Source organism: Vigna angularis, chromosome 3 (assembly GCF_016808095.1).
Source record: "Vigna angularis cultivar LongXiaoDou No.4 chromosome 3, ASM1680809v1, whole genome shotgun sequence".
In the NCBI taxonomy this organism is placed as follows: Eukaryota; Viridiplantae; Streptophyta; class Magnoliopsida; order Fabales; family Fabaceae; genus Vigna; species Vigna angularis.
This window is the reverse complement of record NC_068972.1, coordinates 37,787,240-37,892,281: the sequence shown is the minus strand read 5'-3', so window position 1 is coordinate 37,892,281 and position 105,042 is coordinate 37,787,240. Positions and strand designations below refer to the sequence as shown.

General features: G+C 31.7%; 8 protein-coding genes across 20 annotated transcripts; 4 read left to right on the top strand and 4 right to left on the bottom strand.

Annotated features, from left to right (window-relative positions):
- Positions 1-12,439: 12,439 nt before the first annotated feature.
- On the bottom strand, positions 12,440-16,852 carry LOC108325203 (uncharacterized). The gene is made up of 5 exons (XM_017558227.2): positions 16,695-16,852; positions 13,802-13,844; positions 13,613-13,704; positions 13,432-13,524; positions 12,440-12,645 (listed from the first exon to the last, which is right to left on the bottom strand). Exons 1-5 carry the CDS (start codon positions 16,767-16,769, stop codon positions 12,607-12,609), a joined length of 342 nt encoding a protein of 113 aa, XP_017413716.1. The 5' UTR covers positions 16,770-16,852; the 3' UTR covers positions 12,440-12,606.
- An 11,845-nt stretch (positions 16,853-28,697) lies between these two features.
- On the top strand, positions 28,698-53,447 carry LOC108325417 (uncharacterized). Of its 4 annotated transcripts, XM_052875254.1 has the most exons (5): positions 28,698-28,857; positions 29,447-29,639; positions 29,733-29,853; positions 44,269-44,332; positions 53,375-53,447. In XM_052875254.1, exons 2-4 carry the CDS (start codon positions 29,463-29,465, stop codon positions 44,280-44,282), a joined length of 312 nt encoding a protein of 103 aa, XP_052731214.1. In that variant the 5' UTR covers positions 28,698-28,857; positions 29,447-29,462; the 3' UTR covers positions 44,283-44,332; positions 53,375-53,447. The 4 variants fall into 4 exon arrangements, with proteins under 4 accessions (XP_052731214.1, XP_052731213.1, XP_017413973.2 ...); XM_052875253.1 differs by lacking the exons at positions 44,269-44,332; positions 53,375-53,447 and adding an exon at positions 47,773-47,825; XM_017558484.2 differs by lacking the exons at positions 44,269-44,332; positions 53,375-53,447 and adding an exon at positions 34,504-34,726.
- On the top strand, positions 29,777-59,424 carry LOC108326534 (S-formylglutathione hydrolase). The gene is made up of 9 exons (XM_017560094.2): positions 29,777-29,853; positions 44,269-44,332; positions 53,375-53,537; positions 53,627-53,744; positions 54,533-54,580; positions 56,783-56,979; positions 58,542-58,640; positions 58,717-58,782; positions 59,071-59,424. The coding sequence occupies exons 2-9, from the start codon at positions 44,310-44,312 to the stop codon at positions 59,251-59,253; spliced, it is 897 nt and encodes a 298-aa protein (XP_017415583.2). The 5' UTR covers positions 29,777-29,853; positions 44,269-44,309; the 3' UTR covers positions 59,254-59,424.
- LOC108324152 (probable glycerol-3-phosphate dehydrogenase [NAD(+)] 1, cytosolic) lies at positions 43,996-50,603 on the bottom strand. Its single transcript, XM_017557001.2, has 5 exons — positions 49,035-50,603; positions 47,823-48,044; positions 45,142-45,389; positions 44,629-44,768; positions 43,996-44,302 (listed from the first exon to the last, which is right to left on the bottom strand). The coding sequence occupies exons 1-5, from the start codon at positions 49,690-49,692 to the stop codon at positions 44,176-44,178; spliced, it is 1,395 nt and encodes a 464-aa protein (XP_017412490.1). The 5' UTR covers positions 49,693-50,603; the 3' UTR covers positions 43,996-44,175.
- A 136-nt stretch (positions 59,425-59,560) lies between the features above and the next one.
- On the top strand, positions 59,561-60,408 carry LOC108325736 (uncharacterized). Its single transcript, XM_017558829.2, has 2 exons — positions 59,561-59,932; positions 60,003-60,408. The coding sequence occupies exons 1-2, from the start codon at positions 59,831-59,833 to the stop codon at positions 60,201-60,203; spliced, it is 303 nt and encodes a 100-aa protein (XP_017414318.1). The 5' UTR covers positions 59,561-59,830; the 3' UTR covers positions 60,204-60,408.
- A 14,694-nt stretch (positions 60,409-75,102) lies between these two features.
- On the bottom strand, positions 75,103-78,917 carry LOC128195918 (uncharacterized). Of its 10 annotated transcripts, none has more exons than XR_008247813.1 (9): positions 78,542-78,917; positions 78,112-78,446; positions 77,903-77,994; positions 77,019-77,062; positions 76,837-76,889; positions 76,651-76,722; positions 76,441-76,549; positions 76,286-76,360; positions 75,103-75,567 (listed from the first exon to the last, which is right to left on the bottom strand). XR_008247813.1 is itself a non-coding variant. In XM_052874879.1 (2 exons), exons 1-2 carry the CDS (start codon positions 78,385-78,387, stop codon positions 77,947-77,949), a joined length of 324 nt encoding a protein of 107 aa, XP_052730839.1. In that variant the 5' UTR covers positions 78,388-78,917; the 3' UTR covers positions 77,902-77,946. The 10 variants fall into 10 exon arrangements, 2 of the variants coding, with proteins under 2 accessions (XP_052730839.1, XP_052730840.1); XR_008247815.1 differs by having other exon boundaries at positions 78,112-78,440; XR_008247809.1 differs by having other exon boundaries at positions 76,837-76,924; positions 78,112-78,917.
- Positions 78,918-79,792: 875 nt separating this feature from the next.
- LOC108324423 (inactive protein RESTRICTED TEV MOVEMENT 2) lies at positions 79,793-80,646 on the bottom strand. Its single transcript, XM_017557371.2, has 2 exons — positions 80,547-80,646; positions 79,793-80,461 (listed from the first exon to the last, which is right to left on the bottom strand). Exons 1-2 carry the CDS (start codon positions 80,626-80,628, stop codon positions 79,902-79,904), a joined length of 642 nt encoding a protein of 213 aa, XP_017412860.1. The 5' UTR covers positions 80,629-80,646; the 3' UTR covers positions 79,793-79,901.
- A 15,789-nt stretch (positions 80,647-96,435) lies between these two features.
- LOC108326458 (uncharacterized) lies at positions 96,436-101,142 on the top strand. The gene is made up of 10 exons (XM_017559975.2): positions 96,436-96,589; positions 96,875-97,127; positions 97,257-97,461; positions 97,693-97,783; positions 97,871-98,016; positions 98,970-99,213; positions 99,330-99,434; positions 99,548-99,730; positions 99,837-100,041; positions 100,480-101,142. Exons 2-10 carry the CDS (start codon positions 96,908-96,910, stop codon positions 100,962-100,964), a joined length of 1,884 nt encoding a protein of 627 aa, XP_017415464.2. The 5' UTR covers positions 96,436-96,589; positions 96,875-96,907; the 3' UTR covers positions 100,965-101,142.
- Positions 101,143-105,042: the final 3,900 nt, after the last annotated feature.

Here is a 105,042-nt window from a genome sequence, read left to right as displayed (position 1 = left end):
ATTGGCTATGTCACATGCACTTTGGACATTATCATTTTTTTGATTAATTTTTTTATCAAGAAAAGAATATGAATCTAGATTGCCTGTTATGAAAATTTCGAAAATTGTTTGTGAGACATCATGTGAAATTGGAAATAAGAACAAAGAATATTTTCCAACCAAAAAGTTGTGGAAAGCAAGATAGCCATTGGAGATTGTTCATTTAGATTTGGGCATGATTGAGAGAATCGACCCATGACAGTAGCAGATATTTGAATACTTTCATTGAAGACTTTACAGAAAAGCTTGGGTATATTTTTTGAAATAAAAATCAGAAGCATGTGATGCCTTTAAGTCATTTAAGGCATTTTGTGGAGAAACAAAGTGATTGTAAGATTAAAGCACTAAGGACAGATATAGGCAAGAATATCTTACTTGTGTAGATTTCTTTGACCACCATGGGATTCAACATCAATTAACAAACAAATACACTCCTCAATCAAATGGAGTTGAAGAAGGAAAGAATAGAATAATCATGGACATGGTGAGATGCATGCTTAAAGTTAAACAATTTCATAGAGAATTTTGGACAAAAGTAGTTTCTATTGTTGTGTATATTCTGAACATGTGTCCAACTTTGTGATAAAACACCAAAAGAAACTTGGAATGGAAGGAAGCCCTCAATTCGACATCTCAAATTTTTTGGATGTATATCATATGTCCATGTACTAGATCAAATCAGAGAGAAGCTTGATGATAAAGGAGAGAAATGCATCTTCATTGGTTACAATACTAACTTAAAGGTGTACAAGTTTTATCCAATGGCAAAGAAAGTAGTCATCAGTACGAACGTGACATTTAACAAAGAAGAAATGTGGAATTGTTCTTCCAAAGCTCAAAATAAACCTGCAGTAAATCCATACAGTTATAAAAAGGAGGACGATTAGATCCAACACTTGCTGAACCAGAAATATTAAGCAGACCACAAAGGTAACAAAAACTACTAGTTAGATTGGAGGATTATGTTATACAAAATGACAATGATCCATCTGATGAAAAAGTTATCAATTTTTCTTTATTTATAAATTGTGAGCCTGTAACATTTGAAGAAGTTTCAAATAATCAACATTGGAGGAAAGAAATAATTGAAGAAATCCATGCCATTGAGAAGAATCAAACATAGGAATTGACATACTTACCAATAAACAAAAGGCCAATTAAGTAAAGTGGGATTACAAAACTAAGTACAAACCCATTGGAGAAATGGATCGCTACAAAAAAAAGGTTGGTAGCAAAAGGGTACAAACAAAAACAAGGTATTAATTATTTTGAGATATTTGCTCCTATGGCTAGATTATATACAATTCGTATGATTATATCTCTATCAACTCAATATAATTTGAAAATTAATCAAATGGATGTTCAGTCTACTTTTTTTTAAATGACACTTTAGAAGAAGTATATGCTAAGCAACTTGCAAGATATGAGATTAAAGGCAAAGAAGATGAAGTCTACAAGTTGAAGAAGGTGTTACATGGCTTAAAACAAGCACCAAAGGCTTGCTATAAAAGCATTTATTCTTACTTTGCGCAAAATGGTTTTCAAAGATGCTTGTTTATCATACTCTGTATACCAAATATGTTGACGCTAATAATATTCTTATTGTCTACCTTTATGTTGATGATCTGATTTTTATTAGCAATATTATAAAGATGATTACAGAATTCAGGGAGGCCATGATTAAATATTTTGAGATGACACATATAGGCCTAATGTCATATTTTCTTAGCATTGAAGTCATTTAGCAGAATGATGGAATTTTGCATCTCTCAGAAGAAATATGTTACAAACATTTTGAAGAAATTCAAAATGGAGAATTCAAAGTCAATATCAACACCTGTTGAAGAAAAATGAAGTTGAAAAAAAACAACGATGAAAGAAGAACTAATTCAACATACTACAAGAGTTTGATTGAATGTCTTAGATATTTGATTGCTACTAGACTAGACATTGTCTTTGGAGTAGGATTGTTGAGGAGATTCATGAAAAAGCCACATGCATGTCATTTACAAGGAGTAAAGAAAATTCTCAATATATCAAAGGTACTCTAATCAAGTAAATTTTTTATGTTAATATTAATGATATGAAGCTTCTTGAATATACAAATAATGATTAGAAAGGAGATGTTGAAATAGGAAAAAACACATCAGGGGATGCACTTCATTTATGAATAGGTGCAATCCTCAAAGAAACAATCTATTGTTGTTCTTTCAATCGCTGAAGCAGAATATATGGCAAGAACTAGCTGTTCAACTTAGATAGTATGATTAAGAAGAATTCCTGAAGTGATGCATAAAAAACAAGATACTTCCATAATGATATTTTATGACAATAAGTCAGCAATAACATTATGCGAAAATCCAGTATTTCAAAATAATCAAAACACATAGATGTTCGATTTTACAAAATTCGATAATTGATAACTGAAAAATAAATAGTGATTGAGTATTGTGCCATTGAAAAACAAGTTGTTGATATATTTGCAAAGTTACTAAAATCTGAGTTATTTATAAAAAAAAAAAGAATATCTTGAATGGTAGAAACTTGGTTTAAGGGAGACAATGTTAATCATAAATCAAGTTTTCAATTGAATAAACTTTAAATGAGCCCCACATGTGTTGTAGTTTTTAAAATAGGAATATGATTAAAAGACTCTTTCCCAATCGCCTCCAAATAAGGTGTTAACAAAGATGGTGGGTTTTTTTTTATCATGAAGATATGTTTACTCCTCCAAAGACAATCATGATAATTGTAAAAGGTGGTGGTATTGAATGTAATGGTGTTTGAAATTATTATAAGAGAGAATTGCATAATGCAATACATTATGTGAAACACACAATGAAGAAAACAAATAAATAGAGAGTTCATAATGAAGAAAACAAATAAATAGAGTTCATGATAATGTGTGTATTGAAAAGAGAAGAAAAGTACTGAACTCATATTTAAATGTGTGTACCATGATTGTGAAGTAAAAAAGAAAATAAATGTATGTGTGTGTGAGAACAATGAATAAAATTAAAAATGTTTGAGTTTTAAAGCAAAACATAAGTTCCATGTCTCACTATTATCATATATACTTCATTGTCACCTTTTCCTATAACATTAGAGCACTGAGGGAGGTGGGGTTGAATTATAATGCAACTATGCCTAATGCAAAAACATTTCCCATAACTTCAGTTCAATGTCCACAAAAGCTCTCACTACAGAAAATGTGTTATTTACCGACGGCCTTCTGGCTTTCGATAAAGGGATGATGACATAATTTACCGAGGGCTCCTGGTTGTCCTCGATGGCTTTAAGTCAAAAATTTGGGGTTCGTCCCCAAATTACCCAAGTTTCAGAAATCCCTCTCTCCCCAACACTTTTGTCACGCTTGCCCTAAGCCAAAGAGAAGAAGGTGCTTCGGTTCTTGGAGTGCGATTTTGGTTGCCCTAAGGCGTTCTCGTGTTATTGACGTGGAGCTCTATTTGTTGGTGGTGGTGTTTTACAGTTTGTGTGGGTAGGGTTCGTGGTGTTTGCGGTAGAGTGGTGGGTCGTGGTAGTTGGCGTTTGCGGCAGTGGTGGTGGGTCGTCAAGGTTGGCTTGACGGAAGCGTTGGGGTAAAGTGGGCTTGTTAAGTTCGTAGGGTCGTGGTGTGCAGAGGTTGGCATCGCCGATCATTTTGCTTTCGAGGTAAGTTTTGCGTTTTAGAGTTAGGATTTCAAAATTGATTCCCTTTCTAAGCACGGGGTCAGTCATTAACGTGAAAGAATTATGTTTGTATGAATTGTACTCTTACTTATTGGCCAATTGCAAGGATGCGTATTAATAGTCCCAAATTTGTGTGTCTGGTGTTCAATTCTCTTGAAGCTATATTTTATACTAAAGTTTCTAGATCACTTGAGTTTCACATATGAACCTTGTCTCTCTAAGTTATAATCAACCGTATTCATCTTTCACTTCATTTCTATTAGAGGAGCATCTTATATGTTATGTTGATTTTGGAAGTGGGGAAGGGATGATCTATAAGTTTACACTTAGTTTTAGTTGAATTGGATATGTATAGGTGATTTCCACTTTCAATGATTTAATGTATATATATTTTATAATGTAGATTAATCTTTTTGTTTTAAACAACAATCCTCTACAAATATATGGCTTGCAGTTTGTGTAGCTGTAAAAGCAGCTTGCTCAAAAGATAAAGTTGCACCAACAGAAGTACAAGGTTTGGGATTTGCAGCTACTTGTTTTCTTGGTATGATATAGTTTTGAAATTGTTGCTTCCTCTCCCTTTTACAGCATGAATTATTTTGTAATATGACACTAAATGACTCTTAAAACACTAAAATTCTTAGCATTATCGTTGTTATGATACATGAATTATGTTTTAATGCTCAATTTCAGTTTTAGTGGTACTTGATTTTTGTTGTACCTTTCTGTGGTCTGTGGTGCATATTAAAGATTATTAAATGTTGCAAATTTAGGTTTTTGGAGGAAGATCGAGTGTTCAATTATTAGAACCTGATTCCAAATTTTGAGGTCTTACAAATTAGGAGAAGTTGTGCATCTAACAATATGTAGTCAGTGATATTTAGTTGTATTTTCAAAGTCCTGTTATTGCTGCCTGAATGTGTAATTATTGTAAAACTTGTTGGGTATGTGCTGATTTTAGCAATGTAGATAAACTTATTGGAATATTGTGAACTGTCAACTCGTATTGGATATAAACTTGATCTGTATGGTCAAAAACTATATAACAGACCTAGAATCTGAGCCTTCGGTTAATCTTTTTGCATGAACTTTGTTTATTTCTTTGTATAAAAATGCTTCTTTTTTTCTGTCTCTGGGTTCCTCTCTTCTGTTGCTTGGTTCCAATCCCTTTGTTGAGCAGTGATTATTTGTGATAGCCCTCCTTTTTCAAAAATAGAGTATGTGTGAGACCCAATCACAATGCTCCAAACTTGATCTCACTCTCTCCCTCCTCTCTGTCCAACATCCAAGCACATTTAAAATAAGTGTTATTCTTTGACCAAAAAACACATAATACTAAAGTAGCATAAGATACTACAAAGACATCGTTCTAACAAGTTTCGAACGGTAAAACCTAGCTAATAAAAAACTGACACTACAAAAAGTACCTAAAACTCAAAATATGACAATCTAGAACCTAAAACTAATAAGTATAATAGGCTAAAAGTGATAAGAATGAAAACTGTATTGAAATACTTATTGACACTGTAAAATAACTATCTAGACAAGTTTTAAAAGATAAAAGAAAGATAAAAATGAAGTGACAATTCCAAAATAACAACAAAAGCAAAATTTGAGTATTGAACACCTAAAAAAGTCTACTAAAGAGGTGAGAAATTGACAATTCACCTAAAGTAGGCTAAGAATATGTGATGTTCATATCCTAACAAGTTTAATGTACTTAAATGAAGCTAGGAAACAAGTTTAAATGGTTCAATTACCTAAAACTCAAAATGACACTACTTAAAACATTAAAAAGTGTACAAAAAAGGTGAGAAATTAGGAATTGACCTAAAGTAGCCTAAGAATGTCTAATGTTGATATCCTAATAAGTTTAATGTACTTAAATGAAGTTAGGAATCATGTCAAATTGGATGAAGTTGGTAAATCTCAAAGTTTGGCCACTTAAAACCTAAAAAGGGTACTAAATAGGTGATAAATTAGGAATTCACCTAAAGTAACCCAAGTGTGTGTATTCTACACATCCTAACAAGTTTAAAGTAGGTAAATGAAGTTAGGAAACTAGTCAAAAGCAAACAACTACCTAAAACTCAAAGTTTGAGTAGTTCTAACCTAAACATGACTAGTAAAAGGGTGAGAAATTGCAAATTGACCTAAAGTAGACCAATTTTAACTAATGTTAACATCCTAACAAGTCTAAAGTAGTGAAATGAAACTAGGAAAGTATTCAAAAGCAAAGAATTACCTAAAACTCCAAGTTTGAGTATTTTCAACCTAAAAAGTTTACTTAAAGGGTGAGAAATTGCCAATTCACCTAAAGTAGAGTAATTTTTGTTACCAATGAGGAGCAATGATGTCTTGAAGTTAATGATTTTGATGATGTTACAAAGTGAAAAATAAGAAGACTTCTATTGTATGAGTTTAAAAACATTTCTGCATAAGAGAAGACACCAGAACCGAGCAGTTAAGACTGAACGGTCACTCAGCAGTTGAAGGCCGAACGACATAGAACAGATAAAGGTCGAACGTTGTTCATGGCCGAACACAACTAGAGGACCGAACGGTCACTATCAGTCAAGACCGAACGACACGTAGTAGTTGAAGGTTGGACGGTGTATAGCAGTTCAAGGCCGAACACAGGATGAACACTGGCCGAACACAATTCAAGACCGAACGGACACTCACAGGACCGAACGGAGTTGAACATTAGCCAAACCCAATTGAATACCGAACGGTCACTAAATACTGGGCGAACACGAATTGAGCCGAATGACAGAAGTTGATAAGGGTTTAAACCGAACGACAGGAGGCTGTGCAGAATCAAACTGAGCGGCAGAAGATGAAGAACTCGAGCCGAGCGATTGAAGAGTTAAAAATCCTAATTGTTCCAAGTCTCGCATATAATCGATTATCACTTACAATAATCGATTATCACTGGCAGTTGTAAATGTGTCATTTCAGTTTCGGACCAGTAGACTATATAAACCTTGCCAGACACTTTAGAAGATAACTTTATGAATTTGAGAATACAGTAAAATCCGAGGAAGTTCTCAAGTGCCAGTTCCTGCTCTTGTCAAGTCTTGTGAATAGAAGAAGCTCGTGCTTTGTGTGTCAAAGGTCGGAGCTGTTCTCTTCAAGTTGGCATAGTTGTTGCTTCCGGTTCATTTGTCGAAGGAAGGTGTTTTTGTTATTGTTATTTTCTATTCACTTTCATTGTAACCGTGAAATTGATTTAGTGAAAAAGTTAATCACTATTCATAGTGATTAACGACTGGACGTAGAATCTTTTGATTCGAACCAGAATAAAAATCATTTGTGTGATTTTTCTACTCCTTACACTCTTTATATTTTCTGCTCATCAACTGTTCGATAAAACGTTTAAGAGAAAATTAAAGCAACCATTTGTTTTTTAAAAGTGACCAAACAAGCTCTTTGTTTTTAACAATCTGTATCAAACTCTGTTTCAATATTTCCGCTGCGCAAAATCGGTACGAGTTGTTCCAATAATTGGTATCAGAGCTTGCTTTGATATTCTTTCAAATCTTTCGAAAATGGCCGGTCATCAAAATCAAGTATATGTCGAGGGTGCTTCCATCAACATACCACCACTTTTTACTGGTGATAACTATGCCTTCTGGAAAGTCAGAATGAAAATTTTTATGGGGTCTGTTGACAGAGGCATATGAGAAGTTGTACTAAATGCTCATTATATTCCTAAAAATACAGTTGATGGTGTGGAAGTAGAAAAACCATATTTTCTGTGGACTGTGGATGAAAACAAAATGGCACATTATGATATTAAAGCTTGGAATAATTTTATCTACACTAACCCTTGATGAATTCTTCAAAGTTTCTGTTTGTGAAAGTGCTCAGGAAATGTTGGAATTTCTAAAACTCACTTATAATAAAGTCATAGATGTGGATAAGTTGACATTGTCTGATTCAAGCTCTATATCAAACTCCTCAATCAAAAGCAACCCGGGTGAGCAAGAAAATATATGCTTAATGGCAAACAGTGAAAGAAAAATCTTGAAGAAGAGGGAGGACAAGCAAGGCTCCTCGTCAAGATTCAAGTGTTATGGATGTGGTGAAAGAGGCCATGTGAAAGATGATTGTTCAAGCAACAAAAGAAGTAAAGAAAGAAAAGAAAAGAAATCTCACAAAAAGAAGGCCTACATTGCTTGGGTTGATATGGAATCAAGTAGTTTAAGTGATTCTGTTGAAGAAGCAAACTTGTGTTTGACAGCTAATATTGATGACACTGCAAGCCAAGTAAGTTGCTCTAGTCTTGACTCTAGTGAATTTGATTTACAAAAGGCTTTTCTTGAATTACTTGATGAATCTGAAAAATTGAATGCTACTCATAAAAATTTGAAAAAGGAATTTAAAGAATTGAAATTGAAATATGAAAATGCATTAGATGAGGATGTCATATTAAGAAATAAAATTAATAATCTTGAAACTAAGTTGATTGAATCTAATGCAAATGAAAAACTTGTTGAGTGTTTATCTTGTAAAAGTCACATGTTTGACATTGACATACTTGAAAATTTACTTTCTAAAGCAACCAAGTTTGTCTTACATGTTCAAAATGGTTTTAGAAAGAGCAATGTTAGAAACAAAAGCATGCATCAACATAAGAAACCATAAAATAGGAGAAAACATAAAAAGGAACAATTGTAAAAACCAAACTACATGATGTTTGTTGCTTCTATTGTATGAAAAATGGACATACTTCAAACAAATGTAGGATAAAACATTATGGAATTCCAAATGGGAAATATGCTTGGATTCCTGTTATAAAGTAATTTGTCTCTAACCTCAAAGGACACAGATGAGATTGTGGGGACCAAAAACTCTATTGCTTTGTTTTGCAGGATAAGTTTTCAAAAGGATAAGAGAGTTCTATGGTATTCTGCTTTTGAAATTGATGTTCCAGGTCAGGGAGTAACTCCATCAAGTGGTATCCAAAGCCTTGGTTTGAGAACCACGTGATTGAGCTAAGTGTTGTTTAAACTGTGTTGCTTTGATATGTACAACTGAGTTTATGGGGTTGAGCTGATTGGGATATGAGAGTGCATGAATCATAGTTGTTGTTTGGAAAGTTATAAAGTGTGTTGTCAAGTTAGTTTTTGAACTAATTATACTAGTTGTAATGAATTCATGTTAAACCTGGAGCAACTGTGATCATATCCATTTAAGCTACTGTTGCATTCATTTTAGGTTATAAATTGGTTGTTGAATCATTGATATCTTAACTATTTGAAAAATGATTGCTGACTTCATGGATTAATTGAGTCTGCTGAAAGCTGAATTTGATTTGCTAAAAATTATTGAAACTGGTTTGGACTTGAAAATACTAATCTGAACTCGCTTGTAAAAAAATTTATGCATTGCATTGGACTGCACAATAGAATATAATGATACTTTGCATCAATTGGTAGATATTTTCACAAAAGCATTACCCAAAGATAGGTTCTATGATCTTAGAAGAGAGTTAGAAGTTATAGATCTATCTTAGAAATAAGATTCCTGACTTTTTCAAGTTTTTCGTACTTTCAACGTTTTTAATCGATTATCACAATGGCATAATCAGTTATTCTTAGTTTTTTTTTAAAAAATAGTGACCGAATGACAATCTAGTTAACCAAACGGTATCAACAATAGAAGTCGAGCATTAACAGAGGTATGCCATACGGTATGAATAGGGGAGAAGTACGTCAGTTAACAAACGGGTTTAAGAAATATACAGTAATTGGGCTTTCCTTCTTTTAATTAAACCGGACGGTTCACTTGGTACATTAAGTTTCTCTTGTTCTTTTTTCTTGCAAAATTTGATTTGTTGCGAGGGAGAACATTTTGAGGGGGAGTACTTCTACTTGATTTTTGCTTATGATCAAAAAGGAGGAGAAGAACAAACTGAACAAACTTCTAGGGCAGTTACTATTAACCTGTTTCTAAGTTTGTATTCTATGCAGATACACAAAGATGCTTTTAAACAAGGAAATTTTTATCACCATAAAAAAAGGGGAGATTGTTACCAATAAGGAGCAGTGGTGTCTTGAAGTTAATGATTTTGATGATGCTACAAAGTGAAGAATAAGAAGACTTATGTTGTATGAGTTTAAAAGCATTTCTGCATAAGAGAGGACACAAGAACTGAGCAGTTAAGACCGAACGGTCACTCAGCAGTTGAAGGCCGAATGACATAGAACAAATAAAGGCCGAATGACATAGAACAAATAAAGGTCGAACACTATTCGTGGCCGAACACAGCTAGAGGACCGAACGGTCACTATCAGTCAAGACCGAACGGCACATAGTAGTTGAAGGTTGGACGGTGTATAGCAGTTCAAGGCCGAACACAGGATGAACACTGGCCGAACATAGTTCAAGACTGAACGGACACTCACAGGACCGAACGGAGTTGAACATTAGCCAAACCGAGTTGAATATCGAATGGTCACAAAATATTGGGCGAACACGAATTGAGCCGAACGACAGAAGTTGATAAGGGTTTAAACCGAACGACAGGAGGTTGTGCAGAATCAAACCGAGCGGCAGAAGATGAAGAACTCGAGCCGAACGGTTGAAGAGTTAAAAATCCTAACTGTTCTAAGTCTCGCATATAATCGATTGTAACTTACAATAATCGATTATCACTGGCAGTTGTAAATGTGTCATTTCAGTTTCGGACCAGTAGCCTATATAAACCTTGTCAAACACTTTAGAAGATAACTTATTGAATTTGAGAATACAGTGAAATCTGAGGAAGTTCTCAAGTGCCAGTTCCTGCTTTTGTCAAGTCTTGTGAATAGGAGAAGCTCGCGCTTTGTGTGTCAAAGGTCGAAGCGGTTCTCTTCAAGTTGACAGAGTTGTTGCTTCCGGTTTGTTTGTCAAAGGAAGCTCTTCGGGTTCGTTTGTCGGAGGAAGGTTCTTGCTGCATTCTTCCGATTTGTTTGTCGAAGGAAGGTGTTTTTGTTATTGTTATTTTTTATTCACTTTCATTGTAACCGTGAAACTGTTTTAGTGAAAAAGTTAATCACTATTCATTGTGATTAATGACTGGACGTAGAATCTTTTGATTCAAACCAGGATAAAAATCATTTGTGTGATTTTTCTACTCCTTACACTCTTTATATTTTCTGCTCATCAACTGTTCGATAAAACGTTTAAGAGAAAATTAAAGGAACCATTTTTTTAAAAGTGACCAAACAAGCTCTTTGTTTTTAACAATCTGTATCGAACTCTGTTTTAATATTTTCGCTGCCCAAAATCGGTACCGGTTGTTCCAACAATTTTATGTAATGTTAACATCCTAACAAGTCTAAAGTAGTGAAATAAAGCTAGAAAACTACTCAGAAGCAACCATCACATCTAGCACATTTGACCATATCAATGTCGTTAGTAGAGAGGCTTATGATGCACTTCTTGCCAGATTTGACAATCTTGAAAATCTTGTCAGAACATTTTTACCTCAGCAAGGACAGTCCCCATCATCATCCCAACAGCCACGCCTACCTTAGCAGCCTTCCCAAACCATACTTGTGCAAGAAGAATATCATGATGATGATTTTGATGATTACAATGATTATTAGACATTTAGGAACATTTGAAAACATTGAAGTTAGCTTTTTTAATTTTCAAACTTTGTTATTCATTTAGAAACTTTTGAAGACCATTAAAGTTAGCTTTTTAATTTTCAAACTTTGTTATACATTTAGGAACTTTTGAAGACCATTGAAGTTAGCTTTTTTATTTTCAAACTTTGTTCTGCATTTAGGAACTTTTGAAGACCATTGAACTTAGAATTATATTTCAAAACATTAAAGTAATCTTGATGAATGTTGAATGATTGTATTTGATGAATTGTCTCGATGAATTGGTTGACTGAATTGTTGTTTGGATCATTCATTACTATTGATTGCTTATTTGCAGGTTTCCTTATATTGGGTATAAGGCACAAAAAAACTTACACTAAAAAATGGCATGTAGGCTACCGACGATCTTACCGACAACAACACTTTGTCGCTAATGCAAACATAAGCTTCATATTACCGATGACCTTAGACCGTCGGAAATATAATCCAATTTCACCCTTATTTACCCACAACCGACAACGTCAAAGGAAATGTCTTTCCGAACTAGAGTAAGTGGAAAAATGGGTTGTAACGTTCTTTTATTTGAGTTGTAAGTCTCCCAAACTTTTGTCACAAAATCAAATGGTTGAATAGTCAAACCCATAATCTATGATGATTTTGTAGTAACTTCGACAAATATTATTATTATTCATTTGGTATTTACTTGTATTATCAGTTCATAAAGACAATATGCATAAATTATGCATTTTTGCCCTAGTCAATTGGTATTTACTTTTTCTTTTTTCTAAAGAGACTAAAATTTATTCAAAATTTATCATTTAAAAAACCTAACCACCTTAACTATAAATACCTAAATTTTTTTTAATATAAAAAGCACAGCTTTATAAATGTAAAATTTAATTCTTATATTTAAATTAGAAAACATAAATTACAAAATGTGTAAAAAAAATTATTACAAAAAGTAAACAGTTCATGTGTCCTCACTTCACCATCTCTGATACCGAATGTTTAATCCTAGCTCATTTTCTGTGGCTGCTGTGGAGCAATAAAGCCAAATGTATGAGCTAAAGCCGGAAGAAATTTGTCAATCATAATGTGTGAGCTAAAGCTGGAAGAAATTTGTCTATCATAATGTATGAGCTAAACAATGATCTGATTTATAAGTTGTAAAATCAATAAAGCTTAAACATATTTAGCATCGCCACGAATATCAACTATAAAACAAAATACTCAAAGAAAAAGCTTCTGTCAATCTCAGCTCGTAAACTCAAGAACTCTACAATTTCATTCTCTGTAGCTGCTCGTGCGCTGTAGCCTGAAATCAGGAAAAGAAATAGTGCGAAGCCATGAGCCAGATTCCAAACAACAGCATTACATAACTTTCACCAAGTAAAAAGGTATACAGTAAGTAGAACAAATTTCATTAATCATGTTTGATAACCATTGGAAGAGCAATCAAACATTTGATGCAAATTCTCACCGTCCAGATCGAGTTTCAAAACCCAAACATAGTTTAACACTCCTTTTGACGAAATTTAAAAGTTATAACAGAGAATGCGGTTTCGAAACAAATTATTAAACTACTTGTTTTTCTGACCTCAAGAAGAAGAAAAGCAGTGGCACATAAAACCAATTCCGGCTGCAAGGCTAATTCTAAGCTAATATTTAAAACATGATTCCTATATTAAAACTTTCAATCCATATTAATTTTATTCTTTCTTTTATAAATAGATATATAATGGCCTGATTTGAACTTCAAGCCAAGCTACATCTTAAAATATGCAGAACATCTTGAACCATAGATTCCTATATTAAAATTTTCAATCCATATTAATTTTATTCTTTCTTTTATAAATAGATATAATGGCCTGATTTGAACTTCAAGCCAAGCTACATCTTAAAATATGCAGAACATCTTGAACCATATATTTCTCAAAAGTGTAACATAAAAAGAAAATCAGTTGCCTCATTTCTATATGAAAGGTATAATCCAAATAATTGTATGACACTATGTGTACAAACTTCTAAAGCCACACTCGTTGAAATAATGCGCATTTATTAATTAATCAAAACCATTGAAAGAAACATCAGCGATACTCACTTGCTCTAACTTTAAATTAGCTTCCTTGAGTGATCTCGCGAGATGAATTAATCGGTATTGAAGTTTTGCATTTTCTTCTGTAAGCGTTCGAATCTGCAAATTAAAATTAATAGTAATGAGGTATGAGATTGAACCATTTACAAAATGTAATGTATATAAACAAGCCATAGATGAGGACAACCTTCTCTTTTTCCGAAACAATTTCTGCATTTGCAGCTTTCAGCTTTGACTGAAGATCATTAATCACTTTCGTGTTTTCCTCATTTCTAGCATCTGAGCAAAATCTCATATAAAGGTAATTTAGGTCCACAATCTCAAGGACAGTCAATCAGAATATACTAATGGTTGTCTCGAGTACCTTAGCACGTACCTTCTTTATTATTCAAGGTAGCTTCTAGTCTTGATAAGCGCTCCTACAATAGAGATAAGCTGGTAAGAGAGTTGTAACTTGTAAGAAATCCTTCTTTTAAAAAATACGTACAGGAAAAACTGAAAAAAAAAGAGTTGTGCTGTATTTGATTGAAAATAAGATGAAAAATTTGTAATTAAAATGTCAAAACAAGAAATAAAAACTCAAGTAAATGCTCTGCAAGTCCTTCCCATTCTGACATATTATTATAGAACAGCAGTGTCTCACAAGTCACAACAGTGCCAAAATGTCACGTAGTTGGTATTGCAGCAAGTTTGTCGTCAGAGAATATAGTGGAAGCTGATTTAATATCAGCCCAAGATATGGAAAGCAAAGAAAAAAGAATGTCTGGGGGAAGTCCTTTACATATCCATTTTTCAGAGTCAAATACACTCTAACCTCAAGCCATACGCAGTTCAGTTTTACATAATCTAGGTAAATGATTTAGCAACTTACTAAACAGTTCAACCAAATACTTGAAACAGCAAACCTACCATGACCTAGTCTCCATTCCAAATAGAAGGAATGTTGGTGCAGAACACGCAAGAAAGGGGCTCAATTATAAGTTATAACAATATTTTTTATTATGCACTTGTGGTAAGTTATTATTATAAAACTGAATTTACATGAAAGCAATGTAAATCATCAATTTCCTTGAAAAATAATGACCCATAGGTAAAGTATAAGGTACCTATAAAGGATCTATCTAGTGAACTTTTCAATAGAGATAAACCTTTTCTTTTCACTCATGGAAATCATTCCATTCCAGGGATATGGTACCTCTTAATCTAGTGAACTTTTGATCTGAGGTTTCTGCTCTCAAACTCTTCATTTTTTTATTCATATATTACCCTTATCTTAACTATGTAAACTTCAATCATGTGTTATCTTCATCTTAACAAGCTAATGACAACATTTTGCAGCAACTTGGCAGTAAAAATATGTTCCGGAAACTAAAATACTTTGAGGATAATGAAACTAAGATTTCATGAAAGGCTTGACTTGGTTTGGATAAGAACATCACGATTAAAAATGTGACAAAATCATTTTCCAAAATTAAAAACAAAGAAAATAAATTAGTTGCATATCTACATGCCTAAAAAAATGTGTTAAGAGATCAGTGTAGTTATTGAAAAAGCTAAGCCAGAAGGAGGAGCATGCAAAATATAATAATAATTAGTTAAATCATAATTTTAAAACGAAAAGAAAACCATTATTGTACTCTTATTTTAAAGCGAAGGAGAGCAGTCCTAGTGGTATTGTTGAGTCAGGAGAAAATATTATGTTAAGTTACAAGAGGATATTGTAATCATTACAAGTGTCCTCCTGTAACATACTAGAGATCTCTTTGAAAGTATTAGCGATAAAGTTCTCTGTATATGGATGCTTATGTATTGTTTCATTAATTTAATTCAATAAGAACTTTTCTCTCATAAGTTGGTATCAATGCTCCAGATCTTGGGAGCTATGTTTCCGCATTTTTCCTGTTGTCAAATTAGCTACTTTTTTCATTTTTAGGGGTTGCCTAAATCACACTCCTTTCCTTTATTTATTTGGGTCGCTTGAAGTGCACCCAAATTTAAAAACCACTATCACTATCACCATCATCACCACCTCCATCGTTGGTGCTGGAGCCGCCAACCTAGAAAGCAAGCACATTAGGAGGGTCGTCGTCCTCCAATTTCACAACTGCTGGAGTTGCACCACCATCGGAACAGCCATGCACCCACACACTGCCCCTTCTTTGTGCATGGAGCTCACGAGCCAACCATTTTCAGTGTGTGACAGCTTGTTTGATTGCCATTCTTGCCACCGCTTACTTCGTCATAGCCAACTTGAGGTGGCAATTCCAAACATGCCCCTGTTCAGCACTTTCACCTCGGGTCGCATATCTCTCCTTTAAAAAGGGACATATTCACTACTTTCTACGTGAAAACAAAAGGGATAAGGAATCTCTTCATTTGATATGGCAACTCTACTAAGCAATGTTGATCTTTCACATTCACCTAATGATAGCCCTCTTAAAGGTCAAAGTTATCTCTAGTGCGCTCAATTTATTAGACGCACATTGAAGGGTATGGATAGACTCAACCATATTGAAAGGGAGGTCACACCCTAAGATCTAACAAATTTCTGAATTTGGAACGATGATGACTTGCAGAGTTTACATGGCTATAGGGATCCTTAACTATAATGCCAGTGAAATTTGGGAATATCTTGGAAATACTTATTCTAGGCGGACATCTCTACGTGTTATGGGTTATGAGTTAGAAACCAAGATATTAGTGCCAAATAGGAGGCCCTCTCTGTTGCAAAATAGTATGGAATACTAAGGGGTTTGTGGATTGAGTTGGACCAATGTTAAAATCTGAAGCTTGAAAATAGCATGGATGTCATCATTTCTTTCCATTAATCGAAAAGACAGGCTAAAAGTTTTCTTTAGCTATGGAACCAGAATAGAAAAACCAGCTCTACTGCACTAGTGTTTCAAGCAGTAAGACATACAAGAAACCCAGAATCGCCTTTTTTTGTTGTTCTCTCAAGAAGCTAAAATATGACTGCTTTTGAAAATAAGGTACACAAATGGTACAGCTCCCGAATTTACACGTTTCAGTAAGCAAACCACTTCATGCGCCGCTACAGTATTATCTTTAACTCAACTGATTTCTTCCAAAATTTATCAAACAATTGGATTCTTCGTACCTACTAATACGAGTTTGATTTTGCTTCAATACCAAACGAAAACGCGAAGGGCTCGAGTAACGGATTTTCAATCACAAATAGGAATGATAGGTTTTCAAACAAAGAAGGAATGAAAGAGAGCGATAAGATGAGAAAATGAAAAGTGAGTGACCTCTGCTTCTGCGGCTCTCTGATAGAAAGGCTTTAAGGTGAGTTGAAGGTCCTCCATTTTCGCGCTCTCCGCCATTGTTGTTTATCGCACTCACTCAACTCAACGCTACGAACTCTTCCTTCTTGCTTAAATACACAATTATGAAATAGGTTTAGCTTAGTAGGGTGGGAGACTAATAGATGTGACCACCATGGGAATTTCATTTACCCAGTTGGATCCTTTTCAATTTTAAATAAAAATTATATATATATATATATATATATATATATATATATATATATATATATATATATATATATATATAATATGGTTTACTAACACGCGTACGCCTGTTTTTTCAGCTGGTATATTTTAACAATGTGTATCGGGTTTTAATAGACAAAAATATCCTTATATATCATGGATTCTAAGTTTTAAGGTTAAGGATATTTTAATACTTTTCGTTCTGAAAACTAAAAAATTAGAAACATTGGCGGTTAAACAATCTTACAAAAAATGATTTTATAATGAGTTTTCATTTTTATAATTTTTGTTTTATCTAATTTTAATTTTCACAAACATAAAGGAATTGGTAATTGACATGTAAAAAAATAAAAAATATTGGTTGTTAAACAATTTCATACAAAAAAATGATTTTATAATGAGTTTTCATTTTATAATTTTTGTCTTATTTAATTTTATCTAATTTTTAGCAGCATAATAACATCAAAGAAATTGGTAATTGGGCTGGAAAAAAATCAGAAACACTCTTTGTTAAACAATTTCTTACAAAAATGATTTTATAATGAGTTTTCATTTTATAATTTTTGTCGTATATAATTTTATTTAATTTTCACAAGCATAATGACCTCGGGAGTAATTGGTAATTGGCCTGAGGGTTTTTTTAGAGATGATAATTAAACATATGCAGATGATGAAATTAGAGAGGTTAGTGAAGATGGTGAAATTGAAGAGATCTTGAATGAAGCTTTGTCAGAAGGTGAATATGTCAATGACTCAACTCTTTACAAAAACAAATTATTTAAGGGCAAGTGTTTATGATTTTTTTTAATTGGGACTACAGTAAAGATGACAAATAAAAGGTTGGAGTGAGAGAGATGAAAGATAATGGGTTGAGAGGAATGACAAAGATGAGTAAAGGTTTGGGGATTTTTTTTTTTTTTTAGATTTGATAATATAGAATCCATGATATATAAAAGATATTTCTGTCTACTAAAACACGATACATATTGTTAAAATATATCAACAGAAAAACCGGCGTACTGCGTTAATAAACTCATTTATGTATATATATATATATATATATATATATATATATATATATATATATATATATATTTATATATTTAGATTTTTCATCTCTTTTTTGAACCAACTGAGAGCACAGAACAATAGATAAAGTGAATATATAATTAAATATCTCAGAAGCATGGTTAGCTTTTAATTCATTACATGATGAAATAATTAAATAATTTATTCTAATTGTGTTTCCAAATATATCAAAGAATAAGATAAATATAATCAAATGTTATTAAATCTAATTAATGAAGTTTTTTCACTTTTCTATGATTTTTTTGTGTTTCCTTTTATTAATCAATTATAATTGCTGTTGAACAGTTTGTTAAATAAATAAGAATTTGTTTTACATACTTTGTGAAAGTTTTTGATACCAAGATACTTTTGTGACTTTGTTTATGATCTTGTGAAACATTCCACACCTTGTTTAGTATGTTCGTGCAAAAGATTTATGCACTGGATGATATTTCTTGAGAAGCGTTTAAGAGGTTTAATTCCTATTAAGTAATTGCAGTTTCGTGTGTAAATTGTGGCTATGATGTGAATAATTAAGATAATCAAAACAATCTCCCTCAAATTGAAAAAATTATAATTAGATGTAGAACTGAGTAAAATCGAATTAGTATATAAATATTTTATACACTTTTTCTGTCTCTTGTCTATTAGTTTTACTTTTTAATATATTTCTTTACTTTTGCAAATCTCAAATATTTTTAATTATTTTTGAGAAATATAGATAATCTTACATAATTATTACTTTAATGATTATTTCATAGTTTAATTTAGAATAACAATCAAAATACTCAATATTATAAATGTGAAATATAAATTACTATAATTTAAATTTTTATTTTGTTACTATAACATCTCATTTCAATAGTATTAACACTACTATGCAAATATCATATATCCAATAAAAAAAATAACAATTAGGACATATAAAATGTTATTATAACATATAAGAAGACAAACAAGCACGCAAATAAAATAAAAGGGTAAACTAATTTGACCAAAGATACAGTTGAATTATGAATATAACAATTTAAACATAAGTAAATTAAACAAATTCTAAGCATACAAACATTAATGGTAGACTTGACCATATTTATACATGTAGTGATGTTAAACTCTGATAGGTTATGCATTTGTGGTGACCTCTCTTGCTATCGAGCCATTACCAATGGGTTTTATCCTATCACACACAAGGTTAGTCTGTTAACGACTTAGGTCAAGGTAAAACCATTAGACTAGGATCTCGTGCTCTTCTCACTACATATCTCATCCTTTTTTGTTTGAGATTGGATGGTTACTAAAATATCATGATAACCATTAATATGAAATCCTTACATAAATACATACAAAACTTGAAACCACACAAGAAACTTCCGTTGAAATTTCTTTCACAACATACTTGATACATAAATACAGTCATAACATAGTTCATAAAGCATCACAAACTTTACACTGAAAACATACATAACATTCATAGAAAACTACTTCAGATAAGCAACGGTTAGAAAATCACAAATAAGTAATGGTCAGAAAATCATAGAACAACACGTTGGCGTTCAAACTAATGCTCAGCGTAGAAGCTCATGCAAAAGAGAGCGCTCAGCGTTAGTTTATGGCGCTCAACACCAAAAGACAAAAAATAGCTCCAAACCTGCAATGATCACTGGTGCTCAAGGTCGCTCAACGGTGAAAATTGACGTTGAGAGCGTCATACCAGAAACATGCATATTCTCAAACTGTGATATGATGAACCATGTACTAAATCAAATGAGCAAATTGATATTCCTAACTCAGGGATTGATCCAAATACATGTTTTGATGTCTAAAGGAATGCCAATTTGCTTATCTCATCAAATACTTATTACATGAGTTCAACCTCAAATCAACCAATTCTAACATCCCACGATCATATTTCACCAAATAGAATTTCAACACCATTTTCAACTAATCAAGACTTCAATTTCAGCCATTTCAAACATACCAACAAAGACACTTTCAACCAAGAGTCCCAACATAAAATATATATAACCTATTACCAATTATAGGCCAATTAAAATGTGTCAAGCAACACACTATCATATAGCTCAAAGTATAATTTAATAATGATTTAATCAACTAAACAATAATTCAATCAATCTCAGACGATTAAACATGCACACATAATTCTAATCATATTGGAACTTGAGAATAATGTTATTTACCTTCTCTTACCTCTTAGAAACTCAAAATGTTTTATAGAACCTAGAATGACTCCCTCCGCTCAAGGAACTTTATCTACTCTTACAAATCACAGAATGATGATTAGGACATATTATTAGCATCACTAATAAGCATAAAGTCTAATAGAAGACTCAAATAACACATGCGACAGAATAATACTTACATACATGGAAAAATGTCTAAAATAGAGAAAATGGCAGAAACTATAACTTACTCTTTTGCTGTAACTGATCGGATAAACTTGAAAACCTTGCTTCAATGATCATTTAGACACTCTGATATTCAAATAAATGATCAAGAGACGAGAAGACTTAGAAAAATAACAAGAATCCTTAAAGAAAGTTTTAGAAAAATAATATTTTTCTAAATAATAAAATAAATTTAAACTTTTAATATTAAAATAAACAAGTTTCATATATCACATCTAATAATCTAATAAATCATTTTATAAACTCTTACAATTACTTTATTAGAGCTTATGAATTGAGAAAAAAAATTCAATAAACATAGAAAAGATGTTACAAATGCCTTTAGAGATTCTTTTCATTTTTATATTTAACCACATATTTTGTATTTATAGAGTAATTTTTTTTTCTCTTTTTTACATATTCTTGTCAATGAACTTATCTCTTAATAAATAATGGAATTTTTTTTTATCATTCTATACCTTTTTCTAACACGTTTATAAAAATGAGAAAATTTGTTGATTGAAAACTTTTGGAATTGTATAATTCACTTATTTATATGAATCCAAAGCAATGATGACTTAAATGCATTTTTTTTCTTTTAATTCTTCAAGGTACATTTTCTAAACTCTCTAGTAAATAATATCTCAAATATTATAAAATTATATTTAAGATTATATAATATATTTCTTGACGTGTAAATCAAGATTACTAAAATGTCAATTCCCATAATTTTCTAAATGGACTAATGAATTACAACTGAGTTCTACAAAAAAAATTATCTTATTATCTATACTATTACATTAAACATATACTATTATAAGCAAAGCAATACATCGTTTGTTAACTTTATTTAGTGTTATTTTTAATTTAATAATTTTATCTTTTTAATAAATAAAAAATAATTTACCTTTCTAGTTAATATAATAATTAAATATTTTGTTCTTTTAAAAATAAAACTACATAATTTTTCTAATACAATTCTTACAAAATTATATATATAACAATGGCTTTTGGATTATCTTACCTATATTAATATTTTTTATTATTATTTTAATAATATTGAGGTTATTATAGTTTATTGTTATTAATTTATTTGTGTTTGTTAATAACAATATTATCAATTATTACGTACTATTTTAACACTATGAAATTGTCATAGTTGAATATTATTAATATAATCAGGTTAAGAAATGTTATCAAATTTGACACAGTTTAATACAATATTGATAATCTAATACAATGTAAAATGACATACAATATCATATTATTGTAATTTAAAAATTAAATATTTTATTTTCTTTGACTAAGTAGAGTTTCTAATTTCATGATATTTTTCAAAAAGTGTAAACTTTTACTAGAAAGTTCAAAATATATTATAAAATTGTAAATATTAACAATTTAATATTAAGGATAATTAATCAAGAAATATCCATATAAAATAATCAAAATATTTCAAAAGTTATTAAATAATCCTTTTGCTAAATATTTTGAATTAAAAATCAGTCAGATACACATTACATTTCAATTTTCCTTTTTGTTTTAAAAAATAAAAGTAGCGGTGACATAGTCAATTCTAAGTTATATATATTATTTAGTATCATATTAATGTAAATTTAACCAACATTGTTATATATTTGTTAAATATTATAGCATCAATAAATTTTATATGCATTGTCAAATTAAATAGCATAAAAAAAAAGTTACAAGTTTCATGTTACATTAAAAGGTCCTTAATACATATACACAGTAATAGTTATGTAATAATTTGGTTTAATAAGTAACTTTAATAAGATCAATACAATAAAATATAATTTGGTAATCAAATTAATTTTTAAAGTTACCGAAATACAATTTTGTTGCTATTTTTAATACTTAATAACTGAAAAATAAATATTATTAATAAAAAATTTAGATGTGGGTGGTATGTATGAAATATAATTAGAATCTTAATGGATTTTAAAAACAAATCATATCACGAAAGATATGATAACGAGTTTAAGAAAAAGGAAATGCGATAACTGATGATACAAAATAAATTAAGATATTAGTATTATTATTATAATAAAGAGGAAAAAAAACATGATATTTGAAAAAGAAATTGTTTTTTCTAATCTTTTGTTCTTCGTGTATAACCTTTTTCTTTTGCAAATTCTACTTTCCTATTAGTGTATAAATATAACTTACTATGTACATACTTATAAATGACTGTAATATGGAAGATATATTTCTATCTCACTTGTTTATTGATTTTCATTTAAATAACTTTTATTTAGTATTTTTACATTATTAAGATATTAGAAAAATATTGATGGATAAATATATAACTATCGTTACTTAAATATTTAAATATATTGTAATTTCTGTAAGATTAGCTTGTTTTGGTTTTAGTTTTTATTTATTAATCTTTTATCCTTTTTAATTTTTAGAATTATTTTTTAAACCCTTTTTAAATAAATAAATAATATTCATTAATAAATTATTTTTTGTAAATATAATATGTGGATATAATTATATAAATCTAAAAAAGAAAAAAAAATTCCAATTTTTGATGGTTATAATATTTTTTAAAGTTACTAAAATTAAAACTGTTTATTCTTTTTTAATATATGAAAAAAGTTAAATATAATATGTAATTATATAATTTAGATGTGTATCTCATATACTGGTATATGATAATCTTATTTGATTACAACATTAAATTGCAATATGAAAATTGATATTGATAATAAAAGATAGATTAAGATATTAAGATATTATTATATTCTAATCAACAAGAAAATCAAGAAAACAAGATATCGAAAAGTGAAATAGTCATCTTTTAAATATTTGTCATAAATAAATGGCCAGAGAATTGAAAAAAGGTGTAAAAAGAAAGGTTTGCCTTGTTGAGAAAAGAAAGTGACCAAGATGAATGGTAAGGGCGGAAAGAGTTGTTGGAAGAGTGAAGAAGGGATGAAAGAGAAGCAGTGCTGTAAAAGAAAAAAGGATGATGAAGTTAAGGTTGAAGGAAGAGAGAAAGTGGTAAACGAGTCTTGTTCTGTGTGGAAAAATTGTGATGAGAATGGTTCAAATAAGGAAAGAAAAGCAGCATGGGAAGATGCAGAGATGGACCCAGAAATTCAACATTTGATAGAAACAATATGGGAGGTTGATAACTGTCCCCCAATGCTAACAGGAGAAATAACTCTTCAGTTAAAACCAAAGCCACCATTGCCTCCAAGACCAAAGTTACAGAGAGTTTACAAAATTCAAGATCTTATGTCAAGCACTAACCAAGGACCCTCGTCTTCTCTATAGTTCTCATCAAACTACAACCATCTTATTCTCCGACTTTTGTTTTTCATATTTTTGAGTTTGTTTGTTATGTTTTTTCTGAGAATTTTATGTTCTTATGAACAGTCTTAGTTTAAGTTTCGAGAGAGTAAAAGTTCAAGTTATCCTTTAATATTGGTTTAACATTCGTGTACAATCATCTCTTCATTCTTGAAAATATTTCTGATGTATAGACATATTTAGGTCTGTAATATTCTTTTATGGCAGAAAAAAGTTCTACGTTTTATCTCATAAGTCTAATTTTATTTAGATGTTATTATTTTTTGAAATCTGAAATCCTCTTATAAGACTATATATATATATTTTTTTATAAGTCTAATTTTATTTAGATGTTATTATTTGTTATATTCTTTAATTATTTGAGTTTGTTTGGATTTGAATATATGAATATTTTGAAAATCTCTAATTACAAAAATCTTTATTAGAAAATAAGTCAGGTCTTATTTGAAAAAAAAAAAGAGAAAGATTAAACCATTCATGCATTATTATCTAAAAAAAATCATATTATATGTGGTTTATTATAAATAAAAAGATATTTATGATATTTCTCCAAATAAGTATAGTAAGTAATTAGTTTTCCACAAAATATTGTACAAATTTTCTGTCATAAACAATTCACAGAAAAACTGCAATAGAAAAGTATTTGTAATTGTGTTATCTGGAATATATTATAATGTATTGACATATTTATGTATTCATAAAATCTTTGTTTTGACAGCAATAATAATCCTTGTTAGATAGAGAAACTCATGGTTTTAAAAATTAAACATGATAACATCGGTTTCACAAACTACAAAATTTTAATACTGAGAGTTTTATAAAACCTTAATGCGCACAATATGTCAAAATTTAAGACTCAAAATCTGGGTGTTATATATAAGATCCTATATCATAAGAATAAAAAGTACATTTAATCATGAATAATATTTAATTTGTTTTTAATTAAGTATGATGAAGAAAATGAATATATATATATATATATATATAGATTATATATATATAGATATGTTTTTGTTTTTATACTTAATTTAACACATATTTTTCATGTTTCATTATTTAAATTATTAAAATATTTATAGTTTATTAAGTAATTTATATATATATATATATATTATTCTTTTAATATTTTTCACTACACACTTTTCTTCACATCTCTTTTAATTGTTTGATTTATTTTATATTTATAAAATTTACTCATCTAACATCCAAAATATAGTATAACTATATAATAGAGTTATCACATAAAATAATACAATAGATCAGTCAGCTAAAGTATTAACCGTACAGTTATCCAAAATAACCATAAAATTAAAACTTTGCAGAAAATGTCTAACAACCAAAACCTATTAACACAACCGATCGGTCCAAAATCAACTCTTCTCATGACCGATCGGTCCTAATCTACACCGTTGGGTCCTTTCTGTCCAGCGCCTACTCCACCGAAACTTCTCAATCCTCTGCTCACATCTACCGGATGATCATTGCATAGAAGAAAATACCGAACGGCAACATAACAAAACAGAAAGTAAGGGTAAGCTAATGTAATAATAAAATCATATTAACATACACTTCAAAACACACCAAGCAGATAAAATAATTAAACACAAGTAGAAAAACATATAACACATATTGACTGACCACTTTAACCGACTGTCCGGACTAGTATGAATATGTAGTTTTGGCCGTTCGTGCACTCGTGGGTGTAGTAACTGGAAACCCATCAGCTGCCACACGAGGTTAACCTGTTATTACTCACCGTAGGACCCCCTCCTCGGCTAGAGCCTCCTGCTATTCTCACGACATGACTTACCCATCTCTACTTGAGACTTGGTAATTACCAGAATGTCAAGATGAATGCTCTAGATTTCGCTATCCATATTCATACTATACCACCACTCTTGCTTATCCAATCACTGAGACATTCCTTCTTGAAATTCTCTTTTCACACCATTTTAAACATCATACTTTATTTGAATTCCAATACAATAGCTCATACAAGATACATCAAAGCAACTCTAATAATTGAACCGAACCAAACAATGAAATCAATAGTAAAGACCGAATAACATTTCATAGAACAGAACCGAACAAACAACACACAACCTCTGAGTACGATCGAACGGAAAACTCAACATAACCAAGGAATATGATCGAACAGGAAAACACTCACAACACGTATTCATGACCGAACGGTCCTTTAACAAGCAATACTCGAATACTATCCTAAAACAATTGAAGAGTCAAAAGCTAGAACAACCGAACACTATCAGCTAAGATCGAACACATAAAACTTAAACCGAAAACTAAGAACTTAGACCGAATACTCAGATAAAACCAATCACTAAAACATGACCGAATGGTCATTAACAGGTAAGGCCCATAGAAGGACAATCACAGTTAATACCGAACACCGGTACTATACCGAACGATACCGCGAGACCAAACACTAGTGAGAGAACAAACTTTATAGATAAACCGAATACTACTAAAACCGAACGTTAATCTAACCCTGAGTCCTACGCAAAAGGAATATGAATACAACACCAAACATTATTAAGACTGAACGGAAATACAAAACCTAACCATTGTACAAAACCTAGTAATACTAACTCAAACGCTATTATCAAATCAAATATTGTCAAGGCCGAAAACGAACGTTAGTACGACACCGAACGATCCTAAGACCAATACTACTATGAAAAATGAATACCGCTAAGACTGAATACCTAAACCTGACCGAGCGGTCAACCACGAATACTCGACATTCTGCATAATTCTGCAGAACTTCTGCAGAATGAAATACACACTAGAATTTACCAAAACTAAATGTTTTTCAACCCAGAATTCCTTCCAAGAGAGATATAATCTACAACTCAACAATCACAACATTTAACATGTCAAACAAACCAAGTCGATCATTCAAACATTCAACTTCTCCCACATGCAAAACCATCAAACCACGTTTTCATACATCATCAACCAAACAAATAAGTTAATTAGCTTCCCTTACCTCAGAAAATCTGAACAGCTTAATCCCAGAATTCCCAACTTGAATCTTGCATCGAAAGAAACTCTATAAACACCTATAGATCACCGTTTGGTGAGAAAAGACCAAACATAGTACCAAAATGAAGTCAGAACCCAAAAAGGAAATCTGATGAACACATGCAACTCGAGAGTTGGCTTGCATGTAACAGAATTCAGAATTTTTTAGAAGAAGATGAACTTACCAATTCAAAGATTGTTTTTAATTGGTGAAGAAGGAAGCTTTTGACACAAGTAAAGCTCAGGCACGACCTTATTGATGATCAGATGAAGAAAAGTGAGAATTTTCTTAGAGAGAATTTGTAGAAAGAAGGAGGAGAAAATGAAAATCAGAAACTTGGAAAGAAGAAATGCATGCAGAAAATGGAACGAAATTTTGAAAAGTTCTTTTATATACTACTGTCAAAAACCGATCGGTCCAATCAACTACATACACTTGTCTTCCACTTTCTCTGAATTTCTAAATCCTTACAACTCACATCTTCAGAGTATTTCTCGTATTGTCACAATCTTTCATTACATATTTTTTATTTGTGTAATTATGATTAAACAATGTATTATTATTTTCCGTGAATCAAATAATTTTTGCATTTCATGTTTGATTATTTTTATTTTTTTAGGATTTTTATTTATTATTTTTTTCATATAAAAAATGTTTGATTATCTTAATTTCAAGTGTTTAATTACGTAAATCTTTTATTTATTAAATAATTTTTGAAAAATTATTTTTAATCTCTTTTATTATTAATTTTTGTTTCATTTGTATACTTTTTTGGTTAAAACTATTTTTATTATTTTTTAACTTTTCAACTAGTTCTACATGTTATATTGAAAACTTTTATAAGATTTCAAAAATACTTTTTATGTTATCCTATTATTACTTATACGTATTTTTTTTTATGTAATTTTACTTGATAGTAAAATGTTTTTACGACCTACATTTGATCGTTTTTATTTTTTTATTATATAAAACATTGTTTTAATTATTTTTTATAATTATTTTTAATTTTAACTCATTTTTATAAATTTAATTTTATCACTTAAATTCTACATAAACCTTTTATTTATTATAATATAATAATTTCATGTCAATCTCATTTGATGAAAATCTATGTTTAGATTTAAATTATTATTAGTTTAATCCTTAATTTTATTTAATTAGTTTATTATAATTTTTATTAGTGTATAAAAAAACTATTTCATCACAATCTAAAAGATAAATAAAAAACATTAGAAATATTTTTAAATTTGAATATTTTTTTATAATTTTTAAAAATATATTTTAGTTTTATCAATTTTATTTTATTAATATTTCTATAATTTTTTCACTTATTTTATTGTATTTAATGTTTTGATTTAAATTTTATATAATTTTGGTTATTTAATGTATTCTTTAAATGTTAAATATTTGATAATATTGTGTTCTTTAATAAATTTAATTAATTAATATTGAATCAAAATATATATATATATATATATATATATGTATATATTTATGTATGTATATATTTATGTATGTATATATTTATCTAGCAGAGATGAAATAAAATAAAATAAAAGTTTCTCACCCATGAACCATGAGTATAAACTTTTATTTCGAACATAGAATGAAATAATGAAATTTATTTCCGTTCCATCCTAAAATATAAATAATAATTATATTATTTTTATGTGGTAAAAATAGAAATAAGAAATAGAATATATATATATCATATATATATATATATATATATATATATATATATTCTTACATACGTTTTCCCTCGTTAATACTAAAATGATTTAGTTTGATAGATGAAAATATTTTATTTAGGTAATTTAAAATAAAAAGATATATTTGGAAAGAAAACTTTAAATGCAAAATTGCATTTTAATATTTAACCGTAAAAACGACCATAGTTTAGATGATTCTAGATCCATTGAACCCACCGTTTTCTCCTGTTTCATCTCTCTCTCTTAGTCTCTCCTTTTAAAGCTGCTCATTCTTTCTCTGCAAGCAACAACGCGATCACTCTCTCTCCTCGCAACCGACTTAGCTGCTAGTTAAACCTGCGCGCTCCGCCAAGAAGGTTCTCTCCCCCCATCATTAGCTATTTCATTCTTTCCTTCTTTCATTTTGTTTTTCAATTTTCATTTTCAGAATTATTGGAGACTGTATGTCGTTCTAAGGTTTTACATTATAATCAATGTTATTTTCTTTGTCTCTTGTATTGAAAATGATTACTTGGAACCTATGCTTATAAGAATTAGGTTAACCATAGTAGCAGAGTGTTTTGGGAACTAAGTTCATTACTTGATTAGTTTACGGCCTTTAATAATGCTGACTGACTTTTGCTTGGAATATTTTGGGTCTTGAACTATGTTTGTCTGAAATTATTTTTAAAATCAACTATCTCAAGAATAATGGTTTAAATCTGTATAGAACAGAATCTGAAAAATATGTTAATTTCTTAATTCTAATTATTTTTAGTTTATTTTTTTCAATAGTTTTTATTTTTTTACTTAGCTTCGTTCACTCCACTTTTCTTATGTAAAAGTTGGTTTTCGTACATTCAGATGAAATTGATTATCTTAAAAGTAGTTTTCTATAAATTTATTTGAAGAATTTTAATATTGGATTTTATAAAATTGATTATTGGAATATATTCAATTTTACAGTTGCCAAACATATCCTATGGATTCCACAAAAGGGGACACTGGAAAACCTTCATTGGCTGCAAATGTTACTTCATGTCGAAAGAAGAAGAATGAAGAAGCCACTTTTTTGGAGGACGTGAAAGATCACATTGACGAGTTTATTCATGCTTCTATGGATGAGCATAAAACTTGCTTCAAGAACACAATTCAGAAGGTTTGTGTTGTGTTGAACCTAAGCTTTCTTATCTGGTCCATTGTGTGCACCTCCTTGTTAACCTACATATTATGCGCTTTTGGTTTATTTCAGATGTTTGGTATGTCCAAGGCTGTTGCAGAGAGGAACACCACTGACGCTGCCAAAGAAAGGAACACCACTGTCGCTGCCAAAGAAGTTGAGAGTTCTCTGCCTCTTCAGACAACTTTGGAAGGTTAGTTTCTCGTTTGTTCTGAAGAAATAAATGGTCTGTTTCAGAAGCTCTCTCCAAGGAACTTGATATAAATAAGTGATAGATTAAGTTGGTTGACCATTAATTTCATGAAAAAATACCAAGGTACTCTCGTCCAGTAGGTTGTTCAGACTTGTCATTCAAATGGAGTGTGATTGGCACACATTGCTTGATGATACATTTTCCTTCTTTTTAGGTATTAATGGTTTGTCTCTGTTCAATGACTAAACAAAAACCTGTTTTCAATTCATTTATGTTTAGAGAAAATATTTTTGCTATATACTATTATTATTGACTTCAGAAGGCATGTATATATAAGGTCTTACCATTGACTTGGCAAGAACAATTATTCAACTGCAAGTCTATTACTCATTTGCTTGAGCATCAGTCAAACAAAAGATTGCAGATGGAGTTTTAGGTGTTTTATGGGGAGAGTGTTTTGAATATTTAAATCAAATAATCAATTTAAATCATTGTTCGCTAATTGAAAAAAAGGTTGACAGCAACTAACTCCCTAATCAAGGTGAGACACATAAAAATTGAGCATAGAAAATTATGTTAACTTTATTATATTGATAAGAATGGTAGGAACTAAATATTGAAAATAGAAAAACACTCTTTTCCAAGAGTTTCTCTTTTACAACAAATTTCATTTTTTCACAAAAACTAATGGTCAATCACCAAAATGAGCATCCCCTTGTCTTGTTCTTCTTCCCCTGTTTATATTTAACTAACACCTCAAAATTCTCTAAACTCATTAATTTTCTAACTATTGAGTGGTTGATTCTTCATGTTATCTTCAACTACAAGAAAGTAAAACTTGGAATCATGGGATATGTCCTTCTAAAACAATACTCAATTCTTTCATATATTGCGAAATAGTAGTCTAACACCTCAGGCATCCCATATTAGAACGGAACTACGAATGGAGAAAAAGAATTAAAAGTTTTGTTGATGTCAGTTGGACACTGGATCTTCAGATTTCTAAGCCTGAAAATTAGAAGTTACATAGAACAACCCCAATCCTCCCCTCAAGAAAAAAGTCCAAGGAGCAACTAAAATTGTTGGCAGAGTTAGTAGAAATGTACTCAACTAAAACTAATGCAGCATATGAAGAATGTGAAGCATATAGCTATCAGTAATTGCGTAGTATTGATAGATATATAATTTTAAGCATATAGGAATTTCCCATGTCGTTCTACCTAGTTTAAAACTATGGCTCTAGTAACCATTAGCATATTATACTATCAGTGAATATGAATTAAGTATTCTATTTATATTTTATCCTTTTTATTTTTTGTTATCCTTTATATCAGTTACCATATTTCTCAATCCTTGGTATTCTAATTACCAGGAGTGGCATCAAAGTAAAAATTAATATCACGTTCTATGAATACATTAAATATATGAATACGTGATCATACATGTAAACTAACAATGCTAGAAATATGTTATTATTATGCTGATTTTTCTGCGGATATTTCAGAAAGCCTTATTCATTATTTATTTTATTTATGATATACATTTAATATCTGAGTAAATATTTTAATTAAATATATTTTACAATCCATTATGATATATATTTAAGATATGAGTATATATTTTGATTTGAAATATTATCATAATCAATTATTAATTCAAAGATTTCTTTTATAATGATGATAAAATCTCGTTTGTTATTATAATTTTTTCATTCTATAACAATATATAAAATTGATAGTACTCAAGGTGTCAATAAATGTGAATATGAAATAAAGGTCTAAAAAATGGAGACTGTGTCCACTAGACTAAGATGGTTTTGAAAAAAAAAACTGCTATTTTATTTATATATAAAAAATAAGAATAAATATTTTTTCCAAATATATAATTTAGATATTCATGAATGTATTGGATTAGACCTTATTTTTATAATCAGTGGCAATCTTGAATAATATTCATTAACATTCTTAATATACCGTAAATATACGATATTTTTAAAAATATTTAAAGTTTTAAGATAATTATCATTTAAATAATTCTATATATATATATATATATATATATATATATATATATATATATATATATATATATATATATATATATATATATATGAGTTTGTTAACATAGGAAAAGTGTGTTTTTAGTTGGTATACTTTAGTATAGTGTATCAAATAGTGAACCAAATTTTTAGTAAACAAAAATATTTTCACATATTATGGATTCTAAATTTTAAGATAAAAAATATTAGAATAATTTTTATTTCAAATCTAAAATAAAGAAAACAATAATTTTCAAATTTTTATTCATCTTTCATTTCTTATTTCTTTTTATTTTTTCTTTTTCATTTTTCTCATTTTAATTTTTTTATTTCATCCTTACATTAGTCTCAATGGGATTAGTGAGTTTTCTCTTTTCTAATAAGAAGGAAAATATTCTTCTCGAATACTAAAGTAGTCATTCTTCAATAACATTTGAATAGTATGTTTATATAATATATCAGAAAATTCAAATTCTTTACAAGAACCATGAATTGAATTTTTTTCTTTATCCAAGTTTTAAAATAAGCTCCATTCAGTTTGGTATGATGTTACATCATGTAAGAGTTAACAATCATATTTGCTGCATATTTTATAGATAACTCAATCTCATGTTGAAGTAACTCAAAGATATATGGTGTGAATATGAATGTAGCATGTTCCTCTATTGGAAAACTTGTTTTTAGGATTATGATATTTTTGATGCATTCTCGTCTTTTTTCCAACTTAATTTTTAATGTTTACAACAACTCCAATCTTAAAAAAAAAGAAATATAAAAACCTTATAAGTTGATTATACAAAAGGAAGAAAAAAAACTTCTAGCACCAACCAATAATATATTCTTACTTGATTCACAAAATCTACCAAACTCGTTTTAACATCCAAGAATAACTTAATATATAAATTTATAGATTCTAAACATTTGGTTATCGTCTTCTTAGTGAAAACAAAATTCTTTCAAATAGACTAAAGTCCAAATTGACGATGAGAATATAATGTCTCAATATGCAAATGTTATTACTTACATGAGAACGTCCAACCATCAAATCCTATTGTCGTTTAAAATCACTTGCACATTTTAAATTATATAACTTATAAACTCAATTTTGAAGTAGTTATATTTTGTACCCAAAAGGAAAAATCAAGTTGGCAACTTTATCCCAATATGCCATATACAAAAGCATGCTTTGTATTTGGTAATTCCGTTAAAACAGTTCCTTTAAGTGTATGGTCTTGATAAGTTAAAATTGTTTGTATTTTCTTTGACAAAGCGTACAAAACTCTGAAAATATATCAAATAATAAAAATTATGAAAGAGTTTTGTACTCTTTGTCAAAGGAAAATGTCCACAAACAATTCTGATTGATCAAGACCATGCACTTAAAGAAGTTGTTTCAACAATTGCCAAATACAAAGCATGTTTTTTGTATATGGCATATTGCGACAAAGTTGCCAACTTGGTTTTCTTTACTTTTGGGTACAAAATATGGACTTCAAAAATGAGTTTTATAGGTTATATAATTTAGAATGTGCAAGTGATTTTGAACGACAATGGAATTTGATGGTTGAACGCTTCGTGTAAATAATAACTAGTACATTGAGGCATTATATTCTCATTGTCAATTTTGGGCCTTAGCCTATTTGAAAGAATTCTTTTTTGCTGGGATGATGACCAAACATTCAGAATCTATAAATTCATATATTAAAAGATTCTTGGATGTTAAATCAAGTTTAGTGGACTTTGTGAATCAAGTTTTTTATAATCAACATTAGAAATCAAGCTGGAATAGATGCGAGAATGCATCAAAAGTATCATAATCCTTTAAAGAAAACGAGTTTTCCAATCGAGGTACATGTGGTATCCATACTCACACCATATGCTTTTGAGTTGCTTCAACATGAAATTGAGTTATTTACGAAATATGCAACAATTGTCGTTAACAATGACTTTTACTCGGTGTGACATCATACTAAACTTGAAGAAGGTCGTTTCGAAAGTTTGATAAAGGAAAAAAATTCAATTCATTGTTTTTGTAAAGAATTTAAATTTTCTGGGATACTATGTAGACATGTTATTCGAGTGTTATTGAAGAATGACGATGGAGAAGAGAAATCTCATTGATTCCATAACCAAAACACATTATCAACTCTAATATTAAATAATTTTCTAAAAATATAAAAAACTTTAGAATGTACTAATTATTTTGGATGATTATTTTTTAATAATCTTTTACCGCTAAAAGCCAAATTTGTAGTCGTTACTTTATTACACTTCCTTTTTACATGAAAAAAATTAGCAATAAGGCCAAAATTGTGAAAGTACTTATTAACATATATTTGAATCACATGTGTTTTGTGTCAAGAATTACTCATACTTTCAATAAACTAAATGGATAACAAATTTCAATAAAATTAGCAATAAGCCCAAAATTGTGAAAGTACTCATTAACATATATTTGAATCACATGTGTTTTGTGTTAAGAATTACTCATACTTTCAATAAATTAAATGGATAACAAATTTCAATAATTTCAATTTGCATTCTAAATAGGATTGTACATATACTAGATAACAAGTCTAATATAACATTTCGTTGGTCGTCGATCGTCGTAGGGACGTTGATGGGGTGTTCGTGGATTATGGTGACGGGCGTTGTCGGATTAGTGAGCAAGCTGCTAGCGCGTCGCGGTTATTGTTATGATTGTTGGTTGCTGTGGGGGCATTGGGTTGCTTGTCTAACCGATGGTTAGGTCATTATTGGTTGAGAGACGACAATTGATGGATTGAGGCTAATATAGGAATGACAAAGAGAAGTTTGGAGTGAGAGAAATGAAAGAGAAATAGTTAAGAGGAACGATGGGTGAGAGAGAGGTGAATAAGGATTTGAGGGTTTCTTGTTTGTTTTAGTTTTGAAAATGAAAATTATTCAAATACCCTTAACCTTAAAATTTAAAATCCATAATATATATAAGTATTTTTGTTAACTGAAACACTGTGTTAAAAGTGTACCAACTAAAAAGAAACACATTTCTTAGGTTAACAAACATATATATATATATATATATATATATATATATATATATATATATATATATATATATGTATATATATATATATATATATGTATATATATATATATATATGTATATATATATATGTATGTTTGACCTTCATTCTTTAGAAAGAAAGAAAAGTTTGGTATGCATCTGATCGCCTTGAGTTACCTTCATTGTTTAGAAGAAAAAAAAAAAGATAGAGTTTACTAAATTTTTCTTATTCAAACTTCAACAATGCTATTTGATAGTTTTATTATTTTAGCGTCTTATCCATGCTTGAGGTATATCTTCATTGTGAAAATTAATTAATTTATTCTCATTCTCACTTGAATTACAAGCGAATCATTTAAACAATGATACACAACATTATATTGTTTGAGTGTTATAATACTCTGTTGTGTAATAGATTTTTCAAAATCTTACTTGAGTGATAAAAGTTTAAAAAACAGAGAGTTGTTGTAACACAATATTATCTCTTAAACATCTTCATTTGGTTTCTCAAGAGATAGAAATAGTACTTTAGACCAAAATTGATAACTCTAAGCTCAACGTTACATGGATGACAACTTGGTGATCAAGAAATTTATGAAGAAAAAATAAATCTGCAGATATTCCACGACATTACAAAAAAGACATGATCATAATAAAAGATAATTTTTTTTTCTATATAAATATGATTTATGACTATCACTGTATTGGATCAGACACACAATGGTTTCTTGTATCACCATATATTGTTGCTACAAAATAGTCGCAATATTATTATTTATATAATCTATTATAATTTATACCTATATTATATAAAAAAAATCTTTTTTTAGTGTATTTATTTATTTTTCAATTTTATTCTTTAAATACAAGTTTTTTTTAAAATTAAAATATTTATTTTATCATTTTAAGTGATCATCTCTTTAAATTTAATCGTTTTTTATTAATTTTAAACATTTTCTAAACTTAATAATTATTTAATTATAAAATTACTAACAAAATAAATAAAATGATAAAATATTTTAATTTTATAATTATAATCATAATAACAATATTTTAAATATATTTTATTATCATAAAAGATGTGAATGCACGTATATGTAAAGCATGTGTTTTAGATATATTCTTTTATAGTATAAAAAGGTTCTGTGTTTTATTTATCTCATAAGTCTAATATTATTTAGATGTTATTGGAAGGTGAAACCCTCTTTTACGACTATATTCTTTAATTATGAGTTTGTTTAGATTTGAATATATAAATATTTTGAAAATATATAATAAAAGTATATTTTATTAATTACAGTTGGATTTTAGGTATGTTTCAAATTAAATCCATCATTTTAATAATAATAATAAAGTTGTGTTTATTATTATTTATTTTATTGTTTTATTTATTGAAAAGGTCATTACTTAAAAGTAAAGACTTTGTTATTATAATAAATATTATAAAAATAATTCAGACAGATCAATATGTTCAGGGGTGTTTATAAGATAAAGATTAAAAGATTTTACTTTTTTAAATTACATATATAAACAATATTATAGATATATGATCATTAAACTGACTTTAAAAAGAATTTCTAATGATTAATATTATTTTTGAGTTTTCAATGGAATTTTAAAAAAAATCTTTAAATTATATGAAAATTAACATGTAATTTATTATATTTTGATATTGAACATTTAATATTTCAATGTTAATTGAATATGAATAAATTATTATCAAATTAATTATTAATCAAGAAAGAAGTTCATCTATTTTCAAGAATAAATTTGAATTGTATATAAATAAAGACTTGGCTAGATATTATAATTGAAAGAAAAAAGAAAATTTTTAGTAATCATATGTTAATTTATTAAAATTTAAAAATCATATCATATTCTAGAATTAATATAGTAATATAAAACTGTAAAAATAAAAAAAATATTATATTAATCTTCTAGTAATTTTATTCTAAAAGATACTTGATATTATTTTGTGTTAAGATGGTAATGAAAGTTTTATTATGTCTTTGTTGGATGGAAACTATATTATTGACTAAAAGATGATTTAATTTTAATTAATTAATATATATTTTTCTAAGTGAAATATTATTGTATTTTTTATTAGCATAAAAATACAATTAATAAAAGTTTAAGAATACGTAAAAATTAAAGTATTGACATTAAAATAAAATACAAAGATAAGCTATTGACATTAAAACAATCATAACCATAATCACAAAAATACAAAAGATAAGCTATTGACATTAAAACATAATACATATAACATTATCATCAACTTAATTTATAGAATTCATATCATATCAATATAATAAAAACGGTTTATATTTTACTAATTTTCCTTTATCATAATAAACGTTATAGTGACTAGACAAATGAGCTAATACTACATATTTAAATCCGTTTAACCTTCCACTACAATTATCTAATCATATTTATCATATATATATATATATATATATGGGTTGCTAACGCGCCTTTTTTTTTTTTAGTTGGTACATTTTAACAACGTGTATCAGATTTTAGTAGAAAAAATACCCTTATATATATCATGGATTCTAAGTTTTAAAGTTAAGGGTATTTTAATAATTTTCATTCTCAAAACTAAAAAAAAAAAACCCAAACCCTTGCTTACCTCCCTCATTCCTCTCAACTTTTTCTCTTTTATCTCTCTCACTCCAACATTTTCTCTCTCATCCTATGGTAGTCTGAAAAAAATCACAAACACTGGCTGTTAAACAATCTTACAAAAAATGATTTTATAATGAGTTTTCATTTTATAGTTTTTGTCTTATCTAATTTTATCTAATTAATTGGCTTAGAAAAATCAGAAACACTCATTATTAAACAATTTCATACAAAAAATGATTTTATAATAAGTTTTCATTTTATAATTTTTGTAGTATATAACTTTATGTAATTTTCACAAGCATAATGACATCCGAAGGAATTGGTAATTGGCCTGGAGGGTTTTTTTAAAGATGATGATTCAACATATGCAGTTGATGAAATTAGAGAGGTTAGTGAAAATGGTGAAATTGAAGAGATCTTGAATAAACTTCTGTCTAAAGGTATGTCAATGACTCAACTCTTATTATAAAGACAAATTGTTTAATGACAAATATTTCTCATTTTTTCAATTGGGCCTATAGTAGGGATGACAGAGAAAGGGTATTTTTGTCTACTAAAATCTGTTACACATTACTAAAATGTACCAACTAAAAATCAGATGTAAGCGCGTTAGCAAACCCCATATATATATATATATATATATATATATATATATATATATATATATATATATATATATATATATATATATATATATATATATATATATATATATATATATATATATATATATATATATATATATTGTAACATCCCAAAAATACAGTAAACACCATATAATCGAATTAATTACATTAATGATAAACCAAATCAGTCTTAATACTAAACCAGAAATAAGGTTTTGGCCGAACGGCCTTACAAGAGGTTAAGTACAAATAATAACGATCGACCTAAGTAAACCTGACCGAACGGTTTACAAACAGAATTACCGAACGGTCAATTTTAATCAAAAGGGGAAGGGTCGTACTAAAAACAGTACGCTAGTCTATCTAAGCTAACAGATAACCGAACGCACTACTGTTCGGCCTTCACCTCAACCTCAACGAGGTTTTCTTCCTCAAAGATTTCGTTAACGAGCGCCTCTTCAAGCAGCGCCTCTCCATCTGCTCACATCCACACGGATGATCATTGCAAGACAAGACGGACGTACAACAAGACAACACAAAGAAACACAGGGTAAGCTTATTGAATTTAATTCAAGTAATCGCATACATTTCATAGTACATCAACATATCAAATAATTCCCAAACATATAATGCAATCAATTCTCTAACTCCACCAATTCCTGATACTAGACTGATTGTCCGGACTGTATGAATTCTGTGTAGCTACGACGTTCGTGCACCCAGGTGGAGTAATTGGAATTCTCATCAATTACTACCTGAGGTTAGTCCGTTCCGTCCAAGTTACAGTTATGGACTAGGACCTCCTGCCATTCCCACACATGACATACTCCTCTCTACTTGAGAACGAGCACTCACGGAATATCAGGATGAACCGCCAGCTAAGCTTGCCACCTTCATACTTTACAAATCTCAACTTTCATCCAAGAGTCGTTCCTACCTAGAACGCTCGTTCAAAATCCACAACCATAATTTCATTTCTTATACCGTTCATTCTTTATAACTTTTCACTTTACTATCATTTTCATAATCCGTTCCAGTTACTTAAAATAACGAGCGTTCAGCCCTCTTCATAACGAGGACGAACATTAAAACCGAAACCGGGAAATCTTCATTTCAGAATAGAATAAGACCGACACATATCGAATGACGAGCGTCATTACCACTCGAATCAGTTGAATGAATTGACTCTAGAACGATCCGATCAATACTCAGAATAATTTAAGTACAAAGGCCCTAGGCCGAATCCAAATGGATAAAAATACCTCAAGACGATTGAATGACTATACCGGAAATAATTTCATTATATAAACTGACTGCCAGTCAATGACCGGACGTAGTATACGGAATTACTGAATTATGGACGAACGCTATTTCCACCCGTTGGGTAATCGAATACAAGGACGAGCGTTCGGTATAAGACCGAGCGCCACTCATAACGAACGCTTTGGGTCGAGACCCATCGCTGATTCAAAATTATAAAAGAGGGATTTATATATGGCGAGATGGTAAAGTTACATTTTTTAACAAAATGACTAAGTGTCCGAATGTATATTTTCAAGCTTCTCAATTCCTCACACAGCACTTAGGGTATCTACGTTTGGCCGAACGCTCAAACGTAGCACTTAATACAAGAGGGCGTTCGTCCTCAACTAGAGATCTTTCCAAATGAAAGAAATCCATTCAAAGAAGTTTACTACAGCACTGAACGGTCAAGGACCATTCAATGACGAACGTTCAAGGACCATTCAATGACGAACGTTCATTATCATAGGAAAATTCACATTTACAGTGTCATTACATTATACTAAATTCTCAACATAAACTTTCATACTTTCAAATACTCATATCATAGTCCATTTCATTTTTCTCATACATCAACTCATAATCGTAATCATATACCAAAAATCAAATATCACCAAATCATGCTTCATACAACTCACATAACTTTCATACAGCTCAACACATACACAAGAATTAAACTTAATAAGCTTCCCTTACCTGAATCAGTGGTGAACGTCCTAAACTCAAGGTTTTTGGTTCGCCCGCTTACAGCTTTCTACCCTCAAGGATCACTTAATTCTTCCAACTAAATCTAACCATAAAAATCAAGAAATACTTAGAATTTAACCCTTCATGCAACCAGAATTTGGCTTTGCATGGGAAAGAAGAACGTTCGACGAAGAAGAGAACTTACCAACTTCAGACTCTGAAACTGTTCGGTCCAAAATGAAGCTTACGGCGTCGGGAGTACTTCTACGGTTTCTGAAATGGGATCGGAGGAAGGAGGGATGAGTTACAGTAGAGAGAAGGGTGAGTATTCTAGAGAGAAGGAGGAGAAATGGAAAGTCAGGATTTTGGGAAGAAGAAGGTGCATGCAGAAGAGTGACGCGGATTTCAGAAGGTTCTGTTTTGTTTAAAAACGAACGTTCGTTCTTCTGCTGACACCTGTATCCTACTAACTAATTTTCTGATTCTCTTTTATTGACACCTGGGGTCCGCTCAAAGGGTTTTCTAAGTGCGTTTTTAATGCATATGAGCAGGGTTTTGGTGCATTTAATTATGATTAAACAGGTGGGGTTTGGGGTGCTTAAAACGAGGCCTGACATATATAATATTTCAAAATAATTATTAAATAATAAAATAAAACAATGCATATAAAAAAATAATTAAATTAAAAAAATAATATAGTTAAAGGTATAAAAAAATGAAGTTATGATCACCTCATTAAATTAATTAAATTAAATAAAAAATAAAAATAGGTCATGAACACTTCACTTAAATAAATTAAATAAATTAAAGTATAAATAAAAATAAGGATATGAACACCTCACCAAATAAATAAAATAAACCAAATAATAAATAAAATAAACCAAATAAACCAAATAATAAATAAAAATAAAAATGAAGTAATGAATATTTCACTAAATCAATTAAATAAACAGTGTAAATAAAAAAGAGGTTACGAACACCTAAGTAAAGAAAATAAATAAATAGAATAATAAATATAAATAAAATGAGGTTTAAACAACTCACTAAATAAATTATAACAAACTAATAAATATAAATTAAAGTGAGATTATTGATAGTGAGGTTATAAACACTTCACTAAATAAATTAAATAAATATAATAAAAATAAAATGAATACTCACTACATAAATTAAATAACCATAATAATAAATATAAATAAAAATGAAGTTATAAATACTTCACTAAATAAATTAATAAATAAAAATAAAAATTTGATATTATGATAACCTTACTAAATAAATTAAAGAAACAAAATAATAAATATAAATACCATCCCACCAAATAAATTAAAATAATAAATAAATAAATTATGAACCTTTCACTAAATATGTTAAATAAATAGAATAATAAATAAAAATAAAAATAAGGTTATAAATATCTCACTAAATAAATTAAATAATTCAAAATAATAAATAAAAAATGAGCTTATAAACACTTACTAAATAAAATAAATAACCATAACAATAAATATAAAAATAAAAATAAGAATAGAGCTGAGATAAATTTCTCTACCTTAAAATAACTTGTCCATACTAAATTTTATTGTTCAATAGATTAAGTCACTCCCACCTATTTTAAAATTTGATTAATAATTTCTTTATTAATTTATTTTTTAAATGGAAACATTATGCAACCAGGAAAGAAGTAAAAATATTTCCATTTCTTTTCTCTCAAGTATCAATTTATAGAAGTTTATATTACTATTACATTAATATTTTAATATTCTTTTTTAATGTTCATTCACATATCATGCATTGTATATTCACAAGTTATTTCACAACATTATAAAATATGTATTCATCTTCATGACCTAAAAATGCTAAGTTACATGTTTAACTACTTTTCTATATTTTATGCATTCTTGAAATTTGATAATATTAATATTTAAAATTTATGAACACATTAACATGATACATTAATGTAATATAAATCCGATAAATTAGAGTGATGAGTAATATCTTAAGAACAAACTGGAAAAGTTTGAGCTCGATTAATGATTAATAAAGTTGGAATCTAATTTTTATTGAAGTAACTCAAAATCCAGACATAGGTGGTGCCATAAAATAATTTCTCTAACCACAAACTTCTAAATGGAAATCTTGACGGCCAAAATGAAGTATTATGTCTTAAGAACTCTAGATAAAAAATTTCATTCTGATCCAGTGGTTAACAAAGTGAGAATAAAATGTTTATCAAGGCAACTCAGAATTAGATAGTATGTAAAGACTTAACTTTTACATTAAAATGCAGGAATTATTTCTTTTAGTATAAACTTCCAATTGTAAATCTTACCAATCATAGTGAGAAGAAAAACAATATTTCAATAATATTTTGTAAAAATTTTAGTCTAATTCAATGATTTATGAGGTTATGATCACAATTTTACCGAAATACTTAAGAATAGAAACTAATTAACATCATCTTTAACTTTTATATGTTATTTATATTGTAAATATTTAGACAGTACAATTATAGATTATTTTTCTTTTAAGATAATCAACTATTTATATAGTATAAGTTCATCAATTAAAATAAAAAGAGTATACTTTTATTTAGGTATTCTTCGTCTCTTATTAAATTTATTAATCCTCTTACTTTTTCTTCATCCTCATTAAAATTGTCCACTTCTTCGTCAAGTCCTTATTCACGAATTTGTCTTGTCTCAACATTAATATTTTCTTCATTTTCACAACCCTATCTATACTTTCACCATCATCCCATGCCAAATCTGACACAATTTGTTTTTTCCCCAATTCCATTACTTCTCTTCCTCAAAAATCATAACTTTACTAACAACAATCTTTTTAGCAATTAGATCAAACAATTTGTAACTCTTGGATTCCTGACTAACACCCAACAATACATAAGTAATACTTCTATTATAAAGTTTAGTCCTCCTTGTTTCTAGAACATGAACATGAGCTATGCACCTAAAGATTCGAAAGTGATCAATTGTAAGTTTTATTCCATTCCATGCCTCTTTTGGTGTTAAATCCTTGATTACCAATGTAAGACGCCAATTCAAGACATAGACAGTCCAATTCCCCAAAAAGTGTTGGGAATATTTTTCTCAAACAAGGAATAAACCATGATCATCATAGTTTGCTTTTTCCTTTCAGCAGCACCATTCTATTACAGAGTACAAACAGTTGTTATAGTCTCTTAATCTCATTGTGCTTGCAAATTTCATTGAACTCATTTAAATTGAATTATCCTCCTCTATGAACTAAATAGACATTTCAGCTTCCGTCTCAACCTTATTCTTTAAGCATTTAAAAGAATATACCCATGATTTTCTACTATAATCATCAATAAATAGCAAAATGTACTTCTTATTACTGTTGGATGTCAGAGTGATAGGACCATATATATCTACATGAACAAGTTCCAATTGTTGTGTTGTTCTCCAATTACTCTTCTTTGGAATGGAATCGATGTTGTTTTCCATTGATGCAATCAAAACATGTCACAGTTATGAAAGGTTTATGAAGTCCACCTACCACTGATGAAATTAGGGTTTCATAGAAAATTTGAAAAAGATTCTAAGTTGTTTGTTCCAAAACCAGCCTAAAAAAATGGAAACTTTTAATACAAAATATATTTATGTCGATTTTGGAACACACATAAAAAGTCTTTTTTAATTGACATAGAAAGCCATCACAATATTATATTAACATATATCTTATTTAATTACATTTAGATGAGCATGTTAGACTATTAACAGAAGAAAAAAAAAGTGATGAGCTTAGTACATGGAAACCGAATTGGCGAATTAGGAAACAATGAAAACCATAAGAGATTCAAATTCACTATACTTGTATGAATTGCAAAATCCATCATAAAATGCTGCATTCTAAGCCATAAACAAGAATTCGTGAAATGGTATGCATAGAATTAAAACATTGAGAAATCCCCCACACAAATGGATAATTTTGGCAAGGTAAAAAAATAATCATGATTGTCCAAGAAGTGAAGGCATGTAGAAAGCATGGCTTTGTGCAATCTCAATGCGTTCACGGGGATCATTCTGATTTTCATCTCTCAGGGCTTGGAGAATAGCTTCTGATGAAGAGTGTTCCCTGAGAAATGCAAAATGCATCAGTAGCAAGGTAAAGAAACTTGTGGCATAGCTAAGGTGCATTCAGCCCTTATATACTTTAGTTTATGTACAATTTTCATTTCTTTACTTAGTCTAATATATGCAAGTAATTGAGTAATTTCTCTAATAAGTAGAAAATATTTACATAATTAACCAGTTAAAGGTTATTTAGTGGAAAACATGTACATAATTAACCAAGTAATTAAGTTATAATTAACCTCTACTTTTATAGCTCTAATAAGCAGAAATTATTTTATCATCTTTTATGTGTGAAGAGGCATGCAATGGTTGCAAGAAATGAATTACCTGGATATCAGTATTTTATAAAGTGTCTTCAGAATGGGGCAAAGTTCAACAGGAGCAACCGGTTTGTTTTCTTCTGGGTGCAACACATTCAGGCTTGAATGGCTCAAAAGTTCAAAAAAGGCCTCCACTGCCGAAACACCCTACAAATATAAACAGCAACCATATTTTTTAAATCAGAAAATTTCAATGAGTATGAAATGCTGTGTACAAACTAAGAAAATCCACAACTTATGTAACAAAGCATTTGAGGGACAATTATGTTAAGTTTAATTCCATTACTTTAAGATAGTTTCAGAGCTTATTCTAATTAAGTTTGTTGGGTGGTATAACATACAAAAGTTCCACTAAACTACATCTAAAATTACTGAAAGTGGAATTATAGCATTTGTTCATAATATTCACTTTTTAATGCATATTATAATACTATTAGTACATTACAAGGTGCAATTAGAACAGTTAAGGAATTCAGAGTATGTGTTTGGAACAAACCAAGGGGAAAAATACACAACATACCTGAATCATTCCTTTGCCACTGATGCTGTCACCCATGTCTGGGCTTAATTCACCCTTAGCTAGCATCTGGCCATACCATGCATTACGACCTTTTAGTAAAGTCACATAAGTGTCAGCCAATAATGGCCCTGCAAGTTTCTCAGGTCCTTCAGCCAACAAGTGAGTGATAAATATCATCTCTGATGTGCAGTGTGCAAAGTATACAGATTTGCTGGTAGCACTCTCATTGGTAAGGGCTGCTACCATACCTGACAATAATAAGGACAATATATAGTAAAGATTGTCAATCAAAGTTAATGCAAGCTATGGAAATGAATAAGGGGGATGCTATTATCACAGTAAAAAATTCCCATTTTCCATTTGCTACAGCAATACTAATCAAAAGGAAGACAACAAGCAATGGCATTGACACCCAAAACACTGAAGATCAAAAGTGTATTATTACCAAAAATAACAAAGGTGAGTTATTAATGGATTGATCTAGGCACTTGCCATTGGGAGAATCAATCACACTTTGCGAACATGAGAAATCCAATTTTGGTAAAAACTGCAATAAAAGTAACTCTTCTGTTATGACTTCTTAAGAAGTTCATAACCATTAGATACCGTATAGTTGCAGAGCTATGAAATTACTTGATAGGTTGCAGTAATATCACATTGAATGTGCTTCTTTTGTTTTATTTAACAGAAGAGTAATGTTAGTTCCATGAATATAGATATGCAAATAGATGAGTCCATCCCTAAGACTTTCAAGCATACCACAGAAACTAAAGCTGTTATTTTGAGGTCAAAATTCAGAGTCAAAAGTACATGGCTTTGTAGTTTCTGCTGCATGGCTATGCAGTTTGTGTTGCATGACTATGTAGTTTCCCACTGCATGACACGACTACACAATGTTTTCAATCAGAAAAGTGAAGCCTTCGTATGTATGGAGTTTGTAACATTTCTCATATAGTTGCTGCTGCATGACATGACTACACCTTATTTTCAATCAGAAAAATGAAGGCTTCTTATCTTTTATAGTGTATACACCTTAGGAAGGAGGAGAGACATAGAACCAGAAAGAGAAAAAAATGATGTATTTGATGGGGGTGATGCGATAGGAAAGGAAAGGAAAAGAGACGCGTGAGATGAGTGTAAAAATTGGTGTATAAAAAATGAGGTTGTTCCATTAGCCTACTTAAGGCATAGTTACAGAATTCTCTCAAAAGTGCATGCCCCTAACTCGGTGTGTTCACTTCAGAGGAAATCTTGTAATTACAATGTAAACAAGTGTCCAAGGCATGACTGTGCTAATTAAGGGCTTTTTCCAATTCAAGTATTTGATTTTGGCTTCACATCAGGGCACCATTTTAGGCATGAACCACCAACAACAGAAACCTGATCTTTGCTAAAGGACTCTGACACGAAACATATTATGCATAAATAGACATCTATAAGCAAAGAAAAACATATATTTCTTCGGGGATAGTTTAGAGAGCCATCCAACAAGAAGATAAACTCTTTCACAATGGAGAGAAAACTTTAGGATTTAATCTCATGATCCATAAAGAGTAGGATTGATCTTACTAAATCTTTCCTTGTGGTAAGATAGGGTTTTGGATCTCGACACAGACATTACTTAACCCAGTTATTATCAGTTGAATTTTATTTGAACTTGTATATATTCTTCTGTGTATGTCTTATGGTGAAGATTAATTCCTTAATCAGTCTTTGATATAAGAACCTTATCTCCAATTACCCTTGATAATTAGTAGTTTACTTTCTCAAAACTTATGAAAGTATATTGGTTAGGTAGTAGAATAACCCTCATTCACTACACTATGTACTAGATAAACTTTATAGTTTGTTGTATAATTTTGGTAAGGTTAAACTTTGATTTGTACACAAGACACTAAGATTCTTAGCATAGTAGCTTGGAGTCAGTACTGAGACCAAGCCAGTACTCCCAGGAGAAACAGAATTAATGAGATTTGGTCCAAACAACAGCAAATATGGAGCTCGGACATTTGGAATGTGAAAAAGGTAAAGTTGAATACAATGTCAGGAAAAAGGAAGCAAATCAACAAGTGAAATTGACTTAAGCCAACTACACAACTAGCACATCCAAGGAGAAAACGATCATAAGAAAAAGGGTAATGTCATATTTAATCAAATTGACCAATGACAAAGCCCTTAAGCCCTTATTTGAATTGGGTATGTTTCCCAACCAGTTTTCTTTCTTCTGTTCATTTCTCCTATAGTCATTAATCAAAGTTATATTTTAGCACATTGTAATGCTTGAATAGCCTTCAGAACGAAAATTGGGGGTGAAAACTGAAAAACTAGAATTAGGTATCACAAAGGGTGGTTATCTTCAAATGTTGCAACTATTTGTAACAAATAAAAGTCATGGCAAACAAAACTCGACGAGTTTCACATTAACCATAAAGCTTATGTTATTAAAGACATGTTTATACAAGTTTCTCCATAATCACTTCTACTGTAAGATAAAGTTAGCTTATGCACAAGTTAAAATTATAAATTTAGAGAATATATAACAGTTTCTACAAATTAACTTATGCCTAAACTAACTTTAGCTCATGCAAACGCTTATTTAATTTTTTTTCCTTTTACTTTCCTTTCTGAAAGTTTTTAGGGAAAAGTTTGTCCAAACAATCTCAATCTAATTTGAAGCTTACCTGCACCAATAGCATAGACATTTTTCAAGCCACCCATGACTTCATGGGTGACAAGGTCACTGTTGTCCCAGACAATAAAATGAGGTTGTCGTAGAAACTTCGCCAGAGGTTTCCTCCATTTATCAGCTCCACATATTCGAGCATTGGCATACTCCTTGTTGTAGATTTCTGCGGCAATATTTGGACCACCTAGATAAAGTATATTCTCCATTGGCACTCCAGCTGTCAAAGTATATATAAATTGTAAACAACTGAAAATGAGGGTAGATAAAATAGATAAACTACCAAGTTACTAGTTTCCATTGGTTGGCATGATGTAAATAAATTATAGATAACAAATAGCAGTACCTAGCCAGTGGATTATCAAATTTTATATAGATTTCCTCCTATAAAGTGTGTTGCAAACTTTATAGGATAAGTACAGAGTTATCAAGTTTGAAATGTAAACAACTTCATAATATATTTTGTATGCATTTATCACATTTTCTGCTGTTAATTTCTGAATCAAGATTAATTGCTTCACTTTATTGTCCTTGATCTGTAGTATACCTAAATATGAATGAGAACTTTAAGTGAATTGAACTTGCTAGGAGTGGGTGAGGAAGGTTGAGTTTGACATTCATTCAAAATAAACAACATTGTCTCCACCAATAAAACTCACAAGAATGTTGCGGAAGTTTCTTTGGCTAGACTTCTTCTCTAGCTGTACTGGTCAAAAGATGAAAAGTTATTCAAGAAGTAGTATGCCATATATACCAAAAATCGGTGGATGTGACTATATGAGAAATGTTACAAAAGGGAGATATCAATGAGTCCAGAACATTGACACATAAAAGTGTCCTCAATGCTTTACAGAGTTATCATCCTGTTCTGAAAGACAGATGTTTTCTAACTCCTACCACACCCGACCAGACTGATAATAAAAAAAGATACAAAACCAACCATCTATTAATTATATAATGATATCTTTAATACAAAAGTAAAAAGTTAAAGCTATATTAGAGCTCATGCAACCCAAGGTTTTAAGTTGCAGTTTGCAGTTGTATAGTGATTATCAAAATTGCAGGCAAATGCAATTTAAAATCTTGGTGGAATTCCTTTACTTCTTCTATTGTATAAAGTGCATGAGAAAAAGATTGCCTTTTAAGTATAACAAAGAAGCCACAAGAATGGAGAAAAGATAACTCATGATAATAAGAAGAAAAATCTTACTTGCTTGGTTAATCATTTTTGTGGGAGTTATAATATGGGGAACAGGCTCCAATGCAGCCTCTATACCCTTTGCCAAAGAGATTATCACAGGCACTGTGATTCTCTCCTTCCAATATTTACTTATCTCTTCAAAAATCTCCCTTGTTTCTGTTGAAGGCAAACCATTAACCACAATATCAGCATCCCAAACAGCTTCTTGCAAGTTTGTGACCACCTTCAATGGACAAAGTGGTGTATCTATCATATTCAAACAAAATCCATCTTTCAGAATCTCATCAGCTAGAAGAGTCCTATCACCAAGCCTGGCCTCAACATATTTCAGATAAGCACAACGCCTGATCAACCTTCTCAACACATCCTCCCTGGAGTTGATAACTTCAAAGAGGTGTTTTGCTGTTGCTCTATCAACTGTCTTTCCTGGCCTTCTCCATATCCTGATTTGCACCTTATCACGGAATTGGCCAAAAGTATCTTGCAACAAAGCAGCAAAAACACTGCCCCAAGCACCAGCACCAACACTCACAATTCTCAAAGGATCACCATCAGCCTTCCCAACAAGGCTGCGAAGATCATCAAGCTTCTCCTCTGAACCATTGCAGGCCTGAACAGAGCCATTTGAGTACTCATTACTAACTACTTCCATGATGCTTCCCACCATGCATAAACACAAGCCTTGAAATGAAATCTCAACACTTTATTTGCTTCTAGTTCTATGAACTTTTCAAAAGGTGACTTCTTTCTATTCCAGGTTTTATACCCATAGATAAACTAAACACATCACAGAATCCTATATGACCCCCCTAAATCTTAGGCCCTTCACATTCCTCTAACTCAACTACCCAATTTGACCCTTTTGATCAGAGGTTTGTGTTACCGCTAAGACGTAAAATAAACTGCAAAATCAAATCTTTCTGGTGGATCTTCGTGGATAAAAAACTAACTCATTTTCAGATTTTCGGACAAAAATTCTCCACTCCCAAACTTTAGTTGAAATAGAAGAATGAATGAAATATATCATACAATGACCACTAAAAAGATGCCCCTTTTGGCTTTCTAGACAGCTCACATGCCCAAAATCCAGAGGCAAAAAACAAAAATACAAAATGCAAACACTAATGTAACTTTGTTTTCTCCGTCTTGAGTTGTTTATCTACCCAGCTAAGAACGCAGCCACAACCAGTAAAAAACAAAGCAGAATACAAAATACCCTTAACTTTTCCGTGGGAATAACAGTTATGTTTATTCAACCAAAGGGTTGAACAAAGGACACAACAAACAAAAATTAGGTGCGAAATAATATTGCACCAAAAATGTAAGTGAAGTTGGGCATAAGAAGTGAAAACCACTAACGGAAGTGAAAAGCACAAGCAGCTTGTTTACATTTGGTCATGCCATAAACAGAAAGCAAGAGGTAAGAAAGATAAAGAGAAAAGAGGGTGTAGTATAAATTATAATGAAGGTGTATATGGTTGAAACCTATAGGCATGCATTTAAGGTTTGAAACTGTTGCCAACTTCCCTCGGTGGTTCATTAATATGAGATGACTTTTGCTGTTCATGCTCCATGTGACATGCTTCCTTGGTACTCAGTAAGAAATTTTTCTTACAAACTAAGCATAAAAGAATTTCTTAGTTTCTTGAAAACATGTGCTAAGTAAGCAGGGATGACCAAATTCGGCACAAATTATGATGAGACAAACAATGATAACTGTATATAAATAATATTTATTTTTAAAATTTTATATTTATGTAAATGTAATATTTTATTTTATGTGAGTATACAATAATTGAGTTTTTCTTACATCTATTTGGTAGATTTTAGATTTTAGTAATTTCGTTTTCCAACTTTTTCATTTTTATATTTTTTATTTATATATTTGTGTTATTATTACTTTTAAATATGTATTCATAATATTATTTACTGTATAAATTTGCTAAATTAATTTTTTAACATAAAAATATTACATTTATTTTTCAAATGGAATGTGTCATATCAAGTGATAAAAGATATTAAAAAAGTTGGTTAATGTAATCTTCCAATTTAACAATTTGCAATTATAAAATAAAATATTATAAAATTAATAAACAATTTTAATATATATATATATATATATATAAATACATGATACTAATATAATTATCTAAAAAAATAATCATAATAATAAAATATATCTAAAGTAATTAAAGAAAAATTCTAGACAATAAAAAAAGAATATTGTGTAGCATCATCATCTTTTATCATAAATGTTTTAGTACATATCCATGATATGCTCACACTAAAAGAAAACACAGGATAAGTTAATGTGCAAAAGAGTTTTCATAAACAATTAAATCATCTAGATACACACAGAAGGTAAGCTAGTTGAAAATATAAATAGTACCAAAACACTTAACAACATGTTAAATTTCTTTCACACATTCATACATGAAATCAGATTTTTCTAATCTCAATTTATATGAATACGTACACTTGAATCATACTTGTGAAATCATACATCTGTGGTAATAATACATTGTTCTATCGAACTACTACTCACAAGGTTAGTCTATGACAGAGTCATTAGAACCCTATGGTCGTCCTTATGACAAAAGCTTCTGTCACTCTCACAAACTAACCATTATCCTCTACGTGAGCATGAAGGGTTAATAGAGTTTAGGATAGCTTCACATGATGAAACAATCCCACACTAAAGATTTATAATTTATTTAATTTTCTAAATTATTCTTCAATTGTTTTATGATATTTATGTTATTTAAGTTTTGTCATTCATGAAACATTATAAGATTCAAGAAGAAGTGTTTTGATATTTGACATTGTCATAGATTTTTTGAATTATAAATCTTTTTACTCAAATTCTTTTCATATATGTTCAAAAGATAATTTTCTATCATACTTCTTCTTGAAGAGAATTTATCCTCAAATTCATACTACTTAAAGCCTTTTAAATTGTAAATGTTTTTCCTTAATTTTTTTTTCATATATATTTAGGAGATAGTTATTTATCACATAATCTACCATCACTTGATAATCATCTGACTAATAAGTATAATAACCTTCATTTGTTTTCCTGAATAAATGGAATCATTGGGAGAGAGAATGCTGAAACGAAACTAAGAATAAATAGCTATTCATGCTCCATGTGACATGCTTCCTTGTAAGAAATTTTTCTTACCAACTAAGCATAAAAGAATTTCTTAGTTCTTGAAATCATGTGCTAAGTAAGAAGGGATAACCAAATTCGGCCCAAATTATGATGAGACAAACATTGATAACTGTGTATAAATAATATTTATTTTTTAAATTTTATATTTATGTAAAATGTAATATTTTATTTTATGTGAGTATACAATAATTAAGTTATGAAGTCATGTACTACTCTACTTAATTACCACTTACAATATTAGTCCATGTCAAAATTACAAAAACTTTGTGATATCTTTGAAAGAACTTTCTGTCACTCTAAAAAAAATACTAAAGAATAAATAAAATAGTAAAAATATTTTTTTATTACTTAAATAGATGTTTTAATAATTAAAAAAAATATGAATGGATCTCAATGGGTGTTATTTATATTTATATTTGTATGTAATCAATATGGATATTTTCTCTTTAGAGTGGATGTATTAATTTTATAATGTCTACAAATGTATTTAATTAATTTTGTTGTTAATTTTTTTATAATGAATTACGTATAGAAAAAGAAGTTGAAGAAATGAAGTTATTTATCAAAACAAACTACATATGGAGAACGTGTAAGGTCAACATTTATACATTTTTTAATTGTTAAAGTATAATTACACATGAGTTTTTCACGGAGAAACTTACTTTTGTAGCAAAATCAGAAGAAGAAAAATGTATTAACACATACATTAGTAATCATATTTTAGAGATATTTTTATAGACTTAGTGGAGTTGTCTTGATACATTTGGCCAATGTTTATTGTTGTATATTACTTTTATAGCTTTAATTGATGTATTTTTTAAATATGCTATTAATTGCTACAATTTATAGTTTGTTTGTTATTGTTACTATGTATATAGACCTTATGTAACACCTTTTGTTGTTTTTCATAGCTAGCAATCTTTTGTACACTTTTCAATTTTATATTTATTTAAATGGATTATTAGCTCATATCTAAACTTAAAAATTACAATCCAATCTTAAATATAGATCACGTTTTTTTTTTCTAATGTTTTTTTTAGTTTGGGCCTATGTGTTACCCAATTATCATCTCATGAAAGGTGGCATGAATTACATTGGAAATTAGGCCTATAAAAGCTCAATGTCATGAGAGATTTTTCCTCACCACCCAAACCCAACTTCCTCTGTGTGAGTGCAGTAATCAGAATCGAGCGATGGAGACGAAGCCGAGCGAGATCAGCAGTGGCAAGATGTTCGGAGGCTACAACAAGAGGTTCAAGCATTTCAGTCCCACACTCGGCTGCTCCATGAACTTCCACATCTACTTCCCTCCTTCTCCTTCCCCCTCTCACAAATTCCCAGTGAGTTCCTCAATTTTCCCTTTTCTCATTCCAATTCAACCTCTCACACTTTCTTCATTTCATCGTGTTGTTATGCTTTCAATCAAAAGGTTCTGTATTTTCTCGCTGGCCTCACATGCACCGATGAAAACTTCATATTCAAGTCTGGTGCTCAACGCGCAGCTGCTGCTGAGGGCATTGCCTTGGTTACTCCCGACACTTCCCCAAGTAAATTACCTTTTTAATTTTTGCCTCGAATTCCCCAAATAAAGCTGCGAAACCTGATTGAAGGGGCTTGGATAATTTTTTGTTGAGAATGTCATACTGAATTAGTAATGCATGGACCGTGGGAGGGTATTTTTATACTTTCCTTCAAGTATAATAAGTTTGTTTATTTTTATAGTAATTACTTAAAATTCATATAAAGATTTTGTTTTTCCTGATTGCATATCTGTTAAAGTAATACATGTTTTCGTTTTTTTCATCCTGAAATTATTTTGGTGTTTTCCTACACCGTTGTTTTTCATTTTAGTCTCGAATGATACTTTTTTAGCTCTATAAAATTGTAAACTTTTGATAAATTTTATGAGAAGATGCTTATTTTAGTCCATGGTAAGAAGCATCATGCATACTTTCTGAAATTAGTTGTGTTTTGATACTTCGGAATTTTATTTTTTCATTTTACTCTCTCAAGTTGTTTATTTGAGCTTTATAAAATGGTAAACTTTTGATATAGGTTATTGTGGGTAGATTTTTATTTTAGTCCATGTTAAGAAGCAATGCGTATTTTCTAATATTATCTGTTAAGTCATGTGGTCACTTGGAAGAGAATACCGACATGAAAAAGAAAATTTAGAGACCAATACAGAGAGAAAAGTTTAAGAGGGCTGGAATGCGAATAGTTACATACTACAGGAATATGTTTTTATCTACTACAATTAATTGGTTATGGAGTTTCTACTTTTCCTTTTGTTGTTAAGCTTTTATATGTTCTCAGTTTTAACTTGATGATGCAGGAGGCTTGAATGTGGAAGGAGAAGCTGACAGCTGGGATTTTGGAGTAGGTATGCCGTGTGAGACCATTACATTTGGGCTTTGAATTTTGAATAGAACTGGACCTTAACCTTGGGCCTTTCTTGGTTTGACTTGGGAATGGGGATGGGCCTGTTTGAAAATTATCAGACTCAAGCTTTGACCAGCTTCACATTTCGCCTTAGTTTTAGTCATGTTGATTGTTTTTATTTTTGAAGGAAGTTTTGTTGTTTGTTTGTTTGTCATATGAGAATTGTTGGAAGTTTCACGTCGACTAGAAATAAGGTTAATTTAGAGTATATAAGTAGGTGCAAACCTCACCTTACAAGCTGAGTTTGTGTGATTGAGTTAGGCTTAAAGTCCATTTCTTAATATGATATCAGCTTTATGGTTAGAGTCTATCCTAGCAATATTTATTGTTTGTTGGGCATATTGTTTCACCCCCTATCGGTTTGTTATCGAACTACCCATTAATGTTTAGTCTCACGCTCGAGATATATATACCTCGACGTGAGGGGGTGTGTTGGATAATATTTGTTTACAAGCCGGTTTTTTAGGGTTGAGTTAGACTTAAAGTTCACTTCTTAACAAGAATGTTGAATTTCTTAAAATTGCCATTTTGGTATGGTACTAGACTTATAATGGATGTTTTGTTTTCTTCTACCTCTGGTGTTTGTAGCTAAGTTGATAAACTTTCACTTTGTATGACCCAATCATGTGCTGTACACTTGGTAGTGAATATATTATGCATATTGAAGTGCTATTGAAAACGAGTGTTGTTTTTGTCATCCTTCAATGCCATTGCATGCATGGTACCATGGATGTAATGTTTTATCTCCTTCTACCATAGTCTGTGACTTGCTGACTGAGCTTTCATTTTATATTATCCAATCTTGTGTTTTACACTTGGATGAATATATTGTGAATCTATACTCTTAATTACCCAATTCTATATTGCATAAGGAATTTATATTTGAAAATAAAAAGAAACATTGCCACTATAGTTCCTTCAACAGCATGGTAGTGGCAAAGATATCAAGAAATACTCATCCTAATAAGGGTTTATCATTTATGAGACTTGTCAATTAAGGGGAGTAAAAACGTTTTTTTATTCTCTGAGGCTATTCCATTTTTGTAATTGAACTGACTCTCATTTGCATTGTAAAATTATGATTGCTTTGTTTTTCTCCTTGTTTTTTTCTTTCTAAGTAATAATCTTCATGTCTATTTTGAGATTAGATATCTAACTTATGATGTAAATTATAAACCTTCATTCACAAATTTTGAGTAAGGGACAATATAGTATGTGTCCAAAGCCAACTGACATATTAATACATTCTGATTAGATATCACTAGTACTTGTCCAAAGCCAACTGAAATATTAATAAATACTGATTAGATGTCTCTAGTAATAGTCCAAAGCCAACTGTCATGATTTAACCAAATCCTTACACTCACTCAAGGTGGAGTTTCTTATGCTTTAAACTTGCTATGGGTAGAAAACCCACAAACATAAAACAAATAACTAATGTTATGTTAAAATTGAATTGTACTATTACTTAACTGAATTGTCTGTTTGGACTGCAAAGGATTGAAATGGTTCTTTGGCTGGCTGTTGACATTGCCATTCCCCATAACTCAAAGAAAAACAATACTAAGCTGGATCAAAAAGTGTTAGAACTTAGAACTGCTCAAATGTCTGCCCAGATGTAATGGGCCAAGGAAAATAAAAGAGGATGGAAATTTACAGCGTGACATGCATATTTTGCACAAAGACAAAAAAGGTTGAATTTTTTTAAGATCCCGCACCTAACTTCTGTACTTAGACCATAGCATCACCGTTACATGTCAATGGATGATGAAGCTTGTTATGGCAGTGCACTACTAAACCTAAAACTTCATCTAATTCTGTTTGGACATGGAGGGGAAAATGAAGGTACTGATTTACAGAGTAGGTGTTACCTAAGCATCTTAACATGATGTATAGAAAATCTGAAGTGTAATAAGAAAACAGATTAAAAGTTCTTTTAACTTATTCTAAATATCTCCCTATTGTAGCAATTCTACTGCATTCTCCTTATTTTGATAGGAAAAAAGCTCATTTTGTTCAGAAGATGTGATTGTTGTCCGGGATAATTTTAATTGTTATGGGCTATAGCTAAAGAGTTAAGTTGCAATTTGTATACGTTTTAATATGCAGAAGATATTTTAATTCCATGTACATTCTGGAACAGGTGCTGGATTTTATCTCAATGCCACACAAGAGAAATGGAAAAATTGGCGCATGTACGACTATGTTGTCAAGGAATTGCCGAAGCTTCTCAGTGATAATTTTCCACAGCTCGAAACATCAAAGGCTTCTATATTTGGTCATTCTATGGGTGGGCATGGTGCTCTGACTATCTACCTGAAAAATCAGGATAAGTATAAGGTTTTGATGATTATGCAACTGAAAACTTAAAGTTAAAGAGCCAGTTTGAAAATATTTGAATTTCTTGAAAATAATGGATAGTTTTACTGTTAAGCAACATATGGTTTTTTATTAGTTACCTTCCCTAACTATGATATGGCACGTTAATAAATTTATATGCTACATGCTCATTGTACAGGTATTACTATTATTTTATTTGTCTGCAAATACATTGTACAGGTTTTTTATTAGTTAACTTCTTATTGGAATTTTTTATACTAATGATGAATTTTTATTTCTTGAGTTCACTTTGCATCGAGGTTAGTGGCTTAAGATATTTTTCAGGATATGTGGTACTTTAGATGTGATGTGTATAATGCTTATCTTTTATGTTGAACTTTTCCTATTTAACTGTTGGAAAAAATGTCTGAGCAATGGACGATGATCACCAGGTTCATGCTTTCCTTATTGGATATTTGGTACCAAAATCTAATGATAATCTTCTTTTGTTTCATTTAAGGTCCAATTAGAACGTTCCTTTTTCATATGTTTTAGCTATGCAAGTTTGGAATGAATAGGTAATGGGTGCAGTGAGCTTAATGTTTATTGATTGATCTTTATCAGAACAGCTGAAAATGAATACTGATAACAACATGGCAATCACTCAATAAAACTTGTGACCTTCAAGATATGAGAGCCCTGTTTTGTAGTTAAATGAAACCAATATATCTCCTCTGCATCAATATTGAATACTGATTGTTAGGACATTTCTTTAGGAGTTTTAATAGTTTTGAAGCTTCTAAGTTAGAGTTGGGAGTCTACAAAAGGATTTCCTGTAGGTTTGCACCAACATTTGACATTGTGACCATATTTTCTTACCTTAGTATAGCTTTATGGGCATATTTAAGTGCATAATACTAATGATGCTTCTTAGAGATGATGGAGTCCTAGTTGATGCATCAAGGAGTGTGTGCTTTGCAAACTTAGAAAAATACCAGTTAACCATGTTTTGAAGCTAAAATTAGGGATTATATCACCAATTGCATTGTTAGCAGTCTTGCGCATCCATCTTATGAGGTGATGGAGATGCAACACACAATATTCTAGTTCAGTGCATTGTGTTTGCGTATGTCTATGAGAGGAAAACTGTACCAGATACTTTTAAGTCTTGAAATGCTCTATAGTGGTGAATGTTGCAGAACAGTACAGTGCTGATAAGAGAAAAATATTCAGTGGAAAAGAGAATGTTGAGGGGAAGATGGTGGGACATAACGGATAAGATTAGAAACGAATGTATTCAGGAGAAGTTGATAGCAGCTATTGAGAAGTTAGACACCCATTTATAGTTTATTGTTCCAAAAACATGTTAAGGTAAACTTGATGCAATCTGCATAGCATTTTATGTCCTTTGTAAATTAGAACCAAACCAATTATTTAATCCTTTGGGTGACCTTATGAAACTTGTAGAAGATAGTTTTGTAAGTTAAGATATATGTATGGACCATATTTTGTCATGATAAATAACTTTTATTTACTTAATTAGATTCTTGCTTATTTTGGTTTGCAAAACATGTTTGTTTCAGTCAGTTTCTGCCTTTGCTCCAATTACAAATCCTATAAATTGTCCTTGGGGACAGAAGGCATTCCCAAATTATCTCGGTGACAATAAATCTGAGTGGGAGGTAAATTTGATGAGGAAACTGCATGTTGACTTTAAACAAGTCTTTATATTTCATTATAACAAGTTGAAAAATGCAGGAGTATGACGCCACTTGTTTGGTAACGAAGTTTCCCAATGTATCTTCCTCCATTTTGATTGATCAGGTAAAAGATTTTGGTTTTTGTTTATTATTTTGAAAATACTTGTGAATGATTGATTTAAAGAGTGGTAAAATTTTTACCTTCCTGTCCTATACAGTTTTATTATATATGTACTTGATTTTTTATGTTTTAAGAAATCCAGTTTTAGCATGAATGAGTAAATGAATACGTTCTGCCAGATATTGTGCTATCTGTCTTAGGGCATGATTTCACTTTATATAAGCATGTACTTAAATGATCTTATTGAGTTTTTGCTGGTTTTATATTTGTTACTGTTAATCCACTTTTCAGGGCGAGGATGACCAATTTTTTCCTCATCAACTGCTGCCTCACAACTTTGAAGAGGCTTGCAGAAAAGCCAATGTTCCGCTACTGTTACGTTTCCATCCTGGTTATGACCACGGTTACTATTTTATAGCCACATTCGTAGATGATCACATCCGACATCATGCTCAGGCTCTTAGGCTTAATTAAGTTGTGTGCACTTTGATGAATTATGTACTTCTCTGAACTCCGCTGAATCTGCTCAGTTAATTTTGTCCTAGTACCTTGGGTTGCATTTGAGTTTGGAATGAAACTTTTTTCATTGTAGTTCAAAACTAATCCTTTGTCTACTATGAAATATGATATTTCTTCTTCTGAAAAGTTTCTTATACATTATATTATAGGGTTAAATATGTTTTTTGTTTCTTAAGTATCACACGATTTTGGGTTTAGTCCATACTCGAAACTTTGATTGTTTTTATTCCTCATATTTTTGAAACTATTACTATTAGTCCTTAAAATTGAACGACGTTAACTTTTGTTTGATGTGGCAAACGGTGAAGCCATGTCTTATGTCAGCTTTCCTCTTCACTCTCTGTCACGTTGCTTTTTCCTTTATCTGGTCAATAAGAATCTGACACGTGTCACCTCTTTTCTACCCCAAATTAGGGTTTGCCAAATTGGGGAAACTTGCCCCTGCACTTGCGTCACGATTTTGCTCTTCTATCTTACGCCGTCATGAGCCAAGAACGCGAGAAGGGAAGGGTTGTTCTCTTACAAGTGGCAAATGGAGTTTCTGTTGTGTTTTTGGATTTGTAGGTCTGTTGCAGCACTCGCGATTTGGGATTTCGCTTGGTCGTGGTTCTCGACTGGTCGGAGCAAACTTGGTGTGCGTCTTTCGGCACGGTGCGATTTGCAATTGGGGTTGTTCACATTTTTTTGATTTGTCTGAGTTTCAGGTGATTCTGGGAATGCTATGGATGACTCGGGAGGAAGAAGAAAGGGCTCTGCTATTTGGATTCTTTGCAGGTGAAGAATGGAGATGCTTGCTTGACCTGTGGCTTGGGTTGTTGCGCGATTGGGGTGATGGTGCACGAGAAGCGAAACTGTGGTTGCTCTGCCGAGAAGATGAACGAAGTTCTCAAGCACAAGCAACGTGACAGAGAGTGAAGAGACAAACTGGCATAAGACATGGCTTCGCCGTTTGCCACATCAAACAAAAGTTAACGCCGTTCATTTTTAAGGACTATTAGTAATAGTTTCAAAACTATGAGGACTAAAAGCAATCAAAGTTTTGAGTATGGACTAAACCCAAAATCGTGTGATACTTAAGGAACGAAAAACATATTTAACCCTATATTATATTTTCTTAGTGAAGTATGTTAAATAATTTACTGAAAATAATCACATGATCATAAATTGGCATCTGAAAAAAAAAAGTAACTTTTAGATATAATATTCAATTTATTTGAATATAATACTTGAATTTGTTTTTTTTAAATTTGGCCTACAACTCTAATTAAATTGAAAACATAAATTAATATTAATATAATTAAATAAATTAAATTGGAAACATAAGTTAATATTAATATAACTAAGTAAATGATATGAAAAAAAATAATATATATTTGTAACATGGATTTCAATTTATTTTTCATAAAGCTTGCTTGAGACAATAATATAGTTTCAATTTATCTTTCATAAAACTTGAGACAATAATATAGTTTATTTTTAAAAGTTTTCGCATATGGTTATAAGTTGTACTTGGATTTGTTTTTATTTTTTTGCATCATTTTATTTATTTTCACAGTTATAAAATAATATTTTTTAATATTTTCATTAATTTGTAATGATATTAGAAATTGTTTTTTCTTAATATAAATAATTAAACGTGACAACATGAAAGAAGTTTTAAAAATTTCCTCGTAAGTGTTTTTTCCTTTTCATCAACAATACTATATCTCATCATTCAATTTTATTTAACAAAGCACAGAGTTTTATTTTCAAATCTACGCTTACAAGATTGAAATACTAACACCATTAAATATCTCTTATAGCTAATGTTAAAATTAAGAATATAGCTTCCTTTACTATAGACTCTGTTATAAGAATCTTAAGTCTTGGAGTAAAATAGTTACATAGACAGGATATAAAAAAAAATGTTTGTTTGGCAAAAAAGAAAAATGTCAAGTCAATGCAAAAAAGCATAATTGGAAATTAAGCGTAATGGATAGGGTGTAAAATTGCAAAAAGTTTGTTTGATTGATTTTGTCATAAGGCACCTAATAATAAATATATTATATTCATTCTATACATTATTAAACTATGTCCAAATTATGCAGATATTTCAGGAAGAAAAAGTGGAAGATTACCTGCGAATTGACTATGATTATTTCATTGATTTTTAGCACAACCAAAATAAATCAATCTATAATAGCTAAATAATAATAATAAGTTTAAAAAAAGCACTGTAAGAAAAGACACTGCAAAATTTAACAAGAACAAATAGTAAATAGATTCATATAAAAAGACGTCATTTTTTATTATCTAAAACCTTAAATAAATAGGTTCGTGAATTTTTTTTTATATAATACTCTTCTTATTCAACTACGAATAAATAATTATGTTGAAATAATAGTTTCCATTAAAATTGATGTGGTGCATGTTAATAACAAACTAAATAAAATTAAGGTGAGAACTATTTGAGTAGCAATGCTTCTTATTTAGATTCTTGGACATTTTTAATGAAAACTAAGCACATAATAAATTTCACAATCTGTTTCTTTCTCTATTCCTTTCATTTATTTTCAACTATTTTAAAGTATATTTTGGCGAAGTTAATGCAAAGACTGCTGGGACAAAACCAATGACTAATGAGAAAGAAAATGAAATTCAGAAAAGAAAGAAAAGTGTTTCTATAAACTAAGTTTCCCATAACCTATTACAGGGTCCTCCACCCAACAACATAATGAGGTTTTCAAACATCACTTGGCTAGGGTTTAATGATAACTTGTTGAATGTGACAATTCCTTCTTGGTGTTTATCTTTGTCATCACATTGAGGCATTTTGATTTACCCAATAATAAATTCACAGGGCATATGAGTGCAATTTCATCATATTCTTTGATGTCTTTGAATTTATGGAACAAGTTGCAAAGGGAAATATTCCAAAATCAAATTTTAACCTTGTAAGGCTTACCCTTTTATGTTTATCATCAAACAACTTGAGTGGTTCTGTCAATTTTCACTCTAAGCTGAAAACTCTTTCCTTTTCCCAGAATAAACCATTTGTCTCTAAATTTTAAATCAATTGTTAACTACATTGGCAACAACGGATGAAACAGAATGTCCACGTAGATCTCGATAGGATAGATTTCAATCATGACTCTAATACCATATTAGGTGGACTTTTAAGTCTAACTCAACCCTACAAAATCGGCTTTTTATGATGTTTGCACCCAATTATATATTATAATTTGGTCTTATCTCTAGTCGATGTGGGACTTCCAACATTAACATTCACCAAAAATCCACTAAAATTTGCATACATTGATTTATCAAACAATAATTTTGAAGGTAACAAACTCAGTGGTCCTATTCCTTCCTCCATGGGAAATTTTATACACTTGGAATAACTGGATCTCTCATCAAATATGCTCAGTGGTAGCACTACAAAAAAGAACGACATTATCGAAGGCCATAAGCCCTCGGAAAGAGCCATAAGCCGTCGGAAAAGGGTACTTACAGACGGCTTATCGATGGCCAAAGAGCCCTCGGTAAATCCCTTGTCGCTAACATTTACCGAGGGCTTCCGCCCTTCGGTAATTACCGAGGGTCAGAAGCCCTTGGTAATTTCCGAAGGGCAAAAGCCTTCGGTAATTTCCGAAGGACTGAAGCCTTCGGTAATTTCCGAAGGGCAAAAGCCTTCGGTAATTTCCGAAGGGCAAAAGCCTTCGGTAATTTCCGAAGGGCAAAAGCCTTCGGTAAGTTGGAGGGAAATGTAAGGGACAATTGTATTTCTTATGAAACCAACAACACAAACAGACCTGCATAACATTTTTCAAGCACAAACAAACCTGCATAACAGTTTTCAAGCACATACAGACCTGCATAATGTGCATCTCAAAGATGCAATCATTGATCAAAATCCATAGAACATCCATTAATCCATAGAACATGTATTTATAGTTTGTACATAAAACAATGTAACATAATGATGTTCTAACATCCAAATCATCCAATTGATCTAACATCGAAATGATCTAAACTCCAAATGTTGTAATATCCAAATGTTTCTATAACAAGTAATAACAAAATGAAACTAATAATGTACATAGTTATCATCAAAATGATCTTCATCATCCTGCTCCTCTATTGATGGCTGGACTGGTGTGGGTTGGACTGATGAGGGTTGGACTGATGTGGGTTGGACTGATGTGGGCTGTTGAGGGGCAGCGGGTGACGAGGAGGGTCGTGGCTGGGTCGGAGGGATATTGAATTCATCCCGTGAAGTTTCAGGCAACACTCTCATGACCAGGGCCTTAAAGTTTGTAAACTCTGCTCTCAAATCAGTGATTTCCTGGTCACGTTGCTCCAGTGCCTGCGTGAGGCGGAGAACGACCTCGTCAGCAGTAGTGGTAGAAGAAGAAGGTTGGTGCTTTAGAGTACCTCCTCTCGATGTTGTATAGTTTGTAGCAAGTTGTCCTGCACCGTACACTCGACTCTTTTTCTTCCCACCAACGATCTCGACCCAGCACTGTGTCCTACGTATGTCGTCTTCTGCATTATTGCCATCATCTGGTGTAGGAGCTGACTCATGTTCAGATCTAACCTGTGAAAGTCTCGTAGAAAATTCTTCCTGTTGAAACATTAAAAGCAATGTTAGGGAATGATAGAATAACATAAATGAAAAATTAGTAATAGTAATAGTGTTATTTGCTTACATGAGTCTTCCGAGATCTTTCATCAACGAATTGATTAGTGCCCTTCCTTACATGAGTTTGTGCAAAGACCTCATCAACATGGACCGCCCGTCCCAGAGCTTGTGCCTGTAACATAATTTACAATTAGAAGTATACATATGAAATAGAAAATACATAACTTATATATGAAAGAAAAAGTTATGTAATGAAATTTTACCATACGAATGGCATGCTCATGAATGGTTATCGACCCACCAGTGGGGTGCCACCCTTTTCAGATGCTCTGTTTCTCTGCGCCTTGGCACACTTATTGCGAAACTCTACTGTATTCCAATGAGCCAGTAAAGAGTTCCAAATTTGTTTGCCCAGCCAGTAAGGGCGCTCTCTTGCATTGCGGGCATGCCTAAACATCTCTGACAGCCGATGAGATGCTTTCATGTGGAAATTTCTTTGTATCTGTGTTTCATGTTCAGGTTTCCACTGCACCTTCATCTGTAACATTAAACAGAACAAACATTGATTAATGAACATACTAAAATAAGAGGGACAATTAGTTTAATGGATTGTTCACCTGAAAGCGCTCCTAGAATGACTTTTTGTCGTCATCAGGTATTGCTCCCCAAGTAGGCCATGGACTTAAAAACTGTTGCTTAATTGAACGTGTGATGGCCTGAGAAGCAACCCTAGATGGAATAAACCTGCATAATACAAAGGTAGTTCAATTATAGTAGGGTTTAAACATCAAATTATATCAAGAGATTAAAATCTTACCCTTTACCATATGGCTCAATCCATGGTCGATCATGGAGGGGCGGGTCAACACCTTCACCATCACCACTTGAATCTGGATCAGCAGATGGTGTGACAGTCTCAGAAGGCGGTATACAAGATGAGGAAGGTATAGAAGTAGGGTCAAGGAGAGGAGTGGGGGTAATAACCACAGGGGGAGGAGTGGGGGTTATAATCACAGGAGGATGAAGAGGGTCTGTTGCAGGGGTAGTAGAAGGGTGTGCTGCAAGTGTAGGAGAAGGGTGTATTGCAGAGGTAGGAGTAGGGTCTACTGCAGGGGTAGGAGGTTGTATTGTAGGGGTAGGAGGAGGCCCCACAGATGATGTACCGGGGGCAACAATGGTAGGTAGTTTAGCAGACACCCTAAGTACATACTTTGGTGCTTGTCGTTGCCTCTTTTTAGGCCTTGCAACCCCCTTTCCTTTATTAGGACGTTCTGAACCTTGTCTTGTCATTACTGCATTGAAATGGTTACAAATAAAGCGAAAAAAAGAAATGAATAAGGAAGGATCATTGGAATTTAAAGTCAATGTATAAATAATTGCATACAACTTTTAACATGGTATTTTAGATAACTCTATTCAAATGATAGTTCAATTTGCTACAACAGATGTCCAACATTCAATCGTCGTCATCATGATCTTCATCTTCATCTTCTTCTTCTTCATCATCGTCATTATCATCATCATCTTCTTTTTCTTCGTCGTCAGAATCATCATCATCATCATCATCTTCTTCTTCTTCTTCTTCTTCTTCTTCTTCTTCTTCCTCTTCTTCTTGTTCTTCATCACCTTGTATTGTTGCTTCTAATTCATCTCCATCACCATTAGGGTCGACCAATGCGGTTATACGTTCAACTTCAATAATTTCTTGTGGTTGTGACATTTGGTCAAGTTGGTAGGCAACATCTTCCTCAACCTCATTTGAGTCAATGCGACCTCTAGGCTTGGTTTGTATTGTTACGGCCCAACCACGCTTGTCAATATTGCGAAATGGTGGATATGACACATAATAAACTTGTCTGACATTAGTTGGTAGAATGAAAGGATCAAACGATCCATATCTTAATCTCTGGTTGAGTTCGACAATATTAAAGCGTGGATCCACTCTAGTACCAGCTCTAGAAGGATCAAACCATTCACAATAAAAAAGAACTACTCTGTTTGGAGAAGTAGTGTTGTTGTACTCTAGCTCATATATTTTATGAATGATGCCGTAGAAATCATCATAACAACCCTCTGTTAGGCCCTTGACATACACACCACAATTTGATGTTTTCTTTCCTTTAGACCATTCATGTGTATGGAATTTGTAACCATTGGTGAAGTAAGTGTGTCATTCTTTGACACATCTCATTGGCCAATTCGAGAGATGTCTTAACTCTTGAACCGTGGGAGTTAATGCCTGATTAAAAACCTACAAAGATACTAAAAAGATTATAAAAGCAAGAGTCAAATTAACCTTGCTCTAAACGTAGGAAAAAGTACGGACCTGATTTCTAAACCAATGGGGAAACTCTGAGTGTATTCTAGCAGAAGTATTTCCTTCTACGACTTGCTCAGCCACAACAAATGAGCTGGTACAAATGAAATTCATTAGTGTATAACAATTGTACCGTTGGAAAGATAAGAGATGGATGACGACGTACTCAAGGTACGACTTAACTTCACTACAATTGATTAAGACATGGACATGAGCAGAGTTGAATTCAGCATCAGTTAACCAATGAGTGAATTCTTTCCCTGTGTGACGGCCTGATTGTCGGAAAACTGATAATGCACCTTCACGTGGTTCAACTTGCCATTGCATTTCATTTCTGACATGAGTGGGGGACAACATGAAGTTTTTGAAATAATGTGAACAAAAATACGTTGTCTCTCTGTGCAAGTATGCTACACAAATTGAGTCTTCTACTCTAGCTTTATTTTTAACTAAACGTTTGGATTCTCCCATAAACCTTTCAAATGGATACATCCACCTGTATTGCACAGGTCCCCCAAGCCAAGCTTCATATGCAAGATGAATTGGAATATGCTCCATTGAATCAAAGAATGCAGGAGGGAATATTCTTTCTAATTTGCAGAGAATAATTGGGATATTTTCATCCATCTTTTTAAGGGAATTCTCCTTTAGTGTCGAGCAACACAAATCTTTAAAGAAGTTACTGATTTCTATCAGTGGATTTAACACGTGCATTGGCAAACAACTGAAATCAAAAGGGATGAAAGTCTCCATGAATACATGACAATCATGACTCTTCAACCCTTGAATAGTACCGTTCTGAACATTGGCACATCTGGACAAGTTAGAAGCATATCCATCTGGCATTCTAAGCTCCTTGATCCATCCACACACTATTCTTGTCTCGTCTTTTGATATGGTGTAATTTGCTTTTGGTTTAAATAATCAGCCGTTACCTTGCGCCTTCAACTCTAAGTCTTTTCGTCCACAATACAAAGGTAAATCTTTTCTTGCTTTCTCATTATCTTTTGTCTTACCTATAACATTCATAACTGTGTTGAAGACATTGTCAAAGAAATTTTTTTCTGTGTGCATGACATCGAGGTTGTGTCTTAGCAAGTTGTCTTTCCAATAGGGAAGTTCTCAAAATATGCTTCTTTTAGTCCAATTATGCCATTCTCCAAACCCTTCTATCCTATTCTGACCAGATTCAGTGACTTTTGGATAGTCTTTCACTCTTCTCCAAACGTGTGATCCAGTCAACTTTGGCGGGGGCATATCCGTTTCAACTTGCCCTTTGCGAAATGCCTTCTTGTTTCTTCTAAAGGGGTGATCAATGGGCAAGAACCGTCGATGACAGTCAAACCAACTACTTTTCCGACCATAACTCAATTGGAACGACTTTGTATGTTCCATGCAATGTGGACAAGCTAATCGACCATGCGTGCTCCAACCAGATAACATGCCATACGCTGGGAAGTCATTAATAGTCCACATCAAGGTTGTCCTCATAAGGAAATTTTGCTTCCTTGAAACGTCATACGTCCAAACACCATTCCATAACTTCTTCAAATCATCAATCAATGGCTCCAAATAAACATCAATCAATGATTTGGGATTAGATGGTCCTGGTATTATACACGATAAAAACATGTAAGGCTTTGTCATACACATCTCAGGCGGTAGATTGTATGGGGTAACTATCACGGGCCAGCATGAATATGGTGATGCAGATGCCTGAATGTACGGGGTAAACCCATCAGAGTATAGACTAAGTCTGACGTTACGCAGTTCACTAGCAAAGGATGGATGTTTACGATTAAAGTGCTTCCAAGCTTCACCATCAGAAGGATGACGCAAAAATCCTTCAGTTTTGTTACCATCATGCCATGTCATGTGTTCTGATGTTTGCATTGTAGTAAACATTCTTTGTAATCTTGGAATTATTGGCAAGTAGAACATGGACTTTAAGGGAATTGGTTTTTTTTGCCTCCGTCCAGCATGCATAGTATGATATCGAGGTGAGCCACAAAACTTGCATTCAACCAACAATGCATCATTTTTGCCACTGTCATTGTCATAGAATAACATACATCCATTAACACAACAATCAATCTTCTTGACTTCCAATCCCAACTTTGAAACACATTTTTTGGCTTGGTAATAATTCTTGGGCATAAAATTGTTTGGTGGTGTCAAATCTAACATCAATTTTGTATAGAAGTCCACTGCTTGAATGGGAACGTTCCAATTAGATTTTCCAGCCATGAGTCTAATGCACACTGACAATTTTGACTCAGATGAACCTTCAAATACAGGTAGATTTGCCTCTGTCAGTAAATTGTAAAACCTCTGAGTGCTTTAATTTGGAGACTGTTCATCATGACTATCGTTTGCTTCTTGTTCAGCATGGCGACGAAGAGCATTGTCAACCATCTCTTGCATATAGGCAAATTGATCTATCTCAGATGTATGTACAATAGTATTCGAACCTGATGCAAGCCGCTTTTCAGCTGCAGTGGAGGTCGAAGGAATTTCTTCACCATGAAATGTCCAAACCGTGTAATTAGGCATGAACCATTTTTGTTAAAGGTGAAGTTTGACGACTTCATCTTTTAAAATCCTTGTACATCCGCACTTGATGCATGGACATCGAATCCCTCCATCAAGGGCATAATATTGATATTGTCGGGCCGTCTCCACAAACTCTTCAACTCCGATGACAAAAGATTCCTTCAAATCTCTCCTTCCACTATAACAACGGTCGTACATCCATCCATGATGGTTGGGAAAATGGGCCATGTTCTGTGACAAGCCAAACAAATAAAAACTTAGCCAAAACAACAACACTCCATGTGACATAAGTAATAAAACTATTACTACTCAAGTCGAACATGGAAGGCAATTTGAACACTATTGTCATAGGCATTCAATAAGGGCATGCAAAGAGAAGTCCTCAGTATTGAAATGCCTTAGACATCCTAAGGGGCTGTGTATTAAAGTTGGAGGAGACAACTTATTACTACTGAAGTTCTCTTGTCTAGAGTACTTCCAAATATTTTGTAGGTTCTAAGTGTTTATAGTATTTTTACCCTTCTCATTGCATTGAGAATGTGTGAAGTACGATAGGATTTTAAATGACTACTTAACTTAATCAAGTTGTACCCTAATAAATGAAATATAATATACATCAACATAGAATATATACATCAACATAATTTAGGCAATCAAATATCTATAAAAGCATGGATATATAATACATATTAACATAATTTAGGCAATCAAATAGCTATTGATGGAAGCAGCTTCACTCTTCAAGAATGAGCAGCTTCTCGGACCAGAGGTGGCAGCGGAATTGGAAAACGCAGATGCAGTTGGAGGTGCACGGAAGGTGTTTGATGAAAATTCAAAATTGTTTGATGAAATGCCACAAAGAACAGCACATTTTGGGTTTTTCTGGTTTTGGACTTTTGAAAACTAGATTGCAGGGGTGTATTTGGTTTTTATGATTTGTTTTCACTTGTATAATCATTCAAAAGTGTTTGGAACCAGAATCCCCTAGGTTTTGCCAATCCAAATTGGAAATCTAACTTTGAAATTATGAAAACAGCAAGCAAAAGGCTATTTGCACCCGAAAATGTGGCTGGAAATGGTGCTTTCTGAAGTGAAATTGATCAACAGTGAGTCTATGGCAGAACTAATGGTTCAAGCAACTTTATATGCTTAAATTGAAGGGATTCAAACTGTCAAACAGCAAGGAAAACTGCCATAGTAAAATAGGATAGGTCCACTTCCTATATTGAAACAATGCTACGGTAGGAAGATGTAATTTGGTGAAATGGTGCAAAAGTGACCAAAGGAACAGTAAAGATGAACTTTAATGCACCAAATATATGTATAGAAACAACCAAACTGTGCCAAAATCTACTGAATCACAATATGACTTGTTGAGTTCCAAATTTCAAGCAAAAATGGGAAGTCAAACTATGATTTTGCAGATTTAATGAAAATGGACCAAGGCAACAGTTGAAACAAGTTTCAAATGGTGAAATACACTTGCACAAATGTTTAAACTGCACTGAAATAGGCAGAGTCACCAAAACACAGTTGAAATCGCTAAAAGTGCAAAAAAATGAACTAAAACTGTTGCAGAATTGAGAAAGCAGTGGATTCAAAGCTGGATAGTTCAATTAAAGACTCAAAGAATGCCTAAAAACACTACATCTAACTACAGATAAACAGCTAGAAGAATTGAAGCACCTAATACCAAACAAAGACTATAAGCACGGTGCAAAAAGCTTGGGAAAAACTGTGACAACACTGGTTTAGAGAATTTTGAATCAACTCAATTATGCTTTTGACAAATCAGTGGTTAATCTGAGTTTGTACAACTTGAAACATGTTTAGAAACTTCAAACAAACTTGCACCAAGATTTAGAGACACAAAATCTGGTCAGAAACAATTTGCACAATATGAACCGAGAATTATATTTTAATGCAGAATTTGAAACCAGATTGTGATGAACTCAACCACTAATTTTGCTATTCTGTGATGAATATGAGTTAGAATTACTTTAGACACAGTTGAAATCACTAGGCAAACTTGGACAAAGCTTGAAAACCATCAAATTTGGACGAAAATAAGATGATATCAAATTAATCCAGAAATGATGTTTTATGCAGATTTTGCTACTGGAATCAATATTTGCAATGCTAATTGGCTCAAATGATCAAAGCTGGACATGATGCCATTGCTTTATATGATAAACATAGAGCTAGCAACTGCTCAGGACACACTTAAAACGAAAATGAAAGGTAGAACAGAATCAAATACATGATGACAGAGTTAAAAAAACTGCACAACAGGACATGACCGTGACATAACTGGAAAATGAAAAATAAAAGTTGAATTGAACTCAAACAATGGAAATGCATCGATTAAAATGATGAAGAAACACTTAAGGAACAGTGAACGAAAACAATTATCCACTCAAACACGAAATCAAATCAAAAAAAAAAACAAAGAAACAGTGAAACAGTGAAAACAAGAACAACACAATACGCAAATGAAGAAAGTGAGGGAAAGATAAACTTTTAAATAAGAACAGACACGGCCACTCATTTTTGGGTTTGAAAGCACACTTTTGAATACCAACATGATAAACATTGCAGTTTAACAAAACACACAATCACAAAGCATGATAAACACTCAACTGACAGTTCAACCAACTTGATTTGATTATTTTAATTGTGTTTAAAATCTGAAATGAGTTATAAACAACTTCCAATTCAAAATCACCACTCCACTTCCATTTTAACTCAAAAAGTGATGGTGTAAAGACCAAATCTGCATATAAGCTAAGATATGACCAATTCAACAGTACTATCAACTTTAGAACACCAATTTAAGCTTGTTCAAGCTTTCCAATACCATAAAAACAGCAAAATTCGAAAATCACCCCTGCCATAGCCAATTTATGCAGCAAATTACACCATTATAACACCAAAATCAGATTTCCAGACAAGCAAAGGTTGGACAACAATTTAATTGACTCAAGAATGTGTAACTGTACTAAACTAAGCTACAATTAAAAGGCTTAGCATGACCAAACTCAGAATGAAAAATTCAAAGAAGTTGACCAAGGTGAAAAGCTACAATTAAATTCTGAAACAGTGAAATGGTAAGGATTTTTAGCAACCAAGCTATGCATATTGCATTCCATTGCTTATTATGGTTGGCTACACCTTAAGCAACCTTCAACAACACTAAAAAATGTTGTACAAAGCTTCGGAATCAAAGGAAAATAACTGAAACAGATTTAACAATTTGAAACCAGAATAAAAATTCTACAACAGCGTTAAAACAAAAATGAAATCAGAGTTGAAAATGAGTGCTTCAGCTTGTATCACCAAGGCTAGAACAAGTTCTCATTGCTTTTTTTGGTAGATATATAACTTTTCTAGCACCTTAAACTCACACAAACCGAACTAAGCATAGTTGAACACATTAGTAATAATTAACAAAGCTAACACTACATCAACAAATGCACATGACTAAGACAAAACTGAAACTGAAAAGATAAAGCTACAAATGACACAAACAAAGAAGAATGAGAATGACAATTATAGCAGAAGATAGAAAGTAAGGAAAGAATTATGTATATTATGGAAAAGGTTGAACAGAGATCCAGTTGAGACTTAATTTGATTCCTTGGCAACTGGTGGTTGAAAAAAGTGCAAGCTTTTTGGATGGGTGTTGTGATAGTCTTCTTCAAAGAGGCCATTTGGGGTGGAAGAGTGGGGAAGAAGGTCTAGAGGTTATAGATAAGATCAATATGCAACAAAGAGCACACAAGAGAGAAGAATGAGAGAGATATAAGGCAAGATTTGTGTGTATGAATTTAATTGAGGTTACCATATTTATAGGGTGGGCTTCTACTTCCAAATAGGCTCATTAACATTCACTTCTATCATTGAGGTGGTGCAATCACGACATCTATATTGCAATAATGGGTAGTTCCTCTACTCACTCTTTCCTTATTTCAGATGTGGGACTATTATGGAAGCCAATTTCAGGGGGAAACAGTGAATAACTTTGACAGAAAGTTATTTTGGAAAGGTTGAATGGTAGGGTTACTTAACAAGTAACCTCTCCTACTATATGCTCATTGTGTAGTGTTATTCAGTTTTGTGAGTTATTTTAAGTTTAGGTTTAGGGAAAAAGGCTCATTCCCATCAAGGCTATAGTATTTTAGATAGATAAATCAATAGCAAACTAAAACAGCATCAACTAAAGTTTCTATGCTCAAATTGCACAATTTATTTCCCATCAAGGCTATCATCAAAATAGACAACTCATACATGCTCAAATTGCAAACTTTACAATCCAAATTCAATTATGATTGACTCTCAGTTCATAAGGCAATTAACATAACACAATGAGCATGGCAAACACAACATAATGAACTTTTTCTACTTGTAAATGATAATTGTTGGACACTTGAGTGCAGCCCTTTTGCAACCAGCTTTAACCTACTATGTTGGAACCTTCCACACCTTCTGTGACTCAGCCTCTTATCGAAACCCTAAAACCTTGTAGAATAATGGACAAGTTACATTACCAAAACGTAACACCAACAAATATTAATTATCAAACACCCTCTTACGAAGAATAAGGGCTCAACACATGCAGGTTCAATAAGAAACCTACTTACCTTGACGGCAGGGGAAGTAACGCAACACAAAACCTCCACCGCAGGGATTGTCCACACCCTCCCTCCAACATAGCCTCCTCCACAGCGGCACAAAAGGCATCAACTAAGCCTCTACCGTAGAATAGCCGTCAACGAAAACCCCTAACCAAGATGACAGAAACGCACCACCCAACCTCTCGTAGCGACAACACCAAACCAGCTCCAAGCCTCCCCTCACCACCACCAACCGAAGAAGGAAGCCAATGTTGATTGGGAGCAAAGGACAAACAATTTTCTCGGACTCAAATGGATTGGGGAATGAAGAAAGGGAGTAGTGTTCGAAGAAAGAAATTTCAGGTAAAGGGAGAAAGGAAGACTTGCGCGAAAACAATTTGGGACAATGGGAGAGGGAAATCCCAAATTCGCATTTCATTAAGTCGATGCTTATACCGACGGTCATAAGCCTTCGGTATTATCACTCAGCCATTATCGACGGTCACAATCCTTCGGTAATTACCACCTCACATGCCCTTCGGTAAAGCCTTCGGTAAATCGATATTACTGACGGTCCAAAAGGCCTTCGGTATTTATCCTTCGGTAATTACTGCATTTCTTGTAGTGTAGGGGAAGTAGTTTTAAATATTTCTCATAACAATCTTCTGGGAGAAATACAATTTCATACTTTTATGAATGATTCCTATGGGGAAAATTTGGGGTTATGTGGACTTCCTCCACCTTCATTGATTTGAATTTGGATTTTATTTGAAATATTGTTTATTATATTTACTTTCTATTTTCCAAAAGGTCATTATTTCCTAATTGAAAAATACACATTTAATAAGTATTATTTTTCATTTCCACTTATTTTAATAATATCTTCATATTAATCTAACAAAATTTATTTAAAGATATGTAATTAAATTATAAATATGAATTACCAATATCCTTCTCTTTTTTTTCTCTGTCCTTATCCACTACAAAAATTTACAATTTTAGTAGGGGTTATTTTTAGTGTTACCGGGGGTTTTAACCCCCGGAAAATGCAATTCCCGCGGTTGTAAAAACCCCTGGGAAAAGCTGCGTCGGTAAAGAATTACCGGCGGTTTTTCCAAAACCGTCGAAATTTGCGGGGGTTTTGCGAAAACCGCCGGGAAAGGTAGGGGTTCTTTGAAAACCGCCGGGAATGACAAGGGTTTTGCAAAACTGAGTTTATAAACCTCTGATACTAACCGGGGTTCCAAAACCGCCGGAAATGTATATATATATTAATTTCTTTTAGTATTTTGATAAAATCTTCTTGGAGCCTGATTAACATCTTCTGTGATACTTTTATTGGGATTAGGTGTCGTAAGAATGAAACAATAGTGTCAGGATTGGTGCAACTGACCCAAATCGAATCTTTGATATCAATTAGCATTAAATTGGATTAGATTTGTCTACATTTGTCCTTATCAAACAATAACACTTACTCATTTTTAATTCATTCATTAATGCATGATAATCAGAGGCAAATGTAATCAACCACTTTTGTTTAGTTGATAAAAAAATATATGAAATAAAAAGAATTAGCTGACTTTTCAAAATTACTAATATATGAAAAAAAAAATAAACCACTTTAGTTGTCATGAAAAAAAAAATGAACCCATGAATATCAATAATAAAATCAAAAAAATGAAGACCCAGAACCATTTTTCTATCAGGGACAAACCAGCCTATAAAACAATCACCAAAATTGAGAAAATAATGTTAGTTACATTGTGATTCAACGTCCAAAAAGTTTATCAAAATAAAGATAACTAAAATTCTGATAAATAAAAATCAACTCATAACACTAGAACTGATTGACCAAGCTAAACATCAAAATCAACCAGCCAAGTAAGCAACTTTGAGATGAATTCTCTCTTTTTTCAATAGTAATTTCTACTTTTTTCTCACCTAAGTTCCCTAATTTCATTTCCATCATGTGTCTTTAAATGGTTAAATGGTACTCTAAACACCTGGTTCGTTAGGATCAGCAGGCTGCAATTCTTTAGTGGCATCATCATCTTCCTCATTCATCCTGCTATTAGACAAAGACTGACCTTCTTCATTGGACTCAGAATCACCATTAAAACACTCGAGAGATGACGAATTGGATGCATTCTCAAGTCAAACAGTTCCTTCTCAAGCAACCATAAACCATGTATAAGACAACATTCCCAATAATCTCTATTAAAACTTAAAAAAGATAAGTTGATATAAAGTCATTAACTAAATAAGAAAGCAGATGACCAATAAGAAAATTATTGATAAAAAATATGCAAAAGAATGCCTTAATGAAATATGCAAAAGAATGCCTTAATGAAATTATTGTTCTAAATTGTTAACCTACATTGTACAATTTTCCTTAATGAAATATGCGAACATCTAAAATCAGAGGTTGAGATTCCCTTTGAAGCAATCAAGAAAATATATCACTACTCAATAACTAGATATTAAAGTAAATATATTTTAAAAAATAGCAATTGATATAACCCAAATCCTGCACTAAATATATATATACATACATGGTTTGGTTCTTCACGTGCTCATCTAAAATTTAGAGGGATAGGAATCTTATATGCCATAAGATATGAAACATGCCAGACCAATTAAAAGCATGGAAGGTGTGGCCAATTGACACAGGTGCACGACTTAGGTGAAAAACATGCTAGACCAATTAAAATCAATAACTTTAATTGGATTAAAATAAATGAACAAAAGAATGCCTAAAGTATGGCAACATACAAAAGTAAACAAGGTCCAAGAAGGAATAACATTCTGCACTCTTAAAGCTATTTCATATCAGACACATGAATTAAAATAAATTTAAAGAATTATTTGTTAGAAATCACTCACCTGTTCTGGAAATGCACTCAAACCAAAATCTGAAATTTTAATATTTCCTTGTGAATCAAGTAAAAGATTTTCAGGCTGCAGCCGAAAAACAATACTAATTAGCATAAATCATGATAAATATGAAGACAGAATTCTAGAACCCATTCAACACAAACCTTTAAATCTCTATGATAAACACCTTTACTATGGTAATAATTTACACATCAATAAGTTGTTGGAAGTATCTTCTACAGTCAGCTTCGTTGAGACATGAAGAAAGCTTACCTACAACATTACTTTATTTATTAGCAACATCAATACTAAGAAAATTATTGATAAAAGTCACACTAAAAGCTTATAGCATAAATCCACCTTGAGCTACTCACAATTTTATCAAACAATTCACCGCCTATAATAAACTCCAATATGATATACATCTTAGTACGAATATCTAGAACCTGAAAAAAAGTCATATATCAAAGAATAATGAGTTGTGAGTATTGAGTGACGATAGCCAACAAGAGAGAAATATTAAAACACTTATCATAGAAAAAAATGTACACATTATGCACCTTCTTCTGTAACATTCCAGGGGCAAAAGTGTACCAAAAAACCAAGACAGATTCTGAAATGATTTTCCAATATTATTCCTCTCTCGATCTATTAATGAACGAAGATTTCTATAATTAAAGATTATGTGTAAAAAATCACCTACATTGAACATAATTAGCAATTGATAACAGTTTTGACTTACCACTTCCTGCTATGTCACTGTTGTTCCTTGTGGTCTTTATTTTCCTATAAAAATCACATATAACCACTCAAATCTTTGGTTACTTCTATTCAATTAGAATAGCCACAACAACACTCATTCATTTTAATAAATCCAAATATGTGAAATTACATGAAAAGGGAAAGGAAGGAACAATGTCTGCATTGCACGTATCATTGGAAGTTTGATTAAAAATAAGAGCACAAGATTAGCATTATTGTACAAATAGCATATAAAGGGGAGTTTGTGATGTGTTATTGAACGTGATAATGTATCACTGTGCTAGTTTTGTGTTTGTATTATAAATTTAACGTGATTTTCTACTTTTGTTATTAAAAATCGTGCTAGATTTCCATATATATATGTATGGCATTTGGGAACTTGTTTAGGTTCTTCCTCTAAGAACAAAAAATGCTAAAGGTGGAGCCAAATGAGTTGTGATGAACTAGTAATCCACAAACATATATATGAAAAAACCAGAAACCTACTACTAAGCAACTGTTACTCACTCATGATACTGATTGGTAATAAAAGTCTACCCCAATATCAGGTTTTAGGTTGAGTGGCCCTTTTATTTAAAGTATCTAATCTCTTATACACAGTGCAGTTTACGAGAGTTTTCATAAGAGGGAATAATAGCTTATTTTCACTGCAAAAAATAGGTTAAACATTTGAATAAAATAATAAGATGAACCAAACAAATAGTTTCTTTTGGCTTGAATAATCATGAAAATTAATTCAAGATACCAAAGAGCTCTTAAGGTGAAATTTAAACCCAAAGATATATGGTATGGATCTTTATTAGAATCAAGTTGTTAGAAAAAGGAAAAAAGCTTTGCCTTCACTTCAGAGAAAGATACACAAACCTTCTGTCAATTTGAGAATGTCACGCAAACCAGGAGAGAGTGAATCAGGCAAAGCTTCCAATAATGGTGCTAGAAGTTGCAAGTCTAACCTGCTGAACGAAGTAGTTGCCAAATTTCAGGGTTAAATACATTTCCCATACCAAATATTTTCTTGCAGTAATCTATATCATGGAAATCTTAGCTAGCTTCACCTAGAACCTATTGTTTACCTGAGAAAGTAGTGGATCATGAATATATCGTTTCAACTTCATCGTATATTGGTATTTGTTGATGAACCTTGCTAGAATGCTCTGATAGAAACATTTTTTTCCGAAATCACCACCAATCAGACCCATTTGATTCATCAACCACATGTTCCTCCCACTCACAAGCACCGATCCCCAACCAATCAGCTTCCCAACACCCTTGGAACTCAAAACCCCTTTCGCAACCTTAATCCTCGCATCCCTAAAGGGAACCAATTCTCCCTGGAGAAGCCAACACATTTCTCCTTAGCCACGACGAAACAATCCGCCATCTTCCACACTGCGTACTCCTCCTGTTCCTTTAGATTGTGAATGTGAGGCCCACTAGTTTGACCTAGTGGTTGGATTGAAGTATTTTACACAAACTTACAGGTTCAAACCTTATACTGCATACCAAAAGAACATATTGAAGAGATAACATGAACATATCAGGGAGTATTTGAATTTGAGGGGTTGGAGACGGAAGTGATAAAAATCGCCTTCAGCAGAGTCCTCGACGCCTCGTCGCCTCAACCTTGCCGTCTCGACCTTGTCATCTCGACCTTGTCGTCTCGACCTCGCCGCCTCGACCTCGACGCTTAGCCCAAGCAGGGGAAGACACTCCACGAACACGAAGCAGGGGAGGATTATGGTGTGGGGAAAGGGTTTGGGGGAAAATTTGATGAATGTAGTGGGAAGAGATGCTCCACGAACACAAAGCAGGGAAGATTGTGGTGCGGGGATGGGGTTTTGGGAAAATTTTAATGAAGGCAGCGGGGAGGGAGGGAGAGAATTAGGGAACATTTAGGGAATTAGAAAGAAATAAAGTACAGAAGGGGAGGGAACAATAATATTTAGGGATTACCGGCGGTTTCACTAAATAACCGCCTGAAATATTCGGGGTTTTTAAAACCCCCATAAAATAACCTCTCCTAAAATTAAATATTTTTGTAGTGATCTTTCTTTTTTTCTCTATCCTTAACTATAACATGTTAAAATTGTAATAGAATCACCAAATTTTAAAACAAATAATATATTAAGTAACATCAAATATATTAAAATTTTATTTTGTAGAAGGTAATATTCACATTCAAGTTACTGCAAACCGTTCCCAAAAGCTTTTAACAATGACATGAACAATTATTTGAAAGATAATAATCCTAAGACAATGAAGAGCATATTTGCCATTAGTAAATATGAATTTTGTTTTGTTTTTGTACTGTTTTTTTCAACAATTCAACCATCATGTAAATGTGACTTAGACTTATTAAAACTCGTTTTGTTGTTCATTGTATTAAAAAGGAAATGTTCTCATATAATAAGTGAAATCATATTTAATTTACAAAATGTTTTGATATTATCTCAATAATTATATACATTTTTGGATAAAGTAGACTTTAGGGATATATAATTTTATATTATTTACTTAAACAGTAAAAGTATATTATTCATTCAATTGAATGTATATATTTAACAAATCTTCAACTAACTTTAAATTTTATCAAAAAAATCGTATATACTCAATGCAATAATATCCTTTAATTTATACAGTTGGATGATTAAAATGAAAAAAAAATATTTAACATATTCTTAATATATATGAAAAAAAAATTGTTATTTAATACATGATGAAGAAGGTACAATTTTTATTTAACATAATCACCATCAACAATTATTATTAAATATTCAATTGATGCTTACAAGTACAAATAAACTATATATCATGTGGCATATTAATTATGTATATAAATATAAATACATCAGCGAAGGAAGATTTAAGGGTCTTGGATCGTTGATCCTCGAAAAGCTGAGAAGATTGCATTTTTGACATAAATTCCCATGGCGAAGAACAAGAAGATGGCAACCAGCAACTTACGTAATTTGTTTTGCTTCACAACCAAACCATAAAGTGTTGTTGTGGGTAGCTTTTGGTTGACTGTTTCATGCATTTCCTTAGCTTTAGAAGTGGTAGGTTTGGCTCTATCTTCATCAACATTTTTATCATCTTCCTCTATTTTTCTCATTTCCTTTGTCTCAGAAACTGATTCACCTTTCTCTGGTTCTTTTGGTGTTGGTGCTTCTCTGGTTTCTCTTGCATATGTTTGGTTTACATAAGGTTGTGTTGGTGGCGTAATTTCAGTTATGTTTTTTGGAAGCCTTATGTAGAGAAGACCACCTTCTAACTTGGCTTTGATCCCGTTGATGCTAGAATGAGAAGGAATGGTGAATTCTTTGTTAATTCTACGCCATTTGTTCACACTTATCTGTTCTTCACCTCTCAGTTTTAGTCTACGGTTTGTGCCAATCTGAACCTTCAAATTCTCCTTTTTGAATCCTGCACATTATTCAAAAGTGTTCGAACATTTTTGTTTGAGAAAAATTCGAAGCAAGCATGCATGAAATTAAGTTAGAGGGAAAACCTTTAAGCGCAAGAATGAGCGTGTCGCTTTCTGCATCTTGAGCCCATTCGTAAGATGGTTCAAAATCTTCGTATTGTGCCATTGTTAAAGTAAGTTTTATCTCTTCTCTTATGGTTCATTTATACATCATCAGAAATTCGAGACATGTGCTTTCGTTTCTGTGAATTAACTTCCACGCTAGCTTCCTGGGTTTCTTTTCGTGTTCTTCAGGAAACATTTATACATGTCTGCAATTCCTCTCTTAGGGTTTTGAACTTATTCTTCCTTTGTCTGCTGTGCTAGTTATCATTCATATACGCAACGAAAAATATCTTCAATTAAGGGACCAAAAAGCAGGCTAAAAATTTGAATACTAACAAAAAATTTGAGTAATTCCAAATATTCTAGTGGAGAATATATAAGATTGTAGTGATGGATATTTTGAACAAAGAAAATTCATCAATAAGAAAATTCTCCCATTAAACAAAAATAAATGTTCAAATATTTGGTATAATAGATTATATAGCTTCAAACCAATGGATCTTCCAAAGTGTCAATACTCTACTGGCCTTCTTCTGAAATGCATAACCATTTTTATTTTAAAGTCACGAATATTTTGAAAAAAAAAATAGAAGGTAATTGTACAGCATGTAATAATTTTATTTTGAACCATTATTATATTGGAATCAAAGTTGTGATATTGATTCTAATATTAATTATTAGATCGAACGTTTATTATTAGGGTAAATGTTAAAATTGATAGTTAGAATTTAATTTCTTTTTATTTAAGAACGGGACAATTGATATATATCTTGTAACAATTTAATTATTGTGTATATTTTTCCACAAGTAGGATCTCTAAAGCCAAATAAATATATTTTTCCACCTATTGTGTATAACACACCATCACTACCATTACCTTTCACATATTGAAGTATCATTTTTGCAGTTCAAAAGATGATTTTCCTAGAGTCCATGAACCTATTAAGACTTATAACATGCATAATATGTTTGGTCTTATATTGTAATCAAATACATCAATTTGCAACTTCTTCATTGGACTATTTACTCCCTAAACGTCAATAACAAACACTAACGTCTACATGTTTTTTTTTTTTTTTACGATTTCATGGAACTTACAACTCTATCCACCATCTAGTCAATTGTTTCTTAACTTAATTTTTTCCTTTCAATTGACAATAATAACTACTTATAAATCATTTTCAAGTTTCAATAGACTCCACATCTACATTAGTTCTAAAAACCAATTACTTTTCATGCTTCTTTGATTATATATCCACTTACAATTAGAAAAACTTGAGTCCTTAATTCTCTTTCACACTTTTTCAATCTCATTTTTTAACAATATTACTAAATATGAGACACATTATTAAAATTGCAACTTGATAATTTTGATTATGTGAGATAACTTTTTAATCATGGGAAATTAATTGGAAACTATGATATAATTACTCTTATTTTTTACGGTGTTTGTTTCCCAACAACTACAATCTGATTTTTTTTTAGTTATGAATATTGTCAAAGTTGTGCACATCACAAAAAAAAAAATCGAAGATGAATGTTTAAATGCTTGTTTGATAGTTGAAAAATTCAGTCTGTAGATTCAATAATAGAATGTGAGTGAGATGCAAGAAAGAGGAATATTAATTTGATAGATGATTAATGAAAGGTTTAATCCTTTTCGACATCCCTATTTATGTACGAATGTCTCAGATGGGTCCTCGTTTTCTAAAGTGTATCAAAATGGTCCTTAATTTTCAAAATTGATATCAATTGAGTCCTTTCCGTTAAGTTGGCTAGACGACGTTAAAAAAATTGATGAGTGGATGCTGAGATGACGAACGAACGCTCATCCACAAGCGAACGAACGCTCGTCCACCAGCGAACGAACGCTCGTCGACCCCCGAACGAACGGTCGTCCAGTGTGGAACGAACGGTCGTCCAGCAGTAAGAGGTCGACGAGCGTTCGTTCGCTGGTGGACGAGCGTTCGTTCGCTGGTGGACGAGCTTTCGTTCGCTGGTGGACGAGCATTCGTTCGTCATCTTAGCATCCACTCATCAATTTTTTTAACGCCGTCCAGCCAACTTAACGGAAAGGACTCAATTGATATCAATTTTGAAAATTAAGGACCATTTTGATACACTTTAGAAGACGAGGACCCATATGAGACATTCGTACATAAATAGGGATGTCGAAAAGGATTAAACTAGGCATTTGAGTGCACAAATTTTAAATATAAGAACTATAAATTAAGCCTCGTCAGTTTGAAAGAGAAAGAGGTAACTGAGAGGCATTTCCCCTGTTACGCACATGGAATGGCCAACGACACGACACACGTCTTTTCAGACCATGTGACTCAAATCGAACATCCGATAAAATTTCGAACCCGTGGCCGTGGGTGGTGGAAGCCATCAAACTTTTCATCTACAGATAACAAAATTTATTTAGATCTGTTATTACACGCAATGAGATCTGGTTTCTCCTACAAGCTTTATTATATATATTTTTAAAAAATATATATATTCCAATCTGACAAACTTTAAATCTCAGTTATATTGATATTTTAAAGTTTATTAATCATTAGTTATTAGATAAAAATTTCCTAATAGTAAAATAAAAGTATAACATATTCTAAATCCAAATAAAAACGAAATATATATAAATTATACATATTATAAAAAAATTAAATAAATATATTAAATTACTTATATTATTTTTTATTAATCAAATTTAAATTAGTTAACTTATGAGTATAATAAAAATTTTAACAAAAAAACATATAAAAACTTTCAACTATGCTTAAAAATGCAAACACCAGTACTATATTTTTCTAAGATTTTAAAGAACTACTAGTTGATTCAATATGACACACTAAAAAAAATTACTCTCCAACCTTTGAAAACTCCCCTTTCAAGCATGTTCCAATGCATAATAAATTCAACATAAATAAAATTTTGCATTCCTTAAAGAATTGAAAAAATTATACATATATTCATCTCGACTTCCTTTAAAATACCAGCACATGAAGTCACACAAGAGTAACCCTTAGATACATAATTGATATTCACCATAAGCTAATTGGCAGAGGGAACGTGTCATATTACTTTCATAAATGAAACCATCGTACCTTCTTTAGTTTGAATATTGAAAAATGTAGCACCAAAAAATCAGAGACAATATTATTCTTATGTTTATTATATTTATTTCCAACCATACGTACTAACTCTTTAATTTGAAAAATAACATAAGGAATCATAATTGGATACTAAAATCTACTATGATTTGTCATCCTCTAAATCATTCAAATAGTTAAGTAAGGACAATCACTTTAAGTAAAAGACTACAAGGAGACTTCATAAGCATAACAACCAAATTCAAAAAAGAAAACTGAAAATCCTGAAAAGCTTCTTTCAATAATGCCAATAACTGTATAGCAGTGGAACAATGAAAGAACAAATGAGATAAAGATTCAACATTATTACCATACAAAGAACACATAAAACATATAACCACTGCTTTTTTTAACCTTCAAATCATAAGAAAACACCATACAAAAAAAATTTCAAAGAATCAAAGTTTTAGTTAGTGACACATCATTCAAGTTAAGTTTCCCCAATCCACACATTCCATACCAGAAGAGTAAAAATATTTTTGCAACTTTTTGAGAGTATCTCAATATCATCTAAAATTCATATAGATACATCCTCAACCTCGTTAACCATTAAAAATGAAAAATCACATAAACTAGTAACAAAAAAAGAAAAGTTTCAATGAGTGTCTATCTAGACTAAACTAACAATAGAGTATAACCTTACTCTGTCAAAATTAAAAAATTCTAGCCAATTTAGATATGTAAATGTCAAAAAACTGACAATTATTCCAAAGATTAATACAATCACCATTATCTAGTGTCCAAAATGTATTTTTAAGAACAATATCGTATGTATCTTTAATATCATGTCAAATTAATAATAATTTAAATAACATATATTTTTGATACTTAAACTTAAGAAATCAAATATACAAAGTTTAATTCAAATCATTTTGCGAAAAACAAACTTCCAAACTAAACGTAACATATAAGTTTTATTCTCCAATATTGGAAACCATCATTTCCTTTAGAGTCAGATCATTTAAAGTGTACAATCCAGTAGTATCTTCAATAAATATGAACTTAAATAATAAATTTAATTTACAATAACTTTTTACATATTTTTACTATATTAAAGTAGTGTGTGGGATCTTTTATATGTGTTAAGTTTATTATCCATAGACTTCAGTTATGTTCCAATTTTATTACATTTTATTTTACATTATTTTACAATTTTATTATATATATATATATATATTCAAATATTTCATATGATTTTAATTTATAAAAATGTATATTTATTTGAATTTCATATAACTCATATGTAGACACGATTTTATTAAGAAATATTAATAATAAAAAATAAATTAAAGTGTATAGATATAGACACATAACTTTCTTTTAGTGAAAATGATCTAGATAGATAAGTTGAATGATTAGGTAATTTCAGGAATAATGAAAACGGCCGAGGTCAAGAGATCAAATATTATTTTAACACTTTTTATTATCTGTTAAAAGGTTAAAAGCACTTTTAAGAGCACAAAAAATTGACTAAGTTTGGATGGTTCATCCTCTTCTCTTACCTCCATGCATTGTATAACTGAAAATAAATGTGGATGGTTTTATCTTCACTTAACTCGTGAAATAAATTAGTTGTATATATTTAAACTTTGATATTTACTGACCATTTTAAACCTATCCAGTTATTTTTTTTTTATCAAACTGTTGACTTTTTAATAGGAATTGGATGATTATGCTTAATCATTTTTGTTAGAGTCAAATAAAGTGACCCATCTGTAAATCATTTATTAAACTTTGACTTGGGTGATTGCCTTTCCCTCTACTCTAACAACTTTCTTGCTTAGGATACACTTGTTTAATGTTCTTTTAATAGATAAATTAATTAATGATGTGTTAAATTGATTAACTATGTAAGACTCCTATTATATATATATATATATATATATATATATATATATATATATATATATATATATATATATATATATATAATATTAAGATAACATAAAATTGAGTTTACAAGTTGTATATACAAAATGTTTTTATATTAAACATAATTATAATAATTATTTAAAAAAAATGAAAAAATACAATCTTGAATTGATTTCAAATAGTAAGTATAGGTATAAATTTATAATAGGTTTAATCATTGTTATTATTTTTGGTGATTTTTTTTATATAGGCTTTTCAGTTATTTTTTGTCTCAATTAGATCTTTAATTGTGAAAAAATTGAAACAATTAGATCCCTATTGTTAAATTGGCTGAACGACCTTAAATGTCAGTTGACATTGCATGGTGATTTGACTTATTTAAATGATGTGGAAAAGTGAGGATATTTTAGGTAGGGCATATGATGAAATGTCACCATCATCTTCATCTTTATCTTCTTTGTCAAAACCAAACCCTAGGTTGTCATTGAAACGATCACATTGTCGTCAGTCACCACCCATTGACATCAATGACACAATAGATATGTATGTTAACTGTTGTAGTTCGATCAGGAGTGATTTCCTTAGTTGGAACTAATCCTTAGTTGATGTAGTTTTTAGGAGGATTCTTTAGTTGGAACTCGCCCTTACCTGAATGTTTTAGTCCGATCTGGATAGGTTTCTTAGTTGAAACTTGCCCTTATCCAATGGAGTTTTTGGGAGGGGGTCCTTGGTTGGAACTCGCCCTTACCCAATGGAGTTTTCGGGAATTCCTTGGTTGGAAATCGCCTTTACCAAATGAAGTTTTTGGGAGAGGTTTCTTGTATGAAACTCACCATTATTCGAATGTTTTAACCCAATTGTGAGAGGATGTGGTCGAGAGGTCAAAGCTGATTAAAGGTCGAGATGTCGAGACTGAGAAGTTAAGACTATGAAGTCTAGGCTAACAAGATGAACATGCCAACTGGTTGAGGCAATTGCCCGAGCCGATTTGTCAAGATTAAAATGTCAACAGAAAAATTGAGGTCAAGAGGTTAAGGTCGATTGATCGAGCCGAGCTACTAAGACTGAAGTCAACAAAGAAATCAAGGTCAAGAGGTTGAGGTCAACTGACCGAACAAGCTAAGAGGATGATATCGAATGATTGAACATGCCAACTTAGCTAAACGACCGCCTTATTGAGGATGACTAGTTGGGGCCGACTAGCCGAGGCCGAGCAACTAAACAACTCAATAGGATAAGGCCAAATGGTTGAGGTTGAGTGGTTGAGGTTGATGGGTTGAACAAGCCAATTGGTTGAGGTTGACTAACTGAACAAGATAACTAGTTGAGGCTGACTAACCAAGTAAAGAGAACGAGGCCAAGAGGTTAAGGCCAACTAGTTAAGTCGACTAGTTGAGGCCAAATGGCTGAATAAGCCAACATGATGTGGTTGAATGGTTGAGGCTAACTAGTTGGAGTTGACTAGATGAGTAGGGTGAATAGTTGAGGTTGATTGGTTGAGGTTGAGTGGTTGAGGCCAACTGGATGAAGAGGGCGGTTGGTTGAGACCGATTGGCCGAGCCGAGAGAATGAAGTTGATTAGTCGAGCCCACTAGTTGAAGTTGATTGGTCGAGTCGACTAGTTGAGGCTGACTAGTTAAGCCGACTAATTGAGGCTAACTGATTGAGGTTGACTAGCCAAGGTCAAGTGGTTGATTAGGTTGAATGGCTTAATAGGCTGACAAGATGAGGCTAAATGGTCGAGGCCAATTGATTGAGGCCGATTGTTCGAGCTGAGAGAAAGAGGTCGAGAGGTTGAGACCGACTAGTCGAGTAGACTAGTTGAACAAGCCAATAGGTTGAGACCGAATGGTTGAGGCCAAATGATCGAGTACGACTAGTTGAACAAGCTAACTAGTTTAGGCCAATTAACTAAGTCGAGAGAATGAGGACGAGAGGTTGAGGTTGACTGGTCGAAGCCGAGTGGATGATCAAGCTGAATGCTTGATGTTGAATGGCTGAATATGTTGAAGGGATGAGGTTGGATGGTTGAGATTTAGTGACTGATCAGGTTGAATGATTGAGGCTGAATGATTGAATAGACTGACAATATGAGGCTGAATGGTCTAGGCTGACTAGCTTAATAGGTCGACTGGTTGAGATTGACTAGTCAAGGCTGAGTGGTTGAACAGGTTGACGAGATGAGGCTGAGTAGTTGAGACTGATTGGTCGACCCAAAAGAATGAAGTCAAGAGGTTGAGGTTGATTAGTCGAGCTAATTAGCTAAACAAGGCGACTGGTTGAGATCAACTAGTTGAGACCAATTAGTTGAGGCCAAGGTTGAGTGGTTGAACAGGTGGACTAGTTGGGGTTGACTGGACGAGCCGAGAGAGTGAGGCTGATTGGTTGAGAGGAGAAAATGAGGTCGACCGGCTGAGCTGATTGGCTGACTCAAGAGTCGAAGTCAATTATCTCTTCTACCATAACATTGATCGTTATGTTTCTTACGATCACTATGGAAGAAGACGAGTGCTCGATCAGCCCTACAATGGACGCCAAAATGTTTCTACAGAACCAGACAAGTACTCTCAATTCTTGGATAACTTGTCCTTTGTCGTTGCTATCTCTTGTTTGTTTAGTCTCCTAAGTCTTCTAGTCGTCCAATACTGCTCAAATAACTCCTACAAAAGTACTGTAATATTTGAGTTAGTAAGTGTTCGATTGAGATGGTACTAAATGTAGTAATGCATGTGTTTGAATAATCATACCTTAAACATTTATTTATAATAGTTATTATAAATTTTTACTTTTTTTTGTTAATATAATCACAACTCAATCAAATCTTAATCAATATTAATGGATTGATTTATGATAATTATTAATTAATTGTTAATCTAATATTTATTCTATAATTTATTAGTTTTATATATGATCGAAATGATCAACAGGATAGTGAAGATTATCAGCCCAAAAATATTCGGTCAAGATGTTGCATCCAAAAGTTTTAAGTCAAGTTCAACCCAAAGATAAACCCAAAGATCAATCAACGTGGATGATCAGTCAAGATCATCAATTCGGTGTGTCAATCAATCTCGCTTGTTGCCCTAAGGATATATATACCATACTTATATAATATTGGTGCAGAAACTTTGACGGAGTTTGTTGCCATCTCATATAAATTTATATGTTTTAGACAAGTGAAACAAAAATATGTCCTTTAATGATAATTTTTTATACTTAATGATTCAAAAAAAATTATATACATCATTTAATATACTTACATATAATTACTCACACACGAGTTCAATAATCTCATTTCGACACACAATCCATATATATATATATATATTAACATTCCAAATTGTAAATAATTCATAAAGTTCAATTTTAACATAATATGTTAAAACAAAGCACTGTATCACAATATCATAATGCCTATATAGTCTAACATTTTCAATCAATCAATTATAATATTCAATAAACAATATAAATAAAATTACTAGTAATTTCAAAGAATTGAAGAAGGATAAACACCAGACACATAGTCAAACACATAATTTAATATACACAAAATAAATCACACACCACAGATAAATTAATAAAGTTCACATTCTCTCAATGTTATTTATTTGTCATCTTATATAAGGTTATACACTAAAAACAAAGCTAAAGCAACACAGCAATATCTTTTCTTATTATATAATACTTGTTCATATTTCTAAGTTTATTTTAGTGATATAGATTCCAATTTAATCATCACAAAATTTCTGCAAATAACATTTCTATAATAACTGTTTCAATTAGATTCAATTTTTAAGGTATACAAACAATAATTACAATATTAATAACAGTTATTATGTTCATAATTAAAATTATATTTTATTACAATTAAAAATAACTTTTACCTAATTTGAGTTTAAAAAATACATAAAAGAAAAGGATTTTCTTCCACCACTTACACTAACTATTTATATTTGTAAAGAAAAATTATTAAAGGATAAAATAATAAATGAAAAGCGTGAAAAAGTTTATTGATTGTCAAAATAATAGTATCCAAAAGAAAATAGAGCAAACTTCTAAACACTTAATTTATCAAAACAATAAAAAAAACACGTCAAAACATTTCTCAATAACACTAAACCAAAAATTTAATAATTTAAAAAAAAAATTGGGATTACAAAAGTTACGTATATGTTTTAGTCGATACCAATTAGATTAGAGCAAAACAATCGTTCGAGTTAAGATAAAACTAATTTATATTATGTTAGAGTGTAAGCCAAGTTTGTTTTGGCAGTTGTATTTTTCTAGTATAAAATAACTCAACTCTTGTACATATTAAGATGATGAGAGTGTCAATGAGTAGTGTAAATAATATACAGTTTCTTAGCACAATCTTGAGTTTAGTCTTTTCTTTCTCTGTTCTCTTTCTTTGTACCTTCATTGTCGTTCGGTTCAAGGCGTTGTCCTTCGGTTCAAAGCGTTGTTGTTCGGTCTAAAGGCATTGACGTCTGGTGCATAGTTCTCGACTCTATCAGCATTGTTGTTCGGTGCAGAAGATGCTGATCACAGAAACTGTTGTCGCCATTCTAACAGTGGTATCAGAGCTTCAGGTTCGAGACTTGGGAGCTTCGGAAATCATTAAGGCTTGACGGAAAGGTGATTGAAGTGTGAAGAAGATCAAGACCGTGTTTCTTAGTGAAAGATCGAGGGTGTAAAGAATGGCCAGTAATGATATGTCGTCCGCTAATCTACCAATTCTCACGGAGAAAAATTATAGTAGATGGAGTACACAAATGCGGGTCCTATTCAGATACCAAGATGTGCTTGAAGTGGTTGAAGGCAATAAAGCATTGTTCATTATTCACTAATGTGTAGACGATTCTCACTTTGAGAAAATCCAGCATGCAAAGACTGCGAGGGAAGCTTGGAGTATCTTGATCAGGTGTCACATTGGAGGTGAAAAGATCAAGAAGGTCAAGTTGTAGACGCTAAGGAGGCAATATGAGTTGATGGAGATGATGGAAGGTGATAGAGTCAAAGAGTACTTTGACAAAGTGATTGCCATCACCAATCAAATGAAGGGATGCAGAGAGGTCATCTCGGACTTAATGATCATTGAAAAGATCATGAGGTCTTTGCCTCAGAAATTCGACTACATAGTTGTGGCTATAGAAGAGTCAAAAGAGCTGGATAAGATGAAGACAGAAGAATTGCAAAGTTCCCTAGAGGCACACGAGATGAGGCTATTTGACAAAAATCCAATCAGGAGTGATGAGCAAGCATTGAAGGTGCATCATTCCAAGAATAAAGAGAAGAAGACATTCAAGAAATGGAAAGGGAAACGTGGAAAAGGGAAGTGGAGAAATGATAAGAGTAATGAAGATCAAGATGAGTCTTCAACAGAGGAGGAGAATGGCAAACCAGATAAGAACTTTCGCAAGAAGGATAGGAGGAATGTTGAATGTTTCAATAGTCATAAGTACGGGCACTACTCTTATGAGTGCCATGCTGAAAAGGAAGAGTAGAAGAAGGGTCAAGGAAAGGAGACCTACGTAGCTCAAGAAGAGTTTGATTCAGAACCCCTCACATTGATGGCAACTACATCTATAGTAAGCTCATACTCTCAAGACCAATTGTGGTATTTGGATTCAGGATGTTCGAATCATATGACGTGCCACAGAGAATGGTTGGTGAATTTTGATGAAACCAAGAAGAGTAGGGTGAAATTTGCTGATGACAGCACCTCAAAGGTAGAGGAAATTGGTGATGTTGTTATCAAAAGGAAGAATGGCTCACGTGCCATTGTAACTAATGTGTTGTTTGTGCCTGTAATGAGGTGCAATCTTCTAAGTATTGGCCAGTTAATTCAAAAGGGCTTTACAGTAGTAATGGGAGGCTTCAATAAGGTTGAGTTGTTTGATAAAAGCAAAAACCTGATCTTGAGGAGCAAGATCTCGAAGAATAGAACATTTCAGATCAGCCTAGTGAAGTCTACAATGTGTGGAGAGTCTGGCAATATAGTAGAGCCAAAATTAAATTCTGGAAGCAGTAAGGGTGTGCAATCAAGAAGCAGTGGAGACGTGCAATGTGAGGTAAATACTGATACACAGACTTGTGATGAGGAAGATCTGGTGCATATAGCTATGTTTGCAGGTGCAGAACCGATCGTTCAAACAAAAGCTTTGAAGAAATCCGTGTGGAGGGAGGCAATGAAAGAAAAAGTTGATTCCATTGGGAAGAATGGAACCTAGAAGCTAGTTGATCTTCCAACTGGGAAGAAAAGCGTTGAAGGAAGTGTTGCCAAAGAGGCGGGGCATCTCATAGGAGCGTCAAACTGGCATTCGCGCACTTAGTTCATGCACTCACGTCGTTCGGTCACGTTACTCGGTTGCTATTTCGCACCGATCAGTCTCGATCGCACAACTCGCTCAAATTGTCATCCGCCTCCGCCACGTGATTGACAGGGATAATTGCTTAGTGGACTGACAAGTGCAGTTCTACGTGTCACCGAACACATCGTTCAGTCACACATCGTTCGATCTCGACTCTGCACGAGATAGGTTGGCGTTTATTGAAGATAAGGATGAGTGCTACCTTCCTAAGTGCTCGGCTTAAAGGGGAGTGTTAGAGTGTAAGCCGAGTCTGTTTTAACAGTTGTATTTTTCTAGTATAAAATAATCTAACTCATGTACATATTAAGATGACGAGAGTGTAAGTGACTAGTGTGAATAATATAAAGTTTTTCAGCACAATCTTGAGTTTAGTCTTTTCTTTCTCTATTCTCTTTCTTTGTACTTTCATTATCCTTCGGTTTAAAGCGTTGTCGTTCGATTCAAGGTGTTGTTGTTTGGTCTAAAGGCATTGACGTCTGGTGCATAGTTCTCGACTCTATCAGCATTGTTGTTCGGTACAAAAGGTGTTGATCACAAAAATTATTATCGCCGTTCTAATACAATTAACTATTTGATTAGACTAAATAGATTATTAATCATATTTGATAGAATTGAATCATAATTAAACTAATCTTTTTCATAAAATTATGAAAAAAATTAAAACTACAAATAAAAAATATGTTTATTAAAACTTTTGCTATAAAAACATTAATCACTAAACCATTCAAATATTAAACTAACTTAAACTTTCGACGTATCTTTAATAAGTATACCTCATTGGTTGAGAAATACAAACAATTAAAAAAAAAGTTAAATAATGAAAATAATTTGAAAAGAACATTCCACTTCATATACTCAAAGCCTAATTTTATAAGAATGCATTATTAAAAAAACGAGACTACCCACCGGTCTTTGTCTTATCTGTAAAACAATTAATGGTGTTTGGTCCCTTCATATTCCATGCGTCCAACCCACAACATCAGCCGGCAAAACTTGACCAATTCCAAATCCAAACCAAACACGTCTTTGCAGCAGCAGACTAGAAAAACAAGTTGACCATTTAGCTTTTAATTATTAAAATTTCAAATGGGTAATTGACTAATTCCATAGTTAAATAATTACATTCTAGAAAAAAAAGAGAAAAAAAAGTATCTAATTAACTTTATTAACGTGTGTACCAATTTATCTAAACAAGTACCCAAATAAAATCACATTAATGTATAACTTAATGGCATTGAAGTTCATGAGTTGAAAGATTGTTATTTTGTAAAAAAAAAATAAACCTTAAATTTCACATTTAAATACGAAATTGAACATTTGTCCAATTTAAAATCCTAATAAAATGTTCATTGGTTATAGATAAGCCTTACGTGTTACTTTTAACCATATAGAATCTGATTCCAAAGAAACGCAAAACAAACAGAAAACGACCTACGACAATAAAGTATAATAATGGAAAAGTTTGAATAAGGCAACTAACGGATAAATTCTACTAAAAAAGTAGCATCTAACATGCTTTTTCAACTATTATTTTCTTATATTCTTTTCAATTCTTATTAATATTTATTAATTTATACAAGTTGTAAACACTTGTTATCTACTTGCTTTTAAGTAAGTATTAGTCACTTCTACTTTTGGGTAAAAATAACTTCCTTTAAATCATTGAATGAAACACTATGACAAACACCTTTGGTTATAACTAACGAACATTATTTTTCTAAAATTTTAATTACTTATTTAAGAAATTAATTATTATTTTTTTGTAAAATCTACCACCTAAAACTTTCACATTTATTATATATTTTTTTCCATGATTTTTTTATGAGCTATGAATTTATTTGTTTAATAAAAAGGCAAATGTGAACGTTGGGAATGTTCTGTTTACTTTAAGGAAGCGCGTTTGTTCAAACAAGAGACTACTGTATCTTAGCCATGTGCCACTAAAAAATTCTAAAATTGATTTGTACTTTCTTTAATTTTTTATTCTAATAGATAAACGTTATGCGAATTTTTATAATTATTTTCTATTCTTATAACTGTTTCTTTTATTGTGATTACGGTTGTTTTTACCACACTAATTATCTTTATATATATATATATATATATATATATATATATATATATATATATATATATATATATAATATTAATTATAACGAAGAATCAATAATTTTTAAAAGAAAAATAAAAATTTATGATTTTCTATGTTTTGAATAAGATTAAAAAATATCCTTATTAATTTTGTAGATAAGATTAAGGGTGGGTATCATATTACCTGTAACTATAATTTTTATTATCTAAAAAATTAAAATAAAATTTTAGTTATATTTATTATGTTAATTTAATTAAAACTAAAGTGAATTTATATTTTATTAAATTAAATTTAATTAAAAATAAATTTTAATTTATATTATATTTTATATTTTGTTTTGTAATTTTATTTAAATTTTATTTTAAAAATTTATAAAATATTTTTTTAAAATATTTGTGGATATTTATTATATCTTGCTAATTTTAAAATATATATTTTTTAAATATTTGATAAATAAAAGAATAAATAATAAATAAATTTGTTATTATGGATTAGATTATGGGTAGACACTAAATTAACCAAAAGGCACGTTTGAATTTTTGGGGAAGGAGTTGTTAAAGTTTTCAATGCTTTTGTCCAAAAGTTTTCATTACGTAATTGAAGGTTGAAGTGAAGTGTAAGTTTGTTTATCATCTGTAAACTTATAATTATTTTTCCTTTTATCATTGTTATAATAATTTTACCTACCTTAACCGAGTATCTATTTAAAATATACGAATTCTAAGATATTTATAGACGTGATTATAAATATTTTATATTTTTATTATCACTCAACTAAACTAATATAATAATTTATTATATTCTACAAAGTTTTATGCTATTAAATTTGTTTCATTTAATTAAATTTATTTCTAATCTTGTAAGTTGTAAAAAGTATATAAATACAAATTATCACTAAAAAAATATTTATTTAGTTTTTATTATTATTTATATGTGAGAGAGTCTCTTACATCTATGTCTTATTATAATTGAGTTGTTAGTAAATTAATAATAATAAATATTAAATTACTCGCCTGACCCCATAAAACATCACTCTCAATCATAAATTTTCAAAAAATGTCAAAATAAGTACACAAACATTTTGTAAATACTAAATATATAAAATACACTAAAATTAAATAAATTTACTTTTATTTATATATTAATTTATACATATAGAAAACAATTTGGAAGATATAATCGTCTCTAAGAACTAATAAAGCTCGGTCACTTAACCTCTCAATTTTAAATACTCAAATTCTATTTTCGATAAAAATAATACTGTTTTTATTTTTAACTAAGTATTTTAAATAATTTTAATTTGATTTTATTTAGGAAAATGATAATATAGTACCATGGAATTTGTAGTTCCAATGTGCCACTGAAAATAAGATTATGTAATTCAGCACGAAAATCGATGATGGACGTAATTCGTTATTCACGTAACAGAGAAAAAATATACTAATTTATATATTTTAAAAATAAGGATTTAATGGAGAATTTTATTGTAACAGGGCAAAAATTTATGAAATTTTAATATTAAAATTTTTCTTTATTAGTTATTAGATGGTAAAAAAGAGAGAAGAATGTTGGTTAGGTACATTAATTAATATTCAGCTTAATTTGGTAGCCTTTTAATGAAAATCTCTAATAGAAAATAATAGAAATTTGAAAAAAAAAGTTAAAAAAAAAAACTCACTGTGTAGGTTAAAGAAAACCTGGTGGGAAGAGATATTGCTGCAATGTAATGTAATGATTATAGGCGCATTCAATGCAACATGTTCTTTCAATTTTTTTTTTCTTATTTTTGGTACAAAGACGGTGACATATATGATATTTTCCACTTTGCTAAATTATTGGTCTATTTTAAGTTGTTTTTGTCAAAATGCTGCTTAAGAGAAATAAATTCAACAGGAAACTGGTGAAATCATCGTCTGAATTTTGTAATTTTGTTAAATGCGGAAAAAAAAAATTAAGAGAGAAATAAAAAAATAACACGTACAAATTATTTGTTGGGAAAATAATATAAAATGAAGTTTTTTTATTAAATTAACAAATTAAAAACGAATCAACTTCCGGAATTTGAACGCAAATCCCTCTGTTGAACCAACACGCATTTCTAAAATAAACAGATAAAAAAATATTAAACGATACTGAATTCGGCTTTTCTTAAATAAAATCATGAAATTGAATATTTTGGATGATAAAGACAAACTTTAAAAGTTAATTAATTAAGCTATTATAAAATAACACAAGCCTATAAACACAACTTAAAAGATTGATTACAAATTATAAAATAAATGAGAAATTAATATTGTAATTTAGCATTTGTTAAAATAATTACAAGAATAACAATAAAAAAGAAAAGAAAATAGTTATGTACAACAAAGAAAGATGCCATTGAGAGGTGGGACCATGGCTGCTTCTCTTCTTAATGGCTTCCCTCTCTCTCTCTCTATTTAGCAGCTCTAAAGAGTGGGGGAACACAGGACACTAAAGTTTAGATCTTTATGTGTCTAGAGCCTTGAGTTGTTCTTCATTGAGCTCTTTCTCTAGGTAAAAGCTAGTTTTTTTGGTGGTTTTTTTTATGGTAATTGGTTTTGTATGTTGAGCTTATTTAGTAGCTATACTCTGCATTGCTACTGATTTTTAAAGGGCAAGTTTGTTTTTCTCTTGCTTGATTCTTGTTATGGTAATGTGGTTCACATGTTGTTGGTGGGTTGAGAAGATTCAAGTTCATGTGTGTCTTAATGTCTTTCTGCTACTGTTTTATTCGGCATTCAGGAGTTGAAATGGGGTGTTGTTATTTTCCAGTTTTCTGATCCCTTTTGCTATGTTCAGATTGCATATAGGTTTGAGTGTTGAAGCTTTAAAATGGGGAGATATTCAACACCCTTTGTGGGTCTTCTTCTGCTGTTTTGTCTGGTTTCATCTTCGGAGGCAGAGTATTTGAAGTATAAAGACCCTAAGGTGCCACTTAATGTCAGAATCAGTGACTTAATGAAGCGAATGAGCCTGGAAGAAAAGATAGGCCAGATGACACAGATTGAAAGGGAAGTTGCTACTCCCGATGTGATAAAGAAGTACTTCATTGGTAAGCACTGAAAGTTTCTCATCAAATCCGTAACCAAATCAAGTGCTTGGTACTGTTTTTTGTATCTGAGTGTGTGCTGGATTTTTTGTTGTTAAAGAAATCTCTGTGCATGTTGTCATTGATGAACAGGGAGTGTACTCAGTGGGGGAGGCAGTGTTCCAGCACCAAAGGCTTCTGCTGAGACTTGGCAGAAAATGGTGAATGAGATGCAGACAGCAGCATTGTCTACTCGCCTCGGAATTCCGATGATCTATGGAATAGATGCAGTTCATGGCCACAACAATGTCTACAATGCTACAATTTTCCCTCACAATGTTGGGTTGGGAGTTACCAGGCAAGTTTATGCATGTGCTAGAACAGAAAGAATAGTCATGAAATGGTTTTAAAAGAAAGAGGGACAAATGACAACCACAAGTCATGAAGTTATAGTTGTTAATTTTGATCGGAGAATCTGGTTTTCCAACTACTAATAAAGTAATCCTGGTGGAAGTTATAGTTGTACATGTGATCTTTAAAATGAATGCTATTCTGTTCTTTTATGATAATGAGATCTACTGTTTAACAGGGATCCAGTGCTCATAAAAAAGATTGGTGATGCAACTGCTCTTGAAGTTAGAGCAACAGGAATTCCATATGTCTTTGCTCCATGTATTGCGGTAAATGAGAAATATTTAAATGTTTTGACGACATACAACACTTATACGTGTGCTGACATAACATGTTCTCAATTGATTCATCCACAGGTCTGCAGAGATCCAAGATGGGGACGTTGCTATGAAAGCTACAGTGAAGACTATAGAGTTGTTAGAACTATGACTGAGATCATACCTGGCTTGCAAGGAGATATCCCTGCCAATTCCGTCAAGGGAGTTCCCTTTGTTGCTGGAAAGTAAGATTTTTGTTTGTGGTTTGATATTGCAGTTTTTTTTTTATTGAGAATACAATTAATATATAAATGGGTTGTCCTTGAAATTTGTATATATAAACTTCATAAAGCACAAGTGTTGGATGCAAATAGTTAGTCTTCATATTGGTTCTACCGAGGGCCTACTTTTTTACTGAAATTTATAACTTCTAATTCGTTTGACTTTCCTTTTTATGTTTTTGGTGACAGCATTGTCAATTTATACGTTTTCATAATGTCTCTTGCTTAAATTGCTATTTTTTGGATAAAAGTTTAACTACTGTTGCTCCTTTCTAAAAGAAATAGCATTATCAATACTTGAAAATTCATTTTCACGTGGCACATGATCAGTTTCATTGAGAACAATACAATGTTTTGGTTTAATGGCAGACCTTGCTGTGTGCATGTGCATTAAGAAATCATAGCTTCAATTGATTACAGAACATAATGGATGATCCTAGACATTTGGATTCTTTTAACCATTTTGATGGTTGGGTTTACTTTCTTTTGCATCCAAACCATTTATTGTTTCATGTACCAAAAATATAGGATTTTATTTTGAATTATTTAGTTGAAAATTGAAGGTTTAGAAGAGGCCTTGGCCACTAAACCTGCATGCAATGTGTTTCTCATACATACTGTACTGCAACATAAAGCAATCAAATGATCAAATAACAGTTTTATCTTCTCAGTGCATATCTGTCTGTGAGTTTGATTAGTTGTTCTCAATCATTTTGTTGAGAATTTGAACCTCATATGTTCAGACTTATCAATATTTTTTCTTCTAAGAATATGGATATCACATGTTAAACTCATGCATTTTCTCTGGCCATCAATGTGGGGACACATTCTTAAGCATTCCTCATTTAACTTCATCAATATTTTTTTGTTGACACTTGAAACAAAAACTTCTTCTCATTTTAATTACTTTGATCCAGGAACAAGGTTGCAGCTTGCGCCAAGCACTATGTGGGAGATGGTGGCACAAACAAGGGTATCAATGAGAACAACACATTGATCAGTTACAATGGATTGCTCGGCATTCACATGCCAGCATACTATAACTCTATTATCAAGGGTGTTTCAACAGTAATGATCTCATACTCTAGTTGGAACGGGGTGAAAATGCACGCTAACCGAAAACTTATCACTGGTTACCTCAAGAACAAATTACGTTTCAGGGTAAAAATTTGTATTCAGTCCTATGATTTTAATATTGACACGAACCAGTCAAAACATGTAGAAAATATAAATGAGTGGAAATGCTTCATGTGACGCGCTTCTTTCCTACCTTTCAGGGTTTTGTCATATCAGATTGGCAGGGTATTGACCGGATCACCTCTCCACCTCATGCCAACTATTCATACTCTGTTCAAGCTGGTGTCAGTGCTGGAATTGACATGGTAAATTTTATTATCACTTCGAAAGAGTAAAATAAAGCTATATAAAGTGGTTTTCATCATGAGAATTTAGTATTGTTATTTACTTTTTAGTTAACTGTTTCATTATTTATCAGATTATGGTTCCCTTCAACTACACTGAGTTCATTGATGAATTGACCCGTCAAGTAAAGAACAATATTATCCCAATTAGCAGGATTGATGATGCCGTGGCAAGAATCTTAAGAGTAAAATTTGTCATGGGGTTATTTGAAAATCCACTTCCTGATCCAAGCCTTGTAAACCAACTGGGTAAACAGGTATATTTTCTTGAGACTATTATCCTTTGGACAAATGCGCATGTTCTTTCTGCATCTATTCCAAATGAGTTTGTTTCTTGATAGAGTACCATTCATGTGTAAACAGGAACACAGGGAGTTAGCAAGGGAAGCTGTGAGGAAATCCCTTGTGTTGCTAAAGAATGGTAAATCTTCAAAGAAGCCCCTGCTTCCTCTTCCCAAAAAGTCTGCAAAAATACTGGTAGCAGGAAGTCATGCTGACAATTTGGGCTACCAATGTGGAGGATGGACAATTACCTGGCAGGGACTTAGTGACAAGAATCTCACTTCAGGTAAGTCAGTAAGTTTAACGTTGGTGTCTGCCAAAATACTCTAAAACGACACAAATCTAGAATCCTGTTTATGTTACTGTCAGAATATGAAGAAGAGACTAATACTAGATTACTAGTATAAAAGTAAGGGTGATTACTTTGTATTTTCTATCTCACATAATCAGTATCATTTTTCTGTATGTCTAGTATAATAGCATTATCCTTTCATTACTTCATTCTGTTCTTGAAATCATAAATCCTATAATTTCACTAGTCACTTCCATGCAGTAAGTTGCATATTAAAATCATGATCTGTATTTACTTTTCAAATATCTATTCTGAACTTGTTTCAATCCTGCAAGGGCTAGCATGACATAAAAGCATTCATATCATATAAGCCACTTATAGTTTCTTTCTGTTGGAGTTGTAGAACCTGATAGAATTTCATTTTGCTTGCAGGTACAACCATCCTCAGTGCTGTGAAACAAACTGTGGACCCTGCCACTGAAGTTGTCTTCAATGAAAATCCTGATGCGAACTTCGTTAAGTCAAACAAATTTTCCTATGCCATTGTTGTTGTGGGAGAACCCACCTATGCTGAAACATTTGGTGACAGTGTGAATCTAACTATACCTGAGCCTGGTCCAAGTACAATCACCAATGTATGTGTGGCCATTCGATGTGTAGTTGTTGTCATCAGTGGCCGCCCAGTTGTGATTCAGCCATATCTATCAAAAATCGATGCACTTGTGGCTGCATGGCTTCCTGGAACTGAAGGTCAAGGTGTTGCTGATGTTCTCTATGGTGACTATGAATTCACTGGGAAGCTGGCAAGAACATGGTTCAAGAGAGTGGATCAACTCCCAATGAATGTTGGTGATAAACATTATGATCCTCTCTTTCCATTTGGATTTGGGTTGACTACAAACCTCACTAAGTATTGAAAGTGAAAACTGATATTTTGATGTATTAGTATGAAAAAGGGCAGCCCTTTTGCACTAGGAGAGCCTTGAAATTGTCCATTGATGAGGATTTTGTTAACTTATGCTCATCTGGTGTGCAAATTGAACCAGAAGCTTCAAAACATGAATTCAATGTCAACCATTGCAGACTTTTCATTTTGATTATGGTACGTTGCTAGTTTGTTTAATGTTAAAAGGGAAGTGAGTTTAGTATAAAATCATTTAGTGATTATATTTTATGAGATTTTATAGTAATTAGAAGTTTATTCATTATTATAATGAGAAAAATTATTACTTATTGAAAAAAGAAATAATTGATTTTATAACAGCTTCTCCTCATAAGCAGTATTGTGAAAAAGGTTTAAATAGGTAATAAGTATCTTAATGTATTCGGAAATTGACTTAATGATCATAAGGTTTATCATTACAAGATTAATTTTATGAAATTGTTGGAAAGAATAAGTAATTCTTTTAGTAAAATTAAATATTGATGTATTCGGAAATTGACTTAATTAATCATTTTAAATATTAATATTTATTTATTCAAATCAATACTAAAATTAAATTTGTAAACTATAATACACATTTTAATACATTAATTTGTTTTATTAAATTACATATAAAAAGGTAAATAAAAAATATATTGTAATAAATATAAATAAACATAACTAATCGTATTAAAATTTCACACAATTTTAACTAAAGTGTCAATATAATTTCAAAACAATTAAAATTACAATAAAAAAAACATACAAAGTCATGATTTTAAAACCGTAATACATTTCTAAAACATATAACACATAACCATCCCAACATATTAATATATTATAATATTATTATTATAAAGATAAACAATATGCATAATAATTTATTAAAAAATATTAAAATATAAAATCTAATTAGAATTTTCTAAAACAGTTATAACACAACTATCCTTTTCAGATACTTTAAAAATAATATTTAAAAAAATTTAATTATTTTTTAAAATAATAAAAAATATATATATTAATTTTTAACTCTTACCAAAATTATTTAGTATTACATATCACTAATTGAAATATATTATTAATAAAACTAAAATAAATTAAAAAATTATTTTATAAATATCGTAAAAATATATAACTCTAACTGTTATTTTAAATTTAATAAACCAATATAAAAAAAAATAACGAACATTGTCTAAGAATCGAGAAAATAGCATATTAAGAGTAGATAGATATATTAAAGTAAAAAGACCGAGCATTTGTGTTATTATAAGTCAACCGTATAAATAAGAATTTAAAACGCTCGGTTCATTATCTAAATACTTTCTATCTTTCTAAAAACATTATTTTCTACTCTTTCTCTCCCTTCTCTCTATAAATTCTCATCGGTGACTCATTTGTTCGACGATAAGGAGGCACCTAAGTGATCCTGGCGTCAAGGGCTTCTTGTTTCACCGTTTGGTTTAGCGTTTAGAACTGGTGTTTTAGAATTTCCTGGAATAGTAAGCAATTTTTTTAAGGTTGTAGAAGTTGTCCTGTTCGGTTAGAGGTAAGGGAAGCTAGTTAATTTAATTGATGAATTTACTATGTATGTAACTGCTGTTTTGAAGATTGATGCGTATGTAATTGAGTGATTTTGGTGATCGGTATTGCTTGTATGAGCTGTTAAAATCTGTGATCATGTTGAATTGATTTTATGTTGAGTTACTAGTACTGTCTTACAGTGAATTTTGAGGAAGTGAGGTAGTGAAAATGGGAATTTGGGGTTAGACATTAAATTGGTCAGTGGAAAGATTTTAGGTAAGATATTTAGGACTTGTTAAAGACCCTAAGTCACTCAAACTGTGCCAAAAACCAGTAGAATTGAAGTTGAGTCCTTAAGTTGATGATGATGTTGTTTTGGATCGTGAATCTGGTAGCATACCCTTTAGAAAATGTATAGAAAGGTTTTAACACCATTAAAATAATGTAATTGATAAATAATACAAGTCTGGAGGATTAGAAGTTGGGAAAAATGTTTAGTTTTGGTAAAGTCTAGCGTGTTCATCATTCTGCAGAATTATGCAGAAAGTTGAACATGCGCAGTTGACCGCTCGGCCATGCACTGTTGACCACTCGGCCATGCGTTGATTGGCCGTTCGGCCATGTTCAGGTACTCGGTCATTAACTGGGTTCGGTCTCTTTAGAGTCTTACCCGTTCATGACCATTCGGTCTTAGGTGGGTGGGTGGTCTCTTAGTGGTGCTCGGTCTTATACTAGCACTCGGTTTCTTAGTAGTGCTCGGTCTTGTACTAGCACTCGGTCTCTTAGTAGTGCTCGGTCTTGTACTAGCACTCGGTCTCTTAGTAGTGTTCGGTCTTGTACTAGCACTCGGTATCTTAGTAGTGCTCGGTCTTGTATTAACAGTCGGTCTCTTAGTAGTGTTCGGTCTTGTACTAGCACTTGGTATCTTAGTAGTGCCTGGTCTTGTACTAGCACTCAATCTCTTAGTAGTGCTCAGTCTTGTACTAGCACTCGGTCTCTTAGTAGTACTCGGTCTTGTACTAGCACTCAGTCTCTTAGCAGTGCTCGGTTTTCTACTAGGGTTCGGTCTAACCTTAGTCCTCGGTCTTACATTAGTATTCGGTCTAAGTTATAAGTGTTCGGTTTAGCTCTGGTGATTCGGTTACTCTAGTGTTCGGTCTTATAGTAGTACTCGACCTTATTATTTGGGTTAGGTCTTAACTGTGTTCGGCCTCTGATGAACCTTACCGTTAATGACTGTTCGGTTTTGTACTATTGATCGGTTTTACACTAATGTTCGGTCTTGTACCAGTGTTTGGTCTAGTTTTAGAAATCGGCCTTGTCTTGGTGTTCAGTATGGTCTAAGTACTCGGTCTTATACCCGGTGTTCGACGGTATTCTAGCGTTCGGTCCTTAACTGAGTTTAGCCTATGCTTAGGTATGACTGGTCATTGACCGTTCAGTCGTACTCAGGGGTTGTGCTATTGCCCGTTCAATCTTCTACTACGAAGTGTTATTTGGTCTTTAAATATTGATTTCACTATTTGGCTCTGTTTGCTTATTATAGTTGCATTGATCTACTATGTATGAAAAATTGTGTTAATATTCAAATAAGGTATAATGTTCCAACTGGTATGAAAGAGAATTCCAAGGAGGAATGTCTCAGTGATTGGTTATCAAGGTGGTGGTAAAGTATGAATATGGACAGTCAAATTCATGGCGTTCATCTTGACATTCTAATGATTACCAATTCTCAAGTACAGATGGGTAAGTCATGTCGTGAGAATAGTAGGAGGCCCTAGCTGAGGGGGGTCCTACGGTGAGTGATAACGGGCTAACCTCGTGTGGTAGCTGATGGGTTTCCAGTTACTACACCCACGGGTGCATGAATGGCCTCAAGCTACATATTCATACTAGTCCGGATAGTCAAGTCAAAGTGGTTGGTCAATATATGTTTATATGTTTTACACATGTTGTATGAGTATCTTAGTTGCTTGTTTGAATTGTATTTCCACATGAATATTAAATTACACTAGCTTAGCCTTATTTTTCTGTGGTATATCTTTGTATGTTGTTTCTCTTTTGCGATTATCACCTTAATGATGTGAGCTTAGGGATGCAGTCTTTTTAGTTGGAGCAACTGAAGAGGGAAAATGAAACTTATGTATAGTAGTTATTTTTGTTCTTCAGGTGAAAATTTTTATTCATCAAATCTGTAGTTTTTGTTTTGTCATTATTCATGTAATGTTTACTTTAGTAGTTTTAGTGTCACGTCCCATTAATGTCTGTGCTGAGTCACCACTGTACTCCCATAAATGCGCCGTGCCACGTGTTCTGAGCGTCTGGAAATCCACCAACGAGCCGTGCATGTGCGCCACTTGTCGAAATGGAAGCTTCTGAAATCAGTGGTGGAGCGCAGGTGTCGTGTAGAGGGACGCTCGTCCATCTGACAGTGGGTGTTGAACAAAAACAATTTTTCTGGAAAATCTCCCACTCTCTACGCGCACCTTCTTCCCTCCCAAACTCAGACTTTCCTTTTCTCCCCCATCTCTCTAGAACCTCCATCTTCTCTC

Bases quoted from the DNA above. Each gene is read 5' to 3' on its own strand.
- LOC108326458 (XM_017559975.2), top strand. From the start codon at position 96,908: ATGGGGAGATATTCAACACCCTTTGTGGGTCTTCTTCTGCTGTTTTGT. The intron at 97,128-97,256 runs GTAAGCACTGAA...ATTGATGAACAG, and splicing joins GATAAAGAAGTACTTCATTG to GGAGTGTACTCAGTGGGGGA. The intron at 100,042-100,479 runs GTAAGTCAGTAA...TTTTGCTTGCAG, and splicing joins TGACAAGAATCTCACTTCAG to GTACAACCATCCTCAGTGCT.
- LOC108325417 (XM_052875252.1), top strand. From the start codon at position 29,463: ATGGATTCCACAAAAGGGGACACTGGAAAACCTTCATTGGCTGCAAAT. The intron at 29,640-29,732 runs GTTTGTGTTGTG...GGTTTATTTCAG, and splicing joins TCAAGAACACAATTCAGAAG to ATGTTTGGTATGTCCAAGGC. The intron at 29,854-34,503 runs GTTAGTTTCTCG...CGATCGTCGTAG, and splicing joins TCTTCAGACAACTTTGGAAG to GGACGTTGATGGGGTGTTCG.
- LOC108325203 (XM_017558227.2), bottom strand. From the start codon at position 16,769: ATGGCGGAGAGCGCGAAAATGGAGGACCTTCAACTCACCTTAAAGCCT. The intron at 13,705-13,801 runs GTACGTGCTAAG...GATTTTGCTCAG, and splicing joins TACCTTGAATAATAAAGAAG to ATGCTAGAAATGAGGAAAAC. The intron at 12,646-13,431 runs GTGAGTATCGCT...TCCTGATTTCAG, and splicing joins CTAATTTAAAGTTAGAGCAA to GCTACAGCGCACGAGCAGCT.
- LOC108325736 (XM_017558829.2), top strand. From the start codon at position 59,831: ATGGAGTTTCTGTTGTGTTTTTGGATTTGTAGGTCTGTTGCAGCACTC. The intron at 59,933-60,002 runs GTGCGTCTTTCG...TCTGAGTTTCAG, and splicing joins CTGGTCGGAGCAAACTTGGT to GTGATTCTGGGAATGCTATG.
- LOC108324423 (XM_017557371.2), bottom strand. From the start codon at position 80,628: ATGGCACAATACGAAGATTTTGAACCATCTTACGAATGGGCTCAAGAT. The intron at 80,462-80,546 runs GTTTTCCCTCTA...AATAATGTGCAG, and splicing joins GCTCATTCTTGCGCTTAAAG to GATTCAAAAAGGAGAATTTG.
- LOC108324152 (XM_017557001.2), bottom strand. From the start codon at position 49,692: ATGGTGGGAAGCATCATGGAAGTAGTTAGTAATGAGTACTCAAATGGC. The intron at 45,390-47,822 runs GTAAGCTTCAAA...TATTATTGTCAG, and splicing joins TGTCTATGCTATTGGTGCAG to GTATGGTAGCAGCCCTTACC. The intron at 44,769-45,141 runs GTATGTTGTGTA...TTATATTTGTAG, and splicing joins GTGGCAAAGGAATGATTCAG to GGTGTTTCGGCAGTGGAGGC.
- LOC108326534 (XM_017560094.2), top strand. From the start codon at position 44,310: ATGCAAAATGCATCAGTAGCAAG. The intron at 44,333-53,374 runs GTAAAGAAACTT...GTGTGAGTGCAG, and splicing joins CAAAATGCATCAGTAGCAAG to TAATCAGAATCGAGCGATGG. The intron at 58,641-58,716 runs GTAAATTTGATG...TGAAAAATGCAG, and splicing joins ACAATAAATCTGAGTGGGAG to GAGTATGACGCCACTTGTTT.
- LOC128195918 (XM_052874879.1), bottom strand. From the start codon at position 78,387: ATGTGTTGGCTTCTCCAGGGAGAATTGGTTCCCTTTAGGGATGCGAGG. The intron at 77,995-78,111 runs GTAAACAATAGG...TACTTCGTTCAG, and splicing joins ATGATCCACTACTTTCTCAG to CAGGTTAGACTTGCAACTTC.